Genomic DNA, 128,437 nt, shown 5'->3' with positions numbered 1-128,437 from the left:
GGTCCACACTCTCACTCACACAAGGACCCTTGGTGTCTCTGGGCAGGCACAGCCTTAGATAGTCAAATTTTCCACTGCCCAGATAGGGACACTGAGGCCCAGAGAGGGGCGGGAACTGGCTTGTTGGCACTTGCAGGCAGAGAGCAGAAAGGGAAGGGAGGCGAGGGGGAGGCGGCCTGTGGTTGCTAGTCCAGCGAGTGGCCCCTAGAATTCTGTCCTGAGCTCGCCCAGAACCTCGGGCAGCCTGGGCCTGAACAAGGAGGTGGTTCTCCGCAGGCAGGGAGGCAGCTGTTGCGGATTTCTGGATTTTAGCAGGCTCCCAGGTACTCTGGACATCCCAGCCCCCCACTCCACTCCAGTCTTTTTTCCCTGGAAAAGAGGACTGGTCTTCTCTGTGTGAACTCAAGATGGGACTCAGCTGGGGACTGACAGGAAGGCGTCACAGACTCTGGGGGTCTTCCCTAGCTTGCCTACCCTGAGGCTCAGACAAGCTGAGAGTGGAAAAGTGAGTCATCTTTCTTTGCTCAATCCGTGCGGTCCCCTAGGAGGCAATGAATACTCTGTGGGTGGGCACTTCCTCGGGGCTGAGCCCTGTGCGGGCCACTCATAGGGTCGAACTGGGCCAGCCTGCCAAACGTCCCAGGAAGAGGCCACCATCAGCCACAACCCCACGTGATCACTGGGAGCCCAGCTCTACCTGTGTCTAGAGCCCAGGGCCTTAGCACATGTCCTCTCTGTCCAGTGGGGTCCCCTTCTTCCCCTGGTCTGTGTACCCACAGAAACTAAAGAAGGGACGGAATGCCCCTGAGATCAAAAGAGAAAACTGCATGGAGAGATGACAAACTCCACAGGCAGAGGCTGAGGGAGGTGGGGGACAGGTGGGTCCCAGAAGGGAGAACAGGAGTGAGGCCTGCGGGTCCTGAGCACCTGGCCAGCTGTGCAGGGCCACGTGCAGGTGGGGTCTAGAAGGTTCTGCCTGGGGATGTGGCTGGGCCCGGATCCCCTTCCATGTGCACCAGTATCAGTTCAGGGCCCCTGGCCGAGGACTGGAGACACACGGTGGCCTGATCAAGCCATGGTGCCTGCCTGCAAGAAGCTTCCAGGCCACGGAGAAAGGAGATGTGGGAAAAACAGGGTCTGGGGTGGGAGCTCTTGTTTTCATGGGTGAGGCGGCTGCAGATGCTTGGGACCTAGAGACTGGAGAGAACACATGCCCTTCCAGACAAGGGGAGTCGTTTGTCTGCTTGTTTGTTTGTGTTTTTTACTGTTTATTGGAGACATACTCAAACGTCTCTGGCAGTAGAAGCCCACGTAGTGTCCCTGAGCTCTGGCGTCCCCAGTCATAGTGCCCCCATCATGGATAAAACACCGTGCTCTGTGAAAGGGGCCCGTCACATATTGCATGATTCCACATGAAACATCCAGAATAGGCAAACGTATAGGGACAGAAAGCGCATGAGTGATTTCTTAGGGCCAGGGGGTAAGTGGGGGGATAGAGGGTGGCAGCTGAAGGCATCAGTTTTCTCTTCCAGGTGATGAAACTGTTCTAAAGTTGACTATGGTGATGTTGCACACTGAACATACTAAAAACCACTGAATTATACATTTTATTTTATTTTTTAAAACATTTTATTTTTTATTTGTCAGAGAGAGAGAGAGAGGGAGATCACAAGCAGGGGGAGCGGCAGGCAGAGGGAGAAGCAGGCTCCCCGCTGAGCAGGGAGCCCGATGCGGGACTCGATCCTAGGACCCTGACATCATGACCTGAGCCGAAGGCAGATGCTTTACCGACTTGAGCCACCCAAGGGCCCTGAATTGTACATTAAATAGGAGAATTATACCTTAAAAAAGCTCTTTTTAAAAAAGAACAAAAAAGTAAGACATGCCCATTACCCCAAGGAGCCTTTAGCTGCATCTAAAGCCCCACCTGGCCTTGTGCCCCCAGGCCACCCTCCACTGGCCCTGCATGGCTCTGGGGGCTGGGACCCTAGGAGCCAGCACTCAGGTCCTCGGCCTCCAGGAGTCCCAGTGGGAGCAAAAAGAGCCCTGAATACGGTGGCTGGAGCTCTGCTGGGGAAAGGCACTCTGGGGGCTCCAGGGCTGAGCTCTGAGCCCTGCAGGGAGGGGACGGGGGCACTCTTGTTTCTTGCTTCCCCAGGGCCACACACAGCACCAGAGACTCGGAAAGGCTTCCTGGAGGAAGTGACTTAGAGTAGACAAGAGAAAAAGGAGGGAAGAGAAATGTTGGCAGAGGAAGGGATAGTACACAGCAAGGCGCAGAGGGTGTGGGGACCAGCGGGGAGAGAGTATCACCCCAACTAGGTGGGGTAGCCTCAGTGTCCCCTGCACAGTGCACAGCCTTGGGTGTTGACCAGGCATGCTCCTGGAGGGAGCTTGGGGGTGATGATGGGCAACACCCTGCACAGGGCACATTATGCACCCTGGAGCTCTTTTCTGCAGTTGGGGGATGCATCTGGGGCAGTATTTCCGTAAATACGGCTCTTGCGCCTGGAAGGCTCTTGTGTCTGTGGTTTGCAGTCTGCAATAAGGCATAACTGAGTCACTCGGCCGGCCTGGCCCTCTAATTTGGGGGCCACTCCCAGACCAGCCAGGCAGCACCTCAGTCCTGGGCCTTCCCCTTCCTCCTCCCTCTCCCCGCAGCCCAGGGACAACCTGAAGCCCAGCTGGGAACAGCCTGTCCTTGTGGCCCCCTGCCGTCTGGCAGCAGGAGGCAGGGGAGGGCAGGCATGGAGGGCAAGGCCGGAAGGAAGAGCACGCATTTCCTGAGGCCCCCAGGCTCTGGAGGAGGCCCATGCACAGCTGTCTTAGCTCCACAAGGACACGTGCTAGACAGGGCTGGCCAAGTCATGGGGGTCAGGGGGGGCTGCGAGAGGCAGAGCCCGGCCTCTGCCAGCATGAGCCCATGGGGGACAAGGGCCGTCTCCCAGCATGCCCTGGGCCTCCGGGACACCACCAGACAGGCAGGCCCCCAAAGCCCGAGCGTGGACACTTTCCCCAAAGGGCTACAGAGCACTGGCTGATCCTGACGCTCTAGGCCCCGCTTCTGGCTCCCTGCTCAGAGCAGCCGGCCTGCAGCTTGCTGGCCCAGCCCGTCCCCCAGGACCCAGCCTGGAGCCCTAGAGTACAGGGAAGGTGCCTGGAGGTAGCATGGCAGGGGTAGAAGTTAGGGGACAGGAGGGCTGGCAAGGGCAAGGGTGCTAAGCAAGGGCGCGCGTAGGAGGGGAAGGCAGGGCCGGTAAGCAGCTATGGGGGGCTCCTGGGGCAGGGCAATCTGAACCCATTTCCATCCTGTATGCCTGTGTGCGAAGGATCTGGAGTCAGCTGCAGCCTGTCCCCAAACAGCTGTGTGTGTCCTGCCTTCAAAGTGAGAGAGGGAGGCCCGGGAAAGAAGAAGGGCACACGGCAGGCAGGCTTCGAGTCTCGGCTTCCCTTTGGGCATGAAACTCTGCCTCTGGTGGGGCTCCCTGGAGGGTAGAGTCTGGAAGCCTGGGAGGTGGCCCAGCATGTCAAGGCCCAGGGGCTTGAAAGGGACCCCTACCGAGGTGACAGCAGTTGAGGGAGCTGCCCCTGAGCTCCAGCCCACCCAGCTGTTGGTCCCATGAGCCTCTGGGGCCTGGAAAGAACAGCATGGCCCTGAACTCCAGGGGCCCTCTGGCACCCCCTTCTGGGCCCTTCCTGGCCTCCCTGCCTTGCTGTGTCTGCCTAGGCCCCTGCTCATTCCTCTCTGCCTCTACACGTCGCTCCCCCTGTCTGTTCTTCCTGGCTCCTTGCTCCTTCCTTAGATCTCCCATCTGTCTCTCTGTCCCTTTCCTGGGCACTGAGTCAGTCAGTCAGCCTCACTGTTCTCCGCCCCCCTGAGCACACGTGCTACTGGATCAGAAGCGAGGATGTGCTTGGAGAAGCATGATGGTGAGCAAGTGGGACGAGCGCTACAGAGGAAAGCACACAGGCCTGGGTACTAGCACAGGATGGGGGTGCAGAGAGGACTTCCTGGGGGGAGGTGGCTCGCCAGCGGCCCCCTGGGCTGCCTTCCAGCCCTTCCCTGGAGTGCTCACACAGGGTTCTTGCAAAGCCAGCCCAAAGCAAATGCTCTCACCCCAGGGAGCCCCCTTACGTCCCTGTCTCCAGGACAAGTACCCGGCAGGGTCGCAGCACATACACATGGAGGTCACTTCTTGAGCAAGCGACCCCAGCCGGCACTCAGCTGAGATCTCCGAGAGGGTCCTCGAGGCTCCTGGGCACTGCGGCCCCTTGAAGCCAAGCCAGCATCTCCAAGTTCACGGCCTCGCATGTGGGCCTCACTCACAGCCTGCTGGCTTCATCCACTCCCAACCTCCACACCCTCAGTGGTGGGGCAGCGACAGTGGGGAGCCAGGCCTAAAGTCACCAGGGGGCAGCCCCTCCCAGCCGGAGTGTCTCCGGAGCCTAGGGTCCTAACGTTCGGGAGCCCCGAGGTAGCATACCTAACTGTGCTCAGGGGGACCCTCTGGGTGCAGGGGGCTGGGCACCATTCCCCATGAGGCTCACGTTAAACAGACCCAAGAGGGAGCTGAGCCGCTGCAGAGCGGGCTGAGCCTCTGCCATCTGGAAGCTTCCCAGCGCTGATAGCCGAGGTGTGGCCAGTGGAAGCTGGCACTCGCTCTGCCAGAGCTTTTTTTGACCTTCCCCTGAGGACATAATCACACAGCGGCTCTCTGCCCCAGGCCGCCAGGGCTGTAATTCCAGGGCCCGAAGGGGTCCCCACGGAGGCTGGGCCTGTGTCTAGCTATCTTTAGAGAGGCGTGGCCTGGCGTGTGGCTGCGGGAGGGAAGGTGGACAGGGGGCTGTGCCACACGGAGGCGTCTGGGGGCTGCCCGTGAAGCCGGTGAAACACAGGGAGGCCATGAGGCACCCCGGGACAGCCATGGTCTTCCCCCCGGGGGGACGCCAGTCCCCCCGGAGCAGCGGCTGCATCTCCCTGCTGCCTGCAGGGCTAGGAGCCTCTGGTGGGGGCAGGGGGTGAGGGCAGGCACAGGGGAGGGGGCCGGGCAGCCAGTGTCTCTTGGGCTGGCCCTTCATGGGGCACACCATGCTAGACGTAGCCTTTGCTCCTTCCTGAGCCCGTTTCTCCCGGATGTGGGGGGCTTAAACCAAGCTTGCCACCACGTGGGGTACGAGGCAGGAGGAAGGCTTGGCACCAGATGTGCAGAAAGCAGGCAGGGAGCCTGGCGAAGGCGCGGGAGGCTGGCCCTCACGTGGGGGTACTGGGGATAGAAAGCTTGGAGAAGAATTTGGAAGCCGATGGGCAGGACTCCGGGACTGTGGCTGGGAGGGGTAGGCAGAGATACAAGGTTCCACCGAGGTCCTTGGAAGGAGACATCGCTCCAGCCCCAGGGGTACACCACTGCTCCCTGTCCCCACTCTCCACCACTGCACTTGTTGCCTTGTGGATCCCCTTCCTGGTCCCCACCGTCCTTACCCTCAGTCTCCCCCGCCCACCTCCGTACCCCTGTCTCAGTCCGAGGGCTGATGAGTGCCTCCCTTCCTGCCACCTGACTGTAGTCACCCCTCCGACGCCCAGCGCTTTGGGGTTCCTAGAGAGAAGTGCAGTAACCACCTCCATGGCAGCACCGGTGAGCGGAACATACGGGGCCAGGGACGCGGGTGAAGAAGGGGCGGCTACAGGGCGTCGGGGGTGGGGGTGGGGGTGAAGCGGGGGGCCTTGGTCCTGCCAGCAGGTACCACATACACTGCACTGGCTTGTCCTGGCTGGGGCTCTGTCTGGGGGCGTCCCACTGGGGGCCATGCTGCCTGGGCCCTCTCCCCTCTAGGACTGAAGCCCCTGGCCTCTAGCTGCTGGCAGCCCCTGCCCTCACGAGAGAATTGTACTCTTTGTCCTTGGCCACAGGCCAGCTCCTCCCTGGGCTGCTCCTGTTCCTATCCTCCCCTGCCCGTAAACTTCCTGTGAGCTAATCCTTGCCTCCTAGTCCTGGTCGGTTTCTGGGGAGCCTAGTGGCAGACACCCACTAGGGGCTTGGCAGATCATTAAGGATTGGCTTCCAGGCCTGGGTTCACCCACCTGACAGCACCCCCAAGGGCCAAGTAGCTTCCTGTCTGAAGTGGAACTTACCCCAGTAACCAACCACCTGTGGGCTGCCCCTGCCCTCCTCAAGGCCAGGTTGTCCCGACAAGCAGTGGGCTCTGGGAGGTGGCCCTTCTCCTCCCAGGCCCTCCGGCCTCACGTGCTCAGGAGGGGTAAGAACAGCAGGGAGGAGAGGCCAGTAGGGGAGGGTGGTTCACCTAGCCTGAACTTCCTGTGCCTCCCAGGGCCGGAGCCCTGTGACTGCGGAGAAGGAGGGGACTGGGGACTGACCATAGCAGGAGAGCAGGGGCCAGGCCGGGTAGCCAGCTGAGGGGGAGGGGTCATGAGAGCTGGGAAAGCAGCAAGTCCTCCCTCCCATCGGGGGCCAGCGCCTCAAGGGCTGCTGACCTCTGACCCAGCCCAAACAGGAAGTGCCCTATCTATGGGCCTGGGCCTTGGAGAAGAAGGAATGCAAGGATGAGTCCAAAGCAAACACTCCCCAAGCTTCCCAGGCCTCTCCCCGCCCCCTGCCTGAGTCTGGCCCTTTCTCTGCTGAGAATTCAGGGGTGGAGTGGGGGTGAGGGTTGGGGGTGGGGGGCTGGCTATAGAACGGGACTCACACGAGACTTGCATTTCCCAGGCCCAGACCCCAGCCAGAGGTGGTGGCCGGACAAGTTCTCTGCAGTAGGTACTTGGTGACTTTTTCCTTCACTCCACCCACATCCAGGCAGCACTGAAAGCTGGGGCCAGTCCTGCTCCTGCCACATCCTTGATGCCTGTCACTTAGCTATCTCTCTGGCCCCCATACCACCATGAGCCTCTCACTCCCCTGGGGGCAGGGGCTGGGTCAGCTGTGGTCTCTGCTGGTTGTGGCCTCCCCATCCCTCACCCTCCCCAGCATCGGGTGAGATGGCATCATGAGCTGTCAAGGCTGACCCTGATGACCCTACACTGTTCCCAGTGGTCCCCTCCCAAAAGCAGGGTAACTGCCCTAGGGACTTCAGGGGGCTCTGCAGACCCTGTGTTCCCACCCACCACAGCTGACCTGTCCTGTCCTCAGGGCTTGGCAGGGCTGAGCTCTCACAGCTTGCTGGTGTCTGCGTCTGCCTCCCCCACCAGGCAGGCAGGCTGCAACTCTGGCCAGGGGGCAGTCACCACTGGGTTCCCAGGGCCAGGCCTGGCCTCCCACAGACCGAGCACTCCCCACCCTTCCCTGGCACCAGGTCTCACAAAGGTACATTCGGGTCCCACATCACTGCATGCCTGCCCCTGCCCCTAAGGTCCTTCGGTGGGGCCCTGGTGACCCACAGGCTGGACTGGGGATGTGTACGCACCAGGGATGGGGGGAACCAGGGTAAGGGCAGGCACCAGGGGCCCCCACATCAGCCTGCTCTGCCAGCAGAGCCCATCTCTGTGGGTCCATACCTGGGACAGGGATGCTTCCTGGAAGAGAGGTACTGATGCTGTCTGAGCTGCTGGGTTGCCACATCCTTGTGAAGGGTGACTTCAGTACCCTGGCCAGGGCAGGTAAGGGTGGGGAGGCTCTTGGAGAAGCTTCTGGAACCAGGCCCTCTTAACTCCCTGCTAATGAAGTGGTGTGGAGGATGCAGGCCCTGGGGACTCTGTGCACAACAAAGCGCCAGCATGCAAATGCAGCTTAAATCCAGGACGAAGAGAGGGAGGTTGGTGGAGGCTCCTGGGCTTGAATGAAATGCGTTTATAATGCTCAAGTCCAAACCAGCGCTGCACCCTGCTGGGCCATTTACTACGTGAAGGGGCCTCAGCAGTCAATGGGAAGGGGGAGCATCTGAAGCAGCAGGGGCTTCTAGATCTTCCTCCTAGTAGTGCAAAGATCAAGTGGAGCTAGGCCTGCCCCCCCACCCCGAAGTCCTAAGGGAGCAGGGGGCTCCTAGGAGCCCTCCGCCACCCCCTCCCCCTGCTGAGGCCGGAGGACCACACTGCAGTAGACCTGGAGGCAGGAGAAGGTGGTGGGTGGGATGCGGCGCCGGTCAATAAGGTTGTTCTCCAGGTGTGTGGAGATGAGATTGGAGTCTTGAGCCACTCGAGTGTCAGATGGAATTCAGGGGCACGTGTCTATAGGGTGGGGATGGCAGGGTCAAGCAGAAGAGAGAAGGCCCCAGAAAGGGGAGGCAGGTATCATACAAGAGGAGAGAAACAGAGGGCCCTATAGTGAGGGGGGCAATACGACTGAGTCACGGCCACCGGACCCAGGGCAGCGGGTCAGGCAGGTCACTGCCACCACCTGCCACGTCCCCACTTGAGGCTCAGCCCTTGCTGCTCTGGGCCAGGGCCCTCTCACCTCCCCCTTGCCAGCCCCTGCCCAGATTTTTGCTGTCTGTAAGCCCTCCACCTTGGCTGCCCTGGGCCTGCCAAGCACCGGACCGGGCATAGCCTCCTGTCACGGCAACCAAGATGGATAGATGGGGACAGTGAAGGATTCCTCCCATGCGCCCACCTGCCAGGCAGGGCCACCTGGCCTCAGCTGCCCCTTTCTCCCCTGGCTGGCAGTGCGGCGTGCTGGGACAGCATGATGGGCATAGGCGCAGGGCCCCACCTGATCTTGCTGTGGCTCAGATTCGGCACCTGCAGCCCCCTGAGGCGCAGGAGGCCACGTGGGATGGCCTGCAGCTGGTTGTGATCCAGCAGCAGCTCAGCCAGGGAGGTGGGAAGACCTAGGAAGGACACACCATGGCCGCCGTCGGCGTGCGGGCTGTTGTGGGACAGGCGCAGGAGCTCCAGGCTGGGCTTCATGTGTACAAACACATAGCCAGGGACGCGCTCGATGCGGTTGTGGTGCAGCCGAAGGCCCCGTGGCAAGAGGGAGGGCATGTGCACCAGCCGGTTGTGGGATAGGTCAAGGGTCTCCAGCTTCCTGCAGGGCGGACGGACGGGCGTGGAGTGAGCGAGTGCAGTCCGGCAGGAGCCAGAGCCACAGCTGAAGCCCCGAGTCAAGGTGCCTGGTGCACACCCAAGAAGGGAGTGGGGGATTGGCTCCCTGACGCCGGTGGCCGCCAGAGCTCCCGGCGGTTGGGAAGGGCAAGGAGGCCAGCTGCAGCCTGACCGTGAGTCAGGCCAGGCCCTGTCTGGCTTCTGCGTCCTCCTCTGTCTAAAGAGGCTGGGGAGAGGGGATCTGGGTGGGGTCCTTCCTTGTTCACCGCAGGGCTAGGGAGGCCAGTCCTTCCCCCACCTCAGGGGCTCCTCAAACGTACACCGGACAAAGGAAGTGCAACTGGAGGTGCGTGCTCACCCCAGCCTGGCTCTGCTCTGCCCCTCCTCAGCCTCGCAGCCCTTGCCTTTTGTCCCTGTGCTCTCTTGTCATCTTCCTGTCTCACCCGGGCTGATAAGCAGGAGAAAGATGGGGAGGGAAAGAACACTAAGGCTCCCAGGGGTCAGGGCTGGGGACCCGGAGGGATCAGGGAGGCGGGCGGTGGAGCTTGGGTGGCCGTTAGCCCAGGTCACTCACTCCGTGGCGGGCCGTGGGTCAGGACCAGGGCCGGCCAAGGGGAAAAGCAGAAACAGAGGGTGGGGATGCTTCTAGCATGGGTTGGAGCAGGGAAAGTGGCTTTCCTCAGTGATACCCCAGCCCCTGTGCATGGGGTCAGCCCTTTGGCCTTGGGGCCCAGGCTGCCTTCAGCCCACGGGGGTTAGGGCTCCAGTGCCCCCTGAGCTTGTTTTCCCAGCAGCCGCCTCCCCTTCCACAGGCCGGAGAAAAGCTGGGCGGCGCCAGCAGGGCTTGACTGGCCGCCGCCCCCCTGCCCAGGCCCCGCGGTGGGAGTGGAGGAGAGGAACAGCGGCTGGGTGGCCCCGCCCTAGGCTGCTGTCTGCTTTGCTTTGCCCCCTTGGCAAGAGGGGGAGAGGAAAAAAGAATAATTAAACCCAAACGTCCTGGTAACTTTTTCCTGGAACATGAGGGTGCAGGGCAGGAGGCTCTGGTCCCTGGAATGTCAGGTCGGAGTGTCTGTTGACCCCTGCCTACCACCCCCCTGCCCTGCCATGGTGGTTGCCAGACCCCATGGATTGTACTCCCCAGCCCTCCTGCTGCTTCCCGGACCACATCCTAACTCCATAGGCAGGGCCGATGAGAGCCAGGTCTCCTCCTGGATCCCTTCTGTTGGTGCCTCCTCCCAGCTATCCAAACCAGATCCTAAGGACTCATCCTGGACCCTTCCTGGAGTGGGGTGAATAGTGGCCCCCAAGTATATGTCTGCCCAGAACCTGTGAACGCGACCTTATTTGGCAAAAGGGTCTTTGCCGATGTAAGTGAAGGATCTCGAGATGAGCTCATCCTCGATTAGGGAGGGCCCTAAGTTCAACGACAAGTGTCTTTATAAGAGACAGAAGGGGACAGACTCAGAGACACAGAGGAGAAGGCCATGTGACAACAGAGGCAGAGGCCAGAGTGATGTGGCCACGAGCCGAGGAATACCTGGGGCCAACAGCAGCTGGAAGAGGCAAGGAAGGATTGTCCCGCTGCAGACAGAGCGCGGCCCTGTCGACACTTGGATGTTAGACTTCTGGCCTCCAGAGCTGTGGGAATAGAAATCTCTGTGGTCTTAAGCTCCCCGGTTTGTGGTACTTGTCTAGTACGCCCCAGGAAACTCATATGCTTTTCTCTTTCGTGCCCCTTCCTGCCCCTGTCACCCCCTAGCTAAACTCAGCAGCTGACCAGGTCTCAGCGCCCGCGCTGTCCCTGTCTAGGCCCATAGCACCTCCCAGAGAGCTGGCTGGGTGCCTACAGGGCGAATCCAGGCATGGGCAGAGGAAGGGGTTTCTGTGGCTTTGGGGATTTTGCTGGGTGGGAGGGACAGGGAAATCTTGGAGGAGTAGGTGGGCGGCTCAGGGCCCAGGTCACCCTGAGCCCTGCGCATGGAGGCCGATGACCCACCTGAGACCAGGCCCAAGCAACAGAGCCACCCCTCCTCCTTACTCTCTGGGTTCCTCTGGGTGATTCTGCCCTCTCTGGCCTCCATGCGCCCATCAGGGTAAAGCTCGGGCAGGGCCAGGGCAGGTGGCAGCCATCACGGGAGATCAGTCCGAGCGCGGGGGGCCAGCCGGTCGTCCTGGAGCCGGTTGTTGCTGTGACTGCAAGCTCCTAGGGCCAGGGCTGAGGGTGAGGGTGAGGGGCCCACCTGCCTGGCCCGGCTCCCATCTGTACCCGGCCCCATCTGTGAGACCCAGGTGTCCGCATCTCTGCTGCTCTCGGGGCCGTAGGCCATCTTGCGGAGGGCCCCAGCAACACCTGCTAGCCACGGCTCCTCCAAGCCCCACAAGACACGGCGCCAAAGAGCACCGCCAAGCAAGGGGGCCATGTGGCGCAGGGAGGGCCTGAGCCTTGTTCGGGGACACCCAGGAGGTCCAAGACAGTCCCCAAAGCCTAACTCTGGGCCTCTGGGAGTCGGGGGAGAGGCCCTCTGGCACTGAGGCTTTGCGGGGTTATCTTTAAAGCTCCCTTCCTGGGCCGCTGTGCTCTGGCCTTTTGCCTACAACACGGCCTCCCCTGGCCTTGGGGCTCACCCGCAGGGAGGCTGGCAGGTGGGGCCGGGGGGTGGGGGTGGGGGGGATGGTCCGCAGACAGTTTCCATCCAGCCTCAGGCAGAGCAGGCTGCGCAGGGGCTGGAAGGCCAGGGGCGAGATGTCACCATCGTGCAGGTGGTTCCCTTTGGCCTCCAGCGTCAGCAGCCCTGCAGGGCAGGTGGGCGGGGGGGGGGGGGCGGGGGGCGGGGCGGGGGAGGGAGGCACGTGCCACTTTCCCAGACGGCTGCTCCCTCCTCTGCCCTCCAGCCAGGCTACCCCAGGGCAGATCCCCCACCTGCTGTCACCCACGTGCTGTCCCTTGGCCTCCCCTGCTTCCCAGGCCCCCTCGGCCCCTGACCCCAGGGCCTGCCCACACCCCGGAAGCTGCTGCGCTGCAGGCCCTGCAGGAGGTTGTCGTTGAGCTTGAGCTCTTGCAGGGAGGCGGGCAAGGCTGGCACTGTGGATAGCGAGTTCCCATCCAGGTTCAACCGCTTCAGCCCCGTCCAATTCTGGGGTTGGCATGGCGGGGGGGTGGGAAGTGGGGGCTGGGGACTGGGGTGCCACCAGCCAGGCTAGGCTCTCTGGGCATGGCTTTGGGCTGGTCCTGCCCAGGGGACACCTATCTGGTGGCATTGTGGCTTCCCAGTTCCCGCTTGGACGAGGTCGGTGAGGGTTTTGAGAACCTCTACTCGGTTTCTCCCAGAAGCGACGCTCCCTTGAGGGGCCTGAGGATCTGTGGACTGTGTCATCTCAAACCACTGAGGCCCACTGGGCTGGGTACTCCGCACAGCAGCCCCTCCAGGCCTTATCCCCCAGGAGAGAAGCAACAGATGCCTGGAGCCATCTCACACCTGCCAGCCTAGACCCCCTGGTCGCGCGAGTGCAAGGACTACTGCATAGCTTGAAGGCAGAGGCAACCAGCTTGTTCTTGCTCAGGTCCAACCACTGCAGATTGGGCTGCCCCTGGAACGTGTGTGCTGGGGGCCTGGCGATTTCATTCTCTGTGCAGACACAGGGGGGCTGCATTCCACACTCCCTTGTCTCCCTCCCCTCTGCCAGGGCCTCCCCAACATGGACCGGAGGACCTGGCGCTCCCCTTTTATTTATTTTTTTTATTTGAGACAGGGAGAGAGAGAGAGAGCACGAACAGAGGTGGGGGCAGAGGGAGAGGGAGAAGCAGACTCCCCGCTGAGCAGGGAGCCCAACATGGTGCTCCACAGGGCTGGATCCCAGGACCCTGAGATCATGACCTGAGCCAAAGGTAAACACTTCACTGACTGAGCCACCCAGGCGCCCCTGGAGCTGGCTCTTCTGACTGTCCCAAGTCGGGGCACCTTCTCATTGCCAACCAGGACCCACAGGGAGGGGGGCCATTTCCAGGTCCAGCGATGTAGCAGCCACAGTGGCTGAGGACCCACTAGAAGGGAAGCCCAGGTGTGTGGCCCTCTCACTCTTGCCACAGGGGTGAGTATGGGGGAGGGGGTCACCTACCTGCCAGGTAGAGTGTGGGTAGGCCAGGGTCAGTCAGGGCAGGGATGTGTTTCATCTTGACATTGCTGCAGGCGATGGCCGCCTGGGTCAGGAGGCAGGAGGCTGGAAGGGAGGGCATGGCCTGTTGGGCGGTGCCCCGGTCTGTAAACCTCTGTCCGTGCCCTTGCCCGCTTCTAGGCCTTTTCCGCCCACGGCCTGTGGTCTCCTTGGCTATGATCCTTCTTTTGATGCCGGCCCCCTGAGCCGGGTTGGTGGAAGGCCCCTGGAGGACAACAGATACGGCCCCCAGCAGCAGAGGCCTGCCGAGGGGCTGGAGCTTGCCTGGCCGCCCCCCCCCCCCCCCGGACCTGCCAGCAGATTGGCCAGCCAAACTGGAACACAGCACGAAGGACGACAATAGCCCAAACGGGGGCCCTGAGGCTGGGGAAGAGGACCTGCCTTTGAAAGGTTCCTCTCCTGTCTGCACACGGGGCCACTCAGCTTGGGCGCACTGAGAGTGGGGCGGGGCCCGAGGGGCTGGTGATGCTGGTATGATTGGTGAAGACTCGACCAAGCCTCAGCCCCTTGAGATTCAGGCACAGCCCCTGCAGGCTCTACATGGGGGCTTCCTGTCCTGGCCGGTTCTCACCTCTGGGAGGTCTCCCGGGCTTTGGGCCCTTTCTCCTGGCTCCCCGACCTCCTGTCTTCCTGCCTTGGCCCTCTTTGGTGGCCACTGCCCCGTCTTGGGCTTGGGGACCCCTGCTGGCCTGCAAGGGCCTGAGCTTGCTGGCCTGGGGCCTTGCTTCAGCCCCCATTTTGGCTGCTGGGCCCCTTGCTGTGACTCCAGTCCCTCCTCTGAGCCTGGAGGGGGGCCTTCCGCTGGGGCTGGGGGCTGGGTGGGGGCTGGGTAGGGGCTTCCTGGGCTCCTTCCTTGGAGGTGGGCTGCACCTGTGGTCAGTCCAGGTGCCCATCCTCAGGTCTGTGCAGGCCGCCGTTCCCGAAGGTGGCTCGCACCTGACCTGCAGAAGGAGACAGTATGGGCTGGGCGGGCTGGGTCCCCTGCCTGGCTGAGAGGCTGCACTTCTGTCCTAAGGGGGGATCAGTCACAGGTTGGCCCCCCTTCCTCCTCTCTCTGCCCAGGCCTCACTTCTTCTTCTCTCTCCTACCCTCAGGAGCTCTCAGCCTTCTGTCACAGACCCCCGAGGCCATCGAGTATCTCGTGCCCCAGAGTGGAGGCTTTTCATGGCCGCAGAGTGGAGGACCACAAGCACCAGAGAGAGAGCAGAGTGCTGCTCAGTGTCATAAGCAGGCCAGCGGCCCATGGACTGGGTCACCCTGCCTGCCTCCCCCCTAACACATGGCAGCCCCACCTTGACGAGCCCTGACCATGGGCATCCCTTGCAGGTCCTGGGCCCACCCACCAGCTCCTCTCATCCCACCCCTGGGCCTCGGGGTGGGGCAGCCAAGCATGAAGGTCACACCATAGCTGGTCTCCTGGGGCCGCTGGCGCCACCCCTCCCAAGCCCTGGGTCCCCCCACTTTCAGCCTCCCACATGTCTCCCGGTCTCCTCAGTCGGTCTTAAGGCAGCAGGCTCCCCACCCAGCAAACCTGGATGCATTACTCCAGCCCCAGTTATAGTGGTCCCTCCTTTCCTCCCCTGCCCTCACTCTGGGCTATGGGCACCGGGCCTCCCAGGCTCTGCCATCCCCTCTTGCCCTCCTGAGAGGGTTCCCTGAGGCCCATGGGTCCCTCCTAACCCCCTTGGAAGCACCCAAGGTGAGCACTGGGTGGGCAGCCTTGAGGTGACCAAACTTCTCTCCTTCTGCTCCTGCCCCGGGCGGGGGGGGGGGGGGGGAGGATTCTAATAACAAGGTCGAGTGTTCCTCTCCTACCAGCCTTTTCCGGCTGGTGCCACTTACTCACCACTGGGGGGCCCAGGCCAGCTGGGCGGCGACGGCTGCAGGGTCAGCGTGCCCACGGGGGTTGGTGTGGCCGTGGGCTCTCTCAGGCTCGGCCCCTGCTTGGTCAGGGCACCTCCAGGGCAGCTCCCCCCCCAGAGAGCCAGGACCGGGAGCATCATGCTCTTCATGGCCACTTCGCTTGGGCCGCGCAGGCCTCCTGGGCCGGTAGAGGGGAGGACTGGCTGGGAGGGGTGGAAGCGTCAGCCACAGCAGGATGGGACACAAGCGGGATGGCGCACCACAGTCCTGCTCCCTAAGCTCCCAGCCCTGGCTGCAGCCCTAGGAGCCTCCCCGACCTGCTCCAGCCCTCCCCCCAGGAAGGCCCCCCCAAAACAAATACCTCCCTAGGCCTTGCGCCCAACCTCCCACAACATCCCCTTCTCCCACCTGAAGAGAAAGAGAGATTGATTTTTTTCTTGGACTCGAGTGCTCTTGGTCTTTTGCTGTAAGGCCTGCATTTATTCTCCACTGGACCAGGCCCAGTGGCCCCCATGAATGGGGTTTCTGTCTCTGTACCCAGTGGACCTGCGAGGCCCACCACAGGGCAAGCCACCCACCCCAGGCTGCCAGGTCCTACGTCCATGGCTGGGAAAGGAGCAGCAGGACTCAGGGCTTTCTGGGCCCTCGGGATAGAGGGCAGGTGCCAGGGGTGCCCGGAACCTGCCAAGCCTGTGGGCTTCTGCCATGGGTGCCAGTGCCGAGGCCTCCCAATTTCGGAGGAAACCTCAGCCGGGCAGAGCTAGGGTGGCAAGCATGGACCCCAGCTCTCAGGGCCCCAGTGCCCCCTGGGCACAGGCACCTCGGCTTGGTCCCTGTACCAGCTCCTCGACTACCTGGAGGCAGCGCCCTTTCCTCCAGACCTCCATTTTCTCCTCTGGAAAAAGCAGGGAGGGGGGAGTTACACATCTGCAGCCTCCCCAGCTGCACCCCCACCCCCACACTAAACTGTGTGTGAACCAGGGGCTGCTGGGTCCCAGTGTGACCACTGTCATCAGGCAGTCCCAAGATGCCCCCTTGCCTCAGGCACGTCCTCTTGGTCAGAGGGGCACCTGCGGACCGGGATGGAACAAGGTGGAAAGGAAGCCGGGCCTGAGGGAAGGAGCAAGAGGCAAAGAAGGAGGTGTCTGACCACAGGCCTCTGGGCCAACCCTAGGAGGGCCCCAGCCCCAGGCCCTGCTGTGGGAGCCGAGGGCGGGCGGATGGGCGGGGGGTGGGGGGCTGGCAAAGAGGCCCCGTCTCACCACATGGCTCTTTGGGGCCAGCTTTGAGGAAGCTTTTCCTACAGCTCTGTCCAGCGTTGACTTATGTTTGGAAGCGATCTGAAAAAATGAGTTAATTGTGGGCAAGGCTTGGGTGGAGGGGAGAGGGGGAAGCTGGGGGAGGGTGCAGGGAACGGGGAGCAGGGCCAGGAAGGGCCATCTGGAAGGAGCTTCCCACCACCATCTGGGGTTCCAGGTCTCTGTCCAGGGCCACAGGGGAGTGTGTGAGATGCAGGAGGGGGCTGTGGGGGATTAGGGCGGGGAGTCCCCAGCAAGAGGGTCTTCACTGGGCTCCTCGACATTTGCATATGTGGGTCTGTGTGCAGGGTGCAGGGGGGACAGGGGAGTTGCTGCCCTCAGGGAGCCCCCATGGCAGCTGACAGTCTTGTAAGAGCCACACGGGGTCCATTGGCACCCTCTCCCTTGTCCCATCCAGGGCTCTGGTTTATGGCCTGAATGTGGAGCTGTGCCACACACAGGCCAGAGACAGAGGCTATCTGTGGAGTGAGCATGAGCAAGTACTTTGGGAGCCAAGGATGAAGCCACTGGTGTGCCTGTGTGGCCCTGGGCTGGAGGACGGCTGAAGCTCTGGGAGGGGGAGCACTTAGGCAAGGGAGGCCAGAGATGTGCCGGGGAGACTACGAGAAGTTTGCCCGGGAAACCTGGAAGACGGAGCGCTCCCAGCCTCCCCAGTACAGAGAAGGAAGCAAGGGGGGTAGGGCTTGCCCAAGTCAAGGCATTGTCTGAGGAGGGGTAGGACCCTTCCTGAGGTAGGACCCTTCCTGAGGTGGGCCCCTGGAGTGGGACTGTGGTGGGAGCCCTTGCTCTGACCCTCCCCCTGCCTGGGGATGGATTCTGGAATCCTGGCCCCCAACCCATTTCCCCTGTTCGTGCCGCTCCCCAGGCGCTGACTAAACATCCTGCCATCTGGTTCCCATTAGCTGGGCTGGGGGTGGGAGGAAGCCTGCTCCCAGGTTTCTCTGGCACAGCAGTCTGGAGGAGGGAGGGACCCCGCTTCTACCCACCTAGGCAGGAAGGGGCGAGGCCTGGGCCCTGTCAGTTCCCCAGCTCCCATGGAGTCCTGTCCTGCTGTCCTTCTCCTGCTGGGGACCCAATGGCCACCTGGCCACCTGCTCTGTCCAGTCTTGCAGTACCTGCACATCATGGGGACCTTGAGGAAACCCCCAGAGAGCAGAGCCAGCCTGCAGGGGTGGGGGGCTCAGCAAAACTTGAGGTACCCTCCCACACCCACCCCTCCTACACACAGAGCTCACTCGTGGACTTGGGCTGGGACAGGCAGGGCCCCCGGCCAACACTAACCCTGAGCCTAGTGTCTGGAGCGCGGGGTGGGAGGGGTGTTGGGATTTTCCAGGAACCAGGGATACAGCGAGCTTTGGGCTCGTAGCTCTGCCCTGGACAGACTGGCCATGTGATGTCGGGAACAAGTCTCCCTGCTCAGGGCCTCGGTCTCTCCATCTTAATGTAGTGGGTGTGCGCTCCTTACAAAGTTCTAGAATCTGAGAGCTGGAAGGGGCCTGGAGTTACATTAAATGATCGAGGTTGCTTCCAGCTGCACAATCCTAGGATTCTAAGGGCAAGGAACAGACTCCCGGTTCTTGTTCTCCTGCCCTGCCCTTCCACGTGGCCCACTGTCCACACACTCATGCACACCCATGTGCACACGTACCCGCACAAGTCGGGGGCTCTGATTGGGAGCCAGGAGGATGCCAAAGCAACACTCCTCATCCCTCAAGCCTCCTTAGAACTGCACAGCTGAGAGCTCTCCTCCCATCAAGAGAGGATTGGAAAATGGATTCTTTGCTCAGGGAACGTTCCCGAGCTCCTGCTGTGGGCCAGGCACCATGCCGGGGCACTGTGTGGGGAGGCACACCGCCAGCTGGCTGTGTAGGGGGGAGCACACGGACCCCATCAGAAGGAAAGAGACGGCCATGGTGACTGGAGGGAGGGGTACTTTTGATGGGGGTTCAGATGAGGACCGTGAGGAAGTAACATTTGGGGGGACTCTTCTCTGGAGCTCTGTGTGCCCTTCACAAGGGCAGGATGGCCAGTGCAAGGCTGGGAGGCAGAACAGGGCGGGGGAATCAGCAAGTAGGCCAGTGTGGGGCAGGAGGCTGAGGGAGGGAGAGGCTGGGGGAGGGCGGCAGGGTTAGCTTCACAGGGCGTTCTGTGGGCGGCAGGCTGATTTTGCCTGTAACCTTGAAGAAAACAGGGAGCCACAGTGGGCTTCTGAGCACGGGACTCACGTGATCTGACTTACATTATCAAAAGATTTCACAGACTGCAGGGGAACACTGACTTGTTGGGGCCACAAGTGAGAAGATAGGAGCCAGTGTGGAGGCAGCTGCACCCCGTAGGGGAGAGGTGAGGGTGGCCGGTGCAGGGTGGAGGCTGCAGGTGAGGGAAGTGAGGAGAGTCGGAATGCTGAGGGCGGAGTGAGCCTGGGGCAGAAGCTCAGGAATCCACCTCCTGACCTGCCAGGTGTGAGGGTGGTGATTAGACAGCCAAGTGGTGGTGTCCAGAAGGCAGTTCCGTGTATGAATGCAAAGCTTGGGGCCAAGGTCTGGGCTGCTAGTCCTGCCCTCCCACTATCTGTCATTTGATACGTGCCTCAAGCCCCTACTGCGTACCAGGCCTTCTGCAGCCAAAGACACAGAACAAGGGAGCAGGCCTGTTCTTGAGCCTGCGTCGTCGTGTCCAAGTCACACTGAAACCAGGGTGTCCCTGAGCGCCTGCGCGCAGGTGCAGAGGCACGTGGGTGCTGGGCTCTATCCTTGGGAATCTGTGCGAGGGACTGTCAGGGTGCATACTCAGGCATCTCTAGGATATAAATAAAGGTACATGGGCCTTTTCCCCCTTCAAGCTTTGAGAAGAAAAGAGCCAAACTTTCTGTGCTCTCTTCCTGTTGCCAGCAGTTTCTTCCCTAGAGAAAACCCGTCTTGCTGTAATGCCATTAAAACCTCAGAGGATCTGGTCCCAATTAAACAACTTTTTCTGCAGATGCTTTTGTGAGCACTGAATACATCAGCCCATCCAGAGACCTGGTGTTCCTGAGTGAGGGAGGGAGAGAGGGAGGGGAAGGGCGAGAGAGACAGAGAGACGGAGGAAGGAGAAGGAGGGAAGGGGGCACGGGACCCCAAGCAGGACGATGATGGCTGGGGATGGGGTGGTGGAGAGTAAGGTGCCACTGCTTTCAGCTGCCGAGTGTCTGTAGAAGGTGGGCCTGGGCTGGGGGGAGTGCGGCCAGGGTGGCTTTGGGGCACAAAGATTCCAGGTGGCTGTTGTGGCTGGGTTGAGGGAGGAGGGCCATGATTGGGATGGGGGCACGTGGGGGCCACTTGCCCATCTCCCTTCCCCCTCTGAAATTCAGTTGGTTCCTACCCATAACGTGGGCCCTGCTCGACTCCGTGTGGAAGCTAACCTCTGCCCCTCCAGATGGGCATGGGGTGGGGGGGCTCAGGCAGGGATCAGAGGCTGGGTGCTAGCTGGGGGCAGGGCACTGGGAAGCCGAGGTTGAGCGCCCCCTCCCCCGCCTGGCCCTCCGCAGTGGGCACGTTCGTGTTCCAGTCCTGGCGCCTGCGTCTCCAGCTCCAGACGCATGTGACTCAGTCCTGCCGGCTTTGCCAAGCCGTCTAGACCCGAGTGTCTCCCTGCGGAGGGGGTCATCCCGCCCTCCATTTCCTCTTCTGCGGCCCGGGAGCCTGAGCCCCGGCCCACGTGCAGCCGCCCCCCTCCCCCCTGCCCCTGCCGCGCAGCTGTCCCCACCCCTCACCCTGCCCGGGCGCGTCGCGGCCTGGGCTCCTGCAGAAGAGGAGCATGAGAGCTTGAGCTTGGATCCCAAAGGCCTCCAGGGGCCCAGCCTGCAGCCCTCCCCACCCCAGTTTTGGAGCCTGGGTCAAGAAGGCAAGTGAAGACCGTGACCATGTCCGCTGGGGCCCCCTCCAGCCCCGTGTTCATTCTCACCCCTGGATCCATGGGGACTAGGAGAGGGCTCATGGGTCCACTTCCTGGCCCGCAGCCCGACTCTGTCCACACCCCTACAAATGCCTGCAAGGTGGATGGACTTCACAGATCCTCTCAGACCCTAGGAGTAGTCTGAGATCTGATCTGGGTCTTAGGCGTGTGAAATGGGCCCTTGCAGGAGATTGTGGCCTGGGAGCTGTTGGCATCCCCTGGGCTCCAAGGGCCCCTCAGCAGCAGGCGGTGAGGCTGGGGCCCTGAAGCAGGAGGCCCAGGGCAGGCCAAGGTTTCCTTAGGTTTCCTGTGAGCAGGGAGCCAGCTGTCCCTGCCTTAGGTTGCCATGGTCCCTGCCCTAGCACAGGGACCAGAAGTGACAGGAAGAGGAGGCCAAGGTCCCAGGACAGCCTCTCCATCCTCATGTGCCGGTAGACTCCCGGTGTCCGCACGAAGGTCTAGAAGGACAGCATTCTAGAATTGGTTGTCATCGGTCAGCTCCTAGATTGATAGTCCCATCCATCCAGTACTTGGGTGGGAGCCTATGAGCCTGCCACAAGCATATGCTCATATCTGTCAGGCCCATGGTGGCAGCTCCGGAGTCCTCTGGACTTAGGAGACTCCAGGAGTGTGTGCTTGGCCAGACAAGTCCCCAGGGCCTTGAGGTGGGTGACTAACAGTGACCACCTGAAGGGATGTCAACCTCACTCTTGTTCCAGGGACCCTTTAGGTCTCATTGCCCTTGTGGTAGTTTGGGGTCTCACATACAAAATCCCTGACTTCCCGGTTTTCCACTCTTCCTCTCATCTGTGTGAAGGTGGCTGGTTTTGAGTGGGCTCCTGGCTGGCACAGATGTTGTGGGCTGGCTGCGAGACCAGGGCACCAGGGTGGATGGTGACCAACAGCTCAGCACGGTAGCTCAGTCAGGGGCAGAAGAGAGAAGTTAGGGCAGGAGGAGGGGGGAGAGGGAGGGGCGGAAAAGGCAGCCTTGACCTTGCCCGTGGAGAGTCTTGGCCTCAGATCATCCTCAGCCTGACCTCATTACCATGTCTCATTTCTCCCTCAGTCCAGTGTCAGGAACTGCTACTTACTTCTCCCATGGACTGGAGCAGCTTCTTGTACCATAACTGAATTCTTCCTCTGAAATGTCACACACACTCACCACTTGCCTTTTCTTTCTTCTTTTTTTTTTTTTTTTTTAAAGATTTTATTTATTTATTTGACGGAGAAAGACACAGCGAGAGAGGAAACACAAGCAGGGGGAGTGGGAGAGGGAGAGGCAGACTCCCTGCTGAGCAGGGAGCCCGATGCGGGACTCGATCCAGGGACTCCAGGATCATGACCTGAGCCGAAGGCAGTCGCTTAACCAACTGAGCCACCCAGGCGCCCCTACCACTTGCCTTTTCTTCAAGAGCCTGCATTTGGTGCTCCCAGGGCATGTGATGAGGAGTCCCTTCATCTCCTCTTCTTACTGGGGAAACTTGGGGCTGAGGAGAGTGGAAGTTGGAGGAAGCCTTTGTCCCTCGAAGGTTCCCCTCTTTCAGGGGCAGGAGTTTATGGGGGAACAAGGCCTTCAGCTCCTGTCAGATGCAGCAGAAGCCAGTCTGCTTTCTCTTCCTTGACGGAGAGTGTAAACCCTTGATCTCCAGCTTCCTTTGATTGGCAATGTCTGCTGGGGGGGGGGGGGGGGGGAGGGGAGCCCTGGTTAAGATTCCCCCTGAACCCTGGGATCTGTTGCTAAAGACAGTCTCAACATTGCAGTGGAGATGCTCTCAGGGACCTTCCTCTTGCCTGATGCCCTGCACAGCTCCCGCCAAGAGCTGCTGCTCCAGGGCAGGGAGGCCGTTGAGTGAAGGCATCTGGTTGGCTGTCCATTTCTGTGCCCACTGCACAAAGTGACGTGCCTCACGTGGCTGGCTGCCTTGGCCTGCACCGCCTGCCAGCCCATCCCTGGTACGGTGGGGCCAGTGCCTGTCAACTGGCCTCAATTTCCAGCCTGTTTTCCAAGTACTGACACATGGCTAAGGCCCTGCTGAGACCCATGGCCAAGTTTCCCCCATGATCAGGAGGTTGGCTCTTGTTGCATGAAGTGCCTCCATCTGCCCAGGGATCCATACTCTCCACTGACCCCCTGTTCCTACCGAATCCCCTCCTAGGGGGACAGATCCTTCAGCCTCATTTTTGGCCCCTCACCCACGCAAGCCTCCTTCACAGAACCCGGGGGCTTTGGGCAGAAATGCCTCTTAGAGGCCTGTCCTCTCCTTCCTCACTGTAGTTACCCACCCTTTCACAGCCTTACCCACCTCCCTGGGCTTACACACCTCCCAAGACAGGGAGTGTTCTCCCTTTCTGGGCAGCCAGCCGGGGTTTAGGCAGTGTCCTCTGGGAGGGGTGCTTCCTTGTGTTGAGCTTGAGTTCAAGTTTCCAGAAGCTTCTATCAGCCGGCTCCTTCTTTCCCCACTCTGTGAGAGGCCCAGCAGTCTCTGTTTCCATCCCAGCCTCCAGCTTTCCAGTGGAGGATGTTTGGGAGGCACCATGATTTAGTGGTGGTGTGCGCAGGTCTTCGGCAGCCATCTCCATGAGCTGAGGGCTGGCCAGCACATCCTCCGTACAGGACGATGGACCCCATGACCTCTCAAGATGGTTTTCTCCCTTCGAGGCCCTGTCAATCCCTCCACGTCCCACCCCATGCCATAGACAGAGCTGCTGAGTTGGGGAAGGACTGGTTAGAGTACTGGCTCCATCGGGCTGGGTGGAGAAGGGGAATTTTCTTCCAGAATACACAGGGGCTTGTTTCTTCCTGATCCTTAGGAGCAGAGGATATGGGGAGGGTGGGGGAGGCCACCACACTGCTGTGGTTTCTCCCGCCAAATTCCCCAGTCCTAGGAAAGATCCACAGAAAAACCCACAAGAATTTGAATGTCTGAGCTGGGGCTGTGATTGAAATGAAATTTTTTAAAAAGAAAGAAAGAAAAACAAAAACAAAAAGAGAAAAAAAAAGATTAAAAAAAACAGCCCAAAGCCCCTACAGCCTTCAGCTGCCAGAAGGGCCCAAGGCAGCAACCATACTGGACAGGGGAAGGGGCCTTATGGTGCTTTGCAAGACCCTTCAGCTCACTTCCAAGGCTCTGTGTCCTCAGTATAGCTTGGAATTACAAACCATTCAGTAGGGAATCAGGTCCCGCCCCACAAGGACAGGCTTGGGTCTTTTTTTTGTTAACCCAGACTCCTGCCCCGTCATCCTGGGACAGAACTGAGAGCCCTTTCCTGTTACTCAGAGGACTGCAGTTGCGTCCTACCAGTTCCCTGGGTCTCCCCGTCTCTAGATTTGCCTCTTGGTCCCTCTTTCTAGGAGGTGGCAGGGCAGGGCACAGAGGAGGGAGAGATTCCCGAGAGGACTGAGCTGGCAGCAGCTGCCTGCCTTGGCTTCCGACTCCCTGGGCACCAGCCACTCTTCAGCTCCTTCCTGCCTCCTCAGATCAGCAGGTCCCAGGGATGGGGGCTTTGGAGGTCTGGAGACAGATGGGTTGTCAGATTTCATGCCAGACTCATTGAGTTTGAGGGCTGTGAGAGATGCAAAGAGATTTGTAAGTGGACAGGGCGGGAAGGAGCCACAGAACCTTCCAGGAAGATGAAAGAGTGGGGGAGGAGGGGGGAAAGTAGCAGAGTCCGGCACAATCACAGTGAACATCTACACAGTGCTTTGTACGTGCCAGGCATTGTCATAGGAATTATTACCTCATTCCATCTTCATAGCAATCCAATGAGGTAAGTGCTCTCGTTTATTCCCCATTAGGTGAGGGCGAGAAGGCACAGAGAGGTTAGGTAACCCGCCCAAAGTCACCCAGGTAGTGAGTAGTGGGGTCGGATTGGAACACAAGGAACTTCCCTCTAACTACAGCTGTGAGTGTGGGAACCGGGAGATAGAGCCCCGCACGGGGAGCCAGGACGCTCAGTCCCAGTTAAGTCCCACCCGCCAGGCGCCTCTCCGTCCTCTAGAGAGCCCGACCGGGGCAGGAGCGCTCTCTCCTGGCGAAGGCTCGCCCCGACGCCCGCTCGGCCGGGGCCGCAAGCAGGCGCGACGCGAGCGAGGGGGCCAAAGAGCGTCCGGCCCGGCTCGCCCGCGCCCCGCCCTTTCCCCGAGGCCTGCCTCCTGGGTGGTGCCCGGGCTCGCGTGGAGCTGCGGCCCAATGAGAAGGCGCGGCGGGCACGGGCGGGGTGGGCGGGCCGGCGCGGGCAGGAGGGTGGGAGGGGCGCGGGGCTTGCGTGTGATTGGCAGCCGGGCCGGCTAGTGAGCCTGGGGCGGGGGCGGGGCGCGGCTCAGAGCGCGAAACATGGCTGGGCTAGGTGTCGGCGTCGGTGGCGGCGGCTACAAGGACGAGGGCGACGAGGGCGACGAGGGCGTGCTCCAGGCGGCCGTGGAGGTGTTCGCGAAGCTAAAGGTGCCGGGGACCCAGGAAGCCCCCTTCCCCGGGGGCAGCGGGGGCCAGGGCAGCGGAGTGGGCAGGGCCTACTGCGGAAGTCGGCGGCGCCACACGCGCGGCCGGTCTTTGAGTTCCCGGCCGCGGCCTATGTCCGGGGTCTGCTCGTTGGGCGGCCTTGGGCCTTCGCGCTTTGCTGTCTCCGTGGTCCGTGCCTGCTAGTTCGGGCCGGCGCCACGCGCGTGCTGCACCTTAACTTACGTTGCAGGAAGTCTGCAGGACCTTGCTGGGCGCACGAGGCAAATGCAGACACGGGGAGGGCACGGGCCCTGGGCTCAGGGAGCTCGCGGGGTCTGGGGGGAGACAGGCAGAGTCAGATGCTCGGGTGGCAGCAGTGAGGAAACCCGCCCTGCCAGGTCAGATAGCCATCCCAGGTGCCACACGAACCGCCGCTGCTCTGCCTCACCCCCCCTTGCCTGTCCCCCATCCCCTTCCCCCTCCCCTCCTTCCTCCTCCGCCCCACCCCCCACCCCCCGCACTCCAGATAGGTGCTATCTGCCTTCTCCCTGACCCTTCCCTGTGGCATAGCTGGGAGCCTGGATCAGAATCTCGGATTCTTGCCAAAGCCTCTAGTTGCTACTAGGTTAAACTGCTACACGAGGCTAGAGCGGGAGTACTTAAAGGAGGTGGGGTGACTCTGGGCAAGATGGAGGGAGAGCACTGCCAGGAGGCGGTGGGGGTTGGGGAGCCCGTGTGTGCTAACCAAGCCTGGTGTGTGCTTGGTGGGTAGTAAATGTGTGTGAAGAGAGGAGCATTACAACCCTTAAGTCCTACTCGATTTCTGAAGCTTCCTGGTTTTCCTTTCCTTGCTTAGGCTCTCAACTGCCCGGTCCTTGAGGGTCTTTATATCACAGAACCTAAGACCATTCAGGAACTGCTGTGTAGTCCTTCGAAGTACCGCTTGGAGATCCTGGAGTGGATGTGTGTTCGGTAACATCTTTGTTTCTTCCTCCCCATCCTTGGGGTACACCAGGCACCACTCAGCCCACCTGGGAAAGATAGGCGTTTGATATTTTTGTAAGTAGTGGTACTCCCAGATGGCTCCATACCCTACTCCAGGTCACCGTGAGAACAGCTGTTTGGGTAAGAAGTGCCAGCCATGGAAACCATGCTCAAGTTTGCCTTGAAAGTGCTGCCCCCACCCCCCATGCCAGTGCTTTAGCTGGTCTGTTTGCCGCCTCAGCTAAAGTGCTGAGCTGGGCTTCTGAGTGTTCTCCTTGCTTTACTAGTTTCAGAGCTGGCAGGGGCCGCGATCCTTTCAATCTCTGACTGGACTTGTGAACTCTCTTGCATCTTGCCATTGAGGAGTGACAAGCAGGGCCAAGACCCTGTTTCCCAGTCCTTCAGGTCAAGGAGTGCCCTGGTGGGTGTGCCTGGCTCTGTGCAAGGGAAGCAAAGCCTATCCAGATGGCAAAGGGAAAGATCCAGAAAGTCCCAAGGAATGTCTGTTCCTTGTGAGCAGCAGCCCATGAGCTGAGCATCTGTCTCAAGGCTACAGTGGGGAAGGCTTGACCAAGCCTCTCATGGAGCACAGGCTCCTGTGTTGTTGGGCATGACCCCCAGGGCCCTCCCTGCAGTGGCCATGGTCGGTTGGTACAGGCGTCTCTCAGAAGGCCAGGTCTGGGCCTGTTCCTCTTCAGCCTCGCCTCTCTGCCCCTTGCAGCTCAGGAAGATGCCTGGGCAGGAGCCTGGTGGTGGAGCAGCGAGGATGCGGCCTGCACCCAGCTGGTGTACCTGCCAGGCCATGGGACACCAGCAGGCCTGGCCCTGGGCCGGGTGTCCTACGAATGGCTGGGAGGGTGGGGAGGCATTTTCATGTTTGAGCCTCTGTATTTCCAGCAGCCTGTCCTCCAGTCCCTCCCCCAGGTCCACCCCACGCCTCTGCTCAGAGCGCTCTTGTACCCTTTTGCTCTCCCTCCTGAAAGCACTGTCAGGTCTCTGAATAACCTTCAAAGACCCAGCTCACATGTCGCAGCTCTTTTTTAAAAGTCTCCAGCTCCCAGGGCAAAACATGTCCCTCTTTGCCCTCAGATACCCACAACCCTTTGAGCACACCCCCTCCCAGAGCTCTCAGCCCGTTGGGTCTGTCTTGGCCTGCTGTCCTGTCTGGGAGCTGCTGAAGGGCATGTACCAGGCAGGACTCGTGTGTCAGCCCCAGGCTGCTGCACAGTGTTGGACATACTTGAAATGTGCTCCAGGCTGTTGGATGCTAAGCAGGTGCATGGACACATGCACACCCATGTATCATTCCAGGCGCCTCAGGCATGGATGGGTGACCTCAAGGGGTGGGGCTCTAGCAGCTGCAAAAGGCCTAGGCATGAATCCCAGTGGCGGGCATACCTCTGCAGTCTGAATGTTATGCATGTTGGCACAGAGGAGGTGGCACTTGATTCGGGAGGGTGGGTGCTCATTTCAACCGGAGCGAGGAATCAAGGTGTGGGAAGGAGAGCTGGGCTGCAGTGGCCCCAACAGCAGCTTGGGGCAGCTCCTGCAGAGCCTTGCAAGCCACGTGAGGGCCTTTCCACCTGATGCTCTAGGCAGGGCAAGCATGGGACCAGGGAAGCAACATACTCAAGTTGGCATTTTGGCAAGGTGACTCAGGTTCTGTGGTGGATGGATTTGGAGGGGAGATGGTGGAGGCAGGGAGACCGATATGGAGACTCTTGGAACAGCCCCAGGAAAAGATGGCAGGAGCCTGCCTTGGAACGACAGGTGGCTCACATGATGGCCACTGCCAGCCCTGGAAGGACCGGTGCATGGTCCAGGAGTCTGGGAGGAGAGGCAGTAGTGGGGATGGCCTGGGCTAGTGCAGGGATCTCAAGTGTTCCCCCAGGAGGAGGGGTGCCACAGCCATGTCTTGGAGAGGCTCTCATGGGAGGGACCCCAGATTTGCCTGGCTTAGGCTGATGCTGGGGACTGGGGCAGCCTGCTGGGTGGGAGGGATGGGTGGGAGTCTGTGGGTACATTCCTCAAATGCTTTAAGTACTTTTATAAATACAAGCAGCTGAATTCTTTGAAAGAATGGACAGGGAACGTACAGTTGCTTCTTATGATCCCGAGCTGGCAAAAGGCCATAGGCCTTTCAAGGTCCCGAAAAGAGGATTGGATAGAGTTCAGCTTCTCCCACATTTCATATTGGCTTTCTTTGCACATGGCTTCACCACTTCAGCCCTCGATTAGGGTCACCTTGTCCACCCTGCTCTGGGTGGAATCTGGAAGCCGTACCTGGTGTTGGCCTTGGGGCTCAGCATGCTGGCTCTGGGTGACCCATGTGCCAGGCTGGTCCTCGGTGTGGGGGCAGGGCAGAGCTGCAGGGCCCCCTGGGTTGCTGAATTCAAGGCACCTGGGTTTCCTTGACTCCTGAAGAACTATACTTGCTCTCAAGGCCTTGAGTGCCTTTAGTTTCTGCCTTGCTGCCTCAGGAAGATCAACTTTGATGAAAGCCCTTTCTGAGTGAGGTCACTTAGGCTTTTGTGGATTTGTTCTTTAGTGTGTTGAAGTGGTTTGCTGTGTCCAGCCTGATGGATTGCTGCGTGCTCTCTGCTCCTTGGCGCCTTGTAAGTGGGGACGTTGCCCAGCAACCAGGCCCAGGGCCCATCCTCCTAGCATTTCACATGGTAGGGGCTCCTTCTGCCCCATCCCTCTTTGGCAGAAGAGCTGGTTGCCTTCATGAGTCACGAAGACAGGCGATGCAGCTGAGGCCCCCTCTCCACTGTAGTCCTGCAGTGTGGGGCCTGGGACCTCAGGTTCAGGATGGCCCTGCCAGCTCCCAGGGCCCCAGTACGGGCAGGGCAGGTGTGGCCTGGGAGGCAGGCATTCATTTAGAGGCATGGTTTGGGGTAGGAGAAGTGAGCCCTCTCCATGGAACAGCTACTGTGCCCTTTTCTAGCATGCTAAGTCAGCAGGTCCCTAGGGCTGGCAGCCCTCCACACCATGATGGCAGAGTAGAGTCCTGGCCCTCACTGTCCTGTGGAAAGAGCCTCTTACCTTTATGTAGGGAGGACCTGCCCTGGCAGCCAGCTGCTGAGGCTCCCTGGCAAGCAGGCGGCAGTCTCAGCCCCCAGAATGATGCTATGCTAGGCCTGGAGCTCACGTCTGAGGGTGTAGTGCTCAGGCTGACGCCTGCTCATGGTGGAGACCTCCTGGGGGGGCTGTCAGGGTATTGTAGCCCTTATTGCCTTTGGATGTGGTCTGTGTCTGGAAACAGTTTTGCCCATCAGCTCACTGTCTTAAGGCAAGATGCTTATGAGTGGCCACTGTCCCATTTATCCTGATATCGCCGAGGCTGGGGCTCCGCTGGACCTGGGTGGGGGGCAGCTGGGATTGCTGTCTCTCAATCCAGGAGGCTGGAGCTGTGATCCCAGAGCCTATCACACTAGGAGCCCCTAAATGGTTTAAAGCTGTGACCTGGAGTAGGATAATCTCACAATGATTTAAGCTTTTCTAAAAAGAGAAAATGTCCTTCTTTTGAAAGCGCTAAGCATGGACATTTACTAATGGCAGATTATTCCACGGCAAGAGGCCGTGGTCGTTTATTTGTTAATACACACTGGTTGCCTTTTTTGTGCTGGCCTCCATGGCATTAGGCCCCAAAAGTATAGAATGGAAAGTTATCTCCTGGCCTCAGCAAGCCTGCAGCCTGGGAGGTGAGAGCCCGGTGGGAGGACAGTGCCCAGGTTCTCCTGTGACGGAGGGATGCCAAAGTGTCTGTGGGCATACCTGGCCCTTCCCCAGCTTCCCTGGGGAGGCGATGTCAGCCATGGGCTTCTTGGGATGAGTCAGCCAGTGTGCTTGGGCCAGGTGGGAAGAAAGTACTCCAGGCCGAGAAGAGCAGACGCACATGTGTGCAGAGAGGTGTGAGAGGACACCCAGGCAGGGCCTGCAAGGGTGCTCGAGCAGGAAGGGCCTTGGTGGACATTCTTCAAACAAACCTGCACCATGGTTGAGAGAAAAGCCAGCCCAGTGGTTCCTTCTGAGAAAGAGCTTAGAGCTCTGAGGAATTCAGGATTTTCCTCTTGGGCAGTCATTTTGTTTTTTTATTGTGAGAATTTAAATATTTTATTTATTTATTTGAGAGAGAGAGAGAGTGCACGTGAGAGAGAGAACACGAGCGGGGGGAGGGGCAGAGGGAGAGGGAGAAGCAGGCTCCCTGCTGAGCAGGGAGGCTGCCAGCATGGGACTGGATCCCAGGACCCGGGGATCATGACCTGAGCCGAAGGCAGACACTTAACTGACTGAGCCACCCAGGCGCCCTATCGTGAGAATTTAAATTTCAGTATTCAGATTCACATTTCTGAGGTATACTTTCAGAAATATTTTGTGGTTTTCTTCCCTAATAATTTATGGAGTTGAAATTCACATCACATAAAATTATCTATCTGAAGTGAACATTTCAGTGGTATTTAGCACTTGCACAAGTAATTCACTTTTTCAGAGCATGTGTAAGGAGGGGTCATGAGGGGGCCTCTGCTGCCTGCTCAGGACTGACCAGTTTTGCTCTTTCCCTACAGGGTCTATCCCTCCTGGCAGGACAAGTTCAGCTCGCTAAAGGGGGCCCCAGCTGAGGTGAAGATCCAAGGTGGGTCTGTGTTACAGGAGTTTGGAGTTGGGTGGTGGTTTCTGGATAATTCTGAGCTGGTGCATGGCCTCCTTGGCAAGTTGCACTGGATTTCCCATTGGCTTGTGTTTACTTCTGGCTGGTGCACACCCTGGAGATCTTGCCAGAGCCTTCTAGAATCAGGGCATGCCCTACTACACACTTACACACTATGCATGGGCAAAGGGGATGGTTCCTCTTATAGGGGCATGTGAATGAGATCGAGAACGTGTCACTCTGTCCAGCCCATCCACCAAAGCACTGGAGGCAGAGACTGGTTCTTGCCGATGCTTCTGGTGGTTCTGTCCCCATCTTCCTGCTTCCTGCTGTGTTTGCGTTGGGCAGCTCTCCGTAGGGGCTTGTCTTGTAATGGCTTCTTTTCGATCCTTTGTTGGCAGAAACTGTCCTTAATCTGGTAATGAACATTAGGCAAAGGGGAGTAAATTACAGTCCTCACTACGGTGTCTCTAAAAGTCAAATTTTCCGTGGGCCTGCATTTGGCTCAGCTATTCCAGGGTGGGTGACCTGGACCCTGGAGCTCCAGTGCAGGCCCCAGCTCTCACTGCCAAATGAATTATCCAGGGACACTTGTCCCCGAGGCTGAAATGGGCCAGAAGAATAGGGTGTTGTGTTTTGGAGGCTGCAGGACTGGCCTGTGGGCCGGCCTGGGCTGCATAGAAGTGCTCCCCCTCTCCCCAGTGTGTTATGTCTGGCACTTTCCTGCTGATGGGACCATGTAAAGGCCAGGTGAACCATCAGACTGCATCTGAATTCTTTAACACACACCCACACACAGATGCCAACCCTGCCCTTAGCCCAGCCAAAGCCTTGACCTTGCCATTCCCAGCCTTAGTTTCTTCTTCTGTAAAGCGGGGGTGATAACCTGAGCCTTGCCCACCTCATGGGAGCGTGCTGAGTGTCAGAGCAGGTGGTAGACATGAGTGCTTGTCGAAGGGTATAATCCTCCAAAGAGGATTAGGAGAATTCCTGAATTCATTTGAGCGGTATTTGTGGAGTGTCCCCTACGCACCTGGCATCGTTTTGGGTGCTGGCTGTGCGGCGGCGAATGGTGCTGCTCACATGGCACTCATGTGGCGGCTGAGAGAGACAGGTGATAAATGAAGGCAGCGAAATTCTGTGTTGGATGGTGACAAGTGCCATAAACCAAGCCAAGTGAGGGCAAAGTGGTACATGGGTGGGTTGGGAGAAGGGTGGTACTGTTGATTAAGATCACTGGGGAAAGCCTGTCTTTTAAACACAGACTTGCAGGAAGGGAGGAAGCGAGCCAGGCAGATATCAGGAAGACTAGTGTTCAGGGCAAAGGAACAGCAAGTGCAAAGGACCTGAGGTAGGCTTGCATGTGCCTTGCAGCTGTGAGGAGTACCAGGGAGGCCCAGGTGGCTGGTGCAGGGTGGAGAGCAAGGGGAGAGTGGTGAAGGCAGAGAGGCATCGGGGCTGGCCAGATCAGGCCATGGAAGGACAGCTTTTATTCTGAGGAAAGCTGTGGCCTGACTTTGGGTTTAACAGGGTCCCTAAGGCCACTGAACTGAGAACAGAGGCCTGGGCAGAGGCAGGGAGACCACTGGAAGGCTCTTGCAGTGATGCAGGCAAGAGATGGGAGGGGGGCAGTGAAAGTGGAGTGTTGGCCAGATCCTGGACTTACCGTGAAGGGAGGGTTGACCAGACTTACTAAGACTTGGGTATGGGCTAAGCAGGAGAGGAGCCGTGGAAGACACAAGGATTTGGGGTTAGGGTTGTGGGCAGTGGGCATGCTTGGGGGTATAATTGGTATTCGTACAGTGTTTCCAGGGTTACTAATGCTTTTGCATCGATGTTCTACTTCTTGCAAACCTTCCAAAGCAGATGCCAGAGTTATGCGCTAGGTCGGGGATGCAGAGCTGACATTGGCCCCAGGCTTTCTAGCTCCAAGTCCTGGCCTTTCTCGATATATCAGATGGTTACTCACATGTGGCCGGGCAGTCCCTGTACCATGCAGTGACTCAGTTTCCCAGTCTGTAAAATGGAGCTGCAGCCCACCTCCTAGAGTTGCCAGCAAGGTGAAGGGAGATGTTGATAAAGGCCTGTAGGAAATTGACACATGTGAGCCATGGTTCCTTTTGCTTTGGCCTGGCAAGTTCTCTGAAAGGGTGGCACACAGCAACTTTAGAAGGTTCCCTGAGCTCTGTGTCTGTTCCTCAAGTGGCTGGCTGGCTTCTGCTAGAAGCCAGAGTTCCTTATATGGAAGAACATCAGATGTGACCCCTTATTTCAGTGCAGGAAACTGATGCCCACAGAGGTGTAAGTCACACAGCAAGAGGCAGTCCTGGGCATGTTGTCCCCCTGCCTCCTTGTCTACCCAGGCCTTCTGGGCCCAGCGTGGCCTCCTGGGCACTGGCCTGTCAATGCCAGAGCAGAAGCACTCTCCCCAGAGCAGCACTCGGGCACTCTGCACGTTTGGGCACTCCTGGGTGCATGGCGTCCCCTCCTGTTTGGGTGCGGGCGTCTCCAGTAACAGGACCCTTGTGTTCTGACAGAGATGGTGAAACTAGGCCATGAGCTGATGCTGTGTGGGCTGGATGACCAGGAGCTCCTGAAGGTAAGAGAGGGTCCTCTCTGTTCCCGCAGGCTGGGGGCCTCAGTGAGGCTTGGTTAGGGGTGGGAGGGGTTTCTTTCCCCAGGCCTTTGCTCCTCAGGCTAGGGAGCCAGCATCCCCAGCCACTGCTCCTAAGCCCCCTGGGCCAGGAATCTATAGGATTCCCTTGCATAGACTCTAGCCATCCCTAGGGCCAAGATGGGGAACACAACTGAGGAGGCTGGAGGCAGAGCTCTGGTTATGGTGACCGAAAGGACAGAGCACATCCTGTCCTCGGTTGAAGACTTCATTCCCACTGGCACTGGGGGTAAGTACTTTATATGCCAACTAGTAGTCGCACTCACCTGTGGCAGTAGGTACTTGTCCTGGTCCCATTTCACAACTTGCTCTAGGTCACCGGGTGACAGAGTCGGGCCTCAAACCCAGGCCCCAGTCCCAGGCCCATGCACTTTCCCTGACTAGCTGCCCTCCTGCAGCTTTCTTTACAGAGGTGGCCCTAATCCATGCCCACATCACTCAAAGAAACCCTACCCCTGCCCTTAAAATCTTGTCAAGCTTTTGAAATAATTATTTTCACGTTTTGGCTATTATAAATAATGCTATGAATGTCACTGTATACGTTTTTAACTGAAGACATGTTTTCGGTTTTCTTGGGTATATAGCTAAAAGTGGAATCGATAGGTCAGTGTAGTAACTGTACATTTAGGTTTTTGAGGAACTATGTGCCAAACTTTTCCACAGTGACTGTACCATTTTACATTCCCACCAGCAGTTTCAAGTTTCTCCACATCCTCACCAACATCTGTTTATCTTTTTGATTGCAGCCATCCTGGTGGGTGGGAAGGGCTATCTCGTTGTGGTTTTGATTTGCATTTCCCTGTTGACTAATGACGTTGGGTATCTTTTCATGTGCTTATTGGCTATCTGTAGATCTTCTTTAGAGAAATGTCTGTATTTGGTTCTTTTGCCCACTTTTTAATTGGGTTATTTGTCGTTGATTGTTGAGTTGTAAGAATTCTTTTTATATTCTGGATACAAGCCATGTCAGATATTTGATTTTTTAAAAAAATATTTTATTTATCTATTTGACGGAGCAAGAGAGCACAAGCAGGGAGAGCAGCAGGCAGAGGGAGAGGGAGAAGCAGACTCCCGGCTGAGCAGGGAGCCCGATGCGGGGCTCGATCCCAGGACCCTGGGATCATGACCTGAGCCGAAGGCAGACACGTAACAGCTGAGCCACTCAGGCGCCCCCACTCCACATCTTCTTTATCCATTCATCTGTGGTTGGACAGCCGGGCTCTTTCCGTAGTTTGGCTATTGTGGACATTGCTGCTATAAACATTGGGGTGCATGTGGCCCTTCACATCACTGTTTGTATCCTTTGGATAAATACCTAGTGCTGCAATTGTGGGTTGTAGGGTAGTTCTATTTTTAATTTTTTGAGGAACCTCCATGCTGTTTTCCAGAGTGGCTGTACCAGCTTGCATTCCCACCAACAGTTAAGAGGGTTCGCCTTTCTCCACATCCTTCTCCAACATTTGTTGTTTCCTGACTTGTTCATTTTAGCCATTCTGACTGGTGTGAGGTGGTGTCTCATTGTGGTTTTGATTTGTATTTGGATAAAGAAGATGCCCAGTGATGTTAAGCATTTTCTCATGTGTCTGTTGGCCATTTATATGTCTTCTTTGGAGAAATGTCTGTTCATGTTTTCTGCCTATTTCTTGACTGGATTATTTTTGTTTAGGGTGTTGAGTTTGATAAGTTCTTTATAGATTTTGGATACTAGCCCTTTATCTGATAAGACATTTGCAAATATCTTCTCCCACTATGTCAGTTGTCCTTTGGTTTTTGTCCACTGTTTCCTTTGCTCTGCAAAAGCTTTTTATCTTGACAAAGTCCCAATAGTTCATTTTTGCCTTTGTTTCCCTTGCCTCTGGAGACGTGTCTAGCAAGACGTTGCTGTGGCCGAGGTCATAGAGGTTGCTGCCTGTGTTCTCCTTTAAGATTTTGCTGGATTCCTGTCTCACATTTAGGTCTTTCATCCATTTTGAGTCTGTTTTTGTGTATGGTGTAAGGAAATGGTCCAGTTTCATTCTTCTGCATGTGGCTGTCCAATTTTCCCAACACCGCTTGTGGAAGAGACTATCTTTTCCATTGGACATTCTTTCCTGCTTTGTCAAAGATTAGTTGACCATAGAGTTGAGAGTCCATTTCTGGTCTCTCTGTTCTGTTCCATTGAGCTATGTGTCTGTTTTTGTGCCAGTACCATACTGTCTTGATGATGACAGCTTTGTAATTGAGCTGGAAGTCCGGAATTGTGATGCCTCCAGTTTTGGTTTTCTTTTTTTAACATTCCTTTGGCTATTCAGGGTCTTTTCTGGTTCCATACAAATTTTAGGATTGTTTGTTCCAGCTCTGTGAAAAATGCTGCTGTTATTTTGATAGGGATTGCATTGGATGTGTAGATTGCTGTGCGTAGTTATAGACATTTTAATATTTGTTCTTCCAATCCATGAGCATGGAATGCTTTTCTTTATGTCTTCCTCAGTTTCTTTCATCAGTGTTCTATAGTTTTCAGAGTACATGGTCTTTTAACCTCTTTGGTTAGGTTTATTCCTAGGTATCTTATGGGTTTTGGTGCAATTGAAAATGGATTGATTTCTTCTCTTTCTGCTGCTTCATTGTTAGTGTATAGAAATGCAACAGACTTCTGTGCATTGATTTTATATCCTGTGACTTTGCTGAATTCCTGTATCAGTTCTAGCAATTTTTTGGTGGAGTCTCTTGGGTTGTCTACATAGCGTATCATGTCGTCTGCAGAGAGTGAAAGTTTGACTTTTTCTTTGCTGATTTGGATGCCTTTTATTTCTTTTTGTTGTCTGATTGCTGAGGCTAGGACTTCCAGTACTATGTTGAACAATAGTGGTGAGAGTGGACATCCCTGTATGTTCCTGACCTTAGGGGGAAAGCTCTGTTTTTCCCTGTTGAGAATGATATTCTCTGTGGGTCTTTCATATATGGCTTTTATGATGTTGAGGTATGTACCCTCTATCCTTACACGGCGGAGGGTTTTTATCAAGAAAGGATGCTGTATTTTGTCAGATGCTTTTTTTGCATCTATTGAGAGGATCATATGGTTCTTATCCTTTCTTTTATTAATGTGGTATATCACATTGATTGATTTGCAGATGTCGAACCACCCTGCAGCCCAGGAATAAATCCCACTTGGTTGTGGTGAATAATCCTTTTGATGTACTGTTGAATCCTATTAGCTAGTATCTTGGGGAGAATTTTTGCAACCATGTTCATCAGGGATATTGGTCTGTAATTCTCCTTTTTAGTGGGGTCTTTGGTTTTGGGATCAAGGTAATACTGGCCTCATAGAATGAGTTTTGAAGTTTCCCTTCCATTTCTATTTTTTGAAACAGTTTCAGAAGAATAGGTATTAATTCTTCTTTAAATGTTTGGTAGAATTTCCCTCGAAAGCCATCCAGCCCTGGATTCTTGTTTGTTGGGAGATTTTTGATTACTGATACAATTTCTTTGCTGGTTATAGGTCTGTTCAGGTTTTCTATTTCTTCCTGTTTTAGTTTTGATAGTTTATATGTTTCTAGGAATTTATCCATTTCTTCCAGATTGCCTAATTTGTTGGCATATAATTGCTCATAATATGTCCTTATAATTGTTTGTATTTCCTTGGTGTTGGTTGTGATCTCTCCTCTTTCATTCATGATTTTATTTATTTGGGTCCTTTCTCTTTTCTTTTTGATAAGTCTGGCCAGGTGTTTCTCAATCTTACTAATTCTTTCAAAGAACCAGCTCCTAGTTTTGTTGATCTGTTCTGCTGGGTTTTTTTTTTATTTCTATGTCACTGATTTCTACTCTAATCTTTATTATTTCTCTTCTCCTACTGGATTTAGGCTTTATTTACTATTCTTTTTCCAGCTCCTTTAGGTGTAAGGTTAGGTTGTGTAGTTAGAGACTTTTCTTGCTTCTTGAGGAAGGCCTGTATTGCTATATGCTTCACTCTTAGGACCACTTTGCTGCATCCCCAAAGTTCTGAACTATTGTGTTTTCATTTTCATTTCTTTCATATATTTTTAAAACTCTTCTTTAATTTCCTGGTTGTCCCATTCATTCTTTCGTAGGATGTTCTTAACCTCCATGTATTTGTATTTTGAATAAATTTCCAAATTTCTTTTTGTGGTTGACTCTTTCGTAGGATGTTCTTAACCTCCATGTATTTGTATTTTGAAGAAATTTCCAAATTTCTTCTTGTGGTTGACTCAAGTTTCATAGCATTGTGGTGGTCTTAAAATATGCATGGTATGATCTCAGTCTTTTTGTACCGGCTGAGACCTGATTTGTGACCCAATATGTGATCTGTTCTGGAGAATGTTCCATGTGCACTCGAAAAGAATGTGTATTCTGCTGCTTTAGAATAAAATACTCTGAATATATCTGTTAAGTCCATCTGGTCCAATGTGTCATTCAAAGCCCTTGTTTTCTTGTTGATCTGTTTAGATGATCTGTCTATTGTTGTGAATGGGGTGTTAAAGTCCCCTACTATTATTGTATTATTATCAATGAGTTTCTTTTATTTTGTTATTAATTGGTTTATATATTTGGCTGCTCCCATGTTAGGGGCATCAATATTTACAATTGTTAGATATTCTTGTTGGATAGACCCCTTTATTGTGATGTAGTGTCCTTCTTCATCTCTTATTATAGTCTCTGGTTCAAAATCTAGTTTGTCTGGTATAAGGATGGCTACTCCAGCTTTCTTTTGATGTCCATTAACATGGTAAATGGTTCTCCACTCCCTCACTTTCAATCTGGAGGTGTCTCTGGGTCTAAAATGAGTTTCTTGTAAGCAGCATATCAATGGGTCTTGTTTTTTTTTTGTCCTTTCTGATGCCTTATGTCTTTTGATTGGAGTATTTAGTCCATTTACATTCAGAGTAATTATTGAAAGATAGGAATTTAGTGCCATTGTATTACCTATAAAGTCACCATTCTTGGACACTATCTCTGTTCCTTTCTGGTCTTTTTTATTTTGGGTCCCGCTCTCCACTCATAGGATCCCCTTTAATATTTCTTGCAGGGCTGGTTTAGTGTTCACTAATTCCTTTATTTTTTGTTTGTCCTAGAAACTCTTTACCTGACCTTCTTTTCTGAACGACAGCTTTGCTGGATAAATATTCTTGGCTGCATATCTTTCCCATTTAGCATGTTGAATATGTCATGCTAGTCCTTTCTGGCCTGCCAGGTCTTTGTGGACAGGTCTGCTGCCAGCTTTATGTGTCTACCCTTGTAGGTTAAGGACCTCTTGTCCCTTGCTGCTTTCAAGATTTTCTCCTTATCTTTGTAATTTGTAAGCGTCACTATAATACGTCAGGGTGTTAATCTATTTTTGTTGATTTTGAGGGGGGTTCTCCGTGCCTCCTGGACTGGAATGCCTGTTTCCTTCCCCAGATTAGGGAAGTTTTCAGCTATAATTTGTTCAAATAAGCCGCCTGCCTCTTTCTCCCACTCCTCTTCTGGAACTCCTATAATACGGATATTATTTCACTTTATGGGATCACTGAGTTCCTTCAGTCTACCTTCATGATCTAATAATTTTCTTTCCCTCTTCTTTTCAGCTTCATTATTTTCCATCATTTTATCTTTTAGATCACTGATTTGCTCTACTACTTCATTCTTCCTCGTTTTTATGGCCTCCACTTGGGACTACATCTTGGTTATAGCATTTTTAATTTTGGCCTGACTAGATTTTAGTTCTTCTATCTCTGCAGTAGGGGATTCTCTAGTGTCTTCTATACTTTTTTCCAGCCCAGCTAGTATCCTTGTAATTGTTTTAAATTCTAGTTCCAAAGAAAATAAATAAATAAATTCTAGTTCAGACATTTTACTTTTATCTGTATTGATTAAATCTCTGGCCATCATTTCTTCCTTTTCTTTTGGGATGAATTCCTCTGTCTTGTCAGTTTGGAGGGAAAAAAAACCAAAACAAAATACAGAAAGAAAGAAGAATAAGAAAAAATAAAAAATAAAAATGAAAAAAATGAAAAAAAAGTTAAAAAATAATATAAGATAAAATAAAATACATATAGGAAGGTAGATCCTAGGTGTGCTTTGGTCTGCTTGTTAAAAGAAGCTTCCATGGGTCGTTTTTCTGGTTTATAGATGTGCAAGATGTTCTCCAAGACTTCTGATCAATGTCATGGGTGTTCAGAATGATCCAGTCTTTATCTAGCTGTGTTTCAATGAGGAGGCAGGGTTAGGGTCGCCCTATTCCTCTGTCATCTTACTGCTCCCCCTGGAATTGTTTTCTTAATTTCATTTTTGTATTACTCATTGCTAGTGTGTGGAAATACAATTACTTTTGCATATTGCTCTTGTATCCTGCCAGATTGCTAGACTTGCTTATTAGTTCTAATGATTTTTTAGTGGATTCCTTAGGATTTTCTATATATAAGGTTGTGTCATCTGCAAATAGAGATAGTTTTATGTCTGCCTTTTCAATCTGCATGTTTTTAATTTCTTTTTCTTGCCTATTTGCTCTGGGTGACACCTCCAGTACAGTGTTGAATAGAGTGGCAAGAGTGGACATCCTTGCCTTTTTCCTGATTTTAGGAGGAAAGCATTTGATCTTCACCACTGAGTATGATGTTAACTGTGAATTTTTTATAGATGCCCTTTATCAGGTTGAGGGTGCTCCCTTCTATTCCCATTTGTTAAGTGTTTTTATCATGAAAGGGTGTTGAATTTTATAAATGCTTTCTCTGCATCTACTGAAGTGATTATGTGGTTTTGTCCTTTATTCTTCCTTTATTTGTGATGTTGCAAGTTTCTTTCTGGTATCATTTCACTTCTCTCTGAAGGACGGCCTTTGGCAATTCTTTTAGAAGTGGTCTGCTCTCTCCAAATTCTCTTAGAGTTCACTTATTTGAGTATGTCCGGTTCCCCTTCATTCTTGGTGGATAGTTTTACTGGATACAGAATTCTGGGTTGGCAGTTCTTCTTTCTCCATAGGTTCCAATGAGAAATCTGCAGTCATTTGAATAATTTTCCCCCTATGGGTCATGCATTGGTTTTCTCCTGCTGCTTTAAAACTTTTTTCTTTGTCATTAGTTTTCAGCAATTTGATTATATGTTTGTGGGAATATTTCTTTGGGTTTGTCCTGTTTGGAGTCGCTCAGCTTCTCAAATCTGTAAGTTTGTGTCCTTTTCTTAAATTTGGGAAGTTTTCAGACATTATCCCTTCAAATATTTTTTCAGCCCACACATTTTTCTCCCCTCCCATTGGGACTTCTATGACACACGTGTTAGACCTTTTATTATTGTACCACAGGTCCATGAGGCTGTTAATTTTTTTCAATGTTTTTTTCCTTGCTGTTGCTCATGATGGATAGTTTCTGTTAATCTGTTTTCAAGTTCACTGACTCTTGCTTCTGTCCCCTCCATTCTGTTGTTTGGGCCATAACTGAGTTTTTTATTTCAGTCATTCCATTTTCCAGCTCTAAAAAGATATTTCCTGTTTTTTTTTTAATTGTTTCTTTGCTGTTTTCTATTTTCACTTTTGTTTCAAGAGTGTTCATGATTACTTATTTAGCATTTTTATAATGACTGCTTTAAATTTGTCAAGTAATTCCAACATCGGTACCATCTTGTGATTGGTGTCTGTTGATCGTCTTTTGTCGTGCAAGTTGAGATTTTCACGGTTTTCTTCATGTGCCAGATAATTTTGGATTGCGTCCTGGACATTCTTGACTATTACTTTGTCTCTGGGCCTTATTAAGTTTTTTGGAGAATGTTGGTATTTGTGTTTTTGCAGGCACTTGACCTGGTTAGTTTTAAGCTGCACGTTCTGCCTCCTTCTCTGGCCTTTGGTTCCAGCCGGTGTCAGCTCGGTTTCTGCAGCCTTTGTGCTGCTATTCGGGCCTGTCCTGCATGTGTGCCACCCGATGGTCAGCCTGGGGCCTGGGTGTTGGCCTCTCCCCTGTAATCATTCTTTGGTATGTTCATCAAGATCATATCTACCCCTGCATGAGTGGGGATGAGCCCAGGCATTCGTAAACAGATTTATAGGGTTGCTTTCCCTAGATCTTCCCTTCCTGTCATCTCTTTGATACTGTCTGGCTCCTGGGAAGAGGGCCATTCTTTGCTGCCCTGCAGCCATAAACCGCCTACTTCTGTGAGTGTACCACACTGGTGGGAGGACAGAGTGGAAGAAGCAGGAGCAGGGTTTGTTCCCCCTCCCCCCATAGCTCCCCTGAATGGAGAGGGAGGTTCCCTGCACCCAGAGCAGTTTTCCGCTATCAGCCAGCTTTGTTGCTTCTGCCACCCCTGCCATGATATTGCCTGGGGTCTGGGGTCACAGAGCAGAGGGAGAGAGAAAAGGCCAGGGATTTCCCCTACACTCTCTGAGTGTTAGGGGTTTCCTTTTCTGGAGCTCTCTGTACCATTTTGCTCCCTTCTGGGTTTGAGCTGGGCTGAGTGCAGGTCCAGGGAGTCCAGAGGAGAGAACATGGTAAATCACCACCAGTCTCAATGATAACCTTGGATTCTAGCATGCCTCCCTGATGTGCCTGCTGATATTTGCCCTTCTAAGACTATAGACACCTGACACATGCATTCTGTCCCACTCTCAGATGTGGGTACTCAGTGGGAGGGGAAGCTGGTCCGTCAATCTTACCTGGAACTCTAACCCCTTCCTTCCTTTTTATCTTTAAAGATTTTTTTCATTGTGGTAAAATGCACAGAGCATAATATTTACCTTTTTTTAAAAGATTTTATTTATTTGAGAGAGAGAGAGAGAGAAAGCACAAAGGCTGCAGAGAGAGAGAGGGAGAAGCAGGCTCCCCACTGAGCAGGGAGCCTGACATGGGGCTCAATTCCAGGATCCCAGGACCATGACCTGAGCTGAAGCTTGACTGAGCCACCCAGGTGCCCCAATATTTACCATTTTAACCATTAAAAAAATTTCCCAGTAGGTGCTGAAGGGTTCTTTTTTAAAAACATTTTTTTGTTGTGCTAAAATACACATAACATAAAATTTACCATCTGAACTATTTTTAAGTGTGCAGTCAGCGGCACTAAGTACATCTATCTAGTTCCAGAACATTTCCATCACCCTAAAAGGGGATTCTGTGCCCATTAAGCCGTCACTCCCCATTACCCACAGGCCCTGGTGCCCACTACTCTGCCATCTCTGTTTTATATAAATGGAGTCATACGGTATGTGGCCTTATGTAATGGCTTCTTCACTTAGCACAGTATTTTCAAGGGTCATTCATGTTGGAACATGGATCAGTACTTCATTCCTTTTTGTGGAATACAAAATAAAAACCAGAAAATAATTTATGTCGGCATATTGAAAGCTGGGAGTTGGGTCATGGGAGGAAGGAGGTACAGGTATAAGGTATTAAGTTTAGTCAAACCCCATAGTCTGGAATTTGAATTGGGAATATCAGTGTCAGCTTTTAATGTATTTTAACTTAAAAACAGTGTGTGGATATATATATATTTCCTTGCTTTGTCCTCTTAAAAGGCCAAGAACAGTGATACTCCAGTTGTAACACAGGCCTGCGGCAGGAAATGTACCAGTTAAGGCAGGAACACCTTGTCACACGAGAGAACAGGGCAGATATGCAAGACTTACAGTTACATCTAAAGGACTGGGGCACCAGCTAGCAATAGAAGCCCTCACCGGCCAAAGAAGGGATGTGGGGATGATGCCTGCATTGTAAGGACAGTGACTGCAGTAGACTGAGGCCCGTCTGTGAATTCAAATCCATGAGTTCATAATATTTTTAAAAAGTCATTTTGATACCAAAAGTACAAGTAAAAAGGAAAAAATTAGATCATTTAGACTTCACTAAAATGAGCCACTTTGGTGCTTCAAAGGACATCAAGAAAGTGGAGAGAATCCACAGACTGAAAGAGAATCTTTGTCAATCATAGATCTGACAAGGGTCTAGGATCCAGAATGTATAAAGAACTCTTACAACTCCATAAGAAAAAAACAAATAACCCAACTCAAAAATGGGCAAAGGATCTGAATACATTTCTCCAAAGAAGATAAACAAATGGCCAGTGAGCACATGAAAACATGCTCACCATCATCCATCATCAGGGAAATGCAAACTACCACCTCGATGAGATCCCATGGCGTCCTAGCTGTAGAGCCACGCAGGAACTTGTACACGAGCAGGAAGTATTGCTTAAGCGCCAAAAAGTAGAAAAAAGCCCCAATTCCCCTTAACTGGTGAATGGAGAACAGAGCAATAATAACAAACTACTGATCCGTGCTACAGCCTGAATGAACCTTGAAAACATGCTGCTGAGTGAAGGGAACCAATCACAAAAGACCCCATATGTGAGGTTCCATTTATAGGAAATGTCCAGAAGAGGCAAATCCATAGATGCAGAAAGGAGATCAGTGGGTACTAGGGGCTAGGGTGGGGGAGGGGTGTGGGGAGTGACTGTTCATAGGGACAGGAGTGCTTTTGGGGGTGATGGTAATGTCCTGGACCTACCAAGTGGCAATGGCTGCACGGCTCTCTGACTGTCCTAATAACCACTGAACTGTGCATTTAAAAAGGGTCAATTCCTGGCGTGTGCATCTCAATACAAATATCAGCACAGCTGAATGAAAAGGATCACTGGTGTGCTCAGCACCACAGTCCCAGCCCTACCCCAGGCTGGCCGAGCCCTGAGCAGGGATACCTATCCCTTCATGGGCACTGGGGGGCTGTCAGAGTCCGGGCTGTGCTGAGGAGGGGGCAGCAGGCAGGGTGTCCCAGCCCTGGCCACTGGTCAAGGCTTTGTGGGGTCCTGAGTGATAGTTGCTCTCATGTTTCTGTCTAGGCTGTCTCCTATCTAGACCGTGTCTCCCCCCACCCCCCCAGCTCTACTCCCAGGCTGCCCTCAAGTGTGTCTCTTGGGCTCAGTGTCACTTGGGCAGATTGGGAGAATGTGTCAACAGGAGGTAGTGATCAGCTCCAAGTAGCCAGTTTTAGGCTGAGGAACTTCCAGAGTCACCGGTCTTGTTGATGTGGCTACACAGCCGAGAGCCAGGTTTGTGGAGCCCACGGACAGGGACCTGGGCTGCAAACATCATAGCAGAGCATGCTCCTGTTCCCAGCTCTCCTCCCCACCACAGCCTGTGCCTCCCATGCCCACTTTAAGTGCAGATGCTTCTTGGAGGACTTTATAGTGATGCTGGCTGAGCAGATCATTCTCGTGCATTCCTCAGAATAGTGGCGTGTCAGGGCAGGGGCAACGAGGACCTACAATGGAGAGGCAGGCCCAGCTTTCTTTCGGATACCACTGCTCACACAGGGCTCTCTGGAGCAGGCCAGGCCTCTCAGGTTGTAAGGGTTTAGGTCCTGAGGATTGGCTGTAAGCCTCCTCTGCTTCTTCAAGCCTTGAGCTCCTGGCCAGGCAGGTCCTTGCTGGGGATCCCAGCTGCCTTTGGGGTGGGGGGACTATGTCAGCTGTAACGTCTGGCCACCTGTTCTTCCTGTGAGGAGCAGGGTCATCGTAGGCCGTTCCTGCCTGGGGAGGGCAATTTGCCAAGGAGAATAAGCTTCTTCCTGGAGGTGTTCCTGAGGAACAGACTGTCATCAGGTCCCTGTGGGCTGTAGGCCCTGCTACAGTCTGCGTCCCTGCCCAAGGAACTGCGCTGGAGGATGTGTGATGGGCAACCCGAGGCTGGCAGCACTCAGTGACAGCATTCCCCAAGCCAGTCCCAAATGCTGCCGGCCCAAGCACTCCTTTCCGCTGGCCCCAGCAGGGCAAGGGGTGGGCCGGGGCCCCCGGTGTGTCCGGTTAGTGAGCACACACGGTCTTCCCTGCCCAGGGCCGGGCCTGCGCCCAGAAGCAGTTGCACCTCATGGACCAGCTGCTGGATGCAGTCCGGACCCTGACCATTGGATGCTGCTCCAGGTAAAGGCTCAGGATGGGCCCTCCACAGAATGGCTGGTAGGCGCCCTTGGAACTTTATCTGGAGCCCTTGGAACTTTAATTTTATTTTTAGACCACCAGCAGGTACATCTCCATCTGGGGTCTTAACTTTCCACTTGGGCAGCAGCAGCTACACGCTGGCCCGGTGGGGTGTGGGCCCAGTGGGGTGTGAGCCCAGGTGGAACATCCCGCTGGGGCAGTGCTCATGGTACCAGGCTGTCGGCGAGAAGGTGCAGTGCAGGCCGTAGAGAAGACAGGCAGGCCTGCCGGGGAAGGTGGGCTCTCAGAGGACTAGGGCTCGGTCCTGGCTGCCAAAGCAGGGCAGGGACTGGGGGAGACATTGTCTCCTGGCCCCTCTGCCCGGGCTCGTTTTGCCCTCTGGGTCTCCCCCAGGGGACTGAGAGCTTCCTTGGTCAGGGGTCTCAGCAAACCTGCCGACGCAGTCCCTGGAGGCCATGCTCTGGCCAGTGACAGCATGGCCTTGGGGTTCCCTTGGCAGTGTGAAGGAGGACTTCGAGGATACCAGAGAGAAGAATGAGGCACTGCTGGGGGAGCTCTTCTCTAGCCCCCAACTGCAGACGCTCCTGAGCCCAGAGTGTGACCCGTGGCCCCTGGATACGCAGCCCCTCCTTGACCAGCAGGGGTATGTGTCCTGCTTGGTTCTGTTACCTGAGACCGCCTTTCCACGTGTGGCCTGCCCTGGCGTGGGGCTGGACGTGTCCTCTCTCTCCCTGCAGGGCCAGCCCCTCTGTGGAGCTGGAGGAGGAGAAGGTGATGGAGCTGGCCAGGAAGCTGCAGGAGAGCACCGCCAAGCTGCAGATGCTCAGGGTAGAGGTGAGGGGTGCCGGCTCCTGGGGGCTATGGGACTTGGGGGTGAGGGCCTGACTAGGCACTTTGTGTCTTAGGGCAAGGAGCATCACTTCCCCAGCCTTGGGTGCCCCATCTTTACAATGAATGTGTTGTGAGGTGTAAGTGAGGTGGTATATTGTGGGTGCTCAGCCCATGGGAAGGGGAGAGGCAGACAAACTTGGGGCAGATGTGGGGAGGCTTTCCGAAGAATGGAAAGGATCGGCCTCCTGCAGGCAATGCACCAGGCCCTGGGGTCTGGGCTTTCACGTGCTTTCTTACCTGTGGCCTTCCCAGCAGCCCTTGGCCTGGCCTCCTTTTCCCGAGGAGGAGGCTGAGGCCAACACAGGCAATAGTGGCAGGGCTGAGGCCGGAAGCCAGGCGGCTTTGCTCAAAATCAACTTGCTCTTTTTTGCCTCTGGTCTTACGTATCTGATGCGGGAAGAGACTTGGTGCCCCAGGGGCAGGCAGGGCAGCCTCGAGAGCCCCTCTGCTTCTGTACTTTGCACAGCACAAGCAAGGAGTTTCTGTGAGCAGGGCCGACACCAGCACCCTGGACCAGAAGCTGCGCCTGGTCATCTCTGACTTCCACCAGCTCGTTGTGGCTTTTCTCCAAGTCTATGATGACGAGCTGGGTGAGTGCTGCAAGCGCCCAGGCCCCTACCTCCACCCGAGTGGCCCCGTCATCCAGGCCGTGTACCAGACTCTGAATTCATGCAGCCAAGTAAGAATCACCCTTTCCTCCACTACCCCCCCTCCCCCCCGCTGCTGCTGTAGCCCCCAGCCACAGATGTGAGGTCTGCGACAGGGGGCTGGGAGGGGCTTGGCGCAGTTGGGCTCTGGCCCTCAGCCTCGGGGCCTGGGGCAGGTGGGGAAGGTGCTTTCTCCTGGTGCGTGGAAGGGATGAGGGCTGACAGGCATGTTCCCTTGAGAGTCCCACTGCACTTCAGGGGGCTATTAGCTGAGCCAAGACCCTGGGCCTGGAAGAAGTTTGTGTACTGCCTGCACTGGGTCGTGGGTGACCATATGGGACCCTTATCCCAGCTTCTAGCTTCTGTCCCTGTATTAGTCTTACTCTGTCTTCACACTATGCCCAAATGTATCACAGCCAGTTCAATCTTGTGTATGACCGAGAACTATGCCAGACAGACAGACAGGTGTTTGCTCAGACAGATAGGAAAAAGTGGTCTCACACTGCTGAGCTGACTACATAAATATTTACTTACTCATTTTGTTGTTCCACATTTCAGATCCCTGGAGTCCAACCTAAAACTGCTCTGATGTTGGCCCAGGGCTTCCACGACATTTGTCTTGTTTTTTCCCAATTTTAGTTTAAGTGCTGCTGAAGCAAGCACCGTCTTGGTTTTTTAACACAAAGACTCCTAGACTTCCAAACCTCTGACCAACCTGTCCTTTGTCGTTCTGCCAACAGGGCAAGATAGGGTACGTTCCTTTCTCATCAGGAAGGCCCTGCCCCCTTTTTAAAAAATCTCAGGACATTGATTTTCCCACTGCACCTGTGGCTTCGCTTGGCTACTAGTGTGGGATGGGGCACATAATTGTGTGGCATTCCCACTGGGCCTGGAAGAAGGGACTTAGCGTGGAGAGCTCTGATCGGGGACTCTCCAGCTGGCCAGCACTCCCGTCCTCACCCTGGGCTGTCCTTGGGGGTGAATGCCACATGCTTGAGGGTCTAGGGAAGAGCACATGCTGAATGTGAACTGGGGTGGGAAGCAGGAGGCGGCTTCTGCAGATCAGACCACCGGCATCTAATGCCTATGTGCCTCTCTCTCTCCGTCCCTCCTAGCTGTTGAAAGCGGTCATGGAGGTCACTGACACCTCGGCCCAAGCCGTGGAGATGGCGAAGCAGCAGCAGGGCGAGCAGATCTGTTGGGGCAGCAGCAACTCTGTCATGAGTGTAGGTATGTGGTTGCCACGCGCTGGCGCTGTGCCTGCCTGCTCAGTGGTCAGAGGCAGGCCTGTCCCTGTGCACCTCGGCCTAGTGCCTGCCTCACGTGTGGCTCCTCCTTGCTTGACCAGCATTTGGGGAGTATTTGGGGATCGTCCCTCACTTTCTTCTTCTTCTGATGCGTAAGGTTTTTCTTCCCTTGAAAAAAAATGCTTTCTACAGATTATAAAATAAAAAGATTAATTTTGGGAGTTTGGGATAACCCAAAGATGTGCAGAGGTATAATAAAAACAGTCCATAACCTGGTGGCCCAGAGATGGTTGATGTTAATATTTTGGTCTATTTATCTATATTTTTTTCCTTTCATCATTTTTTATTTCTTTGTGTAAGTGTGATCAGAACACATATACACTTTTACATTATGCTCTTTCCCTGAGATCACGTGATAAGCATTTTCCTGGGGTGCCTGGCTGGCTTAGTCAGTAGAGAGAGCATGCGACTCTTGATCTCGGGGTTGTGAGTTCAAGCCCCACGTTGGATGTAGAGATTACTTAAAAAAAATGTTATAAGCATTTTCCCATGTTTTGGAAGTAGCATTTTTAATTGTCAAACACCCTTCTGTTCAGGTATTTGCTATAATTTGCTTAACATTTTCTATTATCCAGCCTATAAGTCATTTTTGGCTTTTTACTATTATATATGATGCTGTTGCAAGATTTAAAATAGTGGAAAATGGAAACAATCCAAAGTTTTAACATTGGGTAGTGCTTTCGTAAATAATGGTATATGTATATGGTGGGATAGTGTTCGTTGTTTCAAAAGTTGGTTACAACGACATAAAGAACTGCACATTACAGAATGTTAAAGGGAAACTGCAGGCTGATCTCACCTTTGTAAAGGGCAAACGTATACAAGAACCCCTTGTGAGAAGTGAGCCAGGGTGTGGACACTGATTTTCTCTGTGTCGGAGTCAGAGGTGGTATCGTTCATTTACTGTTTCTCTATCCTGCTCTGTAGTCTTCAGAACCTGGGTCACTTAGGTAATCCACCCCTCTTCCACTGGCAAGCTGGCCAAAAGATGCAGGAAACGTGTTGAGACATAAAGCGCGTTCCCATCTTAGATTGCGTCCTGATGACGGGACTCCTGGCGTCATGGTGGTGAGGCCCATCCCCGTTTGCTTACTGTATCCTCATCAGTGCCAGATCAGATCCTTCTGACATTTCTGTTATTGGATGTGGCAGATTGGATCTGCATTTAGTTTCAATTAAACTTTCTCTCTGAGGAAATTTATTGTTGTATTATGGAAATATGTATTCAGAAAAGGTCTTTTTAAAAAGATTTTATTTGCAAGAGAAAGAGAGAGAGAGAGCGTACAAGCAGGGGGAGTAGCAGGCAGAGGGAGAAGCAGGCTCTCTGCTGAGCAAGGAGCCCGAGGCGGGACTTGATCCCAGGATCCTGGGATCATGACCTGAGCCGAAGGCAGACACTTAACGACTGAGCCACCCAGGCGCCCCAGAAAAGGTCTTTTTTATAAGAAAAATAGTGCTTAGTGAGGAACCTCAATTCAGAGGGAGTAGAATAGGAATAGGAAATAGTTGGATATTTTCCCTGTGCTCTGGCCAACCCCCTTTATTCCAAGTCAAGTGATTTTAAAGTGAATACTTGTGTAACCATGACCCAGGTCAAGAAATAGAACATGCTAGCACCCTGGAAAGCCCCACGTGTCTCTTCCCGCCGACAGCCAGCTGCTGTCCTGACTTGATGGTAATGATGTCTCTGTGAGATTCATCTACCATGTGTGTATCTGTCATTTGTTCATTTCCATTGCCCTGTAGCTGTCGTTGGCAAACCTGTTTTGTAAAGAGCCAGATAGTGAATGTGTTCGGCTTTGCGGGCCTCCATAGCTTGTGATGTGAAACCAGCTGCTGATGTCACGGAGACCCTTTCACAGCCCCTCTTCTCCTCTTGGTCTCGAGATCCTCTTGGTCTTTGGCTCTGGACAGTCAGGTTATAATCGGTCTTGGTGTGGATTGCTTTGACTTTATCCCTTTTGGAGTTTGTTGAGCTTCTTGGATAGGTAGCCTCATTTCTCATCAACACTCACCAGACACTTGACCTTCACTTCATTTCTCTTTCACTTCCTGCCTGCTCTGAGCCTCGGGGTCAGCCAGAGGTGACTGTTGAGGTCCTTGTCGGCTCTCTCCGGGGTATCGGCACAGCCCTGGGCGTGCACGTGGCCTTGTAGAGCGCCAGGACTGCCAGAACTCCTCAGAGCCCTTGTGGACATCCCACTCCCCAGCTTCTCCCAAGACCCAGCAGTAGCAATGAAAGCGTTTGCCTGTAAATGTTTCCCCCCAGAGCACCCCCAAGGAGTGGCTTTAGCTCACAGAGCCTCTGAGCGCCCCCTTTGTGTGGACTTTCCAGCCAGCCCTCTCCAGCAGCCTTCTTGCTGCTCTTGGCCTTGGCACACATATTTGCCACGTGTATACCAGGCACTTGGGAGTCTCTTCTTCCTGACTGACCTGCCCCAAAGTCATCCATTTTAAAATTTGTCGTAACATTTATCCTAGTCACCACTGTCACTATGGCTTCCCCCCACTGTACCTAATTGCTGTTAATAAAATGCTATCATTAATAGAATAATGGTCATTAGTGTCCTTTGCCATGTGCCGCCGCACCTGTGATTACAGGACTGCTGGCAGGGCTAACGGTGACGTCTGAGCTGTGAGAACCTCTCCCTCCCCCTCCTCCCGTGGGATGCTTCACAGGCTCGCCCTTGAGATCCTGGCCCCCTCAGTGGGTCTGGAGAGTGGTGAGGGCAAGCATGGCACCTCCAGATGTTGTTTGAGATGAGTTCTCAAACAACACAGACACACCAAAGCAGCAGTCCATGCCAACTCCACGCCAGGGCCAATCAGAACGGCCTCCCCACCTTCCCTGTGTCCCACCCGACCAAACCCAAGGCCTTCAGGCCCTGCAGCTGTGGGAGGTCTGCATGTCTGTGGCACTTCCCTTCCCAGGACAGGAAGCTAGGCCACCATTCTGTGTGTCAGTAGCCAGGCTGTGTTGGTCGCACATCCCCACATCGGAAGGGAGGGGCTTGAGTGAGGGGCTGGGTGTGCCTGCTGGGCCTGTGTCCTGAGCTGTGCCATTGTGTGCATGGAGAGGGCCTGATGACGAGTGGGGAGGGTCGGGAGGGTCGTTGGGGCCGGGCTTATCGCCCTGAGGCACACCCCATGATTCCTGAGCCTCAGAGTCACCTCTGGACAGGCGGGACCAAATGTCAATTAAAGACCGTGCCATGTGGGAGGGGAGGGGACAGGCCAGAGGCAGAGAGGCAGGTTGGTGGAGGAAGGAATAGTGTATTTAAGTGAAGGCACCACTAACCAGGGGAACCTGAGGGAAGAGCCCAGAGTCCCCAGGGTGGGGGAGGGGAGTGAGCTAAAGGCCCTGTATTTCGTGCCCAGTGCTCATTATGTGAAATTGGGACGTCAAGAGGCAGGTGCGAATTATGGCGGTGCCCCCAGCCCTGAAAGCCCAGCAGCAGGGCAGAGCAGTTGCCTGCAGGGCCGGTGGGGCGGGGGGTGGGCGGGGGCGGGTTGTGCAGCTAAGGCCCGTGTCATTTGATTTGTATGTGTGCCTGGGTTACTGGTCTGAGCAGTAGGGAACACACCATCCGACTCAGGAGAACCCCTGGCTCCTGGGCTCTGGTGAGGGTTGGGGTGGGCATGGACAATGCCCACTGAGTGGAACCTGGCCTGGGGCTCAGCCTGGCACCCACAGGGGCCTTCCATCTGTGCTCTCAGCCCTAGACCTCCTGGTAGCTCCTGGCTTGGCAGTTTCTGGATCACGGTGGGAGGTGGATGCCTAGGCTGCAAGCCCTTTGAGGGTGCAGGGACGCCTAGGGCCTGAGAAGAACCAGCGAAAGACAGTGAAGGCTTGGCTGGGGTTGGGGGCGGGGGCAGGTAGGGAGCAGCCTCTTCCAGGCCGGGAAGCGCTGGGAGTCACTTTGCTGTTTGTATTGTTTTTTTCTCTGCAGCCACCAAAGTGGAAGAACTAACTCAGAAATACAAGATCTTCAGTGACAGTCTGCAGAAAGGCATGGAGTAGTCTGTGAGCAGGAAGCTCTGCCCTGAAGAGTCAAGTGGCCGGGGGTGGGGGGCGCAGGGTGAGCCACGGGCGGGAGAAGCGTTCACAGCCCCCATGTGCTCCGGGCCCAGCCCCTTCAGCGGCTTGGGAGAGAAGGAGGGAGAGGGCAGAGGTGAGCTGGAGAGAAAGGAAAGCTGGAGTTCTAAGAAGCTGCCTCATGACTGCCTCCTTCTCTGCTTCCTCGCTGCACCTGAGGGGGCCATGGCACCCGCTGCTCGGTCTGCCCTTCCTCCCGCTGTCCCAGGCGGCCCCAGCCATGCCCCTCTTCTGCCCTGTCTGCCTCGCAGCAGCTCCCGTTGACTTCTGTTCCTTCCCTGCCCAGGGGCGATGCTAAGCCCCAGAAATCTGCTGCCTCCGTTGTGACTGGCCTTGGGGTCCCACGTGCGGACTCCTCCCACACCCTCGGCCTGGCCGCTGGCGCCCACCACATCCAGGATCCAGTGGCCAGGGCGTGTGTTTCCTCCTCCTTCCTCCCCAGGGCTCCCTGCACCGGCCTGTCACAGCCACCTCCCTCCCTCCACACTTGGGAACAGGCATGACTGGTGGGGCCTCTGCCTCCCTCAGCCCAGTGGCAGGCCAAAGGGGACTCGAGGAGGGGCCACCCTCTCAACACTTGGTCCACTGCAGAGGCCCACGCTGGCTGTGAGCCTCGCCTGCTCCCGTGCCGTCACCTCCTCAAGTCCCCTGTGGGTGCTCCAGACAAGGAGACTGCTGGTGGGGGAGGGGAGAGGACGGGCAGGCCCAGGGCCACTGCTGCCCAGCTGCATCAACAGCTTCACCCTCCAAGGGACTAGGGAGGGCCTGCAGTGGGCAGGCCGCAACCAGCATCTCGGTTGCCTCCCTGTGCCCCTGGCCTGTGGGCACCGACTGCCACAGTCGGTGGCACCGACTGCCAAGGGCTGGCATGTCTCGCTCCGGAACGAGGTCTTCGGGACAATGCTGCCCGCTTTCTGGCCAGGGAGGGCCTTCTTGTCTTTGCTCTGAGGGGTCCTGGGGCTGGGGGTACTGCTGAGGCGGTCTCGTACCCCCACCTTTCCTGTGGCTCATCCTTCCTCACGTGGTGGGACAGGATTGGTTCAGCTGGAGCCCACGTGGCTTGCCAGGTCAGGCCTCGCCCCTCTTCCTCCTTCCTGGCAGCCTCTGCTAAAGGCCTCTTAGATATTATGGGTCATTGTGCCTGTGAAACATATACCATCTCCCCTTCTTGCTGGAAGACTAGCCTGTGAGATGTGTGAGCCCGGCAGCATGGAAAGTGCCCGAGGTCACTGGGGCGAACCGAGGTCCCATCCTGAGTGCGCCCTTCCCTTTCTTGGCTAAGCACGGCACGTGCAGTCACCTCTTGCCCACTCCTGAGCTCACTTTAGCCTTATGAGGGGCAACCTGGTCCCTCGTGACACAGGTGGAGCTCTGCCCTGGAGAAGGGGGCTTGCCACCTTGCTGGGAGTCGCCCCAGCTCAGCTGCTAAATCCTGGCCCGGGTCAGACTTGGAGGCCAGGCTGGGTGGAAGGCTCACACTTCTTCCTCATGCCTGTGATGACACGTTCCTCCAGCCCACGGCCCAGCTTGTGGGGAGCCTGCGTGTGGCCTAGGAGCCTGCTTTCCAATTTGTAAACACAGGGCGTGTGTCTCAGCAGCTGTGAGCGAGCGAGGGGCTGGCAAGCCGGCTGTACAGGTCCTGCGGCCTTAGGCCTCCTCGTTGCCCAACAGGCGGCTGGGGGCGGGCCACGGCCACTGATTAAAGGCCGCCTGGAGCAGCCTGTGTGGAGACAGGTGCCCAGCAGCCCAGGAAGCCGGCCAGCACCCGCCCCAGGTAAGCCAGCGCAGCAGGGTTGGTGAGGACAGCTGCCAGGAGCCCAGAGGCAGGTGGCCAGGTTGGGGAAGGCATCTGTGTGCCAGGGAGGCCAGAGGAGGCCAAACCAAGGATGCTTGGCTGCCTGCTTCCCGACAGATGACCCTAGGGGTGCAGGCTCCCAGCCAGGGTGTCTCAGTGAAGACACCATTCTAGGCTGGCACCTCCCCAGGTCCCTGGTGACACGGACCCGGTGCACTTTGCCTGTCAGGTACCTGGAGGCAGGTGGCAGAGGCCTTCGGGCCGGGATCTGGGCAGAGCAGCCCTACCTTCTGCTGTTTACTAGTCGGTAGTAGTGACAATGGCCAGGGAGGGACTGGGGCACGGAATGGAGAGGGTGTCGAGGCCCCGGGAGGCCTCACCCTGAACAAAGGGGTTGGAGCTTGTGGGAGTCGGCTGTATGTGGCTGGGCCCAGGCATCCCCATCACTTTGGCCCTCAGGTTTTGTGCCTCTTGCCCTGGCAGCTTTAGGCTTTGCTGTCCCCGTGAGCACATCACCATGTCCGAGGCACCCCGGGCCGAGACTTTCGTCTTCCTGGATCTGGAAGCCACTGGGCTCCCCAGTATACATCCCGAGGTGGCTGAGCTATCCCTGTTTGCGGTGCACCGCTCCGCCCTGGAGAACCCAGACCGAGACGAGGCTGGTGCCCCTGTGCTGCCCCGGGTCCTGGACAAGCTCACGCTGTGCATGCGTCCAGAGCGCCCCTTCACCGCCAAGGCCAGCGAGATCACCGGCCTGAGCAGCGACAGCCTGGCGCGGTGCCGGAAGGCCGGCTTCGACGACGCCGTGGTGCGGACGCTGCAGGCCTTCTTGAGCCGCCAGGAGGGCCCCATCTGCCTTGTGGCCCACAACGGCTTTGATTATGACTTCCCCCTGCTGTGCACAGAGCTGCGGCGCCTGGGCGCCCACCTGCCCCCGGACACCGTCTGCCTGGATACACTGCCTGCGCTGCGGAGCCTGGACCGTGCCCACAGCCATGGCACCCGGGCCCAGGGCTGCAAGGGTTACAGCCTGGGCAGCCTCTTCCGCCGCTACTTCCAGGCCGAGCCAAGTGCAGCCCACTCAGCCGAGGGTGACGTCCGCACCCTGCTCATGGTCTTCCTGCACCGCGCTGCTGAGCTGCTTGGCTGGGCTGACGAGCAGGCCCGAAGCTGGGCCCGCATCGAGCCCATGTATGTGCCACCCGATGGCCCGAGCCTTGAAGCCTGAGTGCCACGGGCTCAGTGAGACCACCACCCAGGGGGATGAGGCCCACTCTCAGCATGCGTGGCACCAGCTTTGACCAGTCAGGCTCTGAGGCCTGGAGGTGGCCCCGGACCAGGGCCCCACTGCCCCTCCCCCCGTCCTTGTAGCCAGCTAGCCCCGGGCCTGTGCACCTGCCAGGCCTCCTCCTGGCCCCGGCCTGTGTAGCCTTGTAGCCCTGGAGCTTTCCGCCAGCCCCACCCCCGGACTGTGCTGTAGTGATTTGTTGCTGCAGGCTCCCGCCCTTCACCTGGTCTTTCAATAAACAACAGCTACTCACCAGCTGAGTTTCCAGTTGCCCCCCTACACCCTGCCCAGAGGGGCGGGCAGGGAGCCAAGCCAGGGGCCAGAGCAGAGCCCCCCCCAGAGCCGCCCCCTTGTGACCTATGCTTGTGGTGAGCCTGGTGGGTGGGTGGCTGAACTGGTGAGGGGCCATTGCTCAGAGGCTGGTCCACGGCGCTGGCGGGCAGGGGCTGTGGGTCCCCAGCCATGGGCCTCCTCCCCCGCTGGTCTGCTGTTGCCTTGGTTATCACCCCCTCCCGGCATTGTCACCCCGGAGGCTCAGGAAATCGGTGAGCAGGGCCTTAGGAACATCTGCCTTGCCTGGAATCTGAGCTGGGGAGGGAGCTGGAAGAGAGCCTCCAGGGAGCTCAGGCTTTTTTGGCTCAGGGTGCTGTGCCCACAGAGCCCTCTGCCGGCCTAGATGCAGAGCCCGGCTCCAGTTCTTGCCCCCTGTGGATCCTGGGCAGCTCCTTCCTCTCCTGAAGCGTCTGTCCCTGCTCTGCAAGGTGGCAACAGGACGAAAGATGGGTGCGCAGAACAGTACGGTGCCTGACGTGCTCAGGGTGCTGGAGAACATGGGACATAGGCCGAAAGGGCATGTGGGGTGAGGGGTGCAGGAGGGGGTGGCTGGCGCCGTGAGGGCAGCACCTAGGAGTTTGTCTTGGGCCCCGTGACCCTTGTGGCTCGGCCTGAGGAGGGCCAGGAGGCTGTTCTGCTGGGGAAGGCAGCTTCTCGGCAGCTGTCTTTGCTGGGCTTTGGGGAGCCAGCTAACCTGCCTCTGGGGCCCCACCTGTGTCACCAAACAATGGGGCAAGGCAGGGGCGGGATGTCTGGGAGACAGGGAGAGCAGGGGAGAAGGGTGGGGTGGGTGGGGTGGCCACGCCCGAGAGTGACTTGCATGAGCAAAGCCTTGAGCCAGCCGGGCCCATCCGGGATACTCTAACTAGGTCAGTGACTAGAGCCACTGCAATGTGTAAGGTAGAAGAACGGTGAGGTCAGGACACAGGCAGTGGCCACCTCAGGCCATGCCCGTTGCCTGGGCATGATGGTCTGGACTGACCCTGAGGGCAGTGGGGAGCCACAGAGAGTTGTAGGCAGGGAGGGGCAAAATCTGACTTAGGTTTTCACGCTGTTTCTCAGGCTGCCCTGTGGAGAATGGCAGCCAAGGGAGAGCAGAGCAGTGGCATTGGGGCTCAGTTGGAGGGAGAGCCACTGGCCTGGCCCAGGACAGGCCGGCAGCGCTGCGGGAGGGTACACGGTAAGGGAAGGACCTATTGGGGGCTAGTTGGGGGGGGGGTGTGTGGTCTGTGCACTGTTGAGCTTCCCGGGCCAGGCTGGTGGGCTCCCTGCCCCAGGAGAGCACCCGCCTGGAAGAGGGCCACAGGCCAGGCCAGGGTGGGCCCTTGGGCCCAGAGCCTGCACCAGGCAGGGGCTGAAAGGGTAGGGGACACCATCAGGATCGAGGCAGCCAGGAACCCTCAGATCCTCTGGTGCCCGAGCAGGGCTGGGTCCCCATTAGCTAGCCGTTCAAGCTCTAGGCCACTGACTTGCTGAGGTGGTGATGTCGGGAGTGGTCTCCGGGCCCAGATGCCTCTCTCTCCCCACCTCGGGCTCTCCTGGCCTCAGGCACCCTCCCTGGGCCCACACTTGGGCCTGCACACACGGGCTGATGGGTGGGCGACAGCGGCTCTCCAGGAAAGTCGATGTGTGTGTTTGTGTAGGTGTGCATCTTTCTGTATGTATGTATGTATGCATATGCACACACGTAAGTAAGTTTTCAATTTTATTGATATGAAGGACGTAAATGCACGAGTGTGGTTCCCACATAAATGTCGGTTGCTATTTTCATTTATCTTAATGAGTAAGAGGAAGTGAAACAACAAAGGTATATGTGGGAACTTCCCATATTCATTGGTGACATGAGCCACACCTTTGCTAAACTAGGTCATAGTTTTTGATATTCGAAGAGTATCCTCTCCCCCCCTCTTTTTTTTGCAAGTCACAACGTAGTGACTACAGACTCAAGTTTACACAGTCAACCAAACAGTCATGGATCAAGGCCTGGTTTGTAGCGTATGCTGAGTCCCATGGTGGTGTCAGTCCGTCCACCGGGCCAATTTCCGGCTACCCACACGATGTCATCGAATGTGAAGCCGGGAAGAGATTCACTATAGCTGTAATGTAGACTCCTACCAATGGATACGATACGTGGGAGTCAATACATGGATAACAGTAAACTGGTGAAATAGGATGTGATGAGTTTTGAGTATCTCCTTTGTGGAAGTTCAGATAATTTCATTTTTTTTTTTAAAGATTTTATTTATTTATTTGACAGAGAGTGAGAGAGAGAGAGAGCATAAGCAGGGGGAGTGGCAGGCAGGCAGAGGGAGAGGCAGGCTCTGTGCTGAGCAAGGAGCCCGATGTGGGACTCGATCCCAGGACCCCGGGATCATGACCTGAGCCGAAGGCAGACGCTTAACGACTGAGCCACTCAGGCGCCCAGATAATTTCATTTCTAATGATGGTGGTGTTTCACAATCAGCTCTCAAAATTCCTGAACATTTAACATCTATTAGAATGGCTAAAATATAAAAGGCTGCCCATGGCAAGTTTTGGCGATGAGGTGGAAAAACTGGTAGAAATGTAAGATGATACAACCACTTTGGAAAACAGTTTGGCTGTGTCTTAAAATGTTAAACGTGCACCTGCCACGATGACCCCGTGATTCCACTACTAGGTATTTACTTACCCAACAGAAATGAATGTATGTGTCCACACAAAGACTCACACGTGACTGTTCATGACAGCTTTATTCATAACAGTCCTGGACTGGACACAACCTCAGAAGGTGGAACAAAGCACAGCACATCCATGAGCTGCCAAGACACAGCACTCTGGGGGTGGGGGATACCCATGCTAAGTACGCTGCGTGAAAGGGGCCAGACCCAGGGAAACAACGCCGCCGCTCCAGCTCACCCTGGCCAGCCACCTGCCTGTCGTTAAGATGTGTCACTGGCTGATAAGCCACATCAGTGTCTGCCAATGGGGATGTGTCTGTGATCAGCAGCATACTCGGGGGACGTGACACAAGCCAATTGAAAACAGAATTATTCATGCAGAGGGACGGGAACCAAAATAACAAGGCCAGGAGCGTTTTCAGCTTGTCTTTGTGCAGGGAACAACGTGATGAGGACAAAGTCTGAACCAGGCCATGCATAAGCCTCAAGCAGAAAGCTGGAGACACGACACAGGCCAGCCCTCCTGCCATTGTTTCTTCAGGGAAGCCACTGGGTGTTGGCGTTTTCTGCAAGCGATGCCTGGCCTCGTACAGAATTCCTACAGGGCAGACAAGTGTCTGCAAAAGTTTCATGCTGTGGACCCCTGCCCCTGAGAGCAGCATCGGCATTGTGGGGACCCTGTTTTCTGCACCCCAGCTCATGCACGTGCACCCCCCCTCCCCACACATCCCTCCCCATTCACAGACCCACCTCTACTCACACCCACACACCAACTCACGGGTGTGCAAACACACCCCTCACAGATGCCCCTCTCACACACTTAGATGCACCTCATTCACACACATGTGCTTATGATTCTGCATAAAAGGGGTCTTATTAGAAGCTGCTTTAAAAAAATCATAAGCACCTCTTTCTTGTGTTAATGGTTATAAAGTCAGTTTCCTCTAAGGTAAACTGCCATAATTTTTTTTTTTAAAGATTATTTATTTATTTATTTGACAGAGAGAGACACGGTGAGAGAGGGAACACAAGCAGGGGGAGTGGGAGAGGGAGAAGGAGAAGCAGGCTCCCCACTGAGCAGGGAGCCCGATGCGGGGCTCGATCCCAGGACCCTGGGATCATGACCTGAGCCGAAGTCAGACGCTTAACCGACTGAGCCACCCGGGCGCCCCCTAAAGTGCCATAATTCTGTTTCTTCAGTGTTTGCAAGTGGTATCTCCTTTCTCGTTTATACATTCCGTTGGTCTTTTCAAAGAAAAAACAGGATTTTGATTTATCCTTTTTCCTTTTTTTGTTTTCTGCTTCATTAACTTCGGCTTTTATCTTTATTAATTCCATCTGTCTATTTTCCTTGGGTTTAGTTTTTCTTCTTTTTCTTAAGAGGAAAACTAAGTTCCTTTGTCATCTTCCGTCTTCAATAACTGAGGCCAAAGACTAACGTTTCCCTGAGTGAGATCTCCCTCTGTGCTTTCTTTGCATTACGGGTGTTTCTTTCTTTTTTTTTAAATTTAATTTTATTATGTTATGTTAATCACCATACATTACATCATTAGTCTTTGATGTAGTGATCCATGATTCATTGTTTCCGTATAACACCCAGTGCTCCATGCAGAACGTGCCCTCTTTAATACCCATCACCAGGCTAACCCATCCCCCCACCCCCTCCCCTCTAGAACCCTCAGTTTGTTTCTCAGAGTCCATAGTCTCTCATGGTTCGTCTCCCCCTCCGATTTCCCCCCCTTCATTCTTCCCTTCCTGCTATCTTCTTCTTTTTTTTTTTTTTTTAACATATAATGTATTATTTGTTTCAGAGGTACAGGTCTGGGATTCATCCGTCTTACACAATTCACAACACTCACCATAGCACATACCCTCCCCAATGTCTATCATCCAGCCACCCCATCCCTCCCACCCCCCACCACTCCAGCAACCCTCAGTTTGTTTCCTGAGATTACGAATTCCTCATATCAGTGAGATCATATGATGCATGTCTTTCTCTGATTGACTTATTTCGCTCAGCATAATACCCTCCAGTTCCATCCACATTGGGGCAAATGGCAAGATTTCTTTCCTTTTTTTGATGGCTGCATGATATTCCATTGTATATATACACCACATCTTCTTTATCTATTCATCTGTTGATGGACATCTTGGCTCTTTCCATAGTTTGGTTATTGTGGACATTGCTGCTATAAACATTGGGGTGCACGTACCCCTTTGGATCACTACACTTATATCTTTGGGGAAAAATACCCAGTAGTGCAATTGCTGGGTCGTACGGTAGCTCTATTTTCAACTTTTTGAGGAACCTCCATACTGTTTTCCAGAGTGGCTGCACCAGCTTGCATTCCCACCAACAGTGGAGGAGGGTTCCCCTTTCACCAAATCCTTGCCAACATCTGCTGTTTTCTGACTTGTTAATTTTAGCCATTCTGACTGGTGTGAGGTGGTATCTCACTGAGGTTTTGATTTGGATTTCCTTGATGCCGAGTGATGCTGAGCACTTTTTCATGTGTCTGTTGGCCATTTGGATGTCTTCTTTGGAAAAATGTCTGTTCATGTCTTCTGCCCATTTCTTGATTGGATCATTTGTTCTTTGGGTGTTGAGTTTGATAAGTTCTTTTTTTTTTTTTTTTTAAGATTTTATTTATTTATTTGAGACAGAGAGAATGAGAGACAGAGAGCATGAGAGGGAGGAGGGTCGGAGGGAGAAGCAGACTCCCTGCCGAGCAGGGAGCCTGATGCGGGACTCGATCCCGGGACTCCAGGATCATGACCTGAGCCGAAGGCAGTCGCTTAACCAACTGAGCCACCCAGGCGCCCGAGTTTGATAAGTTCTTTATAGATTTTGGATACTAGCCTTTTATCTGATATGTCATTTGCAAATATCTTCTCCCATTCTGTCGGTTGTCTTTTGGTTTTATTGACTATTTCCTTTGCTGTGCAAAAGCATTTTATCTTGATGAAGTCCCAATAGTTCATTTTTGCCCTTGCTTCCCTTGCCTTTGGCGGTGTTTCTAGGAAGAAGTTCCTGTGGCTGAGGTCGAAGAAGTTGCTGTCTGTGTTCTCCTCTAGGATTTTTTTTTAATTTTTTTTTATTCTTATGTTAATCCCCATACATTACATCATTAGTTTTAGATGAAGTGTTCCATGATTCATTGTTTGTGCATAACACCCAGTACTCCATGCAGAATGTGCCCTCCTCAATACCCATCACCAGGCTAACCCATCCTCCCACCCCCCTCCCCTCTAGAACCCTGTTTGTTTTTCAGAGTCCATCGTCTCTCATGGTTCGTCTACCCCTCCGATTTCCCCCCCTTCATTCTTCCCCTCCTGCTACCTTCTTCTTCTTCTTTTTTTTCTTAACATATATTGCATTATTTGTTTCAGAGGTACAGATCTGAGATTCAACAGTCTTGCACAATTCACAGTGCTTACCAGAGCACATACCCTCCCCAGTGTCTATCACCCAGTCACCCCCTCCCTCCCACCCCCCACCACTCCAGCAACCCTCAGTTTATTTCCTGAGATTACGAATTCCTCATATCAGTGAGGTCATATGATACATGTCTTTCTCTGTTTGACTTATTTTGCTCAACATAATACCCTCCAGTTCCATCCACGTCGTTGCAAATGGCAAGATCTCATTCCTTTTGATGGCTGCATAATATTCCATTGTATATATATACCACATCTTCTTTATCCATTCATCTGTCGACGGACATCTTGGCTCTTTCCATAGTTTGGCTATTGTGGACATTGCTGCTATAAACATCGGGGTGCACGTACCCTTTCGGATCCCTACTTTTGTATCTTTGGGGTAAATACCCAGTAGTGCAATTGCTGGATCATATGGTAGTTCTATTTTCAACTTTTTGAGGAACCTCCATACTGCTTTCCAGAGTGGCACCAGCTTGCATTCCCACCAACAGTGTAGGAGGGTTCCCCTTTCTCCGCATCCCTGCCAACATCTGTCGTTTCCTGACTTGTTAATTTTAGCCATTCTGACTGGTGTGAGGTGGTATCTCATTGAGGTTTTGATTTGGATTTCCCCGATGCTGAGCGATATTGAGCACTTTTTCATGTGTCTGTTGGCCATTTGGATGTCTTCTTTGGAAAAATGTCTGTTCATGTCTTCTGCCCATTTCTTGATTGGATTCTTTGTTCTTTGGGTGTTGAGTTTGATGAGTTCTTTATAGATTTTGGATACTAGCCCTTTATCTGATATGTCATTTGCAAATATCTTCTCCCATTCTGTCGGTTGTCTTTTGGTTTTGTTGACTGTTTCCTTTGCTTTGCAAAAGCTTTTTATCTTGATGAAGTCCCAATAGTTCATTTTTGCCCTTGCTTCCCTTGCCTTTGGTGATGTTTCTAGGAAGAAGTTGCTTCGGCTGAGGTCGAAGAGGTTGCTGCCTGTGTTCTCCTTTAGGATTTTGATGGACTCCTGTCTCACATTGAGGTCTTTCAACCATTTGGAGTCTATTTTTGTGTGTGGTGTAAGGAAATGGTCCAGTTTCATTCTTCTGCATGTGGCTGTCCAATTTTCCCAACACCATTTGTTGAAGAGACTGTCTTTTTTCCATTGGACATTCTTTCCTGCTTTGTCAAAGATTAGTTGACCATAGGGTTGAGGGTCCATTTCTGGGCTCTCTGTTCTGTTCCATTGATCTATGTGCCTGTTTTTGTGCCAGTACCATACTGTCTTGATGATGACAGCTTTATAATAGAGCTGGAAGTCCGGAATTGTGATGCCGCCAGCTTTGCTTTTCTTTTTCAACATTCCTCTGGCTATGCGGGGTCTTTTCTGGTTCCATATGAATTTTAGGATGATTTGTTCCATTTCTTTGAAAAAACTGGATGGTATTTTGATGGGGATTGCATTGAATGTGTAGATTGCTCTAGGTAGCATTGACATCTTCGCAATATTTGTTCTTCCAATCCATGAGCATGGAACGTTTTTCCATTTCTTTGTGTCTTCCTCAATTTCTTTCATGAGTATTTTAGTTTTCTGAGTACAGATCCTTTGCCTCTTTGGTTAGATTTATTCCTAGGTATCTTATGGTTTTGGGTGCAATTGTCAATGGGATCGACTCCTTAATTTCTCTTTCTTCTGTCTTGTTGTTAGTGTATAGGAATGCCACTGACTTCTGTACATTGATTTTATATCCTGCCACTTTACTGAATTCCTGTATGAGTTCTAGCAGTTTGGGGGTGGAGTCTTTGGGGTTTTCCACATAAAGTATCATATCATCTGCAGAGAGTGAGAGTTTGACTTCTTCTTTGCCGATTCGGATGCCTTTTATTTCTTTTTGTTGTCTGAATGCTTGGCTAGGACTTCTAGTACTGTGTTGAATAGCAGTGGTGATAGTGGACATCCCTGCCATGTTCCTGACCTTAGGGGGAAAGCTCTCAGTTTTTCCCCATTGAGAATGATATTCGCTGTGGGTTTTTCATAGATGGCTTTTATGATATTGAGGTATGTACCCTCTATCCCTACACTCTGAAGAGTTTTAATCAAGAAAGGATGCTGTATTTTGTCAAATGCTTTTTCTGCATCTATTGAGAGGATCATATAGTTCTTTTTTTTTTTTTTAAAGATTTTATTTATTTATTTGACAGAGAGAGACACAGAGAGAGAGGGAACACAAGCAGGGGGAGTGGGAGAGGGAGAAGCAGGCTCCCTGAAGAGCAGGGAGCCCAATGCAGGACTCGGTCCCAGGATCCTGGGATCATGACCTGAGCTGAAGGCAGTCGCTTAACCGACTGAGCCACCCAGGCGCCTGGATCATATGGTTCTTGTTCTTTCTTTTATTAATGTATTGTATCACATTGCTTGATTTGTGGATGTTGAACCAACCTTGCAGCCCAGGAATAAATCCCACTTGGTCGTGGTGAATAATCCTTTTAATGTACTGTTGGATCCTATTGGCTAGTATTTTGGTGAGAATTTTTGCATCCATATTCATCAGGGATATTGGTCTGTAGTTCTCCTTTTTGATGGGGTCTTTGGTTTTGGGATCAAGGTAATGCTGGCCTCATAAAATGAGTTTGGAAGTTTTCCTTCCATTTCTATTTTTTTGGAACAGTTTCAGAAGAATAGGTATTAATTCTTCTTGAAAAAAACTTCTTGAAAAAGTCTTTGGTAGAATTCCCCCAGGAAGCCATCTGGCCCTGGGCTTTTGTTTGTTGGGAGATTTTTGATGACTGCTTCAATTTCCTTAGTGCTTATAGGTCTGTCCAGGTTTTCTATTTCTTCCTGGTTCAGTTTTGGTAGTTGATACATCTCTAGGAATGCATCCACTTCTTCCAGATTGCCTCATTTGTGGGCATATAGTTGCTCATAATATGTTCTTATAATTGTTTGCATTTCTTTGGTGTTGGTTCTGATCTCTCCTCTTTCATTCATGATTTTATTTATTTGGGTCCTTTCTCTTTTCTTTTTGGTAAGTCTGGCCAGGGGTTTATCACTATTATTAATTCTTTCAAAGAACCAACTCCTAGTTTCGTTGATCTGTTCTACTGTTCTTTTGGTTTCTATTTCATTGATTTCTGCTCTGATCTTTATTATATCTCTTCTCCTGCTGGGTTTAGGCTTTAGTTGCTCTTCTTTCTCCAGCTCCTTTAGCTGTAGGGTTAGGTTGTGTATTTGAGACCTTTCTTGTTTCTTGAGAAAGGCTTGCATTGCTATATACTTTCCTCTTAGGACTGCCTTTGCTGCATCCCAAAGATTTGGAAAGGTTGTGTTTTCATTTTCATTTGTTTCCTTGAATTTTTAAAATTCTTCTTTAATTTCGCGGTTGACCCATTCATTCTTTAGTAGGATGCTCTTTTTTTTTTTTTAAGATTTTATTTATTTATTTGAGACAGAGAATGAGAGAGAGAGAGAGAGCACATGAGAGGGGGGAGGGTCAGAGGGAGAAGCGGGCTCCCTGCTGAGCAGGGAGCCCGATGCGGGACTCGATCCAAAGACTCCAGGATCATGACCTGAGCCAAAGGCAGTCGCTCAACCAACTGAGCCACCCAGGCGCCCCTAGTAGGATGCTCTTTAGCCTCCACGTATTTGAGTTCTTTCTGACTTTCCTCTTGTGATTGAGTTCTAGTTTCAAAGCATTGTGGTCTGAAAATATGCAGGGAATGATCCCAATCTTTTGGTACCAGTTGAGACCCAATTTGTGACCTAGGATGTGATCTATTCTGGAGAATGTTCCGTGGGCACTAGAGAAGAATGTGTATTCTGTTGCTTTGGGACGGAATGTTCTGAATATATCTGTGAAGTCCATTTGGTCCAGTGTGTCATTTAAAGTTTTTATTTCCTTGCTGATCTTTTGCTTAGATGATCTGTCCATTTCAGTGAGGGTGGTATTAAAGTCCCCTACTATTACTGTATTGTTATTGATGTGTTCCCAGAATTGCCTGGGGAGCTGGCCCACTTGGGTCCACTTCTGCTGTGGCTGATTTCCTTTTGTTTGGAAGCTTCTAAGATGTTCCCATTATCCTGGGAGTTCAGGAAAGTTCACCAGGCAATGCCCAGCTCTGTGACAATCTGGTTTGGAGCTTGGCAGGTGCACGTGACGTGCAGCCGAGGGGCCTTTGTCTTCTCAAGGAGGTTTTCTTTAATCTGTTGTTAACTTGTTTCCTTTCTGACCCTGCTCTTTGTTTCTTGTCTTTTGGCTGGCATCCCAGGCATCTCTCTCTCAATTTAATTTAAAATTAAATTTTATTTTTCCTTCCGGCTTTATTGGGGTATAATTAGCATACAAAACTTTGCACATGATTAATGAACACGCTGGTGAGTTTGGATATATGTATACAAATCTTCTCAATTTCCATCTCTTTGTTTTTAGCCACCCTCAGGACCCAGCCCCAGCTCTTGGGGTCCCTTAAGTGGCGTGAAGTGCAACAGTGTCTATAGTCCCAGAGAGGTGGGGCGGGGGTGGGGGTTGGGTAGAGCCAGGTGCTTCCCTGGGCCCAGATTCGTTCCTGTGCCAGATCTACGTCCTCCCACTTCGGCCCCCTCCCCCTGAACCCTGCCTGTACTGGGAGAAACTAAAGGTCCTGCGCACCCACAGTTCTCTTCACAAGTGTGGAAAAGAAAGCAAACAATTTTACTACGAAGTATGAAACGGACTGCCCACCTGCCATGCAGGTACTTCTCAGGATCTCCCATCCTGGCTCATGGGAGGTTCACCTGGTAATCGGGGTGGCCATCGGTGCTAGCGAATTGCCTGTATCTGAAGGACAACGAAAGCTTTGTGTCTGTGGCAGGCAGGTGGCCAGAGCCGAGAGAGGGAGCTAAGGGGCCTGCCTTCCTCAACAGGCGCATTTCAAAGAGGTGCCTCTGGGACACTTAAGGAGAACCTTCCTGGGCTCTAAGGCTCGTAGGAGGCTTATTTAGGTTTCTCAAGCACGCGTGCTAAGGGAGGGCCAGGAGCAGGATCTCCTTACATCAGGGGAAACTCTGCTGTGCCGAGCGGGCTGGGCGCCCTGGCCGCCGCTCACCTGCACGCCGCGGGCCGGAAACACACTCCGGTGTCCTCAGAACTGCCTAGACTCTCACTCGGACCGCTGCCTGCCGGATGAAGCGGTCAGCGGCCCTGCACACTCGGCGCGTGGCCTCGCGAATGCCTGAGGTGGATTGTCCCTCCCCCAGCAAGCTCCCTATCACCTCTGCACCTCTTCTCACTTCCACCCACCTGGCAAAACTGGGAGTCTTGGGAGGCGCTTGTTTAGCTGCCCTGGGCCTGACCCACGTGCAGGGCCCGCCACACAGGATGACGGGGTGATGGTGGCAGGGAGGGGCCGCTGGCCTGCCAGGCAGGACAACGGTAGGAGGAGGCACGATGGCCGACAGAAGGCTGGGCACAGACTTTCTGGCCATTTCTCCTGTTGACGGCTGGCAGCCTCTCTGCTCTCTGACCCCAGCAACTTGGGTGTATGGAGCAGTTTACCTGCCCGCCAGGGCGTGTCAGGTTGAGAATCTGGAACTCCTGCTCGTGGAGAAAGAGGAGAAAGAGCAAGGAGTCCTGGACCTTTCCCGCACATGTGCCCATCCTGCCCTGGGCCCCAGGGGGCAGCAAGAAGGGACCCAAGCATGCTCCTGTCTGTGGTGGGCTGAGTGGGGGCCACCCAAAAGATCTGTCCACATTCTAATCCCTGGACCCGTGAATATGACCTTATTGGGTCTTTGTGGCTACAGTTGCAGTAAAGATCTCGAGATGAGATCATCCAGGATTACCTGGGTGGGTCCTAAATCCAATGACAAGTGTCCTTATAAGAGACAGGAGAGGAGAGACCCAGACACAGAGAAGGCGGGGTGACATTGGAGGCGAGGATGGCAAGGATGTGGCCACAAGCCGGGGAATGTGTGGGACCAGCAGCAGCTGGAAGAGGCGAGGAAGGGTTCTTCCCTCGAGCCGCTGCAGGGAATGTGGCCCTGCTGGCACCTTGATTTCGGACTTCTGGACTCAGAGCTGTGAGAGACTCAGTCTCTGTTGTTTTAAGCCACCTGGTTTGCGGTACTTGGTACAGGAGCCCCAAGGAGGCCAACGCACTGTCTCTGGACCTTTGCACTGGCTGCGCCCTCCTCCTGGACTGCTCTTTTTCAGACATCCACCTCAACCAGGTCTCTGCTTAAATGTCCACTCTTCTGAGCCACCATTTGCCCTAGCCCCTGCTCTCTCTCTCTCCCTTGCTCCCTGCTGTATCCCAGCACCCGCCCCTCCGCACATAGCAGTCCAGCCACTAGAATGAAGGCCGGCTCCTCAAGGGCAGGGATTTTTGTCTTGCTCACTGTGGCCCCAGTGTAGATTTGGTGACTGAAAGTAGGAAGGCTCTCTTCACCTTTATCACAACCTGTATATGTGAAATAACCTCAGTTTCATAGGAAGGAAACGGAGGTGCCCGGCATCCAGTACGACCAGTTGTTAGTGAGGGATGGAACTGCAAAGAATCAGCCCCAAAGGGGAAAAGCTGGGAAAACGATAAGGCCAGCCGGGTGCCTGCTAGTTTGGAGAACAGAGTTGGCTGCAGTGGAAAAAGCCGTGGGGCTTGGGTGCGGGTCTGTCCGCCTCTTAGCAGTGAGCATGCAGAGTGCCAGCATGTGGGGAGGGGGCTCAGACACAGCTGGCTTCCTTCCCTCTCACCATGGGTAGAAAGGAAGGGGTCAGCAGGACTGTACTCCCCCTGGGGGCTCTAGGGGATGATTCTTCTGCGCCTCTTCCAGCTGCTGGTAGGGTCTAGGATGACCTCATCATAACTAGTTATATCTGCAAAGACCCTATTTGTAAAGAGGGTCACATTCTGAGGTCACTGGGGGCTAGGACTTCAACATATCTTTTAGGGGGACATAATTCAATCCATAACATCACCCAATATCCATTCCAGCCCTCTCCTCTGGGGATAAGACCCCAGTTTTGTTCAGGGCATCAGTGGGCTCAGCCTCAGGTGACAGGTCATGACAATCCTGTCTCCAGTTTTCCCCAGCCTCTCTTCCAGCTAAGGGAGGCCATGTGATCCAGTTCTGAGACCTAAGTGGAAGTCTGCTGGGCAAGTTTCTGGAAAAACTGTTGCTTTCTTGATAAAAGGGGACAGATGCAGTTGCCCTTGCCCTTTCCCCCTTCTGTCCTTTGCATATGTGACAGCAGGTGCTTCAGCAGCCATTTTGTGATCGTGAGGCAAAGCTAAGCTAATTCGATACTGGGCCTTGCCAGCGCTCTGCTGCTGAACCGAAGCCAGCAAGCTGCCCCCAGATTCCTTACATTGAACAACATGGGAGTTAGGGATGCTGACCCCTGGCAGAGCCGAAAAATCCACGTGTAACTTTGAATCTCCCAAACCTTAACTACTAATAGCCGGCTGTTAACTGGAAGTCTCACCAATAACAAACAGTCGAGTAGCACACATTTTGGAGGTTGTATGTATTATGTACTGCATTCTTACAAAAAAGTCAACTAGAGAAAAGAGAATGTTATTAAGAAAATCATAAGGAAAATACATTTATAGTATCATCCTGTATTTAACACACACAAAAATCTGCATGTAGGTGGAGCTGTACTTGTGGCCACGTTCCTGATACACTGTGTGCGTTTGTTCTTCTAGTCTGAGGAGATCACCAGGGTGTGTTCTACTCGCCTTTTCCTTTGTCTTTCTCTCCCCACCTCTTCTCAGCCTGCCTGACTCATTCTCTCGCCACCTCCTTTCACAAGTACCTTGTTCCCACTGAACTAGCCGGAACATGGAAGAAAGCATGTTATATATTAAGCGAGGAATATTTTCACTGAGAAAAAGACAAAAGATTAATTTGATTCTTACCTCCTTGTTTTGATTTGATTTTGTTTTCCTGTTAGAAGTCTTTGCCAGAAAGTTAAAAAAAAAAAAATCTTGGAACAATGATAAGTTCTCGGAACTGTGAACATGGGACACACAGCTCTGTTTTACATTATGGTCAAGGCCGTTATCAAATATGGGCTGGGCTAAACAAAGGCATCATAGGGACAAACGCATGCTCCTGATTCTGAAGGTAGGCAAGACATACGTCTTAGTCATCCTCCCAGCCCAGCACACAGTTACATGTTCAGTGTATGTCCGGGGGACGAATGAGTGACTGCACGAGAAATGCAGGCTCACTAGAGATGATTGGAACAATAACCTCGGAATCAATCAAAGCTAACACATGTGCAAGACGTGGACACTGAAATCACAAGCCGTTGCTGGGAGGAAGTGGGGGAGGCCCGCGAATGAGGAGCTATGTTATGTCCACAGACTGAAGGGCTCAATATTGTTCAGATGTCAGTCCTCCTCAAAATGATGTATAGATTCAATGAAATCCCAATCAAAGTCCCAGCAGGCTTTTTTTTTTTTTTTGTCATATAAATTGACAAGGTATTCTAAAACTCATACAGAAATGAGACAAAATTAGGATAGACCAAAGAGGTTTGAAAAAGAACCACATCAGAGGATTCACATTACCCGATTCCAAGACTTATTATAAAGCCACAGTAACCAAGAAGAGTGTCACGCGGGCATAAAATAGACCGGCATAGAGAGTGCAGAAGTAGACATGCGCACAGCCAGGTGGTTTTCAACCAAGACGTCAAGGCAGTTCAACTGGGGAAAAGATCATCTTTTCATCATCTCCAGATGGAGCTGGAGAAACTGGACACCCATATAGAAGAAAAATAAATCGTGAATTCACCTCACACCACACGCGAACATTAACTCCAAATAGGTCATAGACCTAGCTCTACAAGTCCCACAGGAAAACAGAGGGTCAAATTGTAGTGACTTGAGTTTTGCCAAGACTTCTTAACTGTGGTACAAAAAGTACAAACCATGAAATTAAAAAATCCATTCACTGGGCTTCTTCAAAATAAAACAACGTCTGTTCTTCAAAAAACACTGTTATGAAAATAGAAAGGCAAACGTCAGTCTGGAAGGAAATATTTGCAAAACATGTGTGACAAAGGACTTGTATCTAGAACTTTACAACCACATGAAAAGACAAAGGAATCAATTACAAATGGGCAAAAGATTTGAACAGACACTTCACCAAAGAAGATATACGAGTGGCTCAGAAGGACATGGAAAGATGCTCAGCATCATTAGTCATGAGGGAAATGCAAACAGAACCACCGCATGTTCATCTAGGATGGCTAGAATCAACAGGATGGACAGGTGTTAGGGGGCAGGTGGAGAAGCTGGAGCCTCCGGGCACCGCGGTTAGGGAGGTAAGACTTTGGCGCTGCCAGAGGGTTCCCACGGGCCCGGCACTTCCACTCCTCACTATATGCCCAGGATAAATGAACACACGTCTGCACAAACACCTGTGCACGGATGCTCATGGCAGCTTTATTTGTCATGGCCGCAAACCGGCAACAACCCAAATGTCCACCCCCAAGAGTCCGACAGGGATCGCGGTCCCTCCACACGACGGAAGAGTGCTCGGCAATACCAAGTGAGGGGCCGTTACACAGGGCGACGTGGCCGCGCCTCGGAATCATTCCGCTGACCGACGCGGAGGGACGGGAAGCAGAGCGGTGCTTGCGGCAATGGAAGAGGGGAGGGGCAGGAAGGGGGGCGACGGAACCTTTGGGGGTGCTGTTTATGGGCATCGTCTTCACGTGAGGTCCCCGACACGCCAGGAGTCGGGCCTGTGAACATCAGAGCCATTGGGCTGGCTACGCTGGTGCACTTGCTGGTCATCCACGCGCGGAGTCACGCGCTCTAGCAGTTACCATTTACATGACCTTCCCCTCCTCAGTCTTAGAATAATTCTTCCATGCGAACAAAAAGTTGCTCCTCATCAGGAACCAGAGAACTTCACGTGGCATCCCAGGCTTCCCTGCACTCTGCTCCCGATGACCAAGTGCCCCACAACCGTCCTACAGAAAACCCTCTGCTCTCCCAGGGCTCCTGCCCACAGGGCTCCCCCTCCTTCCGTCTGCCCTGCCTGACATCCCTTGAGCTCTGCTTCCCTGATACTCCTGCTCTGGCCTCAGGACACCGCTTGTCACCTCGGCTACCTAACAAGACAGACATTTAGCATCCCCGGCCGGGGGCCTGCTGTGCTCCTCCGGCTGAGGAAAGGAGTGGAGGTCCTGACGGTTCACGGGGCGTCGGCTGTGGCAGAGGCCCGAGCGCCAACCACCGCCAACCCCAGCAGGGAGAGCAAACCATTCCGGAAACATTGAGAAGCTAAGGCTGTGGGACCACGACGGCGACGGGATCCTGAGCACCCCCTATCCGGGCCTGCTTTTTCCTCCCGTGGGGGAAAAGTGTCCAAGGCCCCCCGAACACAGCGCTCACCCATTTCTTTGTTTAGAGCAGAGCGAGTCTTGCGGGCAATCTGAGCAAGGTTCTAGACACGGTCCATGCTGGTGTCGTAAAGCCCCAGAAGTGGATGCTGCCGTCAGCCGGGTGACACTGCAAGGACCCCCACCCCCCCGACCGCACTCACGGTCGGCCGTGCACGGGCAGGGCAGCTGGGGCAACCGGAACCTAGAGCGGCCAGGATCCGGTGGCTCAATGACTGTCAGAGATGGGGGACAGAGGAAAGGGCCAAGGGCCCCAGACATGGGTGGGGGAGGAGGGAGATAGAGAGGTTGCAAGACCAGGGGAAAGGGCTTCCAGGCCTACAGGACGGGCGGGTGTCCACGCCGGAGTCCCTCCACGGACAGAGGCCGAGAAGCGAACAGAAGGGGGAAGGTGGAGCGGCCTCTGTACAGAGCCACCTGAGTGAGTGCAGGTGCTGCCACGTGGCCTGAAGACACAGAAGCAGCTGGAGGGAAGACACAGCTGTGCCGCTCTGCCCTTCCTGGTCCCTGAGTCGCGGTGTCCCACTGGCCTCGGATGGCTGCCCTTGATTCCCAGCTGTGCCGCCCTCCAGGGTTTCGGCCTCACCTTCACCCAAGCAGAGTCTCTCGGCCCACCCCCGCGATTCCACACTTAGAGCCTTCCCTGGTACTGTAACCCAATTGCTACCTGGCTACTTTCAGCCATGAGAGGGCTCCTTTCGAGGCCAGCACTCGAGACCCTCCTTATCTGTCTGCCCCCGAAGTAAATGAATTCAGTCAGGACAGTTTACCAGTTACGTGGGGGGTACTGCGACAGCATTTAAACTGCTCTTGAAAAGTGTCCATGGTGTCGGAGGGCAAGTGGCCCAAGGCTTAGACACGCTACGCACGGACACAGCATCTCGCGCGGCCATGTCTGAAGCAGATGACCAGTCCCGAAGTGCAAAGGGGCTGGTGTCCAGGAAGTTCTTGGGGAAAGCAAGTGTGGGCCATCATTGCTGTCCCACACAGAGCACTTTAGAAGGAAAAACACAGGGACCCCCTCCCCCCCGCACACTCTGACTTTTATTCCACGCAATACCCGTCCAGCGCATGTTGCGCACCTGATCACCATACATGAGAGAAAATGATACTCATAATTGCACCGCAGTGAAAATCTCATGAAGACAAGCAAAATTATACAGAGAACTGACAAAAAATGCCTTGCTATTTTAAATGTCATTTATCTGGGTAAGCATTTGGGGACCCTGCGGCCTTTCAGGGCGCTTGAAAACCAGAGCACAAGTGTCCGGCAAATCCACGGTCTGCTGAAAACACCTGTACATTACCCCCCTGTAGCCAGTCATCTTTGGGTATGGGTCCCATGGAAAAAAGGAGCTCACATTAAAAGGCAAGTTGGCTTGTGCAGCAGAACCAATGGGATGACGTTACACTGGCCTGCAGGAGTGAGGCTGTTCACTTACGATAGTGATGGAAATGGACATCAGAGCCCATGGATCTGGTCTCTTTCTGGTTCCCCTCACGTGGCGGTTGGCGTCCCAATCCTGGTCAGGCCACGGTTGAACCAAATGAGACTGGAGTCCAAGTGCATGGCCTCCTGCCGCTGTTCCTTGCTCTGCATGGGGACTGGATTCCCTGGCAAAGATCGTCTGCGCCTCAAAAAACCCCCCACATATTTCTCAACGACCTGCCCATGGACTTCAAAGACACTGTTCCTAATACTTCTTTTTCCATCGGAAAACCCCAAGTTGCAGATCCGTTTGACCCCTCAGACAGGACTGGAGCTCATGTGCTAAGGGGGCCATATTCATCTCACATGTTTATGAAGTGCTGACAAAGATGAACGTGACACAAAGAGCAGAAGACAAAGGACAAGGGGATACAGACCCAGTGAAAGGGGCTATGAGATAAAAGCAAGTTATAAAAACTCTAGAACTTTGCATAAGTCGTATAAAACTCATTTTAATATAGCTAGATGAAACTTCTCTATGTCTTTGTTTCTATCTGTGTTTCTCACTTTTGGAGTCGTCCTAGTGATTAGAGCTCCAAGAAGCATGCTCAGAAGGAATTCTGTATTTCCAGGTCTTTCCTCTCTCTCCAGATGTCGTGTCGAGCCTCTCCTGTGTGGCAGGGAAGGCGCACATGCTCCTGGGAGGCCCAGTGGGGGGCCTCCAGCACACCTATCCCTTGCCTGCTGGAGATCTGGCAGTGAAGAGGGCTGGAAGGAGGTGGCAAGGCAATCAGGGCGCTGGGCTGAGAGCACCCATGGGTAGAATTCCTGGGCCCAGCGCGGATGGAACAGGGCAGAGCCTGCCAGCCATGGCCCTCCCCCCGCCGCCCCGCCCCAGCCTTGCAGTAAAGTGCCATTCGAAGGGTCCGCCCTGTCTCTGGGGGGCTAAGGGGGAGGAGGGAGAAGAGGGGCCAGGCTTGCCACCATACTCATCAGGGCTCCGTTCCTCCTGCCTGAGGTCTTCTCACGGGGCGGGGGATTCTTATTTAAGCAATGATTCACCAGCACTCTCATGCGGCAAAACCCCCTATCTTCTGCTTACATTACTCCTGAATGCAAAATTATTCAAAGCAGCTGAACCTTCAATATTATAAGAAAGGTCATATGAAAGGCAGATCCCATGAGAGAGCCACTGCTGGGCACGCTCTGTGCAAATTCCTAACCCATCTTGTTTCCTTCCCGACGCGCACCGGCCACAAGACGTGGCTGCTTGAGGGGCCGCAGCCAAGTGTGAGGCTTTAGGCACTGAGGGTGGGGAGGAGGGGCGGAGAGGCCAGGGTGGTCTTTGCTGGTGGGGTCGGGGGAGGGGGGCAGAAGGCAGTGAGGAGGGTGAGCCCGGTGCGCAGGGAAGACATGCGTTGCCTGGAGCCCCCTCCTGTGAGAGACCAGAGTGTCCCCCATACCCCGCCCCCGGGGCTCTGAGAAGATGGGACCTGGGTGCGGCCGCTCCTCTGAGAAGCGGCTGCGGGTCCCCACGCAAGGCTGTGGCTTTTCAGGCACAAGGACAAACGGCCTGGAAAAAGAACAGGCCCCCGCTCGGCGGGATCGCAGGGTGTCCCGTTTGTCCGCCCCGACGGCCCTCCCTGCGGCCCGACAGCCGGCCACGAGCGGCCCGCGGAGGTATTTGCCCAGGTGCATTTCCAGACCATCTCTGAGCTGATGACCGGGAGGTGCTGTCGCAGTCCAGCCACAGGCTGCCTGCAGCCTTCTCTCAAGTCCCCTCCGTTTGCAGGCGCTTAAAGGAGGAAAGTGCTGTTAGTGCTTCCAGCCGGCCACGCGCAGACGGCCGGGGTGAAGCGCGCGGTCCGGCGAGAGGAAGCCCGCTGCTCCTCAGTAACTCAAGGCCCCCGAGCCCGCGGCGCGGCTCTCCTCACGGCGCGGCCCTGAGCCCGGGCAGCGCACAGGGCCCGTCACCAGCCCGGGCGACGGCAGCGGGCGCCGCCGGGTTTCCAAGCCAGCCCTGTCCCACCCTGGCGCGGTCAGACGGCGCGGGCGGCCGCCGCACCCACCGAGTCTGCCCCGAGGGTCTGGCCCTCCGGCTGCGGCCCGGCAGGGGGCCTTCCGAGGGCCAGAGAGGCGGGCGCCTTGCCGCTGTCACTCTTCTCCGAGGGCCTCGCGCCGCCACGGGGCTTCCGGGGATGGCCCAGCCACCGCCTCCCCTGCGAGGCGCTGCCGCACTCGGCGCCCCGGCCGCTCGCGCAGGGCTCCTGGTGGCCGCGGGCGCACGGGCTCCCCGCAAGGCCGGCGCTCCCGCCGAGGGCCCTCCCGCCGAGGCCGCTCCCGCCCGGGCCCTGGCTGCCTGCGAGCGGCCGCTGGCCAGCGTGCGCGGGCCGGGGCTCCGGGAGGACGGGGCTGCTCTGGAAGGCCGTCCCGCCGTCCTGGCATTCGTAGGGCCTCTCCGGGCTGTGAATGGCCTGGTGCTTGAAGAGGTTGGCTCGCCGGCTGAAGGTCCTCCCACACTCACTGCACTCGTAGGGCTTCTCACCGCTGTGCACCCGCTGGTGCTGACTGAGCCCCGAGCACCCCCGGAAGGCCTTCCCGCACTCTTTGCACTTGAACGGCTTCTCCCCACTGTGGATGCGCTGGTGGTGGATGAGCTGGGAGACGCCCTTGAAGGCTTTCGGACACTGGCTGCACGTGTAGGGCTTCTCGCCGCTGTGGGTGCGCTGGTGCTCGATGAGGTTGGAGCTCCTGCTGAAGGTCTTCCCGCACTTGCTGCACGCGTAGGGCCGCTCGCCGCTGTGGATGCGCTGGTGCTCCAGCAGCGCGAAGCTGCGCCGGAAGAGTTTTCCGCACTCGGAGCACTTGTAGGGCTTCTCGCCGCTGTGGATGATCTGGTGCTTGACGAGGTTGGAGCTGCGCGTAAAGGTCTTCCCGCACTCGCTGCACACAAAGGGCTTCTCGCCGCTGTGGATGCGCTGGTGCTCCAGCAGCGCGAAGCTGCGCCGGAAGAGTTTCCCACACTCGGAGCACTCGTAGGGCTTCTCGCCGCTGTGGATGACCCGGTGCTTGATGAGGTTGGAGCTGCGGCTGAAGGATTTCCCACATTGCTGACAGAGGTAGCGCCTCTCCGCACCTTTGGAAACCTGCTGCCTTAGAACTGACTCCTGCCTACCACTGGGGCTACTTCTCTGCCACATCTCTCTTGCGTCCCCTGAGGAGCTGCTCTGACCTCTCTCCCTGCGGGGGCCAACCCCGCCGGAACCTGTCTGGGGAGAATGAGCATGTTCTGCTCCGAGCTCCAGCGCTTCCCCTGGCGGCCTGGCTACCTGGCTCTTGTTACCGGCCTGAAGATCGGTCCTCGGGAGTTCTTTTCGGCAATGCTTCTGCTTTGAAACCAACGTCCTGTTCTCTATCCCGTCACCTATATGGATAGAGAACACCCACTGGTGTCACTCTCCCTGCGACTCTATTTAGGGTTCGTTCTCCCTCCTCACGCCCACACCAAAGCTGACAAGGAATGTATCAGGAGATGAGGACATGGGGGGAGACCCAAAATGACTGTCCACAGACTGGACAGCAAGAGGGGGGAAAGGTGGGAATGAGCTGGAGGCAGTGGTGTGTCAATGGGGACTCCCTGTGAGATTTAAGTCTGCCACAAAGGGGAATTTCCCACCCACAGCGGTCACGCTGCCCTCCTTTGGCTGCTGCTCTTTGTGACTGACTCAGGCAAGCCAGCCCAGCGCCCCACACTCACCTGTCTGCATCCCCGCAGCGGCCCGTGTTCTGCAGGTGTCTGCTGCCCGGGGCCCCTCCCCTTGTTCCAGCCAGGAGACCAGGTGAGGCTTGGAGGATAAAAATCCTGCCCGTGGAAAGGAAGCGGATCAGTCACTCTTGAACTCAGCCCAGCCTTAGCATCTTCACGAACAGAGAACAAGGAACCCTCTAAGAGAGCGCCACTGGGAAGGTCCAGAGAAAGGACGGAGTCTCTTTGAGGAAGCAAAGGGATTTGAACGTCCAGGGGCCAGGTGGGCATGGGGAGTCCGAAGTCGATGGTGACTGGGGCCAAGAGGATAACGATGTTACTATTTGGCCTGCGGGGAGGGCAGTAGGCTTATGGGAAATGGAGCCGGGATCCATGGGGGGCAAAGTCCCGGGGAGTATCAGGAAGCAGACAGAGCTGAGGAATGCCTGTGCCTCGAGAGTCAAAGACCCGTGTCCATCATCAAACAGAACAGATGTCTCAGTTCCTTACGCCAAACTCAACTGATGATTCCAGAACTCCCCTTTGAGCCCTGGATCTGCGCAGTGAGGGTCAGAAACTAGTCTCCCTCTGTGTGGTTAGATTAGGGAGATTAAATCTGTAGGGAAGAAATGGAGCAAGCAGACCCCCTGCAAGCCCGCTGAAGCGGGGAAGCCTGCCCAGCTCCTTTCCAGATTTCTCCAGGCTGGAAAACCAAGTGCATGTCTTAACCTTGATACAAGGAAAAGGAGCAGCTAAACTCCGTAATGTGAAATGAATGTACAATTCAACCTTGATAAGAATGAATTACGTCTACAACAGTGCATATAAATATTTAAGGATAATACGCATCTATCTTTTGGATAGAAGAGGTTTACTTAACCCATGAGTTTATATGCAAAATAAATTTGATGGGGGCCCACGCATTTACCACTTACAGGTCAAAACCATTTTAGCTAAAAACTGTTCTACTGAGACAAAAGCTGGGCTCCAGCAGATTACTGCTCCGGTGGGAAAATGCATTTATTCTTGGGCTCACAGTAACCAACAAACAAAGAAACTTAAAAATAAATTGAGTTCAGAGACAGAGTAGGGGGATTGGATGTACGTGTCAGATCCTTACCCAGTGACACCAAATGACGATAGTTCTCCAGCATCACTCTCTTGTAGAGGATCCTTTGTCTGAGGTCCAGAAGCTTCCATTCTGTCTTGGTGAAGTACACGGACACGTCTTCAAAAGATACTGGCACCTAGAACAAGCCATTCCTGTGGCTGCAGGGGACTTCACCGCCATGAGTCCCAGGATGAGCGGGCAGCAACTAAACATGGGGCGGGGGTACCCAGAGAACTCAGCAGTTAAGGGGAGACTTGGAGTTGCAAGAGTTGTGAGGCCGGGACATGAAGAGGTGGCAGATGGAGACAGGGAGCCCCACTCACCTTGGGTCTGGCCTTCAAGAGAATGGCGGCCATCGCAGGGGTGCAAAGAAGCTAAGGGGATTGGAAAAAGCCAAGTATGAGATGAGGCCCGCCCTACTCCAGCATGACCTCATCCAAGTTAGGTCCTATTCACAGCTACTGGGGGACAAGACTTCAGCACATCTTTTTGGGGGACACAAGCCAATCCATAACACTTTCCCAAACTGAGCTTCTGTCCTCTCTCCTCACCTGGGTGGTGGGCCACCAGACAGGGAGTCCTGCCCGCCTCGTACGAGGCTTGGCTTCCTCCTTCTCATTTCCAGCACCGCCACCCCAACTTTCCAGCCATCCCTGGAAGCTCCACTGCCAACTCCTCTTCCTCTCAGCTCAGGGACCTAACAGAAAAACTCCAGAACATGCGTGCGTGCGCACACACACACACACACACACACCCCCCACTCCACCTGAAATAGACCTGCTCTCAAGGAAAAGAGAAAGACCAGAAGAGTGAGATGCACTCTGGAGGGACCCACAAGAGCTGGGGGAGGGGTGCCCTCTAAAGGAGTGACCTTCAGGCTGAGAGCTGAAGGCTGGGGGTGAGCAAAGAGAGGAGCAGGCTAAGGGCATGGCCCATATCTGGCCCTCGGATGGGCCCAAGCTCAGTGGTCACGGTGCTGAAACTGGGGGCAGGGTGGGGAGTGCAGAAGGTGAGGCCATGTGGGCACTCTGGGGACAGACAGGAGCTGGGGCTCATGCTAAGGGCAGGAAGAGCGTGTCACTGCCAAAGTGGACAGAATCAGATTTCGCCACATCAGTTCTCAAGACCAGAAGACAGTTTGCTCCAACGCTGTTTGCACCACCCAACTGGAGACCACAAGGCGGAACTCCCCCGTGGGGAAGCATAAGAACCAGGCGGTGGCTGGCAGGGGAGTGGGCCGCGAATGCTCATGCTGTCTGGGCGACCGCAGCTTATTTCTGCTACAGGAGAGAGGGTGAGGGGACAGGGTCGTACAGTATTTAAACTGCGGCGAAGTCCCTTATCACCAGTGATGAGCTGTCCATCAGCATTGGCCCAGAATCAATAAACTCATGTATCTGACGAAGAAATATATGCTAATCAGATAGGAAGAATCCCTGAAGGTGGGATGGACACTACAACCACTGGGTGAAAGACCATGTGATGTCAAAATGTCTTCCCCTATTTACTGCTGGTCACAAGACAGAAAGCTAACCTACCGGTTGGACAGAGCTGGGACCCACCTGCTGCGGGGATGCCACCATGGGAAGCGTGCGAGGCTCTTGTCAAAGTTTGACCCCATTCTAACACAGCCTTGGGAACCCGCACGCAGTTTATAAAGGATCTTGGGGACTGAGGGACCACTTACACACCACAAGGAAGCAACCGGCCCAGTCCAGAAGGTGGGCTGTACCCAGCCTCCTCTGCGTGTCAGTGTCATGGGGAAAAGAGAGACTGTTCTAGAGGAGAAGAGGTGTACACGGCCAATAGGTCAAGTGCAACGGAAGTCCTTGATGAGATGCTGGCGTGCAGGACAGAGGAGTCAAAGGCACTGTGGCTCTGGGGCCCTGCGCTGCTCATGTGTCGCATGCATAACGGCACCGGGTCGTGGAAGGAAATGTCCTTCTTGAAGTACTTAGGGAGAAAATGGCATGTAAACTTAATTTAAAATATCTCAGTAAAAACAAAGGAAGGGGAGTAGGGGGAGAGAGAGAGAGAGAGACCGAGAGAAGGAGGGAGGGGGAAAGGAAAGAGGAAACAGAAAGAAAGAAAGAGAGAAACAAGCAAATAAGGCAAGCTCCAGGCCTCTGGCAACCCTGCGAGGTGGACCCCTGTGTTCTGTTAGACTACTCGCTTTATTTGTCTGTCTGCTTAATGGCATTCACAATTAAAAGGGAAAATAGTTGGTGGTCCCTCAATAAGTAAACATAGTTATCACACCACTCAGCAATTTCACTCCTGAGTGTATGTTCAAAAGAACTGAAAACAGGTGTTCACATCAAAACAAATGCATCCAGCTTAACTGCAGCCTGATTGAGAGGAGCCAGAAGGCGGAAAGAACCCAAGACAGTGACCAAACAAAACGTGGTCTATACACACAATGGGATGTTATTTGGCCATAAAGAGAAGTGAAGCGCTGATCCATGCTACAATATGGATGAACTGTGGAGACATCATGATCAGTGAAAAAAGCCAGACATGGACACAAAAGGCCACATCCTGGATGATTCCATTTATGTGATGTAATCTAATATTTCACAAGAGCTGTCTTGACCTAGTTTTGAAGTTATGTGTAAAAATTCTCTTTTCTCTGCCTTTCTTGGGCAGTTTGCTAAGCCCCGACCCCAACTATCTCCGTTTTTGGGACCCCTCTCTCTGGGACCACCAAACACGCTCCCCCAATTCCCCCTTATCTGGGCCAGGTACCAGACAACTAGGGACAGCCCCAATGCCCCAGAGCCTGAGAAATCATCCAAATTAGCCAATGCACAGGGACCCTGCAGAAACTACCTACCCCTACCCCAGGTTCCCCCCCACACACGTGGCCCCACATGGCCACCTCCTCTCCTTCAGAGCTGTAAGTAACAAGGAAGTTCTGCCTTTCATTGCTCTGAATGTCACGACCCGTGATTTGCTATCAAGAAATCTTTAAGTCCTGGGGCGCCTGGGTGGCTCAGTCGTTAAGCGTCTGCCTTCGGCTCAGGTCATGATCCCAGGGTCCCGGGATCGAGCCCCGCATCGGGCTCCCTGCTCGGCGGGAAGCCTGCTTCTCCCTCTCCCACTCCCCCTGCTTGTGTTCCCGCTCTTGCTGTGTCTCTCTCTTGTCAAATAAATAAATAAATCTTGAAAAAAAAAAGAAATCTTTAAGTCTTATAAATCGTGTGACACCTCCAGCACCGGAGGGTCAGAGAGCAGATCAGTGGGTGCCAGTGGCTGAGGGGGAGGGCGCTGGGAGCAACTGCTTCATGGAAGGGGTTTCTCTCTGGGGGGATAAAAAGGTTCTAGAACTAGAAAGAGGTGGTGGTTGCCCAACACTGTGAATGTATTTCATGCCACTGAATTGTTGGTTCTAAAGTGGCTAATTTTATGTTATGTGAATCCCATCTCAATAAAAAAAGGGGGGAGGCAAAAGGTGTCACTGTCAAGTAATCCTTCTGATGTCCACAGGTTATGCTTCATGATGACATGCCGTCAGCCCCCGGGGGACCGGCACAAGCTAGAAGTGTGTGTGCGGGGGGAGAATACTGATAACAGCAAGGCTTTTCAGGCCACTCCGAAAATGTTCTGAAAAACAGCACGAGCTTCTTTTTTCCTTACCATGACTGTGCTGCCAGGTCATGATCCATTTTGGAAAATAGACAAGCCGAAAGGAAGAAATGTTCTCTCTAGCCACCCCCCGACACACATGCTGGGGTCCCTTCCAAGACCCCAAGAGAGAAGAGATTGTTGAGCTGTGACTTCCTGAGAGAAACACACTACGGACAGGGGTAGCCTGTAGACGGAGACCAACACTGAAGTTCAAAGGCACAGGGCGCATCCAGGCGCCACCATGCGAAGTGGTCACACCCAAGGGTCCGTCCTCGAGACCTAGTCTCCTAAAGTCAGCATACTTTCAAATCCTGGGAAGAAAGATATGGCAAGCTCTCCGCACAGACCCTAAGGCCAAGTAACGCCCCGGCAGGAATGGGGTGACACTCCTGAGCATGTGCATAAGGAAGAATCAGGAGGGACACTGTGGAACTGGAGAGCGGTTTCTCCTAAGAGCCTGGTGGGCTGCCAGAACAAAGGAGAAGCCGAAGGATGAGTCCAGGCCCCGAAGCTCAGGTCTCCCCGAAACCCGTCACTAGGCATACAGGTGGAGGTCCATCAGACATCGGTGCCTCAGGCAAGAAGCCAGGAAGGCCCTGTCAGCCTGGGTAACCAGGGACCGTCTGCCAGCCTCCTCCAAGGCTGGTCCACCCTAAGGAGGGGAGCAGAATCCCACCGTGCTTGCTGACTGGCCCAAGTAAAGCCGAGTATGTGGGGCCACCCCCCTGGGGGAGGAGAGGGACAGTGCTGCCAACTGAAACGCATCATGGCTCAAAAAAGGGAGAGGCAGTGGGGGCGGGGGGGGGCTTCAGGGCTGATGCCTACAGCAGACCAGGAGATGGGGCTATTTCCCCAGAAAAAGAAAACAGAAAACAAACAAACAACATGAAAGGCAGTCGGCAATCCCACGCAGGCAGGATCGGGAACTGGGGCTCTTCCATCTGCCAGGAGTGACGCAGAGCCTCTGCAGTCAGGCTTCTTCCTTCCTGGTGAAACTTCCTCTGAGGTTTGGCAATTCAAGACCCCAACTGCCTCCTCCTTGCTCTAGTAGTCTTTCCCCGGGGGGAACACATCACTTGCCACCCACCTGGTGGAAAGGCCTGGAGACCCAGGGCCTAGGGAGGCCACAGGTCAGCCCAGGGCCTCCCCACTGCCCGACCCAGCAAAGCCCTCTGAGCATCATCCTTGCAACTGGTGTCTCCCCTGCCCTGGGGGGCGGGGGCCACAGGCTGAACTGGTCATAAAGAGGGCTACCTCCTAATGGGGTTCTGTTGTTCCCTGCTCATGGCCCTCCCTGGGGTGCCCGTCTGACCTGGCCCTCCCCTCCCCTCCCACCTGCTTGCTCCCTACTCCTGCCACACTGTCTTCTGAGCAGTCCCTCCCCCACACCATGCCACTCATACCTCAGGGCCTTTGCACGGGTTCTTTCCTCTCCGTGGAATATTCTCTCATCTCCTTCAAGTTTTTCAGAAATACCATCACCTAACCACCTACTTAAACTTGCAACCCAGCTCCTTACCTGCCTTCCTCTGCTCTGTTTTCCCCATGGCACCTACCACCATTTAACACAGTCTCTAACTCTGAATTTAACATGTTTGCTGTTTGTTGTCTGTTTCCTGCCACCAGAACTGGCCCCGCCGCAGGGCGAGTTCTGCTGTTTCGCTTCTGACATGCCTGCAGCAGCCTGGCCCACACTGGCTGCTCAGCGAGTATCTGTTGCACCCGAGGACTGCTGAACAACTAGTTCCCCGGCTCAGCTCGGTTCCCTCCCTCTCCCGCTCTCAAGGGCCTTCCATCCCACCCCTGGCTTCCTCTCCTTACGCCTTTTCCTGGTGTGCTCCTCACCACCAAGGGGCACAACGCCCCGCCCTTGAGAGCCCCCGCAATACGACCGGGACCCACACGGCCTGTGCCTGCTGAGTTCACCAGGTGCCCCTCGGCAGGAGTGCCGCGACCTCACAACGCCAGCCTGCCCAGCGCTCCCAAACACAGGGGCGCAAAAATCCAAACTTACCCGCCGGGTGGCCGGTGCTCTCTCGCCAGTCCCAGGGTCAGAGGCGAACCGCAGTCAAAGGAGAGAAACTGGGAAACACCGGCTGCCTTTCCCAGGGCCCTCTCCCTCGCCCCCTCGCCACCTGCCGAGACAGGGCCCCCGCTCTGGGCCGCCGCAGCCCTGCCAGGCCGGCGTACTAGGGCTCCGCGGGCCACGGGGCTGTTCGCCACCCCCCACCCCCGCCTCTGGCAGGCCCGAGGCCAAGGCTGCCGCCTCCGAGAAGCCCGCCGGGACAGCGGCCCCAGGAGATGGCGGGATTCCCTGACGGGTCTCGACCTGGTCCCTGGGCGCTGCTCTCGGGGGGGCAGGCGCGTTCTGCGAAGCCGTCAGTCGTCTGTCCCAAGCGGACCAGCAGGGCCCGGCCCGCGGGCGGGGAGCGGGCGGGGCCGGGGCGGCGGCGGCGTGGGAACCCGGCGCGGGGGGTGGGGGGCATGGAGCATGCGCGTCGCGGCGGGAGGGCGGCCCGGCCCCGCGCGGGTCCCCGCGCGTCCCTCGGGGGTTCTGGGCTGACTCCCCGCGCGCCCTGGGGCCCTTCTGCTTCCCATCTGGGCTGCTTCGAGGACTTGGGTAGCAGTGGTCAGTCCGCCGCGGTCCCCCAAGGGGACAGGGGAGGGGCAGCATTGGCCGAGCACCTCCCATGGGTCAGACCCTGGGGCTTTACGTCCATCTAGTCATCTGTTCAGCCATTTGGGATCCATGGGACACTGCAGGGCACCCAGTAAGAGACCAGCGCCCTTAAGCTAGGAGGGCAAAGATGGGAAAATGGGGTGCACTGAGGAGGGGACTTGGGGAGGGCCGTGTGCAGACAGATGGAGGGAAAGGGAATAGCAAGAAGTGAAGAGCTGCGTCCGTTTTCCCTCTGCCGCTCCCACCCCCGCCCTTCCCATAACCTTCGAGCGGATCCGCAGGGTGGGCCTTGGGGTCTCCATTTTCCTACAGGTCACCATTCATGTGGCAAAATCATCATCAGTGGAGCACGTGTCCTGAGTCAACCGTGCTGTCCAAACGGTAGTCCTGGGAGACAGGGGCCCAAGGGTGTGTAGTAGCTGCGAACGCATGTGGCAGTCGGTGCTCCAGGTCACGTAGGCTCCTCCTCGACTCTGCGCAAGGGTCAGAACACTGAATGGCTCGTGTGGTGGGGGATGTCATGTCACATGTGGGGCCAGTCCTCGTACCCTTGGGGCTCCTGAGGCTTGATGGGGCCCTCATAGGGAGGCTGGTGGGGGCAATGATGCTGGGAGTGGGTGCCAGGAGGGACAAAACCCTTCCTTCCAAATAGGCCACCTTGGCATTTGCGGGCCTGAAGCTCAGCTGGAGCTGGAGGTTTTCTGATGATTGCAATTGTTGTTCTGGCCCCTGAATTTCCCAGAGGGGAACCACCACTGTCCCTTTGTTGTCCCTCCTCAGGGTGGCCACCACTGTCCTTCAACTCTCCCTCCCCGTGTGGCCACCCTCTCCCTTCACTGGCCCTCCCAGTGTGACTACCACTGTCCCTTGTTGGTCCCTCCACCATGTGTCCCCGGGTGCCACGCTGCCCCAAGACCCAGCCTCTTTCTAATGTCAAGTCTTGGCTGTGGCATCAGGCTGCTCTCTGCGCACCGGGGGAGGTCTGTCAGCAGCAATCGGGACCACGGTCTTCCTCGATCCTGCCCAAAGACAGAGAAGCCCTCCTCAGACAGAATGTGAATCCTTCCCTCCCACCCTGCTGGGCCATTTGGATGATGGGCTGCCCAGATCACTAATAGTTGCCCTAGGAATGCCATGCGCTGCTGGCCTTGGACCAATCAGATCTGCATCTGGATGTGAGGATGGGGGGGTTACCATGCCTCGAGCTGCATGGAGGAGGGACAGACACTTAAACAAAAAGGGGGTCCTCATAGCAAAGAAGAAAGGGGAAATGGCTGCTGGGAGGGCAGCCAGCAGTGTCCTGTCTCTAGGCATTCCTTTGGGTGACAGGGATTGTGGCCTGAAGGATCACCAGCTTTTCCGAGACGTCCGGTGGAGGGGAGGGTCGCCTTCCAGTAGCTCAGGCAACTGCTCAGCTGCACCTCGCTCCCCGGTGTCCGTTCCCACTAGTGGCCCATCCCCTGGCCCATGCCCACACTTGGGAGGGGGGGCAGGTGAAGCATGGCTGTGTGTGGATGCATCCTTGGGCCACTTGGAGCTTTCCATGATGCCCCACTTCTGTCCCTAGTCCAGACCTCCCCTCAGAGTCCCTACCCCTTATATCCAGCTGCATTCTAGACATCTCCACTTGGATGCTTCCCACTCACATGTCCAAAATGGAATTCATGATTTTCCACCCAAGCTGGTGCTCTTCCCAAGTCCCCAGCCACAGTGAATGGAATCCCCATACACCCATGTTAAAGGCCAGAATTCGAGGATGTGTCCCTTGCTCACCTTCCCCATCCAATTATTCATAGTGTTTGGTTAGTTCTCCACGTACTTTAGGTCTGTTAACTCTGCCCTGTCAGTCCCATGACACTACCACTACTGTTGTTCAGGCCGCCATCATCTCTCCTGGGACAGCCCCAACTGCCCCTCAATAGGCTTTCTGCATCCACTTCGTCCCCTCCCCTCATGATTCTTCCAAAAGAAAGCCAGATAAAGCATCTGGAAGTACAATGTGACCATGTCATACACACACGTGAGTGCACTTGCACCTCTGACTTCGAACTTTTCAATGTGTTCCCAACTCTTTTAGGTAAAGACCAACCATGAAGACCGCATGGTCTGTTCTCTAGAGCCTCAGTGCCCAGCACGCCCCTCACCCTGTGTCTCTCTGTTTCCCTCTGCGCCGGCCCCGCTGGTCTCCTTTCAGTTGGATACTCACCATGTTTCTTTCAGCCCCGGGACCTTTACACAGGCAGTTCCCTCAACTGATGTGAACCCCACCTCCCTCCCAGAAGAGGAGCAGAAAATGCCAGGTCTGCATTCTCTCAGCTTCCCTTGCAACTAGTGTATGGGTTCATGACCTGGTCCCACCAATCAGATGCACCTGCTGCCAACTGAGTCTGGGGCCAGAGATGGGAAGAAGCAAGGGCCACACATATTCCGCTAGGGTGGGTGGGTGGCAGCAGGGGCAGTAAGACCTGTTTCCCAAGGAGCAGCGGCAGCGGTGTTCTCATGACAGTACGTGCACCTTACCTTGCTGGTGCAAACCAGTGTCTGTGCCCAGTTGTGTGAGGCAGCTTCACAGGTGCCTTCACTAGCCCAGCACAGCAGCGTGATTCAGACCCTTGTTCCTCTCTGCAAAGCCGCCAAGCCTGGCTCTCCGGCCCTCCCCAAACGCCTGTGGAACACCTGCCATCCTTCAGCTAATTCCCTTTGTGCTTCTGTCAGCCAGTCTGCTTCTGTTGGGGTTCAACGAAGAACTATGATGGACTAGTTTTCTGCAGAGGCTGCATGATCTCCCACTGCGTTAGGTACTCCCTGCCCTGGGTTCAGGGTCGCCATGTGCCCTTAGAGCTTGGCAGGTCTTTACACAATCCATTATTGGCTCTTCTTTCTCCATCCTTCTTTTAACATTGGTGTTTGTTAACAGTTATGAATATTTAGAAGCTTCATATTACTTGTTGGAAAACAGATCGATAGCAATGATCCATTTTGAGAAACTGAGAGGAAAAAAGATTTTAAAAAGAAAGTAAACAACAGAACAGAACCTTAGTAATCTGTGGAACAACATGACAAGGTTTAACATGTGTATTTGGGATGGTAGGAGAGAAGACAGAGAAGGGGAAGAAAAACTACTTAAAGAAAAAGTAACTGGTGTTTTCAAAATTTGGAGATAGACACAATTGACAGATTCAAGAAGTTCTGTGAAGCCCAAGGACGATAAATACAAAGAAAAGTCACATGTGGCTGTATCGTAGTCAGAATACTGAAAACAAAGGATAAAGAGAAAATCTTGAAAGCAGTCAGAATTAGCCAAAGCACCATGTTTAGGAGAACACTAACAAGAACTCAAATGAGTTCTCATCAGAAACAATGGGCATCAGGAGTCAGTGGGACAACATTTTAAAGTGTTGAACAAGAACAAAAAACAGGTTTCAACTCAGAACTCTCTATCTCTGGGGAATAGATTCTTCAAATATGAAGGGGAAATAAGGACCTTTTCAGATAAATGAAAGCCAAGAGAATTCATCAGTAGACGTGTGCTAACAGAAATGATAAAGGAGGCCTTTCAATCTAAAGAAACACAGTAGTAGAAGGAAAATTTGATTTTTGGGTAGAGATGAAGAACACCAGAAATGGTAAACATGTAGGCAAACATTAAAGAATACTTATTTGCTCTTATTTTTTTTAATAATACATACGACTATTTAAAGTAAAAATTATAATAGTATATCATAGGGTTTATGATATATGTAGATGTAATATGTATGGCAACTACAGCATAAAGGATGAGGTAGAGGGCGAATGAATCTATCTGGTGGAAATCTTCTTACATTTATGTAAAGTAGTACAGTATTAACCACAAGTAGACAAGCGAACAGTTAAGGATATATATTATAGTCTCTAGAGCAACCACAATGAATCAATGCAAAATGAGAATTGCTTAAAAAAGCAACAGACAAGGGGCACCCGGGTGGCTCAGTCAGTTAAGCATCTGCCTTCAGTTCAGGTCATGATCCCGAAGTCCTGGGATCAAAGCTCCACGTCGGATTCCCTGCTCAGCGGGGAGCCTGTGTCTCCCTTTCCCTCTGCCTCTCTCTCTCTCTCTCTCTCAGATTAATAAATAAAATCTTAAGAAAAGCAACAGACAAGTTAAAATGGGATTTAAAATAATTGATTATCTCAGGCAGGAAAAGGGGAACGTAGGGACAAAAATAGATTAAACAGTGCTACAGACTGAAAGTTTGTGTCCTTCCCAAAATTCACATGTTGGATCCTCATGCCCAGTGCATTAGGAGGTGGAGACTTTAGGAGGTGATTAGGTCATGGGGAGGAGTCTTTGAATGGGATTAGTGCCCTTATAAGGGAGACTCCAGAGAGGTTCCTCACCCTTTCTGCCATGTGAGGACATGATGAGAAGATGGCTGTTAACTGGGAAGTGGGCTCTCACCAGATATAAAATATGCCAGCACCTTAATCTTGGACTTCCTAGCCTCCAGAACTGTGAGAAACAAATATCTGTCGTTTATAAGCACCCCAGCCTATGGTATTTTGTTATAGCTGCCTGATGAGCCCACTAAGACAGAAAAAGCATACACTTAAATCCTATCATTCAAAAATTATACTCAATGTTAATGGGTTAAACACTCCGATTGAAAGGCAAAGATTGTCAGAATGAAGAAAGAGCAAGGATTTTGCTATGTACAAGAGACACAATTTAAAAATAATGACTCAGATATGTTGATAGTAAGAGAATCCCAAATTATATACCATGCAGAGAGTAAGCCTAAGAAAGTGGGAATGGCTATATTAATATTAGACATAATGTATTTAAAGACAAAGAATATTGCCTGACGTGAAAGATAATAATGATGTAAGGGTCAATTAGTCAGGAACACATAGAATTTATAAATGTACTAGTACCCAATAACAGAGCTTCAAAATATATGAAATAAAAGTTGACAGAATAAAGAGAGAAACAGACTTTTTCATATAATCATGAATAGGTGGAGATGTTAACACTTCCGCCTTAGGAATTGATACAGCTAGATAAGACATCAATAAAAATATAGAATATCTTTGTGACATCACCAAGAATAGAAAATAAACTTTAAAGAAAATTTGACCAGCTTTGCAAAATGAGCTCGCCATCTGCACGTTTCCTCCTCCTCCAACTCCACTGCTTTGTGGGTAGGCCCTTTTACTGGCGGAAGGTCGACGGGGCGCCGAGCCCCGGCGATTGCTTCGCGAGGCGCACAAGCCTCGGAACATCAGTCTCGGAACATCGATCTCGGAACATAAATCTCGTGAGACTCACCGGCACGTCACTACAGTAACACAGGGCCCCGTCACGTGCTCTCCTGAGCCAATCGTTTGCCTGGTAAAGAGAGGCCTCGAGAACTTTCCGCCCTCTGCGCCTGGGGGCTTCTGGGAGCGCCCGGAAGTGCACGTGGGCCTTAGCACCGCGTGCTGGGGAGGCTCCGCCGCACAGTTCCCGGCTGTGCCGCTGACGAGAGTTCTTCCGAGCTTTCGGAGTGGGCTTGTGGAGTTGTTCACGGAGTGAGACAAAGTAAGGAGATGCGCACGGCCTCGGGAGTTACGGGCAAGGAGGAACGTTGGGTAGGGGCCCTTAGCTGCCCAGTCAGGGAGTGGAGGTGGGTGAGAGGGCTCCTGTTGGGGGGCGGGAGGGGTTGCCGGAATGGAAGGTTCCTAGCCGTGGCGGCCTGGTGGGGAGCGCTCCGGGGTGAGGGGAGGTGGGGGCGGAGGACTAACGTCTCCGCGTGTGGCGGTGTGGGAGCGCGGGGGGGTGGGGGGGCTCTGGGCTGAAGGAACGGCTGCCGAGGGAAGGTGGGGGCTGAGGGAACGGTACCCCGGTGTTGGGGGCCCCGAGAGGAGGGCTGCTGGCTGTGAGGGGGCTGGTCGGGGGCGGGGGGCGCTCTGGTGGGGGGGGCTGATGGCTGACTGTGTAAGAGGCATGGGAAGGGAGGGCTCCCGGCTGCTGGAGGCTGTGGGGGGAAGGCGGCGGGGGACGACTCCCTGGTGGGGTGCTGAGAGGGCAGGGTTGCCTCCCGAGCGCGTGGGGGCTAGCTTTGGGGGCTAGAGGAGAGGCCCAGCGGCTGCGGGTGGGGGGGGAGTGTGGGAGAGGAGGGCTCCTCCGGGCTCCGGACGCGGCGGGGCTGGGGGGGGGGGGCGGCTAACGGCTCCTCTGTGGGGGAGGGGAGAGGGGGGGCACCGCGCGGACGGTGGGGGCGACGGAGAGGACTCTCGACCCGAGAGGCGTGAGGGGAGCTGTGGGGCTGGGCGGGAGCTGGGACGGGAGGACGCCAACTGCCCCCGGCAGGAACGAGGGCTCCCGCTCTGGCTGTGCGGAGGGACGGACCCCGGGCTGCCGGCGCTACCGGGAGGGCTGCTCGGTGCGGGGAGGCCAGAAGCCAAGCACCGAGCCACTGCAGGCGCCGGCGCGGGGTGCGCGAACTGGGAGGGCACCTTGCTTCTGGGGGCCACAGGGACGGTGCGGGGCTGCGGGTGTGGAGAGTATGGGAGGGGAGGCTTCCTAGCTGGGGCGGGAGAGGGGAGAGCTAGCTCCCGGGGTGAGGACGCGGACGTAACGCCTAAGCCGGCGGGGCCGCCCTGCTTGCCAGAGACTAGACGGGCTCTACCACCCGGTGGGGGCGTGGTACTGGAGGACGCTCTGCGGCTGCGCAAACAGGATGGCGCCTCGCTGAAGGGGGGGGGGGGTGGGCTGGAACGTGGGGCCGCCGGCCGAGCACGTGTGGCGTTCCGGAGGGGCTCTGGCCCGCTGCAGTTGGAACCCCACGGGCTCCGGGTCGCCTCTGTGGGGGATGGCAGAGGGATTCCAGCAGGGGGAGGTGCAAAACCTTGTCCTCCACAGAAAATAAAGATTCGTTACAGGAGTGCTTTGCACACTCACCCACATATACACCGTATGTTGGGCCATAAAAAAGTCTCCATAAATTTTAAAGGATTGTGCTTTTGCATAATAACTTCTCTGGCCTCACGGAATTTTATTTAAAATTAAGAATAATAGAGGCGCCTGGGTGGCTCAGTCGGTTAAGCGTCTACCTTCCGCACGGAGTCTGCTTCCCCCTCTGCCCCTCCCCCTGTTCGGGCTCACTCCCGCGCGCCGCGCGCGGTCGCGCGCTCTCTCAGATAAAATTTTTTAGAAAATAAAATTAATAATAATAAAATATCTTTAAATATTTGGAAACCCATGGCTCAAAGAAGAAAACACGAAGGAACTTAGAAAATATTTCAAACTGATTAATGAAAAAAAATACAACTTCCCCAAATTAGGCAGCTAAAGAATCAGAAGAAAATGTATTACTCTAAGTAGTTTTATTATAAAAGAAGGACATAAAATCAGTGACCTAATGGTCTATTTAAAGAAATTAAAATTAAAAATAAATTAAAAAAATAAACTAAATGCAAAATAAGTTGGCTGAAAAAATACTACAGTTAAGAGAATAAATCAGTAATAGAAAGCCAATTGTAGACATTTAACAAACCCATAGGTTTTTTTTTTTTTAAGATTTTATTTATTTATTCATGAGAGACAGAGAGAGAGAGAGGCAGAGGGAGAAGCAGGCTCCCAAGGAGCAGGGAGCCCAATGCGGGACTCGATCCCAGGACCCTGGGATCATGACCTGAGCCGAAGGCAGACGCTCAACCATCTGAGCCACCCAGGCGCCCAGGTTTGTTTTTTTTAAGAGAAACAAAACTGATAAAGCCCTAGTGAGACTAATCAAGCAAAAAGGGAAGAAACACTTATTACCAACATCAGGAATGAAAGCGAGCTATTGCTACAGATCAGACAGACATTAAAAAGAGAATGCAGGGAATATTATGGAAAAATTTATGCCAAAAATTTCAATACTTGATATATCTCTTGGGGAAAAAAAGCAACTTCCTTTTTTTTTTTTTTTTTTTTTTAAAGATTTTGTTTATTTATTTGTCAGAGACAGAGAGCGCCTGTGTGCATGCACACAAGCAGGGAGACTGGAAGGCAGAGGGAGAAGCAGGCTCTCTGGTGAGCAAGGAGCCTGATGTGGGACTTGATCCCAGGACCCTGGGATCATGACCTGAGCTGAAGGCAGATGCTTAACCGATTGAGCCACCCAGGTGTCTCAAAAAAGCAACTTCTTAAAGTGATGCCAGAAAAATAGAAAATAGGATTAGCCCTACAGCTAGTAAATAAATTAGTGTATTATCAAAGAAGTTTTCTAAAATCGAACAAAATGGGGAGTGGAGGCGCTACAGGCCACCACTGTGAGGGACATTGGGCTTTGGCTATGTGGTAGGATAGGCTGTGTGGTATGAACACACCTCTCACCCCTTTGCACCCACAGGCTGAGGCTCACATTGTGAAAGTCTGTGTGTCCCTGTCTATTCCTTTCTCTCCACCCTCAGGTTCTCAGCAATGGCGATGCCACTGACAATGCTGGGTGACTGGTGCAGGTGGATGGGCGTGAACGCGCAGCGTTCCCTGCTCATCCTGGGCATCCCTGACGACTGTGGGGACGAGGAATTCCAGAAGGCCGTGCGCACTGCCCTGTGGCCCCTGGGCAGGTACCGAGTGCTGGGCAAAGTGTTCAGAAAGGAGCTCGGATGCAGGGTCGCCTTGGTCGAGTTTGCTCAGTATTTAAACCGAAGTTTGATTCCCCGACAAATACCAGGCAAGGGAGGACCCTGGCCTGTGGTCTTTCTGCCCCAGGCCCCCGACTCAGAGTCACAGGATAGACCAGATTTCCCTGCACAGCCCCAGAGGCATGAAGGGGTTGGCCAGGCAGGTGTGGCAGGAGCTGCAGGTGAGGCAGGAGCTGCAGGTGTGGCAGGAGCTGCAGGTGAGGCAGGAGCTGCAGGTGAGGCAGGAACTGCAGGTGAGGCAGGAGCTGCAGGTGAGGCAGGAGCTGCAGATGAGGAAGAAGTTGCACTTGAGGAAGGAACTGTGGGTGAGGCAGGAGCTGAAGATGGAGGAGTGTCAGATGAGGGAGCTGCAGGTGAGGAAGGAGCAGAAGATGAGGAAGTGTCAGATGAGGAGGGAGCTGCAGGTGAGGAAGGAGCAGAAGATGAGGGAGTGTCAGATGAGGAGGGAGCTGCAGGTGAGGAAGGAGCAGAAGAGGGAGGAGTGTCAGGTGAGGAGGGAGCTGCAGGTGAGGAAGGAGCAGAAGAGGGAGGAGTGTCAGGTGAGGAGGGAGCTGCAGGTGAGGAAGGAGCAGAAGAGGGAGGAGTGTCAGATGAGGAGGGAGCTGCAGGTGAGGAAGGAGCAGAAGAGGGAGGAGTGTCAGATGAGGAGGGAGCTGCAGGTGAGGAAGGAGCAGAAGAGGGAGGAGTGTCAGATGAGGGAGCTGCAGGTGAGGAAGGAGCAGAAGAGGGAGGAGTGTCAGATGAGGAGGGAGCTGCAGGTGAGGAAGGAGCAGAAGAGGGAGGAGTGTCAGATGAGGAGGGAGCTGCAGGTGAGGAAGGAGCAGAAGAGGGAGGAGTTTCAGATGAGGAGGGAGCTGCAGGTGAGGAAGGAGCAGAAGATGGAGGAGTGTCAGATGAGGAGGGAGCTGCAGGTGAGGAAGGAGCAGAAGATGAAGGAGTTTCAGATGAGGAGGGAGCTGCAGGTGTGGCAGGAGCTGCAGGTGAGGCAGGAGCTGCGGGTGTGGCAAGAGCTGAAGATGAAGGGGGAGTGTCAGATGAGGAGGGAGCTTCAGGTGACACAGGAATTGCAGGTGTGATAGGATCTGTGAGTGTGGCAGGAGCTGCGGGTGAGGCGGGCACTGCAGGCGAGGAAGGAGCTGTGGGTGTGTCAGGAGCCATAGATGAGGGAGGATCCTGGACCCAGCAATGGAATCAGGCCCAGCAGCCTGTGCCTGAAAATATGGCCTATCTGGCATTGAGAACCTTTTCTGGGATGGAAGAGCCAGACCAAGAGGCAGAGTCCTTTGAGAGTTGGCTGCACCATGTTAGTGACATGCTGTACATGTGGCGCCACGTGTCAGAAAGGGAGAGGAGGCGGCGGCTGGTGGAGAGCTTGGGTGGCCCCGCGCTGGATCTCATGTGCAGCCTCCTGGCAGAAAATCCTGACATGCCTGTGCAGGATTGCCTGGCCGCGCTGGTACAGGTGTTTGGGGACAAGGACATCTGCGTGGCTGCACGGCTCAAGTTCCTGACTTGTGCCCAGCGGCCCCAGGAGACTCTCTTTGCCTATGTGATGCGCCTGGAAGGCCTGCTGCAGTCGGCCGTGGAGAAGGGGGCCTTCCGTCCTGTCATCGCAGACCAGGTTCGCGCCAGGCAGGTGCTGATGCAGGCCCGCCCAAACGAGATGCTCCAGAACAAGCTGAGGAGGATGCGGCTGGAGAGGAGACCACCTGGCTTCATGGGGATGCTGCGGCTCATTCGGGAGACCGAGGCATGGGAGGCCGCCCTAGCTGGGGGTGAGCAATTCCAAGCGGAAGAAGGGGCCTGTGTGGACATGGGAAGGCTGCCGGCCGCCCAGGCTGCCCCCGCCAGTGAAGAGGTTGCTGAACCCTCTCCAGCCAATGAAGATGCTTTCCGGGCCGGCCTGGCTCTTGAAGTCATCACCAAGGGCACCCGAGCTGATGCAGATGAAACCGAGGCCTCCCCAGCCAGCGAAGATGCTTTCCGGTCCGCCCTGGCTCTTGAAGTCATCACCGAGGGCACCGCTGCCGGTGCAGATGAAACCGAGGCCTCCCCAGCCAGCGAAGATGCTTTCCGGTCCGCCCTGGCTCTTGAAGTCATCACCGAGGGCACCGCTGCCGGTGCAGATGAAACCGAGGCCTCCCCAGCCAGCGAAGATGCTTTCCGGTCCGCCCTGGCTCTTGAAGTCATCACCGAGGGCACCGCTGCCGGTGCAGATGAAACCGAGGCCTCCCCAGCCAGCGAAGATGCTTTCCGGTCCGCCCTGGCTCTTGAAGTCATCACCGAGGGCACCGCTGCCGGTGCAGATGAAACCGAGGCCTCCCCAGCCAGCGAAGATGCTTTCCGGTCCGCCCTGGCTCTTGAAGTCATCACCGAGGGCACCGCTGCCGGTGCAGATGAAACCGAGGCCTCCCCAGCCAGCGAAGATGCTTTCCGGTCCGCCCTGGCTCTTGAAGTCATCACCGAGGGCACCGCTGCCGGTGCAGATGAAACCGAGGCCTCCCCAGCCAGCGAAGATGCTTTCCGGTCCGCCCTGGCTCTTGAAGTCATCACCGAGGGCACCGCTGCCGGTGCAGATGAAACCGAGGCCTCCCCAGCCAGCGAAGATGCTTTCCGGTCCGCCCTGGCTCTTGAAGTCATCACCGAGGGCACCGCTGCCGGTGCAGATGAAACCGAGGCCTCCCCAGCCAGCGAAGATGCTTTCCGGTCCGCCCTGGCTCTTGAAGTCATCACCGAGGGCACCGCTGCCGGTGCAGATGAAACCGAGGCCTCCCCAGCCAGCGAAGATGCTTTCCGGTCCGCCCTGGCTCTTGAAGTCATCACCGAGGGCACCGCTGCCGGTGCAGATGAAACCGAGGCCTCCCCAGCCAGCGAAGATGCTTTCCGGTCCGCCCTGGCTCTTGAAGTCATCACCGAGGGCACCGCTGCCGGTGGAGATGAAACCGAGGCCTCCCCAGCCAGCGAAGATGCTTTCCGGTCCGCCCTGGCTCTTGAAGTCATCACCGAGGGCACCGCTGCCAGTGCAGATGAAACCGAGGCCTCCCCAGCCAGCGAAGATGCTTTCCGGTCCGCCCTGGCTCTTGAAGTCATCACCGAGGGCACCCGAGCTGATGCAGATGAAACCGAGGCCTCCCCAGCCAGCGAAGATGCTTTCCGGTCCGCCCTGGCTCTTGAAGTCATCACCGAGGGCACCCGAGCTGATGCAGATGAAACCGAGGCCTCCCCAGCCAGCGAAGATGCTTTCCGGTCCGCCCTGGCTCTTGAAGTCATCACCGAGGGCACCCGAGCTGATGCAGATGAAACCGAGGCCTCCCCAGCCAGCGAAGATGCTTTCCGGTCCGCCCTGGCTCTTGAAGTCATCACCGAGGGCACCCGAGCTGATGCAGATGAAACCGAGGCCTCCCCAGCCAGCGAAGATGCTTTCCGGTCCGCCCTGGCTCTTGAAGTCATCACCGAGGGCACCGCTGCCGGTGGAGATGAAACCGAGGCCTTCCCAGCCAATGAAGATACTACCAAGCCTGCCCCAGCAAACGTGGAGGCCAGTGAGGCAGATCCTGGCACTGCCGAAGCTCGTAGGGCTGCTCCTGAACCCTATGATGCTGCCAGGGCTGCCCCTGCCCCTCAGGAGATCTCCAAGTTCTTCCCTGCCACTCAGGAAGATGAAAATGCTCCGTCCTCTGTGGGCCTAGGTCAGGCAAGACCCTCAGAGGCCCCTGGGGGCCCCACTCCTGCCCAGATGGGCAGTGCTTCCAGGGCGGGCCCAAGAGGTCCTGGCTGTGAGCCAGAGGGCCTCGCCCAGGCAGGAGACCAGGAGGCTGGGGAGCCCCCCAAGGAGAGGCTCGAGCCCATCCCAGAAGAGTCGGAAAACGAGGATGGCGCTGGGGAGACGAGCCCCCCCAAGTTGTCCTCAGGCAAATAGGCTCAGAAGGCCCAGGGACCCCCTCTCCTCTCAGGCAGCAGAGTTCTGGAGGCAGAGGGAGGCCATGCTAGGGCAACAGCCTCGCTTCACATGGGGAGCAGGGACGAGGGAACAACCCACTCAGCCCAAACAAATTCCCAGGACCCCACCTCCTCAAGGCACCCTAGCCAGCACCATTAGCCCTTCCAAATAACCAAGATGGCCATGCCTGACACCAAATGGGGCAGGGAGAGCTGCCTCCCCACCGAGGGCAGCTCCACACCCAGCCCCAGCCCCAGTCCATGCCAACTCAGCAGCCAAGCCCCCAGGCACTCCACTACTACTAAGGGGATCTGAACACCACCATCAGCCCTTCCAAGTGACCAAGATGACCATACTTGACACCAAGTGGGGCAGGGAGAGGTGCCCTCCACCCATGGCAGCCCCACGCCCAGCCCCAGCCCCAATCCATGCCAACTCAGGCAGCCAGTCTGGGAAACATCCCTGAGTGGCTGGCCCTAGCCTAGGGGAGGGGCACCCGAAGCCGTCTGCCACCCACACTGTACTAGGAGATATTAGGGGCCATTTCAGAGGTGCCAGCCTCTTGGGTCTCCCGAGAGGGAGACACTCATTTACTTCCCCTGGGGCACGTTGCTCCATGTTCTGGGAAGCCCGCTTGCGTCTCTGTGGGGCCCTTAGTGACCCACGTGTCAAGTTACTCCCCCACCCCACTAGCGACCATTCCTGTGCAGAGCCTTGAGGTGTGCAGGAACCCGCCGTGGGTGGTGTCCTGGCCTACCGGGGCCGCCACCTCTCAGCCCGGGTGCGTGCCATGAGCTTCAGCGGGAACCAAGGCTCTGCTCGCTCTCTTCCAGTGTTGTGAGCTCAGCCTCTGCTTTCTCGGGGTACATTTAGGCCAACCGCTGCTTGTTCTTGCGGAGACGTGTGTGTTTTCTTATCTGAGCAGCTGCCCTCCCCGCCCCCCCGCCCCCCGGAAATCCGGAGCCCAGTTCCGGGAGACGGCGGGAAGGATGCCCGAGGGCACGGCTGGTGTTCACCCCGTGACCTCAGGGAGGAAGAACCGGACCAAGGATGCGGGAGTCTCCACGGGAACTGTGCTCTGATGTGCCACCCTGTTGTTCCTTGCGACTCCGTTTCCTTGGCTTGGCCCAGGGTCCCGTGCTGCGTTTTCCAGCGTCCTGGGACTGTCCTGTGCAGGCCATAGGGCAGGACCAGGCCCCGGCATGTCGGCCAGAGGGGAGGGTGCCCTGGAGTGAGGGGACATGACCAGCGTCCACCGTCCTGGCCAGAGGTTGATCGTGGGGCCCTCAGGAAGGGAGGCTGAGGCAGGAGGGCCACGGTGTCGGGGGAAGCAGAGGCACCTCGTTTGGGACCCCAAGGGGAGGGGGGCCGTGACCTATGGTCTCTAGTGGCCGTTAGACGTTCCTGTCTCTGTTGTCATTCCCTCTCTTCGATGGTTTCAGCAAATGTTTCTCTTCAATAAATTTCATTGCATGTTTCAGCTGAGTCTCGCCTCTGCTGTGGGCAATCGACGGAAGGGTCTGCTGGGGTTGGAGGAGGGAGCCAGAGAAAAGATTTTTGTCCAGTACCCATGGGAGACTTGTCCACTGAGAGGTTATGTGAGGCACTTTGATTGGAAGACTAGGATATGATCAGGACCTTTCTTCTATTTCATAGGTGAATTGTAAAATTTTGGGGTTCCGTTGGTCCTCGTCTTGGGATGGTCCTGTCCTCTTTCCCTTTTGAAATTGAGTGGGAATAGTCATGGTTTTCTCCTTTACTAAGCTAAAGGGGCCACTGACATCCAGTTCCTGGGATTGTAGATTGCTTAAGGTGTGCAGTGAATGGAGTGGGGCCACTCCAACCACCATAGCATCCTTATTGAGAAGGTCAGTACTGAAAAGTGGTAGGGTCTTTGAAGGACCGCAAATGTGTTTTAATTTGAGTTATCCTAAACGTGAAAATCTCACCATGGAACAATATTAACAACACTTACTGAGAGACTGAAAAAATCTCGACACTTGGGTTTCTGGGAGAATGGGCACATCTTCCTACCACCTCCATTTGCAAACAGACTTGCTGTCAGGGAAAAGAAAAAGAGCAGGCTACCGAGATGCGCAATGAAGGAGGACCCACAGCGGCTGGGGGAGGGGAGGGGTTGCTCTCTGAAGGGGTCATGCTTAGGGATGGAGGGGTAGTTGGGTTTCACACTGAGGGCAGTGGGAAGCTGTTGGACCATTTGGGTGGTCCCAGTGGGCACTGCTCATTTCTTCTGTCCTAGGAAGTTGCCACTTGATGAGGCTGAGCTCTGCTCACGTGAGAGGAGCAGAAAATGCCCGGTTGGCACTTTTCCAGCCTTCCCTGAAGCTAGGACTGGGCCCATGACCGGGACCCGTGGGTGAGATGAATCTGGGGCCAGAGATCGCACTCGGGTGTGCCGGTGACAGCAAGAGCGTCGAGACTTGTTTCCTGAGGAGCAGCGGCCGCTGGGGCTCTCACGGCAGCACCCGTGTCCCATACCACTGCTGCGCGTCACAGTGTCTGTGCCCAGTTGTGGGAGGGAGCCATAGGAGTGCTTGGCCCCTGCCCAGCACAGCAGCGTGATTCAGACCCTTGTTCCTCTCTGCAAAGCCTCCAAGCCTGGCTCTCCGGCCCTCCCCAAATACCCACGAGACACCTGCCATTCTTCGGCTAATTTTCTTTGTGCTTCGATCAGCTGCAGTGAGGTGTGATCGTTAAAGACTCGATGTGGTACCGGAGCCGAATGACACCCGCTGAAAGAGCACCCGTCCTCCCCACGGGAGAGGATATTGCTACCGCAGCTCCGGCTGACTGGCTGGGAGTTGGGAAGGCCATGCCTAATCCCTCCAGGGCAGGTGGGGGGAAATCAGGCCCGGGGAGCTTACGGTTTTGGCCCCGGGGTATGGGGCAGTGTGGGCGGGCCTTTGCCTCTTGTGTCTTGGAACTGGGTGCTACAGCTGAAGTCCGAGGGGGAGTCAGTCTGGTGGAGATCGAGGAGCCCCCAGTCTGGGGTCAGCAGCAGGGCACAGGCCTGAGAACCCCTCCCAGGCCCAAGTGAAGTTTGCCTGTGAATTGGAGGAAGAACACCCTGGTTCACTCCAGCCAGTTGAGCGGGCTGAGCAGACTGCTGGGGGAGCCATCCCCTGTCCCTAGTTCCCCGGAGCTTCTGGTGCTTTACTCGTGTCTCGGGTGGGGTGGTCAGAGACATCGTCACAGGCAGGCCTCCATAACGCTGTTCACATTTCCCTCTCGGTCTCCTTCCTGTGCCCTCCGCCTGGCCCACAGTGCAAGTCCGCATCCGTCTCGCCCCTTCCTGTCCTTGCCTGTGCCCCGGGGCAGCTGGTAGAGCCTTGAGGAGTGGAGAGCCGCTCCACCGCACCAGCCCCACGGTTTCCAATGGGCGGGGCCGGATCCATGGCTGATGGCCAAGGAGTGGAAGCTGAGAGAGAGGACTGCCCTCCCTGAAGCCCAGTGCAGATGTAGCTGAGACCCCCACCCGGCTCCATGCCTATCCCGGTCCCAGCCCATCTCCTGTCTGTAGAGGGGGTGACAGTATTCAGCAAAAGGCCACTAGGACCCCAGTACGGAGTGCCCTGAACGATGAAAAAGACAGAAGCCTGCTGGCTGCTTGCGGGGGGGCAGTTTTTGCCTGCCCCTTGGAGGGGACTCAGGAGCTGGCCTTGAGCAGCTCCCCCACAGGGGCTTCGTGTGGAGGCCTGAGTCTTGCTCTGCAAACACATTCTGATGGCCTCACTGGGCTTCGGGGGACAAGTCCACTGGAGCAGGGCTCCGGAGACGCTTCTAGAAGCCAGGTCCCCAGGGAGCCAACTTACTTCTTCTGGTTAAGTGGGGATCTGGGCTCAGGGTGGCCTCGAGGGAGAGCTTGGTGAGCCTGTGTCCCCGTGACCACCTTCCTGGCCCCAGAGCTCGATCTCTTCCAAGGTTTAGGGCTGGAGAGGCACCGCAAGCCCGTTCCCGTGAGGACCCGCTTCCGTCATTGTCGTGTTCAGTTGCGGCTCTCGCCATCTGGTGCATTCCAGATGTGTTGGGATCCTGGTGGACTTGGGGAGCTGGCCAAGAGGGCTGCGTCAGGGACTCGTACTTGAGCCGGCTCCAGCCCTGCTGCAGGGGTGGTGCTTCCTGGCCGTGCTCTCCACGTGGCTGGGCCCCCGGGGCAGTTTCCCCTCGGTGATCCTCTCTCCCAGCCTTGCCCACCAGCACCCACAGAGACAAGTGCCCACAAGGCTGCGGGGGGGGGGGGGGCTCACGGAGCCAAAGACGTGCGTGCTTCTGAAACACAAAGTGGATGTCCCCCTACCATATAGATGGGTGCTGGAGAGGGGTGGAGGAAGCAGGGAGGCACCCCCAGATGCGGGCCAAGCTGCAGCTGGTTCTTCCAGAACTCCCTGCCTTTTATGGTCCCGAATTAGGATTGGCCACGGGAGAGATTTGCACGGAAACTGGAAGGGAGAAATGAAGCAAGGGTCATTTACAAATATGCTCAGAACGTCAGTGTTACACAGCGTGGTTGGCCTGATGTTGCCACCAAATCGCCTCCTACCACTTCTCCGAGAGCTGGGCCGGGCACTCACCTCCTGTAGGTCTTCTGCCTAGTCCGGGTGTGAAGTGGTGGGCCACAGCTGTGGCTTCCGCTTTGTTCTCACACCACCCCGCCGCTTCTCGCCATCTCCGCTTCCCTCGTGCCAGCTCTGCTGAAATCAGGCCCCAAAGGAGCAGTTCCCCTACCTGAGAGGGGTGTAATCCTCATGGTGCATCATCTGTACCCCTTAGGAAGTGAGTTCTGATTTCGAAGGAACCTTAACCGGCAGGCACACCACAGCCTGGGCTCACACCGGGCCCTCGTCCACCCTGCCCACAGAGCTCTCCCTGCCCGGGGCTGCCCTGCCCTGGCTGCCCCCAGTCCACGGCTGCCGGCTCCTCACTGCCCCTTGCTCCAGTCTGTCCTCCTGGGGGGCTGCAAGCTGCTGGCAGCCAGGGCCCACCGTCCTGCCTTACGCTCCCTATTGCTGTTGCCTTTCGGGGATTACTTCAGGCCATTCTCTTTAACTTTTTCCCAAGTGAGGGAGAAGTGCCATAGTCTCATGCCCTGCTGGGTTATGATTTCAGAACAACTCAGACTTGCGACTGCCCAAGAAGCCTTGTCTTGTCCATCAGAGGGGCCAGAGCCAGTCCAGAACTCCCTAGTGACTAGCTCAGCCAGAGGGCGGGTGGAGCTGGGGTGCTCTGTGTTGATGCTGAAATCTCAGCTGCCCATAAAAGAGACCGACTTAAGAAAGGAAATTCCTTCAAGGCCTTGGGCTCTTTTCCTCTGTAGTCGTACAGAAAACCGATGGGCTGGCTTTGCTTCAAAGACAGCTTCAAAGAGAAAGACAGCATTGGGAACTCCAACAACCCCTCGCCACAAATTAGGACACTCTCCAGCCAAACACTGCTAATGTCTGGACAGGGGTGGGGAGCCCGCTGGGTCAGTGATGGCTCCTTGGGAACGGAACAAGAATCAGACTGCTCCAAGGTCAAGGATCACAGTCTGGAAAGTCGTAGACAAACAGAAAACAAATCTCTGGTTAGGCTAATGAAACTCAGGGACAGGCCTCAGGAGCAGTGGAACATCACCGTGCAGACCCGGTCAGATAACGTGGAAGCCAGAGACAATGTGGACGCGTCGGCAGAATCAAACACATTCCCAACGCATCGTGGGTCCTATACGTAAACTGGCAACAGCAGCAGTTCCACAGATAATAGGAGGAAAGAAACAGAAGCAAGCAGCAGACGAAAGCACATCACGAGGGAAAATTACACAAAAACGACAGGGAGACTCCAGAGAAAAAAAACCGACAAAACAAAAAACAACCAACCAACCAAACAAACAAAAACAAAGCCAAAAACCCTCCACTGATGCAAAGCAATTTCAGAAAACTTGATTCCTCAAAAGAAAAGAGAATTTAAAGAAGAGACGATGAGAAAGCAGAAGGAAATGAAAGAAAGGCAGCAGAACTCAGAAAAGAATTGGGAGAGAGAAATACCAGTATTACTGAGATGAAAGCCACACTAAGAGCAATTCACACTTTGAGTAAACATGATCAAGGAGACCACATGCATCATGGCCGCCTGGGGACATCTTTGTAAGGCTTGTACAAAATGCGAGAGAGCAGAGGGTTGGAGAGAAGGTAGAAAAGGAAATTATACATGTGTATACAAAATCGGTATTCCTGAAAGAGAGAACAAGAGAAGAAAAAGTTCTATCTAACTTGCCTGTCAAGTCAAAAAGCAGAAAGTCGAAACGGCCACTGGACGATAAAGATAAATTTAAACAAAGATCCTAGAAGTGGAAGAACACACACTGAATCCGTGTACATGCAGAATTAATATCACACAAGTGCGAGATCACGCAGTCACACCTGTCCTGCTTTGGGGAACAATGCAAATCTTAGAAACCTTGACAATATAAAAGTCGTAATGTAACACAAGGCAGAGGTGGAAAACTGAGGGGTGGGGGGAAGAGCATGGGATGGTTTCTTCATCTGTCAGAGCAGATACTGTGTTGAAACGTGAAATTGAGCGTAACGTTTCAGGTATTTCAAAAAGCTTAGCGTTTTTCAGAGTTTCATTCCTTAACCTTTGTGGGATCTCTTAAGAACTAGGACTTTTGGGCGCCTGGGTGGCTCAGTTGGTTAAGCGACTGCCTTCGGCTCAGGTCATGATCCTGGAGTCCCGGGATCGAGTCCCGCATCGGGCTCCCTGCTCGGCGGGGGGTCTGCTTCCCCCTCTGCCCTCTTCCCTCTCGTTCTCTCTGTCTCTCATTCTCTCTCTCAAATAAATAAATAAAATCTTTAAACAAACAAAAAAAAAAGAACTAGGACTTTTTCTTATAAAGGAACATTTATTACAATTTCAACAATTCTTTTCACTTTCTGTTTTTTTCTTTGTTCACAAATGAGAGGAGTGTAATACATTAGATTAAACACAAAGCATATGTCATGATCCTATTTTTACTGAGATATAATACACATACCATTTTAGTGCACAGTTCCGTGTATTTAGTACTGTATATTCACAAAATCTTCTGGCTGTTACGACCATCAGCTCCCAGGACATTTCCATCACTCCAAAAGGAGATCCCGTGCCCATTAGCAGGCATCCCCCATTCCCTGCTCCCCCAGCCCCTGACCCCTACTGATCTGTTTCTGTTGCTAAGGATTTGCCTGTTCTGGACATTTCCTATCAATGGAATCATACACTATGTGGTTTTTGAGTCTGGCTTCTCTCCCTGAGCATACTGGATGATCCTTTTGGGGAAATAGTTTTGTCTCACCTACCTATTCCTGCATCTGTCCATCTTTCTATCATTGCACGCTTGGGGCAATGTAAATGATGGGGATTTCTGGGTGCTGGGATTTGGGCTGGATTTGAACTCATCTCTGGACTTTTCTGGAACACTTGACTTGTCCCACCATTATGTATCCTCTTGTGTCCTCCCCTTGCTAGTTGCCTAATGGTGATCTCTGCCTCTTGCTTGTCTTTTTGGGAAGTATTTACTGTATTTCTTTTACATGCAGTTGGCAATGGAGTGAAGACAGGGCCTGGGACACAGTAAGCATCGGGGCGAATGGAGAAGGGTAGATGGCTGGACTGTGAGTCTGCCAAGGTGTTGAGACAACAGCAGTCCCTGATAGATCAGCGAGGGGTTTGAGCTTGTGGCTGAGGAACAGAGAGGAGTCAAGGATGTACTCCTAATCTGGGCTATTCTCGGGTTGTGAGATGGAAGGGCCCTGGGCTAGTGGGAATCGGAAGCCATTGGACAGGAAGTCAAACAATGCCTTACTCAGTGCGCCCTGCTGGAAATGGCCTCTGCCGCTACACTGGCATCTATGGCCACAGGCTCATAGGATCCCTCCTTGTAGGCTCCTTTCTAGGTCAAGGTGGCTTTTGTGGCTGGCCTGGGAAACCAGCTCTGAGGCACACATGGTTTATATGGGGAAAGAAACAGACTGGAGTCTCAACAAGCTACTCTTGTGTCAATCTGCCCTTGGGGTGTGTGTGTGTGTGTGTGGGAGAGAGAGAGAGAGAGAGAGAGAGAACTTCAGGCGCTGTTTATGGGAGACCAACTCTTTCCAGAGCCCAGTGGGGCCCTCCCGCAGAGCCACACCTCCGCTCTGGAACTGCATTGGGGGATAGGGAACAGGCAGGAGGCCAGAGTTATTGCTCCCTTCTCCAGCAGCCTCCCAGTAAGAGACGGGAGAGGGCACTGCAATCCCCTTCTGCTTCTAAACAATAGCTACAGAAGCTCGTCTTGGCTTGAAATTTCCCAACGTTTGCAGAGGGAAGCTAGTGCTCTCTCCCTTTCTGTCTCTGTCTGTGTCACACACACAAACACAAAGCCTAGAGGCCCCCGAGGAAAGCTGAGACCCCACTGGGTACAAGATAACTCTGTGTGGCTTCCAGTCAAAGCCAAGAATGATCTAGCCCTTCCTGTTCTGTTTCCTAGACAACGTGTTGTGTGTAATCACGGTCAAGGCAACGTACGTTTCTGCTCAGAATCAAGGTCACAGTATAACACCAATTCACCACGGCAACGGCAGACTACTTGTCTCACGTGGGTGATGGGATTTGCAAGGAAAACCACTCTGCAGAGTGCTAGTTCCCAGCCTCATGATCTAGCCTTCTGACATGACGATTCTGCATGAAATAGGCTTTACTCTGGTGGAATCTGGAATCCACATCCTGAAAAGGCACAGAATCCCTTATAATAAGTTCAACATAAGTAATTTACCACACAGAGCCAGCCGGGCAGAGGGTGCCACTGGTAACCAACGTGTCGCAATAGGAGCCATCCGACCTGACCTGGCTTTAGGGTTTAGTTCCATCTGCAAATTCATACAAGTCACTTTGCCCTTGTAAACAAGCCATGAGCTGTTCCACGTCAAGTTAAGCATTTGATGAACTCTGCCACCAGCTCATTGTGGGGCTAAAGGCACCTGCCCTTCGTGGGTCTCAGGCGAATGAGTTCTGACAGACGGTGGTTCTAGAACAAAACCTTGTAGTTTAAGATTTAATCCTGCTCCTAATTTCTTGGCCCAAGGCCAATTGTCAGTCACCTCCTGGCTTACATTTCTCCTCTCCGGTAGTGACCTCTGTTTTGGTAAGTGTGAGTCTGGGGCCATTATGCAGTGTGTGGGCCACCTGCTTGGATGAAGGAGATGAGGAGGAGCTGGAGAGTCTCACAGGCCTGTGGAGTCACAAACATCACCTAGAATGGTCTCCTGTGGTTATGCCCCAAGCTGGCCCCCACCCTGATGAAGAGGTCCCGCTCCCACCCTCTAGGAGTAAAGGCTGGAAAGAGAACATGGGCAGGAAGGAAGGCCACCTGGGCATGAGGCTGGCCATGGTGGGGGAGGGCTTGTGGACTGCGGTTGATGTGCATGAGTGTGTTGCACGTGGCGGGATCTGGAGGAAGGGGGTGGACTTTATGCGTTCTGGTTGTTGATATCAGAACTAGGGACAGCAATTCCACGTCACTTCTGCTGTCTGTCCCAAGGCGGTTCCAGGCATTTGAACTTGGATAATGGGGTCCTATAGCAGGGGCATTTTCTTAAAGACCACCAGGACAAAAGGAAAGACGAAGCATGACACCAGGTATCTTCCCCCACCTACTGTGGCTCCGGTAACCATGTTGAGTTAGTGAGGCCTCAAAACTACATGCCCATGACAACCCATAAATGTCAGGGCGGGTTTCTCCTGACCCTGATTCAAGTTAGGATTTGAGGAATGAAGGGTAGCTATTTCTCTGGTGCCTAAAACATGACTGTTTCCCAAAACTGTGCTACCTGAAGATGAAGTGAAGTGTGGAGGGCTGCAGGTCCCCACGCCACAGTGTCCAAGAAAGGGGGACTGTGAGGGTCATCTTCTCAGGGCTCCTGGGGCTCTGGGTCTTGTCTGAGGCCTTTAAGGCCAGTTTTAAGTCCCTCTCCCAGGCAAGGGCAGGTGATGGGGTATCTGAGGGACCTTTGGGGGCAGAGAAGTAGTAAGAAGTGTGGCTCCCTTCTGTTTATGTCCCCAAGTGCCCCAGCTGGAAAGAAGGTGGCCCAGAGGAGGTAGCTGACATATTTTGTCAAAAGAATCACAGCCCAGCAGGCTGGCAGCCCCACTGGCCACTGGTGCCCTTGCCTCCTCAGGCTGAGTCATTGCCTCACATTTGGGACCCCTTCTGCCACAGGCACCCTCCCCAAGTGTCTCTTGCCCGCCTCTGCTACTGCCTGCAACCTCATGGGCCACCTCTGTCTCACCCACTGGCCCGAAGGCACCACTTCTAGAAGCCCTGCCTTGGTGGTTTCTCTTTCAGAACCCTGGGGCCTCAAGGTTGAGAACTGGCCCTCAGTCAGTGAGCATAGTTCCAAGGATAGGGGATGGGAGGGTGGCCAGTGGTGACCAGATCTGTCTTTGATCAGCAGCTCGGCTGATGGAAACATGTGTTCTTACCTGGGGAGTCCCGTGACTCAGGCCAGGGTGGCCCAGGGAGGGCCAGAGGCAGCTCCTGTGGCCACGTAGTCAAGTGATTAAAACCACCTTGCTGGGAAAAGCTCGCAACTCCATTGCTTTGGTTACCAACTTTCCGAAAGTTACATTCTGTTCAGATCTCACAGTTCAAGGAAATACCAGAAGCACTTTGTAACACTTTTCCACACTTTACCTCATTTTGTCTTTACAAGCCTTATGTGGTACATGTGACCAAAATGTGGACTGTGTTAGGAAACTGAGGCTCACATTGGTGAATGGTGTGCCCAAGATGGCACCTCCAAGGAGTGGCTCTGCTGTGTTGGATTGTGTGACCGTCCTGCTCTGCTCAGAGCTTCTGTCGCCGGCATCATTACTTTCCTGGAGAGAGGCCCCTTTCCCTTTTGTGACTATAAGCTCTGTGAGGGCAGGGAATGTGTGGCTCCCCAGGGCACCCCTAGCTCCGAGCCCTTTGCATCCTCAGGCTGGGTCACATAGGAGGGATCCTTCAAAGACACTGACATTCATGGAACACCCACTCTGGCCACCCTGGGCTAGGAGTTTGGGGCATAGACATGGTGCTCAGAGTTTGGTGAGGGAGAAGGAAAGCTCCCTGAAGATCTGGACCCCTGTGAGTGGGCTACCAGTGACCGCAGAGGTCCATTGGGAAATGCTGGTTGCTGCTGACTGTACCAGACTCACCCCCTGACTCTTGCCGGTGGGCACTAAATGCTGGGCATCCGTCCTCTCCCCACTCCCTCTGCATGGGCCCTACATTGTCTCCTTTGCTCTCATCCTCCCCAGGCCTTCCGCTGTGCCTGTTATCCTTGGCCCTCGTACCTCCTTCTCCTCTACCTCCTGCCTCAGCTGAGGGGCTACCACCTTGCGCTCCTTCTCTTGCCCCGCATACCATGGGGGCAAAAGTGGGAGGACGGAACCTTCTTTGCCCTACAGTGTTACTTCCTGTACCTGCATTCCTCCACCCGTGTGTAAAATCCGGCCCTTTTAGGCTCACCTCATCTAGTCAAATCCGTCTCGAGTGTCCCTGTTGTTTGTATCTACTCCCTCCTCCCACAGCTGCCTTGTTTCCGTGCTGTCAAGGGCACACCTTGGGCTGGCCGCCCTCCCCTCCTCCACCTCTTCCACCCCCGAGGTGCCTCCTCTGGGCCCACACCTCCTCCTTCCGTCCTCCTACCCACCCCTGCTCCTCTTTGGTCTCTTGACCTTGATGGGAGACAGTGCCAGTCCCTGCCTTCACCCACCTTTGCCCAGCCCCTTCCAGGCTCCCTTTCTTTGCCACCTGGGATTCCAGAGCTACCCTCTGACTACCTCTTCAGCATCGCTACCTCCCACGTGCCTACTCATTCATCCCATTTGTTGAGCACCAACTGTAAGCCGGGCACTCTGCTTGGTGCTAGGATACAGCTGGGACCGGGATCCATCAGCTCTCTGCCCTCACAGATGTCACAGTCCAGACCTTGACAAGTAGCCCCACAGTTACATGCACAGTTACAAATAGTGATAACTGCCATGAAGGAAAATGTAGCCCAGGAGGAGAGTGAAGAAATGCCCCTTGTGCTATGGTCTGCGGGAAGAGGAGAAGAGCCCCCATCTTTAGCCTGCTGGAGCCCTGTGCTCAGCTCTCTCTGGCCAGTGGCCAGATCATGACCGGTAAGTGTATCAGTTAGCTATGGCTGCATAACAAATCGCCACAAACTTAATGCCTTTCACCAGCACCAATTTACTAGCTCATAGTTCTGTTGAATGAAAGTTCCAGGCATGACATGGGTGGGTCCTCTTCTCAGGGTCTCACAGGCTATAGTCAAGGTGTTGCCAGGCTGCCTTCTGGTCTGAAGGCTCCTGAAGGTTATCAGCCATGTTTCCCTGTTTGTGGCTATAGGAACAAGGTTCCTGTTTCTTTCTGGCTGTCAGCCAGTGCCTCCTCTTAGCTTCCAAACACCATCTGCTTTCATGGTCATGTGGCCCCCTCATCTTCAAAGCCAGCAGGAGAATTTTCCTCTCCTTGAATCCTTTTCATGATCTGAGTCTCCGACTTCCCTGTCTCTGGCTTCTAGATCCAGGTTTAAAGGGCTCCTGGGATTACATCATGGGCCTGGATGCCTATTTGATTTGCAGGCTGGAGCATCACATAGGGAGTATAAACCAGGGGGCAGAGACTTGGGGAGGTCAAAGCAAATCAAAGCTGGACCCTAGTTAAAGTGGCAAGGATAGATCATAATTAGTAATGTACTACTGCCCAGTGTAAATTCAACACAATTTTGATTCATAGAAGTTGAGTGGGTATTTTCAAGGATGAAGGAAGGAGCAGGGAGGGCAGTTAGTGGGCTCAGTAGAGTAAGGGGAGTGAAAAAAATCACAAAAAGCAGCAAAGGGTGGTGGGTCATATGAAACCTGTCTGAGTTCGCTAACTGGTGCTTCTCAAAGTCAGGCTCCTGCCCTCCCACAAAGGCTGAGAGACTGGGGTTTTATTTTCAGGTATTGGCTGGAACAAACTGGAAATTCTTTTGGCAGCCTTGAATTTTCTCAGGTAGGCACTTTAAGGGGGGTGTAGGGTTATCCTAAGGATGTAGAGTTGAGCTGTTAGAAACTATATTAGTGTTTTGTTTAAGTCTTTATAGGCCAAGGTTGAGACCTAGTCAGGAAGAGGGCTCTGAAGAGCCTGCCTAGAGTTTGATCAAGGAGAGAGTCTGTCAAGGCCATTTTGGAATGTTGCTGACCCAGTGAACCACTCATGGGGGTCTCATTCTGTTTGCCAGTGGGTGGTTTAGGCACAGGCATGAGTGGATCCATGGTTTGGGGGGCCTAAAGCTTATGCAATTTGGAGGGCTTTTTTTTTTTTTTTTTTAAGAAAAAGAATGTAGAATTATAACTACAAAATTGCTAGGGCCCATCTCAGGATCTGAGAAGGAGCCTGTGTGAGTGAGGGCCCTGGAGCTTATATGGTCAGTGATGGGGGTGAGGGGGGTGGGGCTCAGTCTCACTGGGCCAAGGTCAACGTGTTGGCATATCTGTGTTCCCTCCAGAGGCTCTAGAGGAGAATACATTTTGTGGTCTTTTCCAGCTTCTGGAGCTGCCTTCCTTGACTTGTGGCTCCTTCCTCCATCATCAAAGCCAGCAGCAGAGCATCTTCACATCTCTCTCTGCTTCCATCACATTGCCTTCTTACTTCTATCTTTCAAATCACCCAGATGATCTAAGATCACCTCCCCATCTCAAGCCCTTAACTCAATCACATCTGTAGTGCCTTTTGCCATATAAGGTCACATTCACAGGTTCCAGGGATTAGAATGTGAACATTTTGGGGGGCCACTACATGTCTACTGGCCTTGGCCACATGGGCCCTGAGCAGTACAGGGAGGGACAGAAGTCTGGGAGCACAGCCAGGGCAAAGCCTGTCCCCTCTGGAAAATTCTGCTCTCTGCCAGGATTTATAGCCCAATTCAAAAGGAATGTAAGAATTGGGGAACAGGTCTAAAATATTTAATCCCTGTAACAGCTGAGTCCCATGTACCTAGAAGTTGATTATGCTTATTTGGGAACAGGGAAAGATTGGGAAGGCCCTGGCCCAGTTGGAATCCAATGACCTCAGAATCACAGCCCATGGAGGGAAAGGCCACTGCAGTCACCTAACAGGGATGAAGTTGGTGAATTGATCAGTCCATTGGAGACTACCAGGGGCTCAGACAGGCTTGTGGGGTGGCCTCTCATAACTGACTTGTTTCCTGTTTTAGTTGCTTTTCCTGCTTCTTTGAGCTAGTAAGCATTAAGCAATGTCTACTTCGGTACAAAAATTGAGGCCCCTCTTTGGCCTCAGAAGGGCTCTGTGCACACTCTACATTTTGTCCCTCCTGTCAGCTTCAGGATCTCTGTCACCCTGGTTCAAGGCCCAAGGATCTTTTTTCTCACCTCCTTTTCTCTTCCCATTTGGCTGATTCAATTTTCCCACGTGTCACACTCTCCATTCACTTTGCTCACACGTCTCCCCTTTCTCCTCCAGACCACTGTGATGGCCTCCTCTGGCTTGCCTGGCCTCCAGGTCGGTCTCCTTCAAGCCCTTTGCCACCCAGAAGCAGAGAGATCCTTGACAAGTATGAGTCACATCTTGCCCTGACACTTCAAGTTGCTCAGTAGCCCCTTGCTGCCTGCAGTGGAGAAACTGGCCCCAACTCCCCAGCTCTGGAGGCCGGAAGTCTGAGATGGACATGTGGGCGGGGTTGGTTCTTTCTGAGAACTCCGAGGGAGAGTCTGCTCCTCCATTTTCGGATGGTAGCGGCAGTCCTAAGCATTCTTTGGTCTGTGGCCATTTCACTCCACCCTCTGCCCCCATGTTCACATGGTCTTCTCTGTTTCTGTGTGTGTCTTTCTTGTCTTCTGTATCTTAGGTGGATGCTGGTCATGGGGTTTAGGGCCCGCCCTAATCCAGAATGATCACATATTGAGATCCTTCACTTAATCATATCTCTAAAGATCCTTTTCCCAAATAAGCTCGCATTCACAGCTTCCATGTGGACATGTCTTTTGGGGGACTACCATTCAACTTTCTGTAACAGGTGTATTAGTTTTCTATTGCTGTATAACAAATGCCCAAAAACTCAGTGGCTTAAAACAGCACACATTTATTGTCTCCCAGTCTCCCTGAGGTAGGAGTGTGGGCTTAGCTGCAATCCAACTGTTGGCTGGCTGTGTTCTCATCTGAATGGGCAGGACTCAATGCTCCTGGAAGCAGCCCTTAGGTAATGATGGATGGGAGGAAGTCTCCATTTAAAAAAAATCACCAGTTAAGAACTTAAAGCAGTATTCAAAAATTTCCCAGAAAAAAAAGAGGCTCCAGGCATTAACAATTTTTTTTAACCAATTTTTCAAGGATTTCCTAACTTATACAAACTATTCCAGCTGTAAGAAAATGAGGAAAATCTACCAAAATTTATTTTTTATGAATCTAGTATAACATAAAAATGTATAGGAAATTAGAGTAAAAAATCCTAAAGAAAATATTAGCAAATCTAATTCAGCAACTAAAACCTCTGGTTTGTACATTTTAAAAGGGTGACTTTTGTGGTATATGAATTATATCTCAATAAAGTTGTTACGAAAACACTGAATCCAACAGTATATTAAACACACACACACACACACACACTGTAACTATGTAAGATATATCCCTAAAGGAGAAAAGTCATATGAGATCCAGAAAAGGCATTAGATATAAATCAATACTTGTGCCTGATGAAAATTTTTATCAAACTAAGAATAGAAACAACTTCCTTAACCTAATAAAGATTAACTACCAAAAAGCCTACAGCAGGGGCGCCTGGGTGGCTCCGTCAGTTAAGCGCCTGCCTTCGACTCGGGTCATGATCTTAAGGTCCTAGGATCGAGCCCCTGCATCTGGCTCCCCGCTCAGCAGGGAGTCTGCTTCCCCCTGCTTGTGCGCTCTCTCTCTCAAATAAACAAAAAACAAACAAAAAAAAAGCCTACAGCAGCCATCATACTTGTTGAATCATAAATTCCCTCTGCCCGCTACCATCCCTGTTTACCTTTGCCCTGGAAGTACTAACCAATGCAATGAGAAAAAGAAAGGAGCAGGATGGAGACTGTAAAAAAAGAGACTTATCAGCATTTGAGAATTATTGAATTATGGATTCTATATTACAAAGAAGAAGAGAATCAATGAGCAACTTATTAAAATTAATAAAAACTGCACCAAGGTAACCAGATAGAAGATCAGCATATATAAATCATTAGTATTCTTAAACACTATCAATAACCAAGTAGAAAGTGAGACAGAGACAAAGGAGATACAATTCACAAGAACAATACCAATGAAAAGTATCTGTGAGTAAACCTAACAGAAAATGTGCAACACCTTTATGGAGATAATTATCAAACTTAAGTGAAGAATGTAAAAGACTGCCAAGTAAATATTTGAAGAATATCATATTTGAAGAAGTATATACTATACTTATGAAAGAGAAGTCTTGACATTACAAATATGACAATTCTTACCCAAATGAATCTCTGAATTAAATATAAATTCAATATATTTGTGGGAACCTGACAAACAGATCCTAAAATTTATATGGATGAGTAAAGTGGTAAAGATTGTACAGAATATTTTTCAAAAGAACAAAAAAGAGTAGTTGCCTTATCAGATATCAAGAAAATTTTCAGCTCTAGTCATTAAAGCAGCCTGGTATTGGCTCAGAAAGAGGAAGAGACCTTTACATATCTAGCATATGACAAAGAAGGGACCATGAGCAAGTAGGAAACAAGAGTGTCTTCAATAAACGGCGATGGGACAATTCAGTGCTCCACATGGACAAAAAGAAAGTTCTTATCTTACTCTATTCTCAGAAAATAATTTCCAGAAGAGTTAAATACATCAGTGTGAAAAAACAAAATTCAAATACCATTAAAATAAAATACAAGACAAATGGCCTGGTAGTAGGAATTTTCTGAAACTTTCTTAAATAAGACATAAAAAGCACAAAAGCAAAGAGATACATTTCACTACAACAAAATTAAAAAACTGTATTGATGGGCACCTGGGTGCCTCAGTCGTTAAGCGTCTGCCTTCGGCTCAGGTCGTGATCTGATCCGGGGGCCCTGGGATCGAGCCCCGCATCGGGCTCCCTGCTCGGCGGGAAGCCTGCTTCTCCCTCTCCCACCCGCCCTGCTTGTGTTCCCTCTCTCACTGTGTCTCTCTCTGTCAAATAAATAAATAAAATCTTCAGAAAAATTGTATTTATGAAAATCACCATTAACATGGCTTATAACCAAATGACAGACTGGAAGAAGATATGACCAGTGTATAAAACAGACAAAGAATTCATTTCAAGACTTTAATAAAGAACTCCTACAGATCAGGAGGAAAATGACAAATCATACAGCAGAAAAATAGGCTGAGATATAAGCAGAAAATTCATTGAGGAAGAAATAAAAATGACCAATACATCTATAAAAAGATATTAGATATGATTAGCTATCAGGAGAATATAAGTTAAAATATCAACAAGTTACCGTTTTTATTCACCAAGTTGACCAAAGAAATTTCAAGTACTGGCAGCGTGCAGGGAAAATGGTATTCTCTTACATTTCTGAGGAGGGTGTAAATTGATAGAGCCATTCTGTTCTACAGAACAATTTGACGATAAAAAGTAAAGTAAGAGTGAACATTGTATAATATATATATATATATATATATATATATATATATATATATATATTACATAAAATAAGTTGATCCTTCAAAGCAGTAATCCCACTTCTAAGAATCTACTCTCAGGATATGCTTTTAGCAATATGAAAATGCATATAAACAATGTTACTTATTGCAGCTTTATTTATAATTGAAAAATATTGGAATGTTGGGAACTACCCAGATGTCTAAACGCAGAAGAGTGAAGAATGAGGAAGCTCTCTGTGAATTGATATAGAGTGGAATACAGGGGTTATTGTTGAGTGAAAAAAGCAAAGTGGAAAGTTGATATACAGTGTGGTGTCTTTTGGGTAACAAAGAAGGGAACGTAAGGAAATATGAACGCATCTGCTAATCATTACAAAAAGAAACATGAAAAAGATAACCCAGAAAACAAAGAAGTTGGTTATCTACAGGGGGGTGGGGGAAAAGGAGCAGAAGAAGTACCGGAGGGAGTTGTATTTCTCTGAGTATGCCTTTTTGATTAGTTTTGACTTTTGTGATCATGTTAATGTTCTTCATATTCAGAAAGAAAAATCAGTAAGAATGGGAAAGGGAAAAAGCTTAAAACTGAAAGCAAACAAACCTAACCGTATATCACCTGTATACTATAACCACATTGAAAGGGAAAGAAAACACCAAGTAACTCATAAACACTCTTTTTGAAAACTCTTTTTAAAGCTTATTTGACTACTCTCAGTCTTGGGCGAGGTTGCAGCAGCAAGGGGGACTGCCAAGAGAGCCCAAGCTCTTATTAGTAAGTTTGCTTTAGGTTAGTGGGAAGCTGGAAGCAATTCTGAAACTATCCCTGATAGGATTGGGTAAATGAGTAAATGTGTCATTGTTTGGAGCCAGGGTTCTCACTGGGCAAGAAGGGAGATGGAGGAAGACAAAAAAGAAGCTTGTGGAGATGGATGTGGAATGAAGATATATGCATATGTGGATGCATGGACATGTGCATGTGTATATGTATACACAAATATGTCTATGTGTATACCTTTATTTATTTATTTTTAAAGATTGATTTATTTATTTTAGAGAGAGAGAGTGAGCAAGCAAGCAGGAGGAGGGGCAGAGAGAGAGGGAGAGAGAGAATCCCATGCAGACTCTACGCTAAGCAGGGAGCCCGGACCTGGGGCTCTATCCCAGGACCCTGAGATCACTACTTGAGCCAAAATCAAGAGTCAGACGCTTAACGGACTGACCCACCAAGGAATCCCTGTATGTGTGTATCCATTTAAGCACATGCGTATATTCTTAGCTCCTTCCACTGAAAAAGCCCACTAGCAACAAGCACACCCAACAATCAGATGTTGGTCCCTATTACCATTCCTGACTGAAAGAAACTGGGGTTCCTCAGAAAAATGGCTAATCTCAGAACTGGGGCAGAAAATAAGGAAGTGGTGTGTCAAAAGGACACTGGAGCTAGCCTCAAGGAGCTTACACTGGCTAAATCTGGGACAGTTTGAGTACCTGATAGGTCAGGACAGTAATGAATTATAAACCATTAAAAAATGGAAACTTGTGAGTGCAAACCAACGATAAAGAGACAAATGGAAAAAAAAGAGATAAATGAATAAATTAATGTTTATTTTTGCTTTTGTTTCCCTTGCCTCAGGAAACATATCTAGAAAAATGTTGCTATGGCCTATGTCAGAGAAATTACTGCTGTGTTCTCTTCTAGGACTTTTATGGTTTCAGGTCTCACATTTAGTTCCTTAATCCATTTTGAATTTATTTTTGTGTGTGGTGTAAGAAAGTGATCCAGTTTCATTCTTCTGCATGCGGCTGTCCAATTTTCCCAACACCGCTTGTGGAAGAGACTATCTTTTTCCCATTGCATATTTTTGCCTCCTTTGTTGAAGATTAAATGACCATATAATTGTGGGCTTATCTCTGAGCTCTCTATTTTGTTCCATTGATCTATGCATCTATTTTTGTGCCAGTACCATATATATATTTTTTGATTACTACACCTTTGTGATATATTTTGAAGTCTGAGATTGTGATGCCTCCAGCTTTGCTCTTCTTTTTTAAGATCGCTTTGTCTCTTTGGGGTCTTTTGTGGTTTCATACAAATTTTAGGACTGTTTGTTCTAGTTCTGTGAAAAATGCTATTGGTATTTGGGTAGAAATTGCATTAAATCTGTAAATTGCGGGGCGCCTGTGTGGCTCAGTCGTTAAGCGTCTGCCTTCGGCTCAGGTCATGATCCCAGGGTCCTGGGATCCAGCCCCGCGTCGGGCTCCCTGCTCTGCGGGAAGCCTGCTTCTCCCTCTCCCACTCCCCCTGCTTGTGTTCCCTCTCTCACTGTGTCTCTCTCTGTCAAATAAATAAATAAAAATCTTTAAAAAAAAATCTGTAAATTGCTTTGGGTAATAGAGCCATTTTAACAATATTTGTTCTTCTAATCCATGAGCGTGGACTATCTTTCAATTGCGTTGTGTTGTCTTCAATTTCTTTCAGCAGTGTTTTATAGTTTTCAGAGTACAGGTCTTTTACCTCCTTGGTTAAGCTTATTCCTAGGTATTTTACTATGTTTGGTACAATTGTAAATTGATTGTTTCCTTAATTTCTTTTTCTGCTTCTTCCTTATTAGTGTATAGAAATGCAACAGATTTCTGTATACTGATTTTGTATCCTATGTATTGTCAGGTTTTTTTTCTTTCTACCTTGTTTGTTTGAATCAAGAACCAATTGGTGTCCATACGTGGAATGATATATTTTTAAGTGTCTTTGAATCTGCAGTTTATCCGCTTAGCTCTATTTTTTTCTTGCAGTTTATTTGTTGAGAAAACTGTGTTGCTTCTACCGTAAACTTCCCATGGCCTGGATGTTGATGATTGCATCTCTGTGGGGTAGTTCAACGAGTTCCTCTGAACTTGATATTTCCTGTAAATTAGTAGTGGGAATCAGAAGGCTGATCATATTTGGGTTCAATTTTTTTTTTTTTTTTGCAAGACTCATTCATACGTGGAGTTGGGAGACTTTAACACACCTCTCTCAGTAATTGGCAGATCAAGCACACAAAATATCAGTAAGGATATGTATTTCAACCATTGGCAGCTTAATCTAATGAACAAGTACAGAACACTGCATCCAACTGCAAGACTGCACATTCTTTTGGGCACACATGGAAACTTTACAAAACACTGACCATATACTGTAACCTAAAGCAAGTCTTAACATGTTTCAGAGGATCAAAATTATTCAGAGCATGATCTCTGACCACAGTGTAATTAAGCTAGAAACCCATGAGAAAGGGGGGAAAAAGAACAAAGCAGCAGCTTCTACCATTTGCACGCTGGCCTGGCACTCACAGCTAGGCCATGTTTTTCTCTTACTGGACATAAGCAATCTCACAGAATACCAAACCGCAACCAAGGTTACTCTGAGACCATTTGATAAAAAGAGATGAAGCAAGGCTACTTTATGAATTTTTCTGAGCACAGATAAAGCCAAAGTCTATGTGCAACTCACAAACACCCGACATCTCCCTCTTGCTTGGCTGATATGGGTGCCCGGGGCTGTTTTCTCAATCACAGCTTTAGCCTTGCTGTAGTCTGCTTTCCCTATAAAGGAGATTTATTGAGATCATCGATTACAGAATTGCCCTTGCCTTCTGACAGCATCTAGTGCAAACCCTTACCTCCTTGGACTCTCCCCAAGATCACACAAAGCCCAGATGTTACAGTAGGTTCTTCCTAATACACTCTTTTTGAGACGCCTCATGGCTCCACATGGTGTGATCTTCCCTCAGTGCAAAGAGTAATAGTCCTAACTTGTTCACCTACTGATGGGTTCCTGGGTGTCTTTGGCAGCATGGAATTGAGACTCATAACAAAAAGATAACTAGAAAAATTCCCACATGCTTAGAAATGAAGAAATACACATTTAGGGGCACCTGGGTAGCTCAGTGGGTTAAGCGCCCAACTCCTGATTTCAGCTCAGGTCATGATCTCAGGGTCCTGAGATTGAGCCCTGTGTTGGGTTCTGGGCATCCGCGCCTCTCTCTCCCTCTCCCTCTGCCCCTCCCCCTACTCGCACGCGTGCATGCGCTCTCTCTAAAATAAATAAAGAAATCTTTAAAAAAAAAAGAAATACACATTTAAATAACCTGTGGTTCAAAGACAATAACATGATGGAAATTAGGAAATATTTTACTGGATGATTAAAAGATACTACACATTTGAATCAGTAAGTGGTCTGACAGGAAGTAGATGGCATATGCAAACTAAGTAATTTGAAGAGAGTTACATAAAGGGGTTGAGGTAGCTCTGTAATGTGTCACCTTGGCTAGCCTGAACTACATTTCTCAGAATTCCCTTTCTTTTAGGTTTCAGTTCGGGTGGGCCATATGAGAGATTCTGATGGAAGATTTGGATAAGAGAGAGGGAACACATGTAACTGAGAATGTTCTCATAAATAGAAGATAGAAGGAAAGAAATAACAACAACAACAACAAAAACACAGATAATGCAATAGAACAAATGGATCAAAGGCTTGGACAGACCTTTTTTTTTTTTACAGTAGAAGAAACCCAAATGGCCTATAAATATATGAACGGTGCTCAACTTCATTTGTCATTACAGAACTTAATACTACCATGAGATAGTACACACCCACTACATTGGTGGAAGCCAAAAAGTCTGATGAGTCTAAGAGTTGGCAAGGCTGTGGAGCAATGGAAAGTTTCACATACAGCTGATGGGAGTGTGTGTTGGAAAACTGGTTGGCACTTTGTAGAAAAATTAAAGGCATACTTCCTCTATAAGCCAGCATTTCACTGCCAGGTGTACAAATTCTGGAGAAACTTGTGTACATTGGCACCAGGAAACAGTGTAAATGGTTGTGATGGGTTCAACAGTGGCTCCCCAAAAGATATGTGCACATCTTAACTCCCAGACCTTTGTTAATGTGACCTTACTTGGAAAAAAGGGTCTTTGCAGTCGTGATTAACTTAAGTCTCTTGAGATGAGATTATCCTGGGATATCTGGGGGAGCCCTAAATCCAGTGACAAATGTCTTCATAAGAGAAAGGCAGAGCGATAGTTGAGATAGACAGAAGAGGAGAAGGCCATGTGATCAGAGAGGCAGAGATTGAAGTGATGTGGCCACAAGCCAAGGACTGACTCCTGCAGCCACCAGAAACTGGAAGAGGCAAAGACAGATTTTCTCCTAGATCTTTCAGACAGAGTAGAGCCCCACTGACACTTTGATCTTGGATTTCTGGCCTCCAGAACTGAGACAATGAATTTTTGTTGTTGTAAACCACCAAGTTTATGGTGCTTCGTTATGGCAGCCACAGGAAACAATGGTTTGCCACAGCATCTGTGTGCTGAAAACAATCCAAATATCCAGCAGGGATAGAATGGGTAAATACACTATGGTAAAGTTATACCATGGAATACTCTACCAGAATAAAAAGGAATAAATTCTCTATATACTACAGCATGGATAAATTTTAAAGACATAGTGTTGGGTGAAAGAAACAAGATACAGAATACATATATTAGAATTGCATTTATATAAAGTTTAAAAACAGGCAAAATTAAACCACATTATTTATGAATGGATGGATGTTAAGGTGGCAAAACTCTGATGATTACCTTAGAAGTTAGGGAGTTGATTGTGGGGAGACGACATGCTGGGGCTGGAGAGTGGGGCTCTAGCTCTTGATCTGGGGGTGGTTACAAGTGTATGTTCTTTTATATAAAGCGCAGGAAATACGTGTAAAACATACGAGATTTACACCGTTCTCTGCATCTGTGCTGTACTTCACAATTTGAAAAGTTAAAACATTAAAAAGCAGAATTAAAATGATGGTTATTTGCGATGATATGCCTCCTATATCTGGAAAATTTAAGAGAATCTACTCTTTAAAAATGTTACAAGGAGTAAGGGGAATACAGTAAGGGGGCTGGTACAAAATCATTTAGAAAAATGACAAATTAGAAGACATAATGAAAGAAAAGCCTCCATTTAACAAAAAAGAAATAAAATATGTAGAAATAAATCTAAGCAATATGCAAGATCTATGTAAAGGCTCTTTAAAATGTTCCTCGGGGACATAAAAAAAAGGTTTGAATGAATGCAAAGGTCTACTGTGTTCTTAGAAAAATGTGACTTCATAAAGGTGCAAAATCTCTCTACATCAATCTATAAATTAAATATGAGATCAAACGTTTTATGGCAATAGAATTTTTTGGAACTTTTCAAGATGATTCTAACATTAATATAGAAAACTAAAGGAGTGAAAATCATTGGAGATATTCTTAAAGGAAGACTATGAGAGAAGCACTAGTCCTATCAGATATTAAAACATAATAAAAGGACAGTAATTAAAAAGCACTGTGGTACTGGTGTATGAATAGAATGATAGAACAATAGAAAAAATAGATACTCGAAAATATACTTAAATCTGAACAGGAAATTAGTATACGATAAAAATGTTATTTCAGTTCACTGGGGAAAAATGGATTCTCAATAAATGGCATTGGGACACATAGGTGGCCACTTGAGAAAAGTATGAAGTTGAATCCCTACTCACAATATACAGCACATGAGATTTCAGATGGACTAGACTTAAAGATTAAGGAAATGAAACTATAAAAATACTAGAAGAAACCATGTTAGATTTAAAATACATTGGAGGAGGAAAGACTTTTTATTTTTTTTTTAAAGATTTTATTTATTTATTTAACAGAGAGAGAGAGAGCGAGAGCAGGAACAGAAGCAGAGGAGTGGGAGAGGGAGAAGCAGGCTTCCCGCAGAGCAGGGAGCCCGATGCGGGGCTCGATCCCAGGACCCTGGGATCATGACCTGAGCCGAAGGCAGACGCCTAACAACTGAGCCACCCAGGCGCCCCGGAAAGACTTTTTAAAAGTACGATTTAGACCTCAGAAGCCAAAAAAGCAAAGTTTGGTTCATTCAATACATAAAAACAAAAAGTTTCTTTAATACAAAAGTTACTGTTACGAAGTCCAGGGAAAATGATAAATCAGGAGAATTATTTGCAACTCATATCAGAGACAAGGGGGCTCATTTTTCTATTATGTAAATAGCTCCTACAAAATAGTAAGAAAAATGCCAACAACTCAATAGGAAAATGGGCAAAAGCTATGACTACAGTTCACGGGAAAGAAATACAAAAGATTTCTAAATAAGAGAAATCAAAATTAAAACCATAACAAGATACCTTTTTTCCACTTATCAGATTGGCAAAAGTAGAACAGTTTGCTAGCACACATTATTGGCATAGGTGTGGGCAAACAGGCACCCTCTCACTCGCATTGCTGATTGGAGTCGGAGTTTGCACAACTTCTTGCACAACTAACTTCACTTTGGTGACATCTATCAAAATTACAAATGCATATAACTTTTGCCCCAGCACCTCCACATCTACGAATTTATTCTACAGATATAGTTTCACACATGTGAAATGATAAAGAAATACTGATAGACATTAAAGAGCATGAAGAAACTATGTGCTGATATGGAACCATCTCCACCATACACTGGTAATTTTAAAAAGGAAGGCAGTGGAGAATATGAATGGTATATTGGTATTTGTGTAAAACAAGAGTGTGTGTGTGTGCACGCATGTGTATGTATATGCATAGACTATTGAAGGATAGTTGTTAAAGCTGAGTGATGGGTACATAGAAGTTAATTATACTATTTGCTGTTTTTGTATCTGTCTGAAAATTTCCATAATATAAAGTAAAAAATGTACTTAGAATAACAAAAATAAAAAGAATATCTCTAGAGTGGGTACACAAGAAACTAATAACACTGGTTACCTCTGCAGGCACTAACACATAGGAACAGTGTTTGACGGAGTAACAGACATGCAACAATGGTTGTTTAAACACAAAGATGTTTGAAAGTAGGCTGGTTTTGGTTGGTTGCTCAAGGGTGTCAAAAGAAAGGTCTTTCCGATTTTCTTGGTATTTTCCTTACTACACCAAGATAGTTGCTGAAGCTCCAGCCATCAAATATGTGTTCCAGGCTGGGAGAGAGAAAAGGGGGCAGGAGAGGACCAAAAGGGGGAAGCTCCCACCAATTCAGCTCCCTGTAAAGAACTTTCCAGAAGCCTCACCCAATGACTTCCACTCTCATTTCATTGGCCACTCCTACCTGCAAGGGAGGCTGGGAAATGTAGTTTTGAAACTGGCACATTGCTACCCCCAACAAACTCAGAGCCTTGGTACAAGAGAAATCATGAGAAGGGTCAAAATAAATGGATAAGAAAAATGCTAAAAAAATACTAACAGAAAAAAGCAGGTAGAGCAATACTACTATCATGTAAAATAGAATCCAAAGCAAAAAGCTTCTAAAGAGACAAATATAAATATTCTTATAGATAAAAGACATAAGCCCAAAGAAGTTATAATAGGCATAAACTTTTGTGCCCAACAGGGCTTCATAATATATGAAGCAAAAACTGATAGAAGTTCATAAAGAAATGGACATAATCTGGGGCGCCTGGGTGGCTCAGTCGTTAGGCGTCTGCCTTCGGCTCAGGTCATGATCCCAGGGTCCTGGGATCGAGCCCCGCATCGGGCTCCCTGCTCGGCGGGAGGCCTGCTTCTCCTTCTCCCGCTCCCCCTGCTTGTGTTCCCTCTCTCGCTGTCTCTCTCTCTGTCAAATAAATAAATAAAAAATCTTAAAAAAAAAAAAGAAATGGACATAATCCGAGTAGAAGACACTGTACTCCTGTCAGGAATTGACAGACCGAGGAGACAAAAGATAAGTAAGAATATAGAGGATTTTAGTAACACAAGTCACGAGCTCCACGTAACCAATATGCAGTATAACTGCACCTTACAATCGGATAATACAGCTTCTTCTCAGATGTATATGGACCACTATCCAGAAGTAATTATGTATTTGGTCACAAAGAAAATCTCAACAAGTTCAAAAGCAGAAATCATATTCATTGAGTCCAAAACATTAAAATTAGAAGCTACTAACCAAAAGAAAGCCCCTGACACTGAAAATAATGACTAATGAAATGAATAAAGAGCAAAAAGCCCAGAGTAGTTGAATAACCAAAATTAAAAAATTGCACAAACTCATAATAATTTTGGTCAAGAGAAAAGAATGTGAAGAAATGAAAATATATCATAAGAAAGAGGGTGGGTTATAATTTCAGATGCAGATACAATTTTTCTAAAAATTGTAAGAGAATACCATACACATACAGACAGCTTTGTATGAATGGATTGGAAAATGTAGATAAAATGGGTAACTTTCTAGGAAAATATAAATGATAATTGATCAAGAGGTATAAGATCAGAATAAACCAATATCCGTAAAGAAATGTAAAGATAGTCAATGATCTATCCTTCAAAACTGCACCAGGCCCAGGTGGTTTTGTGGTTAAATTCTACTAAACCTAAAAAGATATAGGTAATCATATTGTCCAGACCCTTCTCTGCATTGGAAAATATGGAAAGCATCCAAACACATTTTTGAGGCTATTATAATCCTGATTCCCAAATTGGACTAAGATAGCAGAGTAAAAGCTCTGTGTAGACCAATCTTTCTTAAAGACACTAAATCATATCCTTTATCATGCCCAAGTAGGGTTTTCCCCAGGATGCAATGATAAATCAATATTGACAGTTATTAGGGTAATTCATCTTATTACTGGTTAAAGAAGAAACATAAATGTATTGTCTCGATTGATGTAGGAACAGCATTTGATAAAATTCAACACCAATTCACGCTATCCTTGCCACTCTTTTGCAAAGGATTCATCCTGATCAATGTGAAACAAGAAAGAAATACAAGATAAATATATTGGAAGAGAAAAAAACCTAATTATGCAGAGGTGTTATGCTCATTTGTCTAGAGAATCTAAAAGAAGGACCTGGCAAATCATTAGAGCTCATATGAGAGCTTTTCACAAGCTCTACCTTCCCAGCATTAGCAATCAACAGACATGTTATATAAAAAACTCCCGATCTGACGAGCAACACTATCGAATGCTTTGGACAGAAATGTATTAAAATGTGTAAGACTAATGTGAAGAACAATATAAAAACTCACTATAGGACATAAAAGCAGGCCTGAATAAAAGATGAGATATGTTCTCGGAGAGAAAGACTCAACTTTGAAAGATGTCAGTTCTCCTGAAATTAATCTATAACTTTGATACAACCCCAATAAAAATCCCAAGGAGATTTTAAAGGAAACTGAGGAGCTGGTCTGTAAATCCATTCTGAAGAGAAATGCACAAGATAGGCCAAAAAATTTGTAAAAGAAAGAACCCACTAGATATCAAAACATAATGATATAGTAATTGGAACAGCTTTGATGCCAGAATCAGCATACCAATTGATGGAACGACAGAAATTCTAGAAACACACCAAAGAAAATTTGGCAATTTAGTATCCATCCATCCATCCGTCCGTCCATCCATCCCTTCATTCATTTGACAAACAGTGATTGTCTACAATGCATCAGATACTGTTTTAGGGGTGGATAAAACAAAGCCTCTGTTCTAATGGAAGTGTGGAGCTTATGTTCTACATAATGAATTTGGCATTTCAGTTAATAGGGGAAAAGATGGTGTTGGGACAACTGGCAATCCACATAAGGAAAACAAAACAATAGATTCTAAACAAATATCATAGATGAAAAGAGATTCCTAATTGATTAAAAAAATCTAAACATGAAAAAAATATGAAAAATAAACTATAAAAACAAATTTATAAAAAGGAAACTAGAGAAGTATATCTTCCTAGTCTTTAGATAAAGAAGATGCTATTAAGCAAGGCACACAATACACAATGCAGACACCATAAAAGAAAAACACAATACATTTGACAGCATAAAGAGGAAAAATGCAACTTCTGCATCACAATAATTAAGTTAAAAATAAGTGGAAGAAAGCATGTGCAACATGTATAACAGATGAAGGGTTAATGTCAAGCATATAAAAAACCCTACAAGTCAATAGGGAAAATGGCCAAGAATGAGAATAAGTAGTTTGCGGAAGTGTCAATGTGAATGACCTATAAATATTTGAAAAGATACTCAACCTGACTACACTAGTAGTCATGAAAAATACTAATGATAACAAGGAGATACCATTTTTGCCCATCAATATTGGCTAGGGTGAGGGGCAACGGGAACTCTTGTACATGCTTGGTACAGACTTTCTTGGAGAGAAGTTTGACAGTATTTTTTTTAAATGCCTGTACTCTTCGAACCCACTTCTGGGTATCTGTTGGGGAGACTGTTCTTTGTCTCCGTCCAGGGCTGTTCTTCCTGGGTGCTGGGGGCTCAGCTAGACTGTTTCCCAGCCTCCCTTGGGGGGTAAGTGTGGTGGCCATGTGAGTAAGAGTTCACCAATGGAATGCAAGAGTGGTGATGTGTCCAACTTCTGCCTCACCTGCTCAGAAGACAAGTGCTCACCCTGGACGCGCACCATTCTCCTCCCTGCACTTCACAGGATCCAGAGCACAGATGTGCCTGTGTGGGAGCTTACCCTGCAGTGAAGGCAATGCCCTCGAGCCGAGCTCCTGGGTATGGTTCCTGGACCACTGCTCAGCTGCAAGCCACCCTCAGTGGTCCATGATGAGGCTAGCGCAGGTATCAGGAGGAAGTGCTGTGAAGCTTTTATAGCAATTCAACGTCACCATGATATCTTTTTTTTTAAAGCTTTGTTTATTCACTTTATATAGAGAGAGGGCATGCGAGGGGAGGCATGCGCGAGTGGGGGGAGGGGCAGAGGGAGAGGGAGAGAAGCAGACTCCCCACTGAGCACGGAGCCGGCCAGGGGGCTTGACTATATGACCCTGAGATCATGACCTAAGCCAAAATCAAGAGTCGGTTGCTCAGCCGACTGAGCTACCCAGGCGCCCCTGATCTCTTTATTGCATTTTACAAAAGCCTTAGTCCGAAATGGACTGGGGGTGGGTGGATATAAATTGGTTTTTCACCACAAATGGTTTGAGAAGCACTGCACTAGGAGAGAGAGGAGAACCCAGATGTAAGGAGCTGGGGTCCCTGAGTGACTGTGTGGACCGGAGCTACCCCTTCCACCTGGACTGCTCGGCCCAATAACCTTGAGTCTTCTCTAAGCCACTAGCTGCGTTATTGCTTGTCCCTTGATTGGAGCCGACTGGTGCCGCCCTCCCTGACTCAGCACTGCTCCACAGCAGTGCTCGCGGCTGTGTGATGGGGCAAGGGTGTCCTCGCAGCATTGTCTCCATGAGGGGAACCCTGCCAGACACCCACATGTGCACCAAGGAGGGGAAGCGGGGAGCAGACGTAGCTGGAACTAAAACCTCTCTCCCAGGCACACGTACATGTGAAGAGAGCAAGTTGCAGAATAAACATAGAGTACGAGAAACTCTCCAGTGTGTGTGTATACATATGCATATAAATGTGCAGGCAATGTCGGGAAGGATCGCATTTTGCCGGGAGGAAACAAAGCGGAATCTCCACGGGGGATAATCTCCAAAGTTGTTTACAACTGCTTCTTTGGTAAATCATCTCTGATCTTGAAATAATAAAGAATGTGAACACGTGAAGAAAAGAACCAAGTTTTAGAGGAAAACAAGGTTCTTAAAGCACATTTGATCTCAACTGAACAGACTTCAAACAAGACTTTATAAAATGCTTTAGGGAAACAATTGCTGAAAATTTTAAAAGAAATCTTTGTCACAAGGACTGCTATAGTAACTAAACACAAAGGTTTTTTGAGATTCGACCAAACTGTTAATCCTAGGTACAAAGTTCCTTCTGGAAAACATGCTACTGAAACTTTTCTTCGGAAATCCAGCAGGCTGCTCGAAAAGCATCAGGCGCCACGCGCCCGCCGGTGTGAAGCCGTAAAGGACACGGCGCGGGAACCCCGCGAGCCAGCTGCAGGCAACCGAGAGCACGGCTCCTGTCCTGGCTGGCGGGCCCTGAAAACTGGGGGGTGAGAGTGGGTAACAAAAGTAGAATAACATTGCATCGGGAGAGAGATTTCAGAATTCGTACTGAATTTCAGAAGTTCATTCCCCGATAGTGAGAATTGGCCAAATACATCTTCCACACCTTTCCATAGCCAGCTTGGTGCCGTGCGGCTTCTTGAAGTTCATCCTCCCGGCACCTGCCAACTCCTGCCGTCTCCAACCAGGAGGTCCTGCCACCACCACCCAAGTGGCTGTCCTGGAACATACAGAGGCCCGGGAGAACTTGGGTCTGGCTGGGTTTCCTGCTCTCTAACGTGCCAGGGCTTCTGGCACCTTCCCTCCTGGCCTTGGCCCTAGCGGGCTCCCCCGGGCCCTCCGCCTTTCCCAGGGTCTAGGCTCCTGAGCCCCAGCCGTGCTCCCCGCCCCCACCCCCACCCCCGCCATGTCTCCCCCGTCTGTACAAGGGGGCCACCGAGGCCCAGCTGGGGGTGTGGGTGTAGGCAAAGGAGGTGCCCCAGGACATAGAGAGTGGGAGTCACCTTGCCCCCCCCCCCAGCTCCCAGGCCCCATCTGGCAGGTGAACGTCAGCCTCCTGTCCCCTGGGTGTGTCCCCCCCCCCCAACCTGGACATGCCGCAGAATCCTCTGGGCACACCAGTCCCCCAGCTCCGCGTAGTTGCCCGCCAGCTCCTCGTCCGCCTCCCCGAGCTGGTCCACCAGGTTGAGCAGCATCATGGGCACTGCCATGGACTCGGAGGCCAGGGCCCCGGGGAGACGGGGCCGGCCCAGCCCCGACGGGTCCTCCCGCACCCAGTACACGATCTGATCCATCATCTCCACCGCTTCCTTCTGGGAGGGGA

General features: G+C 52.4%; 3 protein-coding genes across 8 annotated transcripts; 2 read left to right on the top strand and 1 right to left on the bottom strand.

The window, feature by feature from the left end:
- The first annotated feature begins 23,912 nt into the window (after window positions 1-23,912).
- HAUS7 (HAUS augmin like complex subunit 7) lies at window positions 23,913-51,844 on the top strand. Of its 3 annotated transcripts, none has more exons than XM_064574699.1 (10): window positions 23,913-24,048; window positions 25,576-25,691; window positions 30,272-30,339; window positions 32,892-32,953; window positions 44,817-44,902; window positions 45,420-45,563; window positions 45,658-45,754; window positions 46,278-46,490; window positions 47,574-47,688; window positions 51,716-51,844. In XM_064574699.1, the coding sequence occupies exons 2-10, from the start codon at window positions 25,681-25,683 to the stop codon at window positions 51,784-51,786; spliced, it is 867 nt and encodes a 288-aa protein (XP_064430769.1). In that variant the 5' UTR covers window positions 23,913-24,048; window positions 25,576-25,680; the 3' UTR covers window positions 51,787-51,844. The 3 variants fall into 3 exon arrangements, with proteins under 3 accessions (XP_064430769.1, XP_064430768.1, XP_045739831.1); XM_064574698.1 differs by lacking the exon at window positions 23,913-24,048 and adding an exon at window positions 24,568-24,722; XM_045883875.3 differs by lacking the exons at window positions 23,913-24,048; window positions 45,420-45,563 and adding an exon at window positions 24,568-24,722.
- Window positions 51,719-55,199, top strand: TREX2 (three prime repair exonuclease 2). 2 transcript variants are annotated; one of them, XM_064574701.1, is made up of 2 exons: window positions 51,719-51,844; window positions 54,140-55,199. In XM_064574701.1, exon 2 carries the CDS (start codon window positions 54,174-54,176, stop codon window positions 54,882-54,884), a length of 711 nt encoding a protein of 236 aa, XP_064430771.1. In that variant the 5' UTR covers window positions 51,719-51,844; window positions 54,140-54,173; the 3' UTR covers window positions 54,885-55,199. The 2 variants fall into 2 exon arrangements, with proteins under 2 accessions (XP_064430771.1, XP_045739848.2); XM_045883892.2 differs by lacking the exon at window positions 51,719-51,844 and adding an exon at window positions 53,498-53,635.
- A 13,481-nt stretch (window positions 55,200-68,680) lies between these two features.
- On the bottom strand, window positions 68,681-84,133 carry ZFP92 (ZFP92 zinc finger protein). 3 transcript variants are annotated; one of them, XM_064574697.1, is made up of 5 exons: window positions 78,585-80,792; window positions 78,357-78,407; window positions 78,043-78,169; window positions 76,935-77,039; window positions 68,681-76,601 (listed from the first exon to the last, which is right to left on the bottom strand). In XM_064574697.1, the coding sequence occupies exons 2-5, from the start codon at window positions 78,387-78,389 to the stop codon at window positions 75,217-75,219; spliced, it is 1,650 nt and encodes a 549-aa protein (XP_064430767.1). In that variant the 5' UTR covers window positions 78,390-78,407; window positions 78,585-80,792; the 3' UTR covers window positions 68,681-75,216. The 3 variants fall into 3 exon arrangements, with proteins under 3 accessions (XP_064430767.1, XP_045739822.1, XP_045739814.1); XM_045883858.3 differs by lacking the exon at window positions 78,585-80,792 and adding an exon at window positions 83,675-84,133 and having other exon boundaries at window positions 68,682-76,601; XM_045883866.3 differs by lacking the exons at window positions 78,357-78,407; window positions 78,585-80,792 and adding an exon at window positions 83,675-84,133.
- Between the last annotated feature and the right edge of the window lie 44,304 nt (window positions 84,134-128,437).

Source organism: Mirounga angustirostris, unplaced genomic scaffold (assembly GCF_029215605.1).
Source record: "Mirounga angustirostris isolate CCGP_5_RB_7025 unplaced genomic scaffold, mMirAng1.0.hap1 SCAF_11, whole genome shotgun sequence".
In the NCBI taxonomy this organism is placed as follows: domain Eukaryota; kingdom Metazoa; phylum Chordata; class Mammalia; order Carnivora; family Phocidae; genus Mirounga; species Mirounga angustirostris.
The sequence above is the reverse complement of the archived record's forward strand: the minus strand, read 5'-3'. Positions and strand labels throughout refer to the sequence as shown.

Excerpts from the sequence above, each read along its gene's own strand:
- ZFP92 (XM_045883858.3), bottom strand. The coding sequence starts at position 78,389 with ATGGCCGCCATTCTCTTGAAGGCCAGACCCAAG. Across the intron at positions 78,170-78,356 it reads TCTTGAAGGCCAGACCCAAG|GTGCCAGTATCTTTTGAAGA; the intron begins GTGAGTGGGGCT and ends GGCTTGTTCTAG. Across the intron at positions 76,602-76,934 it reads CGCTGCGGGGATGCAGACAG|GTGACGGGATAGAGAACAGG; the intron begins GTGAGTGTGGGG and ends CTATCCATATAG.
- TREX2 (XM_064574701.1), top strand. The coding sequence starts at position 54,174 with ATGTCCGAGGCACCCCGGGCCGAGACTTTCGTCTTCCTGGATCTGGAA.
- HAUS7 (XM_064574698.1), top strand. The coding sequence starts at position 24,615 with ATGGCTGGGCTAGGTGTCGGCGTCGGTGGCGGCGGCTACAAGGACGAG. Across the intron at positions 45,564-45,657 it reads CCCCTCCTTGACCAGCAGGG|GGCCAGCCCCTCTGTGGAGC; the intron begins GTATGTGTCCTG and ends CTCTCCCTGCAG. Across the intron at positions 45,755-46,277 it reads TGCAGATGCTCAGGGTAGAG|CACAAGCAAGGAGTTTCTGT; the intron begins GTGAGGGGTGCC and ends TACTTTGCACAG.